Source organism: Vulpes vulpes, unplaced genomic scaffold, assembly GCF_048418805.1.
Source record: "Vulpes vulpes isolate BD-2025 unplaced genomic scaffold, VulVul3 Bu000000639, whole genome shotgun sequence".
NCBI lineage: Eukaryota > Metazoa > Chordata > Mammalia > Carnivora > Canidae > Vulpes > Vulpes vulpes.
Window position 1 is genome coordinate 141207 of NW_027325681.1, and position 144179 is coordinate 285385.

Here is a 144179-nt window from a genome sequence, read left to right on the forward strand (position 1 = left end):
AGAAGCAGGCTCTATTCAGGGAGCCCGATGTGGGACTCCACCCCAGGTATCCACCCTGGGCTGAAGGCAGCACTAAACCACTGAGCCACCTGGGCTGCCCACTCTTAATGATGTCTACTAAGTTTTTCCCTAATGATTTTTGTTTTTATTGAATATGAGAGTGTGATTATTATACTTAAAACTGGCATTTGAATCAAAGGAAAAGTTGTTTCTAAATCAAAAAGGGAAATTTATAGAAACTATGTATTTTTGTTGGCATATATCTAAAAGTTGAGATATTTTTTCTATATTTATATGGTAATCAGAACTCTAAAAATAGCCCCCCAAGATTACCTCCTCTAATACTTGGGACTATAAATGTGATTATATTTCATGACTGTGAATATGTTATGTGCCATAGCAAAAAGGATTTTGCAGAGAGGTGCCTAACTGGCTCAGTTGGTAGAATATGTAACTTTTGACCTTGGGATTGTAGGTTTGAAGCCCATGTTGGGAATAGAGATTACCTAAAAATAAAATATTTTAATACAACATTTTTATAAAGAACTTTGCAGATATAATTATGATGAATGATTAATTTACTTTAAAATAAAGTGATTGCTTTGGATTATCATATGGGCCTAATCACATCAGCCCTTTAAAAGTAGAGAGTTTTCTACAGCTAATAAGAAAAGGGGGAAGTCAGAAAAATAGGAAGCCTGAGATTGACATGTTGTTGGCTTGAAATGGCATCATGTGTAAGGACTGGAGATTGGTCTCTAGGAGCTAAGAGTGGTCCCTGCTGACAGTTAGGAAGGAGGGACTTCATGTCTCGAAGTCCTGGAACTGAATTTAGCCAACTTATATAAGCCTGAAAGAGGATTCTTCCCCAGAACCTCCAGAGGAGAGCCCATCCTTGCCAACACCTTGATTTCCACATTGTAAGACCCTGATGAGAGATTCCCAGTTGAGTCTTCTCTTTGTGTCCCTACAGGACTTTGAGATATGTGTTGTCTTAAGCCACTAAATTGTCAAACAACCAAGATAACTAATACAGAGATATTTTGAATTGACCATTGGATTTCTTTTAGAAGTTATTATAAGAATTATTATAATATCCCAAATATCACAATATTTATTATTTTCCTTTGAATGAATTTAATGAAGATGTTCTCTATACTGTCAAATTAGACAATAGCTATCACTGAGGATATTTAGTATATTACAATTTATACATCTTCAATAATTATGTTATGGTGTGTTATTCAACCATAAAAGTAAGCAAGAACCCAGTATGAGTGGTAGCTATAAAACATTAGGATTAAATTTTAATGAAAATTTAAAATAAAAAACTTTTATTCTAAAGTTTGTGCATTTGATTTATGCCACTCCTGTCCTCTACCTTATCTCTAAGCTCATAGAAAGTGTATAAAATGATATTTAAAATACCAGTTTTCATCAGACTTGTCTTTTAAAGATTCTATTACAAAACCAAACTTCATATGAAAATCCCCTACAATGTATAGCATATATTTACTTGAATTTTTCCTAAGTAAATCCATTTTACAGCCCTGTACCTCAGGCAGCACTGTTCATTATGTATTAACTCAATACTATGATTATTTCTGTGCTCTCAAACTCCTTGAAAAAAGTTCAAAATTAAGTTATAAATGAAGTATAATAAAATGAATTTTACTTTGAGTATATCACCTATTTAAATCATAGGAATGTTAATCTATTTCCTGTCTAATTGTATTTCTCAAAGTTTCCTTTTTTTTTTTTTCTCAAAGTTTCCTAATCCTTATTTTCTCAAATTTATGAAATAACATCTCAGAAACTATAGTGAGGTACATATCACCTTTTTAATTATGATTGTATATTACTGCATCTATAAGGTACTATTTGAGGTTTTATATCCCATTGGATCAGTTTTGCTTAAAAGGGTTTGACTCATAAATCAAATAATTTACTGCATCATATATTTAATATATGAATTAGTTTAATTCATTTTAATGGATATAATGAATTTAATCAATTTAATATGAACAGTCTTTGTACTGTTTTTCTAACCAAGATAGGATTTAAGGATACATTGAGAAGTGCCTACCAATGAGACATAATTTAAGAGATATTTTATAACCCATAAATACTTTGACTCCTTTCACATTTTCTACACAACCCCTCTTTCTGATGGAGCTTCTTTTAGGCGGATATAAAATGTTATTCATTCATTGATTCATTGACTCATTATTTTATTCATCAATTCATCTATATTTATTTGTTCTTTCCATAATTTTTTATCTGCATTTGTATAGATTATGGAGGCTAAATTGGTGAGCATGAAATATTTATTATATTATTTCTATTCGATTTTGAAGATAGAGAAAATGATTACAATAACATGTAATGTGTGCTAACTTGATAGATGGAAAGAGTAAGATGGGAACATGAATATTGTCTTAAAGTATTAGGAGATGCTTCCATAAGATGTGAAATCCAAGGGGAATCCTGAAGAACAATGTAAGTTAGATACGTGAGGTGAGAAATAACTATATTTAATTCTGTGCCCTTTCCTGGAGAAAAACAGGGCAAATTCTATGTGTAGAAGATAAGACAGGTTAAAGAAATTATGGTACCTTTAAGGAATAGCAAGTTTGGTGGCATTAGAAATATACAAAACCATGAAGTCCATATGGCTAAGAGTGTAGGGAATAAGGCTGGACTTGAAGTTAGGATGTTGAGGTTAGAAATATGAGTTTATCCATTCTAAGGAGCCTCACTATGTTGAGAAGCTCAGAATGCAGATTTTACTAATATAATTTAACAATATAGCTTGATATTTTGTCTCAGTATATTCTTATCACAGTGTTAAAAATTATCAAAATGAATTCCACATGATGTAGAAAATCTTTGGAAGCTACAGTAAATATATTCCTAAGCAGGAAGATTATTTTTAATGCTTTCTTGAAATGTTTGGTTACATGTATATTAACTAATTTATTATTTCATATGTGTCAGTATTAGCAGAGTAGTTTCCATTGGAATAACTATTTCAAGATAGCAGTGATCAAATCAGGACAATATATTTTTAAATATATATATATTTCAGGGCACTTGTGGGTGAATAAGCAGTCAGAACTGAAGGTGAGCCAGATTTTAGAAGAGGATGTTTGAACCAAGTGAGATTTGCATTTATGTGGCTTTGCCTGAGAGGCTTCTTGGTCCTCATGGCTCAGGGTAGGTGGAACTCAAGAAAAAAATCCAGAGGATTATTGATTTGGGGAGTCAGTGGGTGGAGATTAGGATATCCTGGGTAGCTAAGATACGAAGTATAATTTACCAAAATGGACAGAGCTGCAGAAAGGGTGACCCCAAATATTTGGACTCAAATTCCATCCAAATACTTGGCTGATTTATAAATGAGATATTTGATATGAAATTTTTCAACTGAGGCCTGTAAACTGAATGGCTGAAAAATTCAGCTCTTGCCCACTGCATGGAAAGATAGTTTAGAATATGAGTCCAGTAAAGTTAACTGCCTCTTACAACATAAAACAGTATTTTTCAGAAGAGAATAACAAAATCAACTGTCTCCGCAGTATCTCCCACAATGTTCAATATACAATAAAAAAGTATTAGTTATGCAAAGAAACCACAAAATGGGACCCAAAGTAGAGAGAATATTCTGCTAATATAAATAGGTCTTCATATTTGTTGATTATCAAGGAGATAAGAATTTTAAATTGGATTAAGAGTCATGAATGTTAATTTAGCTAATATAAGTATGCTCAAGAACTAATCCCAATAGATAACCTTATCTAATCTAATGTGTTACTAAATGTTATTTATATGTCCACATAAACCAAATGGTGTTGCTTGGTTAAGTGCATTTTTAATTATGTAAATGGAATTGGTTATGTATTTTGTTGCTTTATGCTTCTTTCATTGAACAAGATGTTTTTAAGATCTATAGATGCACCCAAGGATATATCTATTTCTAAGACTTCATACTTCTCCATCCCCTATATTTTATCTCACCTCTCTCCCAGGGATGACCATGGGGATTGACTATATTTCAACCACAATGATAAAATGAATATCCTGGTATTTTCCTTTATGGCCCTGCCTGATAATTATTTGGAGTATATACCCAAGAATAGATTTTTGTGTAATAAGGTATGTGAATACTTAGCATGAATAATGTTATATAGCTCTCCAAAATGATTGTACCAATCTACGTTCCTGGTAGCAGTACATAATACTTCCTAAAGTCTCATATCTGCAACAAAACTTGAATTATCCAGCTCTCTAATTTGTATCCATCTAATATGCATGAAATAAAATCCCCTTATCATAATAGTTTGCCAATGAATGTGACCATCTCTTCAATATGCATATTAGCCTTCAGGATTTCCTTTTCTGTAAATTTACTGTTCATGACCTTTACCAATTTTTTCCTGATGGTTGTGATTTTCCAGTTGACTTGGAGAAGCAACACATATATTGTACATATTAATCCATTTTTAGTTTTGGACATTGCAAATTCCATCCCCTAGTTTGCCTAATAAACTTTTTTGGTTAACTGTGTGAATATAAACCCGTAATTTTGATGTAAATATGTTTATATCGTCATACAATTCATTTCTGAAATTTAATTTTTTTTGAAATTTAATTTTTGAAGTTCTTCACTCCAAGTCACAATGATATCCCCTTAAATTTTCTTCTATTTCCTTTGTAGTTTTTCCTCTCAGTTTTATGTCTCTAACCATTAGAAACCCACTTTTGTGTCTTTTTAAACAAAATTGAGGAACACTGAAGACAATCTGTTCTTTCTAAGTTTAATTAGTAATTTATATTGCTAGTCATGAGGGCATATACTGTGCTTCAAGAGTCTGTGTCGACTGTTCTTCCTTTTAGAGGTTTCAGAGTAACTTCCAGATAAACTGACAATTGTCCACAACCTTGACTTCTGTCAGATAAATGAAATCTACAATAAGGTTATCCCATGTAGGTAGAAACTAGTGTGTTAAGTTTGGTTTAAGATTTTCATCTAATGGTGAACATTTCATGAAAAGACAGAGCCATGCTAAGAGAAACCAAAGAAACTTCAATCCCCTAAAACCAAAGCCTTCTTCTAAGGATCATGGAACAATGAACTATCTCACTTTATTTTTTCTTTGTTATGTCTTCAACTTCTGTCTCATATAAATCTAATTCATTATATGTGTGCTTGCCAACCAACAAAGAACTTTTACAAAAACCAAAAAGACAACAACAACAGAAAACCCAAACAACAACAATGACAACAACAACAACCTTTTAGGGGTCTCCAATTCAAAAGTTTCAACCAGAGCCTGAACTTCATGATTTTTAATACCAGTTTTCTACTATGTTTAAATTCTATATGTCTTCCGGTAGTTAAAACATTTTGAAAATTTATCTCTAATCTGCTATATTTTGTTCTATCATGAAATGCCAAAAATACTTTAATTTTTTAAAGTATATATTCTGTGGACAAATATTACACTTAGAATTTTTCCTTAGATGAAGATTGAATAAATAAATGGAACCATATAAAACACAGAAAATATTGCGTGATGAAAAAGACAATGCTTTTCTCATTTAATCTTCTGTAAGCTTTTCCTTAAAGATTTGTGGAAACAAAAGAATCATAAATCATTTTGCATGTACATTATCTGCACTTGCAATTTCATTTTAATATCAGTCATCTTCACTTTCCATATCAATGTAACTTTGCCTGAAAAGTCCTTTGGTATTATATCCTTTTCTGTGCTCTGTTTTTCATCCTCACTTCCTTTTCCTTTTCACTCACTTTCTCTGAGTTTAAAATGAATTTTTAATAGATAGAATACAGAGAAAGAAATATGGATTCATTATAATATTATTAGGATATCTGAACTATCTTGCGGGAAAAATATTTTAAAGTAAATATTGTCTATATTGTTAGTGAAATTTCAATGGCAAAATACCATAAAAAGTGTTTTTTTTTTTCTTTTTTACTTAGCTTTATCATTCCTGGTTAAAAGCATATAGTGGTAAAGTAAAATTATAACTCTATTTCTTGAAAATGCAATACCTCATAATATAAGGGTCAATGGCTAAAGCAGTAATACTTAAGAATCAATTTGTGATGACACACAATTTAGTAATGACATTGATCCATCAAGCTTCTAATCCTTATGTAGAAAAAAATAGTTGGACTAAAGGACTTAGGTATTTTGAGAATGTAGAGTATTAATCCTCAGATAGTCACCCTTAAAATGTGAAATTATTTTTATTGTAAAACACACACATGCATTGCATACACACTCTTACAAACACCAAAAAAAAAAAAAAAAAACCCCATCAGAACATTATTTCTTCAAAACACATTTAAAATACATCAACAGAAGCAATAATAGAACTGCATCTATTAATGAAGCTTAAGATATTTTTTTCCTGATGTCATTGAATTTCAGGGATTCTTATTATCCGTGTAAGAAAATATTATAGCTGTTTAAATTATCCCTGTTTCATCTAAAACCTATAATAATCAAAATGACTGTGAATGATTTAGACTGCATGACAGAAGAAGTAGTGGTGATAAAATTGTGGAGTTAATGCATTGTGCAGATCAGAAATTTTTTGGAGTTAGATGTAAGAAGGCAGATTAATAAGAAATAAAGATAATGCATTTGGATTTATACTTTCATAAATCTTTCCCCTGAACAGCAGTAGGAATTTACAGAGGATACATCTAAACTACAGACAGTGCTCCAAAGATAATCAGGGCTTAGAAATCTAATTATAGAATAGTACTCAAGTTTTTATGTTGAGTTGGGTTCCTGGGATAGGATTTAATACATTCACATGATTATTGCCATATTAAAAAGAAAAAAAACAAACAGACCAAAACCTTCTTGTATGCGACTCACTAAAGGAGGAAATTTTGTGTTTCTTAACCATAAAGCTGCCTTTCAATATGTATAATATCTATAACTTGTGCCAACCTTCAGTTTGAAATTCTAACTAATTCAGCACAGAAATCATGTTTTGGTTTTTGAGTCAGTAGAATTTCTTTTATCATCAATCACTCTATTTTGTTAAAGAAATGGAAAGAATTGCAAAATTTGTGCTTTTCCTATGTGGTAGACAATATAATTAACTTGTTCAACATCCTTTCCAATCTTCTTAAAGTTTTCATTCTGCAACCAGTTCTGTCGATTCATAACTGAGGTATGTGAGAAGAGAAGTAAGGTACAGGATATTTATTTTACCAGATTTGAGCACAGTCATGATGGAATGGTTTTGAAGCTAGAATCTTTTTTTTTTATTCTACAGCTTACTATAGCAGAGCACATGCACACAGGAGACACTCCCTGTAGGCCTAGGCCCGGGCACTATAGGACCTCTTCTTCATAAGACCATTACTTTCAGCATAAAAAGAACAGCAAATGCAGCCTAAAACCTATAGAAGGAAGAAAATAGATAGAAATTGTTGTGCCCAAGATTACCTACGTATCCGAGAAACCACCAAGGAGCAAACACCGATGCAAACACACAAGGGTTTATTTACAAGCTCGAGCTTGAGTTCAAGTATACAGAGCGGAAGCAGGGACTTGGTCCCTGAGGTGGGTTCCAGCTGGGTTTTTTGTGGACCTCCAGAAGGGGTGGAGGAATTTCTCAAGTTCTGTTTACACTCTTATATGGGGCTTTCAAGGGCATTAAATTCTGTTCTCATTCTGATATGGGACTTTCTGCCACTGGCTTGAGCTCTGTTCTCATTCTAATATGGGGTTTAACTGGAGTAAGGTAAAGTTCAGCTCTTATTCACAGGGGCCTGAGATGGCTGTACTTGTGCTAACGCTGAACTTAAGGTGGAATGGCCTTAATTTTCTCGGCCTCCACAAAATAGTAGAGCAGGAATGAAAGATATGGAAACTAAAAATAAAATAAGCCAAACAACTAAACAAAAAACAATAGAACATATCAAAGAAACCAAGAGCTATTTCTTTGAAAAAAATTAATAAAATTGATAAACTTCTAGCCACACTTATCAAAAAGAAAAAAAAAAAAGACCCAAATACCTAAATAAATAAAATCACAAAGGAGAGAGGAAAAATTACAACCAACACCACAGACATACAATCATAAAAGAATACTATGAAAAACTATATGCCAATAAATTGAAAAACCTGGAAAATGGATAAATTTCTAGACAAATAAATTATTGAAACAGAAGGAAGAAATAGAAAGCTTGAACAGACCAATAACCAGTAAAGAAATGGAATCAGTAATCAAAAAACTCCCAACAAGCAAAATTCAGGACCAGATGCCTTCACAGGCAAATTCTACCACACATTTAAAGAAGAGTTAGTATCTATTCTTCTGAAACTATTCCACAAAAGAGAAAAGGAAGGAAAATTTCCAAGTTCATTCTATGATGACAGGTTTACTGTGATAGCAAAATGAGATAAAGACACTATCAAAAAAAGAGAATCACAGGTCAATATCTCTGATGAATATAGATGCAAAAATTCTCAATAAAATACTAGTAAACAGAATCCAACAATACTTTAAAAAAATCTTTCACCACAATCAAATAGGATTTATACCTGGGTTGCAAGGATGGTTCGATATTCGAAAATCAGTCAACATAATACATGTAATAATAAAGAAAAGATAAGAACCATATGATCCTTTCAATAGATACAAACAAGCATTTGAAGAAGTACTATATTCATTCATAATAAAAGCCCTTAATAACCTAGGCTTAAAGGGAACATACCTCAACAGAATAAAGGCTGTATATGAAAAACTCACACTAACATCATCCTTAATGGGGAAAATTGTGAGCTTTTCCTCCATGGTCAGGATTAAGAAAGGCATTTTCACTTTCACCACTATTATTTAACATAATACTGGAAGCCCTAGCCTCAGCAATCAGACAACAAAAAGAAATCAAAAGCATTCAAATTGGCGAGGAAGTAGCAAACTTTCACTACTTGCAGGTGACATGATACTCTATATAGAAAACCTGCAAGACTTCACCAAAACACAGCTAGAACTGATACACAATTTCAGTAAAGTTTCAGGATACAAAATCAATGTACAACAATCTGTTGCATTTCTATACACCAATAATGAAACAGCAGAAAAAGAAATTAAGGAATCAATCCCGTGTACAACTGCACCAAAAACAGTAAGATACCTAAGGAATAAATCTAGCCAAAGAGAGGAAAAACCTGTACTGTCAAAACTATAAAAAACTGATGAAATAAATTGAATATGACACAAATAAATGGAAAGTCATGCTGTGCTCTGGAATAAGTACAAATAAAATGTCTATATTATCTATATCAATCTACAATTTTAATTTAATCCCTATCAAAATACCAACAGCATTTTTTCATAAACTAGGACAAATAACCTTAAAATTTGTATGGAGTCACAAAAGACCCTGAATAGCCAAAGCAATTCTAAAAAAGAAAAGGAAAGCTGGAGGCATCACAATTTCAGATTTAAAGTTATACTACAAAGTTGTAGTGATCAAAGTAGTATGCTACTGTCACAAAAATAGAGCACAGATCTATAGAAGAGAATAGAAAACAAAGAAATGAACCCACAACTATGTGGTCAATTAATCTTTAACAAAGCAGGAATGGGAAAAAGACAGTCTCTTCATAAATGATGCTGGGGAGATTGGACAGCAACATACAAAAAATGAAAATGGACCACTTTCTTATGCCATACACAAAAATAAATTCAAAGGGGTGGTGGAAGGGGAGGAGGGCGGGTGTTGGAGGGGAATGGGTGACGGGCACTGAGGCGGACACTTGACGGGATGAGCACTGGGTGTTTTTCTGTATGTTGGTAAATTGAACACCAATAAAAATTAATTTAAAAAAAAAAACGAAATCCAATCTTGAGAATGAACAAAGATGAAAGCATCACATTCCCTAATTTCAAAATATAGGGATCCCTGGGTGGCGCAGCAGTTTGGCGCTTGTCTTTGGCCCAGGGCGCGATCCTGGAGACCCGGGATCGAATCCCACATCGGGCTCCCGGTGCATGGAGCCTGCTTCTCCCTCTGCCTGTGTCTCTGCCTCTCTCTCTCTCTGTGACTATCATAAATAAACAAAAATTTAAAAAAAATATATATATATATATACAAAGCTACATTAATCAAAGCAATATGGTATAGGCATTAGAACTGACATATCAGTCAAAGGAAGAGAATAGTAAGCCCAAAACAAAACAAAACAAAATAAAACAAACATGCATGTGGGATCAAGTGATCTTTGACAATGTTGCCAAGATTTCACAATTGGCAAAGAATAGTTTCTTTAATAAATGGTATCGAGAAACTGGATACCCACATACTTAAAAGAATGAAAATGGATCCTTACTTTGTCATGGTAAAAAATCAACTCAAAATGGATTAAAGACTTGAATATAAACTTGAAACTGAAAATCTTAGAACAAAATAGGTAGAAAGTTTCAGGATATTAGTTTGGCAATGAATCCTTAGATATGACACCAAAATTACAGGCAATTAAAAATAACAAAGTGAGGGACTATATCAAACTAAAAAGAATCTGTGCAACAATATAAGCAATCAACAAAGTGAGTGCAAACCTAAAAAGTGGGAGAAAATATTTGCAACTCAGGTATCTGATAAGGGGTTAATCTCCAATATATATAAAGAACTTCTAAAACTCAATAGAAAAAAGAAACCCAATTAAAAAATCTGCAAAGGACTTGAATAGGCATTTCTTCAAAGAATACAAACACAATGACAAACACAAATGACCAACTGGTATACAGAAAAATGCTCAATGTTACTAGTAATTGGAGAAATGCACATCAAAACCACAATTAATTATCACTTCACACCTGTCAGGATTGCTATTATTTAAAAAAAAATAAAGTTTGGAGAAGCTACTGAAAAATTGAAACCCTTGTGTATTGTTGGTAGGAATGCCAAATGGTGCAGCCACTATGGAAAAAGCATGGGGGTTCCTCAAAAAGTTAAAAATAGAACTACAATATGATTAAGCAATCTCTTCTGTATATTTACCCAAAAGACTTGGAATCAGGATTTCAAAGATAAATTGATAATCTCATGTTCATTGCAACACTATTTGAATAGAAAAGGAAAATATGGTATTGACTTTTTTCATTTATTTTCTTTCTGATCCTCAGTATTTTTCAATACTACCATATTCAAATACATTGATTCTTTGTTCTGTCTGCTTAATTCTGCCACTGAATCCCTTTAATGAAGTCTTCATTTTAGCTATTTTACTTTCTAGCTCTCCAATATTTGTCTGCTTTCTTTTTATAGTTTCTACCTCATCATTGATATTCTCATTTGGTTTACAAATCATTTTCTTGATTCTCTTTGCTACTCTTTCCATGATTTTCTTTAGCTCTTAGAGCATATTTGAGTCAGTTTATAAAAACCTTTAGTAAACCTAATGTTTGTGTGTTTCCTCAGAAACAATTTCTGCTAATTTATTTTATGAATAGGCAATGCTTTGTATACATTGTATATACTTTGTACTTTTTCCCCTGACAGTGGCACATTTCAAGTTATTATAATGTGGCAACTCTGGAGATCAGATTCTTTCTCATCATCAGTTTTTCTTGTTTGTTATAGGTGGTATTTATTTGTGTGTTTAGTGACTTTTCTAACTATTTTGTAAAATCTGTATTCTTTGTGATGTGTGCACCCTGAGGTATCTTTTCCTGTAGAACATGTTTAGCTAATGGTTTGTTAGAGATTTCCTTGAAAACAAGGGGCTAAAATGAAAATGAGAGCAAGAATGAAAGGAGGAAGTAAGAGGAAAGAGAGAGAGAGAAAGAGGATAAGCGAAGGAAGAGGATAAGGAAGGAAAGGAAAAGAAAGAAAGATAAAGAAAGAGAAAGAAAGAAAAAAGAGAGAAAGGAAAGAAAGAAAGAAAGAAAGAAAGAAAGAAAGAGAAAGAAAGAGGAAGGAAGGAAGGAAGGAAGGAAGGAAGGAAGGAAGGAAGAAAGAAGAAAAAACCTCTTCTAGTTTTGCAGATGAGTTCTGTGCAGCACACACTGTAAATGCTTGGCTAGGCTTGTTCAGAGCCTGGAGAGGAGACAGAGATGAAATTTTAGGATCTTCTCAGTATTATATATCAACAAAGGAGTTCATTGTTGGTGAGGAGATTTATCCAGATTACCATATAAAGTCACATTTTTACTACAGAATTTGGGCAAATGGGGAATTCATATTATTTCTATGCCAAATATTAAAACCTATAGGGATCCCTGGGTGGGGCAGCGGTTTAGCGCCTGCCTTTGGCCCAGGGTGCGATCCTGGAGACCCCGGATCGAATCCCCCGTCGGGCTCCCAGTGCATGGAGCCTGCTTCTCCCTCTGCCTATGTCTCTGCCTCTCTCTCTCTCTCTCTCTCTCTCTGTGTGACTATCATAAATTAATAAAAAAAAAAATTAAAACCTATGAAGACAACATCAAAATAATATGGTGATATCATTGAGGATTCAGAAGCATCAAAAATGGTTAGCTCTTCTTATCAGAAAAAGAACCCATCAGTTCAGCTAAGATTCTAAATGGGGACCAAAAAAATAATAATATATAGAAAAAAATGCTTGTTGTAGAAACAAAGACCATATAAGCTACACATATTTTTGTCTTTTTATTAGTTATATATTTATATAATTTAACTAATTTTCTTCTTTAGTTTCCTCTCTCATTTTACGGTACTATTTTATACAGGCTAGAGTAGTGATTACTACTAGTAACCTTATTTTATACGTTGCTAGAAATCAAGGATGGATTGTTACTGAACTAAAAGGGATAATGAACATCAGTTAGACATGTAAATGTGACAGATGAAAGTTTGAATCTCCTCTTTGGGAAAAGGGTGAGGACATACTAGGAATTGGTCGTGTTAGGTTAATTGGTAGCAGGCTGTTGCTGGAACTGTTGTTCAAGAGTTTAAGCATAAGAAGAATGTTTGATCAGACGTGGCCATTGAATAGCTGTTGATGGTGGCAAATACGAGGACTGGTTCACTCAGCATCCATTCCTATAATCTCTCAGAAGCAGATAGCAGACAGGTATGAAGTATTTATTCAGGTTTCTTTGTATCTAGACTTAGCATATATTTTATTTTATGACAATTGGATGCATTTATGCAAGACTTAGAGCAAATAAAGTCAGAATTTAAGGTATTCATTTTTCTACACAGGTCATGGCAGTGGCGGAATGATTCTGAAGCCAGCAGATTCTTGATTCATCAATTTTTGCAAAGAACAACTTTTTTGATTTTGGAAGAAACACAATAGATCTTGGTGGTAAAAATTGCTCCTGGGACCTTAACCTAGTTACCTTTCTTCATCTCAGCAATTATATACGGGCCGAATTTTCTATGGTAAGTCATTTCTTTCCCAGTTTAGACAGACAATAATGGTTTCTGTTGGTTATAACTGGACACTCTTCAATATAGCCTCCAAATGAAAACTTGCATAATTTGACCAGAACAAAAGGGCTGAAATTCTAGTAAGAACACCCAGTCACCTGACTGAAAAGAACATTTTAAAATACTTTAAAAGGTTAACAAGATTAGAAGTGGAAAATCCTTCTGTGAAATGACTAACAATATATTGCCAATCTGTTAAGCATAGGATTAGGCAGATGAAGATAAAATATGTTACAGTATCTCTTTAACCCACTGATGGTAAGTAGAAAATGAAGATAATATTATTGCAGATTTTCAATAAAAAAGACCTGTTAAAAAAGCTTGAAACCACACTCTGCAAGCATAGGCAGTAGACACTCGCTAAACAGCTTGTAATTATTTCATAGGGTTTATTTTATTTACCTACTAATATGATTACAACTGTCACTATTTTGGATATCACAATCAATTAATAAATAAAACCAGAAAGACTTATGTGATTTATCTACATGCATCCTAATTGTCTCAAAAGTACCATGTCAAAGGAGGTTATATAACACGAAGTCTACAGATACCAGCAATATTAAAAAGATGAAATGAGATAAACAATGATAACCAGGGGAGGGAATGATAAATCTGCAATGCTAGCTTAGTCCGTTTCACTTATCTCCTGCAGTGAAAAGTAACTTGCTAACTGATTTGGTGTTTCAATTCTCCCAAAAATACTGTGTGAAGATAAAATAAGACTGGCATTGACTACACATTTGCTAAAATGAAAAAAATCAACATTCAAATAATCTGAGGTTTACAGTAAGAAAAGGTGGAAAATGTAGATATGTTCCTAGAAAGAAGTATGGAGGTAGTGCCAGCTCCTTCAAATCCCAACAATCACAAATAAGAGTTTCCTACAGAAAGTATTCAAAATTCACTTTATAGCTGAATTTATAATTAAGGGAGTCAGAAATGTATACATTAAATAGATATCAGTCTCTTAGGATAAACCATACACTTAGGATTAGTCTGTTCTATATCCAAAAAATCATAGTAAAAACTTAATATAGACATTACCTATTAGAATTTGTAGAAAAAAATCAAGGAATATGAAAAATTACCTTGTAAAGAGTAGTCTTATTTATTTTTTCAAAGTCAGTCAAGCTAATTGATACTTTGCAAAAGATATTCAAGTTTAGTTTAAATGGTATATTAATGTTTGTTAAATGTTTTATTTGATAAAACATTTGACTATTACAAAAACAAAATTTACAATTATACAAAGATCAAAGCACTAGAAATCACTAGAAATTATATGCATTTTTAAAAAGGTTTTATTTATTTATTTGAGAGAAAATGAGTGAAGTGAGGAGCAAAGAGAGAAGCCAGCTCTCTGAGCAGGGAGCCCAATGTGGGGCTTGATCCCAGGACCCTGAGATCATGACCTGAGCAGAAGGCAGATGCTTAACTGACTGAGCCACCCAGGTCTCCCCATATTCATGTTTTATTTCTATGATATACAAAATTTGATTCTAGTTTTTCATACTATGTTCCAGTTGCTGTGAGTATCAGGAAACATTAGGAAATATGGTAGGAGTTGAAGCATTGCTTCTATGGGAAACAGTTAAGTTCATGCTGAGTGCCTCTGGTTACATTTTCATCAACTGATTCTGTTTAAAGACATCTTTTTTTTTTTAAAGATCTTATTTATTTTTTTCATGAAAGACACACGGAGAGAGAGAGACAGAGACATAGGCAGGGGGAGAAGCAGGCTTCTCGCAGGGAAACTGATGTGGGACTCCATCCCCGACCCGGGATCATGTCCTGAGCCAAAGGCAGATGCTCAACCACTGAGCTACCCAGGCGTCCCTGTTTAAAGACATCCTATTTAATATATATTGTTGATTCATACCATTGAATTAGTAGCCAGCTGCACTATAACACGTTTGAACAAAGCTTGTATGACACAGACTTTTTTTTTTTTTTTTCTCCTTGTAGCTTTCTTGCATTTAGAAACACTAGACAACACCTCAGGCACTATACTCAGGGGCCATTTAAACAATGATAAAATCACCGACAGCAAAAATATGTGAGAAATGTGGCGCTATATAGATTATGGAAAGGACACTTGTTTGCAGTATGAGGATTGAAACAAGAAGGCACAGCATCACTTTGTTCAACCTCCGGTGAGAATGTGTGCATGGGGCTACTCAAATTTTTCACTGTTCTACATATTCTTGAATGACTGCAAAAATGCCACAAATATTGATTTAGAGGTTACAAATAAATATTAAAAAGATAAACACATAAATCACTCTGTATATGTGTGTATGTATATGTGTGTACACATGAACATACATGTATATATTTATAAATATGTATGCATATATATTTGCAGCCTAAAGTACAAAATATAACATGCAGTATACAAAATAATGCTATTAATAACGTTAAATTAAAAACAGCTTATAGATAAATTGCTAGAAGAAAATAAATAATCTACCATCCATCATTTCAATGGGAGATTTCAGATCACTTTACTTTGTCAATGACCGAAGCGGACAAAAAAAAAATTAAAAATATAAAATATTCATCACAGTGATAGTATAGGTCCATTATCTTTACATGTAAGCAAATACTCAATTTCCTCAAGTATACATGGAACTTTAATAGGCTATAAAATTATTTTTGGTAGGTCTTAAAGAGTCAGGTATAGTCTACATTATCTGTCATGCAATTAAATGAGAAATTGATAGAAACAGTAACAGACCAATAGATTTGGAACTTCCAAGGAAAAACTCATTTTGGAAACTGAAAAATAGTTAGAACTTATCAAAAATAAAAGCTATATGCAAAAACTTGTAGGAAATGGTGTAAGTGGTTCTTAGAAACTTATTTAAATGCCATTAGAAAAGAAAAAGCAAAAAACAAAAAAACAACAAACAAACAACTAAAAGGCCACTTCAATGATTACATGGAAACAAATAATCTTAGAAAAAGGAGAAGAAATAAAACAATCCATATAAAAGAAGATAGAATAAAAACAAAATCAAGAGAATAGAAAAGCAAATTCTTTGAAAAAACAAACTAGTAACATTGGCAATTACTTGTGAGATACTGAGAAAACAAAAAGAAAGCAAAAATTAAAACTATTAGAAATATAGAAGTGATATGCCAATACTGAAATACAAAATATTACAGATATAAAAATGAAAAACTATGCCAAAATAATGAAAATCAAGAACGGACAATCATCTAAAAAGAAATTAATTAAGAAATATTACTCAAGAAGAAATAGGAAATAAGAAGCATCTATAATCACTGGAGAAGTTTAAACAATAATCAAAACTCTATTCACTAAAGAGAACAGTCTTAGAAGGTTTTTAGGAGATTGATACCAAGTATTCAAGTGGCAAAAATATTTCAATCTTATAAACATTCTTCCTGAGAAAAGAAAAAAAGAAAACACAAATGTATTTTATGACACCAAGTTATTCAGGGTGTCACAATCAGAAAAGACCCTACCAAAAAAAAAAAAAAAATTACATCAATCTCAGTCACAAAAATAGATGCAAAAATCCTAAATAAACTTTTACCAAACCAAATCAAACATATGATCATTTTACTACTTACAGCATAAGGATCCAAAAAAATTCAATAGCATTTATGATAAAAACTCAACAAGTTAGGATGGGAAGAAATTATGCTGATAAAGGATATCTTTTTCTTTTATAACTCTACAGAAGATATTATACTTACTAGAGAAAAAACAAGGATGTTTATTAATATTATGCTTGTCTGGCATAATCCTGAAAGTCCTAGTGCTATGAGAAACAACAAAATAAAAATATATATAAGAAATGAAAAACAAAAAAGCATAGCTGTTATTATTTGGATTGTATAATTATCTGAATAAATAGCTAAATAGAATCTGTAGCAGAATTGTTAGAAACAAAAAAGTGTAGTTTTGCTGATGTAAATTTTAAAAATTCAGTTGTGATCTTTCACGCCAATAATAATCACTTAGAATTTAAAGAAATATAAAAATGTAATATAAAATACATTATCATTCAGCAGTAAAAATATATAGAATCTTAGAATAATTTCAATTAAAAGTGTGTGCTACTTCTTGGGCATAAATTTTAGCATTTTCAAATATATGAAACAAGATTTAAATAAATGGAAGTGGAAATCTCATGAATAGAAATATCTAATCCCATGGAAATGTCATTCTAGCAAAATTATATTTTCAATGCATTTTCTAATTAAAATTTCAAGGTCCTTCATAACACTTGATAATATGATTCCAAAATGTATAGGGAAGAGTAAAAGACTAAGTATAACTAATTTAATTCTTAAAAAAAAAAAAAAAAGAACTAATTGTGGGAAAATTCTCTTATCAGCAGTATCTGTAAAGAACTACTGCATTTAAGATAGTGAGGTATTGGCATAGGAATAGATTAACGAATAAAGGAAGGCATAATTAGAACACCCCCCCCCCCAAATACTTATACATACCTAATTGCCTGGGTTATGATAAGAATTGGGATAATGTAGGAATTTTATATGAGTGGGGAAAATAATAAACTCAAAAATAAATAATACTAGGACAATTTATTATATTAAGAAATTGATTCTTAAACTATAGATACACACATTAAATCTTAGTTGCAGATGGAAAATACATCTAAATTTGAAATATATTGGGGATCCCTGGGTAGCTCAGTGGTTTAGCACCTGCCTTTGGCCCAGGGTATGATCCTGGAATCCTGGGATTGAATTCCACATTGGGCTCCCTGCATAGAGCTTGCTTCTCCCTCTGCCTGTGTCTCTGCCAGTCTCTCTCTCTGTGTGTCTCTCATGAATAAATACAATCTTAAAAAAAAAAAAGAAATGTATTATGAAATCTGTATGACTTCAATGTAGAGATGTATGTTAACTCAGTATTTGGATCAAACAGTGCAATTATTTTGATACCTTTAATTAAATGATGATATATCAGTTAATTGTATAACAAGCCACTATAAAATTACTGACTTAAAATAACAATCATTTATTTTTGTGCACGAGATACAGAAGGTTGGGAAATTCTTCTAATCTTGGTTGATTTGGGTTTGGCTTGTTCAGCATCTGTTATAAACTGGTGGCTCCTGGTTAGAATGGCCTTGGTGGAAATGACCAGGCTCTGCCCCATGTGGTCTCTCATCCTTCTATAAACTTACATGAACGTGTATTCATGGAAGAGGTAGGTTCCAAAGTCTTTGGAGATCATAAAAAAGCAAATTGTTATAACTGGCACAGTGTTATTTCCTTCATTGTATCAGAATGTAAAATATATTTTACAGAATGTAAAACATCCAGAGATAAGATTCAAGGAGTAGAAAAAAAAACAAAAAAACAAAAAAAAACAAAAGATTCAAGGAGTAGGAAAATAGATTCTACCTCCTAATGTATAGAGCAGAAATGTGGAAATGCCAAGAAGGCAGATTTAGAGAATTGTGCAGAATTTTGTTCCATTTTGTAATCAATCTAACTAGAGAAAGTATAATTTCTTTAATTTATTTTAATTGGAAGTAAATATAACACCAAAGATGTTTTTCAGAAGACATCTTGTATCTTTTCAATATTAGATAATGTCATTTTCCCTATCACTGATATGCACTAATAATATATTAAAGGAAAAACAAGATAACCTTCTCTTCTAGAAATCTTCACTGTATCACCACACTTTCTCACCCTAATTTCTTTCTTGCTTTTGTGGGATTTAATGAGGACCAAATTACACATATGGTTATAAATTAACGAAAATTAATTTAACTCTTAGGGCAAATATTTCATGGTATTGCCAACTCAACACATTGTAAAAATGCAAGAAATGTGGGGATCCCTGGGTGGCTTGGCAGTTTGACACCTGCCTTTGGCCCAGGCCGCGATTCTAGTGTCCCGGGATCGAGTCCCACATCGGGCTCCCTGTGTGGAGCCTGCTTCTCCCTCTGTCTATGTCTCTGCCTCTCTCTCTCTCTCTCTCTCTCTCTCTCTCTCTCTTTCTCTGTCTCTCATGCATAAATAAATAGAATCTTTTTTTAAAAAAATGCAAGAAATGGATAAAACTTTTAAAAATTTAGTGAAAAGATATGTTTATAATAGACATTCATAAGAGCATTATGTGTTCCATTGAATTGCATTACAATTTATTGTCAATGACTTACAAGAGGTTAAAAACATCGTTTATCCTCTGATAGACTTCTCTTTTTTGTATTTTACTATGTCCTTAAATTACTTAAGTAGAATTAACTTAGGTGGGCAATGATTTTCAGTGGAATACAAAAGGAAGAAAACAACTTTTTGATATATTGTTCATAGCCAGAGATGCTCAAAGGATAAATGTTTCTAATTTCAAAATGGACCAGACATCCAATTCTCTTTTGATTCTCATAAATTTTGTTACAAATTTATACTAAGGTATGTAATATTCAATTTTTATTGCTAAAAACCCACATTAGAGAATTCCTAAAAATATTTTTGAATAACAGTATAATAGCAGATTTTCAAAATAGTAACACTTTAAAAATACTAATTTTTGTCTATGAAGGAATTAAAGATTTGTGGAATCTTTACAAATGTATGTGCCAAAACTATTATAAAAAACTCTTGAAATTATACTCTAAAAGCAGTTTTATACTTGAGACCATGAAATAAAGTTCAAATATAGATGGTTAGAAATCTGCAATTATGTGCCAAATGTGCAAATATTTGAACAGGCTGAGATCTTTCATAACTTTGATTGCTTTGATAAAACATGGCAAAAGGTAAAATGGTAAAACAGTTTATTATATTATATTATAACTTTAAATAGTTTATTATAACTTTAAATAGCTTTTATTAATATTATTACATTTTTAAAAATCCATATCAGCTTTTGAAAAAGAATACACCAAAACATAGTTTTTTTGGTAATTATTTGTTTATTCATTTATTTTAGCTTTTTGTTGAGATGAAGTTTATATGTGGAAAAATGTACATCTTAACAGTATAATTTGATTAGTTTAAATAACTGAATATACTCATAAACCAGTACAGCAGGCAAGATATGGCATATTCCGATCACACCAAAAAGGTTTATTATGTGATCTCATCAGTTCCCATTTCTCTAAGGCAATCATTGTTTGATTTTTAATACCATTATTTGGACTTGTTCTTGACCCTCATAAGAAGTGAATCATGAATTAAATTTAACTTATCTGCATGTATTTACATTTAAAGGTTTTTTCCAATTTTTTTCTCCTTCAAACTATTTTTAGATTTATTGAGGTATAATTGACATAAAATATTATATTAGTTCCAGATGTATAACACAGTGATTTGTCATTTCTATGCATTGAAAAATGGTCACTACAGTAAGTTTTGTAACAATCTATCCCTTAGAAAGTTAATAAAATATTAGTGACTTTATTCTTATACTATACATTACATTTTCATGGCTTGTTTATTTTATAGTGGGCATTTTTTACTTCCTAATCCCCTTCACCCATCCTTCCTAAACCCCAAACTCTGGTGACTACCTATTAACTACCTATATATTCTTTACATCTATGAGTCTAGGTTTTGTTTGTTTTGTTTTGTTTTATATTCCACATATAAGTGAAACCATGCAGTATTTGTCTTTCTCTGACTTAATGACTTAATTCATGTAGGACCGTTTAGATCCATTCATGATTTCACATGTGGCAAGATTTCATTCTTTTTAGTACTGAATAACGTTCCATTGGATATATATGCCAAATCTTCTTTGTCCATTCATCCATCAATGGTGCTTAAGTTGTTTTCATATCTTGGCTCTACAAATAATGCTGTAATGAACATAGGGGTGTACATATCTTTTTGAATTAGTTTTTTTTGTTGTTGTTGCTTTGGGTTTTTTTTTTTTTTTGGATAGATACACAGTAATGGACTTGCTGGATCATATGGTAGTTCTTAATTTTAATTTTTTGAGGTACATCCATACTGCTTTTCATAGTGGCTGCACTAATTTGCATTACCACCAACAAAGCACAAATGTTCCCTTTTCTCCACATCTTTGTCAACACTTGTTTCTTATGTTTTTTATTTTAGTCCTTCTCACAGATGTAAAGTGATAATCTCATTACAGTTTTAATTTGTGTATCCCTGATAATTAGTGTCATTGAGCGGCTATTCGTATGCCTGTTGGCTATCTGTATATCTTCCTTGGGAAAAAAATGTCTATTTGGACCCTTTGGCTACTTTCCTAAGTAGACTTTTTTTGTTTTAGTTTTATGAGTTCTTTATATATTTTGGATATTAATCCCTTATCAGATATGTCATTTGCAAATATCTTCCTCATTCAGTATATTGTCTTTTCATCTTACTGATGGTTTTCTTCATTGTGCAGATGCTTTTTAGTTTGATATATTCCCATGTATTTATTTTTGCTTTTGTTTTCCTTGAATTTGAAGTCAGATTAAAAAAAACAACAACAATAAAACATGTTGCTAAGACTGATTCAAATATTTTACTACCCATGTTTTCTTTGAGGAGTTTTATGGTTTCAGGTCTTACATTCAAGTTTTTAATCTATTTTGAGTTAATTTTTGTGTTTGGTGTAAGATAAAGGGTGAGTTTCATTCTTTAACATGAGCTGTCCAGTTTTCCCAACATTATTTATTGAAGAGACTGTCATTTCCCCATTATATATTCTTGCCTCTTTTGTCATAGATTAATTGATTATATATGTGTGTGGTATATGTCTGGGATGTCTATTCTCTTCTATTGCTTCATGTCTGTTTTTATGCTAATACCATACTGTTTTAATAACCTTAGCTGTGAAAGATCTGTTCTACTAGTCTTTAGGTCATTTTCAGAGTGAGTTACATCATGTGCAGTTGTTGCCTCAGTGTGTCTGTGGAATGAGACAAGTTCAGGGTCCTTCTACTCTGCCATCTTCCCAAATATCTTCAAAAACAGTGTTTAATTGTCAAATAGCTCATCAAATTTTTTGAGTTACATTTTGAATGATGGGCAAGAGAGATGGGTCATTTTTCTTATGAACTCCACTTAACAGGTAAAACAAACTTTAAATAGGAATATCATAGTGTAGTGAGTGGCAAGGAGAAATATAGGGAATTATTATCATAATCCATATTTTGTCCTCTCCTGTCTCAGAACCACCCCATATCTGTTCACTCCATGTAGATTGTTATTCCCCCTTTATATGCCCTTCATATAGATAGTCAATTTTCCAATGTTGATTTAGTTATCATATTTTTAAGAAAACTTTCTCTGGATTATCTTCTTTTAAGAATACTCCCAAATCTGGATTAGAAACCTCCTTTGTTGGGCTTTATATTACTTGTGTATCCCTTATTAGAGCAATCCACATAGTCTATTATTATTGTCTGTTTGCATATTTGTTACTTCCACTAAGCAATATTATTTTATTTTCATCTTAACTCTACTATGTTTCACACAAAATCTGTATGCAACTGATACATCCACTCCCATGAAATAGACAAGCAAATTGAGATCCAGAAGGGTTATATATTTGGCAAGATCATGAAACTTAATAAAGAGTAGAGTCAAGATTAAACCAAAGTAAATGAAGGTTGACCATTGTGGGTAACCACAAATAAATCACCCTCAACAGAATCATGACTGGCTACTTTGATGAGAAATGCTTCCAGCAATAAAATATTCAAGAAGTAATAACTTGAAAATCATTATTCCTAATTGTGCTTTTCTTTTAAAATATCCAAAATTTTCCCATTAATAAATTACACAAATTCTTCTTGTATATTCTTATATGCCAACTTTAAGATAATTTCTTTTATAGTAATTTAGAGCCAAAAGATACAAGAAAGTGCTTTGTTAAACAAAGACAGAATTTTCAAGTCTTTTAATATCCCCAACATACATATCATAGAACTTACAGATTTCCCTTATGGTTTATTTTAATCAAAAGATATAGTTTTAGTACTCCACGAGGAATCACACACAGATAATATTGCAATTTCAAGAGAGAGAAGTTATCCTTATTAAGTCTGTTATTTAATTATTGATTTTACTCTGATCTTGATGGTTGAAAGGAATTTGGATATGGAGGGTGAATGATGCAAAATACAATATGTTGGTTTTATGTTTGTAACAAAGGATATTTTCCAAGAATATTTCTGCACATAAAATCCAGTTATGCTTGAAGTTATTCATTCTTCGTTACTCCTTTCTCTATTTCATACCTGTCAAGAGCATGATGCCCCTCTCCAGTAGCTAGCAAAACAGATCTTAAATGTAGAACAACCAATTGCATCTATCCACCCATGTATAGTGTATAATATTAAACGTAACCTCTATCCTGTGGGAGCCTCTATTTTTCTTCCAAGACAACTTGGAAGGACTTAATCCTTCTTTAAAATAACTTTTCTTTCTTTAAAATAACTCCCCCTACAGAGGCAATGGTGACTAATAGAAATTTCAAAGGGAAAGAGTATATGGCTTACACTACTCTACGACATAAAATTTCCTTAATTCTCTTTTGACATAACTCCACTTTAAGCATCTCTCTAACTGCCCACAAACATGGCATTTTCTACCTGGATTTGTATATTCAGGAGTCAGTGTTGCTTTTTCCACCCTTCCCCTATTTTTATTTTTCTCTAAGCATTTTGCTGTGCTTCTCTCCTTTTTTTTTAAGCAAATTAATTTTACTGTCCCTTTTTCCCCAAATGCACATATTCAGATACTTTGGCCATTCATCAGGGAAAAGACTCTGTGCATTTCTGGGGTTCACCGACCTTAGAAAGGAGTAGAGAATTATAAATATCATTTTCTTCCTAATCAGTGTCCTGTCATTCAAAGATCCTGTACCTTTGATGATGAAATCACATGGCCTTCTGATACTCTGAAATAACATTATACTGACTTCAGCTTCACCTGTTTTTAAATAGTGGTGATTCCCATATTTGGGGGGGTAATGTACTATCATTCTTAAATAATAAGCATGCATGCAGGAAACTTAGCTTGGTGGCAATGAGTCATCAAGATGGGCAATTTTATAAAGGCAAGAGTGTAAAAATAAACTTTAAACACTCTAGTGGATTGAGTGGTGGCCACCTCAAATATATGTCTACTGGGAATTTGTGAATGTGACCTTATTTGAGAAAAGTGACTTTTAGATGTAATTGCACTAATGATCTCAGGATGAGATCATCTTGGCTTAATCAGGTGGACCCCTAATCCATTAGAAGAGAAGACAACAGAAAGGCATGTAGACTGGGAGGTGATTGAAGACTGGGGCAGAGATAGTAATGATGTGTTTATGAAATAAGTATGCCAAGGCTTGCTGGCAGCCACTAGAAGCTAAGAGACACGCATGGTATATATTCTTCCTTAGAGCTTCTGGAAGAAATCAACTCTGCTGGCACCTTAATTTTGGCTTTCTGGCCTCTAGAACTATGAGAAAAACAATTTCTGTCACTTTAAAGCATCCAATTTGTGTTATTTTGTTATGGCAGTCTTAGGAAGCTAATACAGATATTCTTTGTCTCAAACTAATTATATTACATAACAATAGATATTTATTGCTCATAATCCCTTATTTGGTAGCAGTATGGTATAGAAAATCAGGGAATGACCTTAAAAACATATCAATAAATTTAAACTTACATCCCAATTTTACCTTTTATGGGCTTTGTCAATAATTCATATCCTTAATGTTTTATCAAAAGCATGATATAATAATAATATATTGCATGAGGTGAGGGGTACATGATCTAATTTTCCTACAACTTTAGTTTTAATTATTTTATTTATACAATTATATTGTTATAAATTTAAAGAAAATGAACTAGTACTGTAAGGTTTATTATAGAATTGAGCAGTTCTGTGCTCTATTCCCTCTATAGCCCTATCACAGTATTCTTATTTCCTATTATTTCTTCTTTCCTTGCCTTTTAAAGATGTTTATGTGTTAACTTTATAAGCCTTGCCACATGAACCCACTATAGGCACTCATGATGTGGTTGTTTGCTCCCTCAAAGTAAGCATGAGTATTTCTCAAACCTTTCTAATGTTTTTAACATTTCTCTGTTGAGTTAAGACCCACCAAGATAATTTCCCTTTGAATGAACTCAAAGTTAAGTAATCATAGATCTCAACTTCATCTGCAAATGTCTCTTTCTAAGTAAAGTTATATTTACAGGAATGATATACCATCATATCCACAACATTTAAAAGGTTGGGATTTTATGGAGTCTATACAGGGGCAGGTAGGAATCTGCAGTGTCATCTTAGAGTCTTGCCTTCCATTATCTATAATATATCCTTTATTGAAAAAAATATATATACTTTGTTGAAAAATGATTTCATATATATAATTTGTATAATACACACACACATTTACTGACATTTTCCTAAAATCTTGGTGGTGTTTATGGGTAAGCCAGAGAGAAAAGTATGAGGGAAATGTTTAGAACTTCAAATATATCAGGGCTTACATTTCTTTTAGGTGATCTAACATAAAATTAACTGCTGGAATCCTATGTTTGGATAATCTTTCTGTTCTAAAGAGAAATGACTCTGCTTTACTCATACTATCACATCATCAAGATGTAACTATAAGCAGATCTTCATGATGATCTTGCAAGAATGTTTTGTCTCTAATTACTGTGTATCTGAAACAACATACAAAATACTACATGATAGATTATAGATCATTTCATAAAATTACCATAGCTCTACAGATTAACAATTTATTTACAATAGAGAAAGGTCATTTCTGAACTTACCATGCCAAGCAATTCTTAAACACATTGTTAGCTCAGAGATAAAAGCTGTCACTAAATTATGCTATTCTGTGATTTCCAATGATACATCAATAAACAGGAATTAGAAATTCATATGAGCAGAGCCAAAATATCCTTTTGGCAAACCAATATTTTGATATTAATGTGCCTCTGATTTTTCAGGATAGGTTCACAAGGTATAATGGGGCCGATACTGATGCCACGAATATCACTTGGGAAGTTAGAAATGCAAAATCTAGGACCCCATTGCAGACTTATTTAATGAAAATGAATTTTAACAAGGTTCTCTAGGTGATTCAAAGGCACATTAAATTTCAAGAAGCAGTACTCTAGTTAACAACTCTCACTGTATGATGAGGGTACTATGTGTCAGAAATGGTACAATTTGTCTGAGATCCCATAGCTGGTTAAAGGAAAAGCTGAAAAGTAGTACCTAATTCTCTGGACTCCTAACCCATCACTCTTCCAACACCTTTATTTGTCATGTCCAAATAAGCCTTTAAGTTTTGGAGAACAATGACATCAATTTAAGTATTGGACTCTATGCAACATGAGATTATTTAGGAATCCTACGTCTACATGGTAAACTAAATGGGATAACCACAATACAAAAGAAGCAAAAGTTCTCTTACACTGCTTATTTCTGAAAACAAAGAGTGATAAATTTCAGAAAGGGAGGTGAAAGAATAGGCTAATTTACTATGAAAATAGCAATAGCAAAACCCAACATGTATAAAAATAAGGCTGAATCACTTAACATTTGTATAGCTACTCAATGGCAAGCTTCACTTTCTTTCTTTTCTTCTTCTTTTTTAAAACTATTTCTTTCAGTTCCTAATATCTACATAGGTCACATAGTACGGAATCAATAAACTTGTCATGCTGATCTCTTCAATGATTTTCTAAATCCAATGAAAAATAATTTTGGAATTAAGGTGAAATGGTTTGCATTTCAATTTCTCATTATGCACAACTTAATAATTTTTGGTCCCCTAAATGATGTGAAATTATAAAAGCAGTATCTCTTGCTTTGTACTTGAAATAATAAGTAAACTTCAGGTGGAAAAACCCAGTGTTTTCAAAGATCCCAGGCAGCAATGCTTGACATTTATTAAATCACTTGTTACAGAGGAGTAGAATCAATTTGAACAGTTTCTACCTGTGTATGTATCATTTTCTCTTCTTAAAATGGATGTGTGAGATCAACATTGAATCTTTTTGCAAGGCTTAAAGGAGAGTGATGCAAGGTAGTTTATCATTTGATGCTAGAAAACGAAATACAAAGGGGGTAGGTTTGTTAAATATTTAGTTAAGTAATTAATAGGAGAATAGAAGGATCTCTGTTCTTTCATCCGTTAAAGAGTATATTAATCCAATAACAGTTCTAGATTGAATTATTTTCCTATAGCAACTGTTAATTTAAGAGGTATAAAGACTCTATTTTTGAAAAGGCAAGATGGCAGAAGAGTAGATGTCCTCATTTCATCTGGTCCTCCAAATATAGCTAGACAACTTTCAAACCATTCTGAACACCTATGAATTCAACCTGTGTTCTAAAGAAGGGAAGCTGAACACTACAAATGCAAAAGTGACTACTTCTTGCAAGAGAGGTGCAGCTTCTAGGGGAGAAAGAACTCACAGGGCAAACAGCTTACACTGAGCCTGGCCACCTGACAAGGCACAGACCTGAGAGCCAGTGCAGCAGGCCCCTCCCCTAGAAGACCAGTTGGAAGAACAGGGGAACAGCAAGTTTACTGACCAAACAGGACGGAAAAACTCTAGGACTGAGAGAAAATAGTATATATAACTCAAGGTTTTTTTTCTTATGATTCATTTATCTTTCAGGTTAAAAATTTCCAACATTCTTTCTTTTTTCCTGTCTTAACCATAATGTTTTATCAACTCATTTTTAAGTCTTTTCCCTTTTGACTTTCATATTTTTACAATTACAAGTTATAAATATATTGTTCATTTATGGCTCCTTTCACAGCGTTCAATTTAATTTTTGTGGGTTTTAAAATTTGTTTTGTATTGTTTTATAATTTTGGAATTTAGTACCTTCTAACATTTGGACCAAAATACACTCAGAACCAAGTGGATCACTGTGTTGGTCCACTCTGTGAGATTATATTCTCTCTCTCCCTTCCCACCCCCCCCCCACTTTTTCCTTTTCTTTTTATTGCTGTTGCTGTTGTTTCTTTATATAAGTTTTGCTTTTTTATATAAATTTAGAATTCAGTACCTTCTAACATACAGGCAAAAATACACTCAGAACCAAGTATATCACTGTCTTGGTCCACTCTGTGAAACTATATTCTCTCTCCCTCATCATTCCCTTCCCCCTCTTTTTTTTTTTTTTAATTTTAGTTTTTAAATTTTTTTTTTCTCTTTTGTTGACTTTTTTATTTTCTGGCTCCTGACCTCTTCAGAATTGTCTAGTGTGTATTTTGCTTGAATCATGGTTTATATTTTTGACTGTGTTCACTCATACAGCCATTCTGAACTGGACAAAATGACTAGAAGGAAGAATTCACCACAAGAGAGAACCAGAGGTAATACTCTCTGCCAAGGATCTAATGGATATGGATTTAAGTAAGATGTCAGAGATAGAATACAGAAATTATGATTATAAAATTACAGGTGGGTCTTGAAAAAAAATAAAAGACTCTAGAGAATCTCTTTCTGCATAAATGAGATCTAATCAAGCCAAAAGTAAAAATACTCTGAGATGCAATCTAAACTGAATTCTCTACCTGCTAGGGTAAATGAGGCAGAAGAGAGAGTAAGTGACATAGAAGACAAATTGATATAAAGGAAAGAAGCCAAGGAAAAGAGAGAAAAACAACAAAGAGCCAACAAGGAGAGGCTCCAAGAATTAAGTGATAGCTTGAAAAAGAATAGCATCCATCTTATTGGGATTCCAGAGAACATAGAGAGAGAGAGAGAGGACCAGAAAGTATGTTTGAAAAAAATCATAGCTGGAACTTCCCTAATCTGGGGAAGGAAACAGGCATTCATATCCAAGAAAGAGGACCTCCCCCCAAATCAACAAAATATAATCAACACCCTGACATATAATAGTGAAGCTTGCAAATTTCAGAGATAAAGAGAAATCCTAAAAGTGGCTTGAGAAATTCTTGTGTCAAGAAGTATCTAATGTATATGTCTCTAATGTATATGGGGAGAAATATGAGATTAACAGTAGACCTATCCACAGAGACCTGGCAGGCCAGAAAAGGCTGGCATGATATATTCAGGGTACTAAATGAGAAAAACGTGCAGCCAAGCATACTTTACCGGCAAAGCTATCATTCAGAATAGGAGAGATAAAGATCTTTAAGGACAGACAGAAACTGAAAGAATATGTGACCACCAAACCAGGCCTGCAAGAAATATTAAAGGGGATCCAGTAAGCAAAGAGGGAGCCTAAAGAAACAATCTGCAGAAACAGGGACTGTGCAGGTAATATAATGACACTAAATTCATATGTTTCAATAGTTACTCTGAATGTGAATGGGCTAAATTATCCAGTCAAAAGACACAGAGAATCAGACTGTATAAAAAAGCAAGAGCTATCTATATGCTATCTACCAAAGACTCATTTTAGGCATAAGAACAACTTCAGACCGAAAATGAGGGGGTGGGGAACCATTTACCATAGAAATAGCCCTCAGAAGAAAGTCAGGTAGCAATCTTCATATCAGATAAATTAGCTTTTAAACCAAAGACTACTGAGAGATTAGGAGGGACACTATATCATACTTAAAGGGTATATCCAACAAGAAGACCTAACAATTATGAATACTTATGCCCCTAATGTGGGAGAGGAATTATATAAACCAATTAATAGCCAAAGTAAAGAGACACATAGATAATAATACACTAATAGTAGAGTTCAACACTCTGCTCTCAGTCAAGGACAGATCTAAGTATAAGATCAGCAAAGAAACAAGGGCTTTGAATGACACATTGGACCAAATAGACTTCACAGATACATACACAACAAAACAAAACAAAAAAAGCCTAAACCAAGCAAGAGAAGAGAAATAATAAAGATTAGAGCAGAACTCAGTAAAATACAGACCAGAAGAACTATAGATCAGATCAACGAAACTAGGAGCTGGTTCTGTGAAAGAATTAAAAGATAGATTAACCCCTAGCCAGACTTATTAAAAAAAAAAAAAGAGGAAAGACTCAAATTAATAAAATCATGAATGAAAGAGATCACAAACAACACCAAGGAAATACTAACGATTTTAAACACGTATTATAAGCAATTGTAAGCCAACAAATTAGGCCATCTGGAAGAAATGGATGCATTCCTGGAATCCTAAAAATTACCAAACTGAAACAGGATGAAATAGAAAACCTGAAAAGATCAATAACCAGCAAGGAAACTGAAGCCATCATCAAAAACCTCCAAAGATGCAAAAGTACAGGGCCAGATGGCTTGGCTTCATAGGGAAATCCTAGCAAACATTGAAAGAAGAAATAATACTTATTCTACCAAAGCTATTTCAAAGATATGGAAAGAAAGTTTGACATCTTCATTGCCAATTTGAATGTTTTTTATTTCTTTTTGTTGTCTGATTGCTGAGGCTAGGATTTGTAGTACTATGTTAAATAGCAGTGGTGAGAGTGGACCCCCCTGTCATGTTTCTGATCTTAGGGGATGGACTCTCAGTTTTTCCCCATTAAGAATATTTGCTGTGGGCTTTTCATAGATGGCTTTTAAGGTGCTGAGGAATGTTCCCTTTATCCCTACACTCTCAGAGTTGTGATCAGGAATGGACGTTGTATTTTGTCAGATGCTTTCTCTGCATCTATTGAGAGGATCATATGGTTCTTGTATTTTCTCTTATTGATATGATCTATCACATTGATTGTTTTATGAGTGTTAAACAAGCCTTGCATCCCAGAGATAAATCCACTTTGTCATGGTGAATAATCTTCTTTATGTACTATTGGACTCTCCCTCTTCCCAGATAACATGATACTGAAAATAGAAAACCCAAACGACTCCACCCCAAGATTGCTAGAACTCATACAGCAATTCGGCAATGTGGCAGGATACAAAATCAATGCCCAGAAAGATCAGTGCCATTTCTGTACACTAACAATGAGATTGAAGAAAGAGAAATTAGGGAGTCAATCCCATTTACAATTGTACCCCAAAACATAAAATACTTAGGAATAAACTTAACCAAAGAGGTAAAGGATCTATACCCTAAAAACTACAGAATACTTCTGAAAGAAATTAAGGAAGACAAAAAGAGATGGAAAAATATCCCATGCTCATGGATTGGAAGAATTAATATTGTGAAAATGTCTAGGCTCCCCAGGGCAATTTACAGTTTCAATGCAATCCCTATCAAAATACCATCTATATTCTTCAGAGAGTTGGAACAAATAATCTTAAGATTTGTGTGGAATCAGAAAAGACCCCAAATATCCAGGGGAATATTGAAAAAGAAAACCAGAGCTGGGGACATCACAATGCCGGATTTCAGGTTGTGCTACAAAGCTGTGATCATCAAGACAGTTTGGTACTGGCACAAAAACAGACACATAGATCAATGGAACAGAATAGAGAACCCAGGAATGGACCCCCAACTCTGTGGTCAACTTATCTTTGACAAAGCAGGAATGAATATCCATTGGAAAAAAGACAATCACTTCAATAAATGATGTTGAACATCCATTGGACAGCCATATGCAGAAGAATGAAACTGGACCATTCTCCTACACTATACACAAAGATAAACTCAAAATGGATGAAAGATCTAAATGTGAGACAACAATCCATCAAAATCCTAGAGGGGAACACAGGCAACACACTCTTTGAACTTGGCCACAGCAACTTCTTGCAAGATACATCTCTGAAGGCAAGGGAAACAAAAGCAAATTGAACTACTGGGACTTAATCGGATAAAAAGCTTCTGCACAGCAAAAGAAACTGTCAACAAAACTAAAAGACAACCTACAGAATGGGAGAAGATATTTGCAAATGACAGATCAGATAAAGGGCTAGTATCCAACATCTATAAAAAACTTATTAAACTCAACAGCAAAGAAACAAACAATCCAATCATGAAATTGGCAAGGGCATGAACAGAATTTTCACAGAGGAAGACATAGACATGGCCAACAAGCACATGAGAAAATGCTCCACTTCACTTGCCATCAGGGCAATACAAATCAAAACCACAATGAGATACCACTTTACATCAGTGAGAATGGCTAAAATTAATAAGACAGGAAACAAGATGGGATGTGGAGAAAAGGGAACCCTTTTGCACTGTTTGTGGGAATGCAATTGGTGAAGCCACTCTGGAAAATGGTGTGGAGGTTCCTCAAGAAGTTAAAAATGAGCTACCCTATGACCCAGCAATTTATGGGCATTTACCCCAAAGGTATAGATGTAGTGAAATGACAGGACACCTGCACCTTGATGTTCATAGCAGCAATGTCCACAATAGCCAAACTGTGGATGGAGCCACAGTGTCCTTTGATAGATGAATGGATAAAGAAGATGTGTTATATATACAATGGACTATTACTCATCCAAAAGAAAGGATGAATACCTACCATTTACATCGATGTGAATGGAACTGAAGGGTATTATACTGAGTGAAGTAATCAATCGGAGAAAGATAATTATCATAGGGTTTCACTCATATCTGGAATATAAGAAATAGTGCAAGGGACCATAAAAGAAAGGAGGGAAACTGAGTGGGGAAAATTAGAGAGGAAGACAAATCATTAGAAACTCCTAAATCTGGGAAACAAAGGGTTGCAGAAGGGGACGTGAGTGGAGGGATGGAGTAACTGGGTGACAGGCCTTAAGGAGGGCACACAATGAGATGAGCACTAGGTGTTATGCATTATATTGGCAAATTGAATTTAAATACATTGTAAAAAAGACTTTATTCTTTAACCATTCTTGCATATCAAATCATAACTATTTGGAACTTGTAATAGGATGTCAGTGTGTATGTATATGTGTATATATATATATATATGTATGTGTATATATATGCATATATGTGTGTGATTATACACAGTGTTTATAAAATCAATACAGTAAAATGATACTTCTGCCCTAATAAATTATTTAATCACTTTTAAATTTAAAATGGACTTAACTTTCAAAGTTTACTAGGAAGAATTTCATATATATTTGTATGTATATGTCTGTGTATATATATATATATACACACACAAACCCCCCAAGATAACAGTGATTCTCCCCATTGTCTAATATAAGTAAACAAATAATGCTGAGAACCAGTTTTCCTGAAAACAACTTAAGAGTTTTACATAATGCCTCCATTCCATATAGGCTTGCTTGCTGACTGGCAAGAACCATATTTTTCCAGTTTCTGGAATACTTTTATTATTGTTTAAACTCCATCTGGCTAAATACCAAAAAAGAGCCAGAAGTATTATGTGTAGGTTCTATTGTAGACTTTTTGTTTTTTGTTAGTTATTTAATAGTGTCCTATTCTTTTCCTAGTCCTATTTTTCTTTATTTTGAAATGAGCTTGCGATATTGATTTTGATGGTAGTCTAACCTGCCTTTTATTTGATTTTTGCTCTTATTGATTCTCTTTTCTTCTCTCTCTTTCGTTTTTTGCTTATTGCATTTTTGAGATAAATGCTTCTTAGGTTACTTGAAAGGTCCTTGCTCTTATTCTGGGATGAATAATATCTTTTCTTTAGCAATGTCTTAAGGCTCTGAATTTTTATTTTGTTTAAATGCAAAAGGTTTAATTTTGTCCTTTTTTTTCAAAGAAGATATGAGAAAAAATTATGAGGACAGTGTTACTTTGATACCAAAATCAGACAAAGATATCACAAGAAAATAAATTTACTGATTAATATTTTATGAATATAGATGTGAGAATTATGATCAAGATACTAGCAAACCAAACCCACCAACATATATATATATATATATATATATATATATATATATATACACTATACCATGAACAAGGGAGATATATTCCTGGAAAGGAAAGTAGGGTTCATTCAAAGTAAATTCATATTTATGAATTACTATAATATAGTATATCTATTGAATAAAAGAGAATCATATGATCATCTTAATAGATACAGAAGAAGTATTTGACAAACTCTGATGTCTTTTTATGATAAAAATAGAAACGATGAATAGAATGTAACTTTCTCAACCTTATAAAGGGCTAAAACAAAAAACCCATGTTAATATCATATTTAATTTACAAACCATGATGTTTTCATTCTAAGATCATGAACAAGTTAAGGATTTCCACTTTTGCCATTTGTACTCATCATTGTATGAGAAGTTCTAGCCAGGGAAATTAGGCAAGAAAATAAAAATATTGAGATAAGAAAGATAAAAGTAAAATTATTTCACAGATTATATGATATTGTGTAGCCTTAGGAATACAAAATATTATTAAAATTAATAAATTTGCCAAAAAAATCCTAAGATAAGGTGATTATTACCTATAGTAATACAATGCAATCTTATTTTTAATTACTTTTGTTAAAAGACAATTACCAAAGAAATCACTGAAAGTTATTCAAAAATAAAATGAAAAACAAGTGGGAATTCAATATTTTCCTTATTAACTAGTAACAAACATATATCTTTAACATAAATATGTTACTAGTTAATAAGGAAAACTTGAATAAATCAGTTGATCAAAAGGAGTGAAACAATTTGCTGAAAGAGAAACACAGATGGTCAAGTGACATTTAAGAAGTTTTAAACATAAATGAGCATTTCACCAGTCATATCTGTCACAAAAAATCTTGATCATTCTCAGCATTAGTAAATGTCTTAGGAAAACTTCTCTGAAAGCACAACTTGAGATTCTAGAATTTATGTTCTGGTGATTTCTTAAGAGAGGGCTCTTGGGAAATGAGAAGTGAAAGGAAGGAGGATAGGGTTTGAGAAGAAAGCTAGGAGAGAACGCAGTCAATGCAGAGGATGCAGAGACTAGCCTCAGTCCAGTTCTATGAGCAGCTGAGAGCACTAATTGCAGCAGTCTTTCCTACTTATGAGACCTTTTGCCAGTTATTGGTTGTAGGCTCCACCTCCCCTCCCCTGATTGGAATGTAACCAATAAAAGGAGATTTGGGAGAATGCTAATAATACATCCACTGTAGCAAATGTTTAGAGAACAGTTGTTTTCATTCTATTAATTAGAGTATACACCAAGACATATTGAAGAGTATTTTGGCAATACTTCCTAACAAAAACTGTTCATGTACTTTAATCCAGCAAGTGTACTTCTGCAAATATAAATTAAATAAATGCTGTCCTTGCTCTACCGCAGAAAAAAAAATGTATGTATGTCAATGTTTGTTGCAGGATGTGGTAGGTAGAATAATAGAACCTCTATATCCTAATCCTCAGAACCTGTGGGTTCTTAGATTACATGGCAAAGGAAATTAAAGTAGCAGATGTAATTAAGATTGCTAATCAACTGATCCTAAAATAGAAGCAGCATGCTGGATTATCCAGGTGGTTCCAATGTAATCACAGGTTCTTTTAAAAATGGGAGAGGGTACAGAAGAGTCAGAATGTGGTAGTATGAGGAAGGTTTCATCTGCTATTGTTGGCTTTGAAGATTGGTGTGCCTGAGCCAAGTAATGTTGGCAGCCTGTAAAAGCTGGAAAAGACAAGAAAACTGAGTCTCCCTGAGAGCCTCCAAAAAGGTATGTAGTCCTGCCAATACCTTGTTTTAGCCCAGTGGGATTTATTTCATATTTCTGACCTCCAAACTGTAAGAAATATGTGCAGTTTTGTGGTAACTTGTTACAACAGCATAGGAAATGAATACACAGAGTTGTTGAAATTATTTATCATAAGAAAGAATCGTGCTGCTCATAATGGGAATGAGAAAAGGAGCAGAGGGATAAATCAATGATGTTGATGTAACAACAGTTAAACATTTGGGAGACGTTAATGTTAATGTTTTTCACATGGAAAAGAATAGTTGCAGGGGTTTATTTGGGAAAGCTTTTTGTGAACTATAATAAATTTGAGGTCCCGTTCTAATATATTTGTTAAAGATGTTATTTATTCATGACAGACACAAAGAGAGAAGCAGAGACCTAGGCAGAGGGAGATGCAGGCTCCCCAGAGGGAGCCTGCCTTGGGACTCAATTCTGAGATCACGACCTGAGCCAAAGGCAGATGCTCAACCACTGAACCACCCAGGCATCCCCCCACTATGATATTTAGATCAGCAGACAGAGCTGTCATAATGAAGCTTCAGTTTTAGTATTGGTATGAAAACCACATTTGAAAGGGTTGGACAGTGAATAAATGAAAGGAAATAAAGACTGCCTGTGATTGTTTCTAGGTTTGCTGTGAAAAGGTGGGGAATTTAGTAGTTCAAAGAGGTAGGAAGAGCTTAATAAGTGGAAAAAAACAGTAAAAAGGAAGAATTTGAAGTTTATTGAAAGGATAGGTAATTAATCAAGTTCTCAAAGGAAATTTGCAACAATACTATATGGAGTCTAGAGATCATTACTACTGATTTAATTTCAGTTGCTTTTATTAAAGGCATTTGTAAGTAAATGAAAATTCTGTGGAAATTAGTGGGACAATATTTGTGACTGCCTTACCATCTGTGTTGGAATGTATTTAAGGAGTTTCTAATTTAAGTTATTCCAATTTACGTAATAAAATGCTTTTATTCATTTTCCTCTTGAATACCCATGATGAATTAAATCAAACAAAAAGTCTGTTTTGGTTGGTTAAATGTTTTTTTCTCTACTTTCTCAGTGTCTTCCAATGTTAAACACTCAGATTAAAGCAACTAGTAAATTTCTTTTTAGGATCAAATACATTGTGATTAAGATTACTAATAGGCCTAATTGTCTTATTAAGATCCAGGAACATCAGGAAGCTCAGTTGGTTAAGTGTCTGCATTCCACTTAGGTCATGATCCCGAAGCCCTAGGATCAAGCCCCAAGTCAGTCTCCTTGCTCAGCAGGAGAGTCTGCTGTCCCTCCTCACCCCCTTTCACTCCTCCAAAATAAATAAAACCTTAAAAAAAATCTAGATCAAACTTCTGGAATTTTAGGTATAAGACAAACTTTCTAGTAGAAAATAATATATATGTAAAAAATATATATGTACATACATAGGTGTACATAGGTATTTATACATATAAGAAATATTTTCAGATGATTTATAGATGACTTCATGAATTTGTATAGGTTATCAGCTGTGGTTGACCATAGTTTAAGAATATGATCCATTTCTGGGTCATGGAATTGAGTGGGAGACATTACAACTAAATGGTTATAAGGATGTCCAGTAACTTAATGAACTAATAAAACACAGAAGGATAACAAGGTATATGGTGACTTAAAATATATGTGAGAATATTCTCTATAAAAAAGTTTGATCTAATACAGAGGCAAAGTGGAGCTATCTTTATAGGAGTATAACTTAAATGCCCAGAAGTTTATTTTCTTCCAAGGCAGTGGAAACATAAGAAACACTGTCTCAAACATATATAGATAACAAACCAATATTTCCATCATTCATAGAGGACTGGATTATAGAGTGTAGGAAGAAGTGAGTGTCAGGGTGGACTAAGAAACAACAATCGTGTAAGGTCAGTGCTAAGTATGAGACTAGATTGGTAAGAACATAGCAGCTGGAAGAAAGTCATTTTATCCACAGTTTCTGCAGGATTAAAGAGAGGAGTTTTATCAACACCTTAGCCATGCAGCTTTCAATACAGTCCTTGTAGAAAAGAAAACAAGTTTAAAATATGTGTGAATTTTAATGTATGTATAAATATGTAAATTATAAATGTATATATAAAATATTTGTAAATCTCCCCACAGAAGATGTAGTGCATCAACAAACTTAGTAGAATATCAGTCAAAACAACAATATAGATGAGCAAAGAGTATTGCTCAGTTTATACCCTCAAAAGAAACTGAGGATGAGCAGAATTACTAGAATTTACCTCAGTAGGATTACAGTCCCTTACAGCTTCTAGACCCAAGCCAGATTACATTAGAGCCCATTGACTATTGGATAGGCTTAGTTCTGAGGAGAAAGGACTCTGCAGCACCATGGTTAGTATACGTGGTGGTGACTATTCCAGTCCTCCCCGCCCCCCCCCCCCAAAAAAAAACTATGCTCATTTGCTTTCACAACTGTACATAGGTGAGAGAGATTGTGAAGATCATTGAAAACAAAAATTCAAGTTGGACACCAACTCCCAGTATGAAGAAGAAAGCACAAAACCAGGAAGGCCTCTTTGAGATTTTGAAGCAACATATTCTACAACTGGGGAAATTGTTCCAAATCATTCTACATGGTACAAAAGCCTTCCAGCTGTGGGTGGAGCTCAAAAATAAGTATCTACTGTGGTGGATACAAACTATTGATGGTAGGAAGGAAAAGATGCTTTGTGAAAATTTGACAAGCTTCAGTGGAAGACCATACTGCAGAATCAGGGTTTTCGAAAGAAAGTCATGCCATCTTGGTGTACTTCTGTGCTGACAACGCTGTCACAACTACCATTAAGAAATGGGCTCTCTAAAATCTACCTAGTCATAAGGTTGGATGGGCCAAGAAATTGTTCACTATAAAATGGAAGTTCTATATCCAATATTTGGCATGAGTAAACCTAAAGAACAAAAGCAATATGCACAAGTACTTAGCCCCAACTATGAGTCAATGAAAATGATTACAGATGCAATTTAGGTCAACTCAGGAATGGTTTGGAAAGACCATGAAAAAAGGGATAGCCCTGATGAGCAGAATTTCATGCAATGCATTTGGTAATTCATTTCATGTGTTAAGAGAAGAGACCTGGGGATCCCTGGGTGGCGCAGTGGTTTGGCGCTTGCCTTTGGCCCAGGGCGCGATCCTGGAGACTGGGGATCGAATCCCACATCGGGCTCCCGGTGCATGGAGCCTGCTTCTCCCTCTGCCTGTGTCTCTGCCTCTCTCTCTCTCTCTCTGTTACTATCATAAATAAATTTAAAAAAAATTTAAAAAAATAAAAATAAAAAAAAAGAGAAGAGACCTGAAATAACCTATATTTAGTACACATATACTTACATATGTTTCTATCTACATATGTGCATGTATATATGTATGATTATAAATAAAATCAACCCCAGTATGTATACACACACACAGACAATGGAAAAATAACTTTGATGGTAGTCAGAGGTCTAGGAGGAAATGAGACATCAACATCTAGAATAGAAGATGTAGATATATATTTGGGAATACGTACAAAGTATGAAGACCTTCTTATTACATTATAAAGACCATTAAAAGAAGCTTCAACAACCAAGCACACAACTCTACCAGTCAGTCTTATTTTTGTCCTCAGTCACCAATTATTGACATGTCAAGCATACAAACTAATTGGCCATTATGGCAGAGATGGGCAACAACTGATATATATAACTTAATGATCAACCTTTCAATAAAGGAGGTCCTTGCTGGGTCTAATATGGCACTGTTTCTCAAGGAAACAAACCAACAATTAGTGGCACATAAAGAATATTGATCTTCTCTATCTTGGGAGGAGCAGTGATATACTAAGAGATTAGCTAAATATTTTGGGTATGGGTTTCCTATTCTTCCTTCAGGATTTTAGCAAGTCAGCACCCATATTTGAGAACTTCTTATTTAAGCCACTGGTGAGGAATTACATCTAACATTGTGTCAGACCAGTTTACGGCAGAGAGGCAGTTAAAAAAAAAATAGTAGGTTCCACGATTATGGTGTAATGAATTGTAGGAATGCCCTGCTGAAAGCACGTCTGAAGTAGCAGCTCAAAAATGTTTCACAAAGGTGGAGTGAATCCTCCAGATACATTATTCACTTTAAGTTCTTAGTATGACACTATGTCCCAAGTAAGGAAAATACATATGTCTATGAAGAAAGGGGTAGAAGTGGTCCATTTGCTATCATTTCTAATGACTCACTTGAGGAGTTTGTATCCTATTCCCACAGTTTAGAACTATGCGAGGTTAGAGATCTGATTCCCAGAGGGGTAGTAATTCTGCCAGGGTTCACCGAAAGAGGGCAATTACATTATAAGGCATGCTTGCTTTTAGCTTATTTTGGGATTCTTGGGTCAAGGGTCAAATAGGCAAGAAGAGAAATCACTATAGTAGATATAACTAACTGATCCTGAACATCAGAAGAAGGTAGGGCTGCTTTTGCACAATGGGGCTAGTGTAGAATGTGTTCCTCAATCAAGTTTTACATGTGGATGCCTTATGGTATTCACTCCCTCAACCAATTTTGGTAGTAAATGAACAAGTGTGGTGATATCTAACAGAAGTATAAGCATAATTATAGTGTGTGCTTTCTGAATAAATATTATGAGCCTAGGACAGTAGTAGGAACTTTATGTGGATTATTAGACTGAAGAAGTTAATCAATTTGCCAAAGGTCACAATGTAAGTAGAATGATTTTTCCTCACTCAGGTAGATTTATTCCATATAGACAGGTTGGTTTTCGGAACCACATATATGTGTATATCTATATAGTATATCTGACAAGTGGCATTCATAGCATATTCTAATGCTAGAGCAGGCAAATCTGGCAAATTCTTGCATGGAATTTCATGAGTATCATTTATTATTACAGTTTACCACATATCATATCACATAACCTGTATTTTCTAACTTAGAATTCTTATAGGCCAGAACAACCCTTTCCACTTAGTATCAATTACTTGACATCCACATCAGAATTTTCTAATTAGGTTGTTGCCAACAGTGAAAATGAAGAATAGTGCAAAACATCAGGACATAGATTTTGACTATATGTAGATATCTATCTAAATTGATTCTCTCATTTCTACACACTGTGGAGTGTTAAATTCTGAATTTATTGAGGCTGTGACTTTGTTGGTGAAGAATCTGTTTAATTACCTAAAATGTTGTTGCTTGGGTATGTACCAATAAATAAGTAAAACAATACATCTGTGTTATATCTCTCCTTTGAATTATTGCCCCTCTAAATGATTTCTAAAAAATTCATCAACAGTTTAAAAGGGGAAACACCTGGGTGGCTCAGCAGTTGAGCATCTGCCTTCAGTTCAGGGTGTGATCCCAGAGTCCTGTGATTGAGTTCCACATCGGGCTCCCTGCATGGAGCCTGCTTCTCCCTCTGCCTGTGTCTCTGACTCTCTCTGTCTCTGTCTCTCATGAATAAATAAATAAATCTTAAAAAGACCCCAACAATACAAAAGGAATATTTTATCTATGTCCCTTACTTTATAGTGAAAGACAAGACCCAAAGTGCTGCTGGAATGCTTATTACTGCCGATGAAACTATTTAAACCCAGTTTTCGAATCTAGTGGCAGAATTGCCTTTTGGGCCTAATTTTCTTTTTATTATAATATAAATTTGACCCCTATCATGGAACATTTCACAATTGTAGAATAAAAGGCAATGCCCAGTACATTTTCTTGGGATTACAATAATTTTAAAATGACACAGGATAACACCTGAAGAGAGAAAATATTTACTATTACAGTACATGTATAATGAAAACAAATGCTATGGGAGGAGAATTATGCATATAAATTATGAGTGAGTAGAAGCAGAGAGATGGAAGGAGACGCATGGAGCAATGGCTTGAAATAACCTTACTAAATTATTGTGATTTTCACAAGTTCTTTTACAAAACCAGAGGAGAGTGGGAACCTCATGCTTTCATGTGATTATTTTAGGCTTAAGTTTTTTCTTTGACTAACTATTCATTGCAACGAGAAATGCTCTTTAAAGACCATTTTATCTTCCACACATTGTGGCAATGCTTGCAGTCATTTTTCTCTTTTAAACTTTGTTCCATATAATTGGATTAGTATCATTCTGTAATGCATTTAAATATCAGATTAATTCACTCCATGCTACTGGGGTTAATTTCTTGGTTTTCTTCTTAATAAACTGTCAGATGTTGCTATATTAGCAGGGGAAAGAATGGTGTCACAGACATTCGTCACATACATTTTTAAATAGGACTATAGTATCCTAATTCTGCTTGATTACAAAATGCTCTTCTCTTGAATTAAATCTCTGAAAATCTTGATTCTAAGTACATATTTACAAGGCTGAGAGCAAATACAATGTGTCATGATAGTTATTTAGGTTCAGTTCCATGTTTCTGAATGGCAGAGACACACTGTCAAAGGTCAAAGTGCTTTCTAAACTCCTGGAAATGATTGACAAAGGGCCCTATAAAATGACTAGGGATAGGGTGACTATTGTTTCACGAGTCCTAGGATGTCTCCTTGATCCATTGCTGGTGCGAAATGGTATAGAAAAATAGTCTTAGATTTGTATAAAAAGTTAGGAGACCTAACCATCATGAATTTTTAGGATGACAGAATATTTCCACAGCTTAAATTCTAATTTTAGCCCATTTGGTGACCACAGATAGGAAACAATTCCTCCTGAAACAACAATGATTCCAATATAAAATTCTCACCAAATGTGTAATAAAATTAAAAATAATAGCTATTTTTCTGTATTAAACAAGCACATGGATTGTTGACCAACATTTAAATAGAATATGTTTGAAAATATTCTTTAAAATTAGATTCTATAAAATACTCTCAAGGTAAATGTTTACTTTATTAGAGCCTGTCTGAATTATTGGGTAAGCATATGTCACACTTGGGTTGTGAATTAATAGTAAATTGAAAAATAGCATCTATCCTATGGTGATTCTAGAGCTGTTTATCCTTCAGCTAACTGCTTCAGCTCATAACTGTGCAGTTTAGAATTACCCTGTTTTTTTACTAGATTAAACTAGTATTTAAAAGATGCTGAGTGTTGGTTTATTTGTAAGCATGTTGGCTGGTAGAATTCAAATATCTGTTCACCAAACTTAATGTTTCTTGCTGCTGAACACATAGCTGGCCTAAATTCTCTAGCTTTATAATTAAATGTAGGTATGTGACTGATTTCTAGCCTTTGGAATATGGACAGAGGTGATAGACACTACATGACTGCCTGGCCCACATAAAACTTTCCCAGGGTATTGGTGTCCTTTTATCATCCTTCTCCTATGTGTATTACAAATTCTAATGCCCACGTGGTAGGTAGAATAATGCCCTCACCCACCCAAAACTGTCTACATCCCAATCCCACAAACCTCTGAATATGTAATCCTACATAATAAAAAGAATTTTGCAGATATGAATAAATTAAGGGTCTTAAAGTGGGACATTATGGGCCTAATGTAATCATGAGGGTCCTTGTAAGAGGGAAACAGGAAAGCCATAATCAGAAAAAGATGTGACAATGGAAGCAAAGATTGGAATGATGCAGGACCACAAGTCAAGATACATGGGCAGATTCTAGAAATTAGGAAAAAAGGCAAAAGAATGAATATTCTCTAGAACTTCTAGAAATGATAGAGCCCTGCCAATCTATTTCAGAATTTTGACTGCCAGGACTATAGTAAAATACAGTTGTTTTGTTTTAAATCACTAAGTTTGTTATAACATCAATATAAACATAATATCCAAATATTTAAATATATTAGAAAACATAAGCAGTTTAGACATCAAGCCATATTCATGGACAATGAATCCAAGTGTAGCTTATTAAATATATGTATTAGAAGATACATATTAGGTACCTCTGAAATAGTTTTTATGTGGATTATGCTATTAACTTTTATTGTATATTTCAAAAATATGCAGTTATTATCCCCATTCTAGAGCTAGTAAGTTTTCACAAAGCATAATTTTCTTTTCATAGTGTTCTATTACTAATCCTTATCTGACTTTATATACTATATTTGGATATCTTAGACACAACTAGGATTCAAATATTTATTTCCAATTAAGACTGTTCTCTGGACCTTGGACCTACCTCCAAATGCGTTTTGGAAAATATCTGTTTGGATAAGCCATAACCATTTCAAACTAAATGTATTTAAAGTTAATTCAATCTTATATTATTTGTTTTTCCTGCAATGAATTCTCCATTCTATCAATGGCTTCACTATATACCCAGCTAGTCAAGTCAGGAACCTAGAATTATCCTTTCCATCCATTCCTCAAATACAATCAAACTCTTATGGAATACAAACCCCATATTCTAGCTGGTAAATCTGTTTCTCAGCAGAGTACACACTAGCAGTTCTGAAACTACACATAATTAGGTTTGAACATACATACTATCGATGATGAGGATTGATTTTTCACATTTTCAGGGAAAAAGTTACAAAGAGAATTCTAGAATGAGTTATTTGGTAACAAACTGGCATCTGAGCCATCAATATGAGTATATATACTATACAAGTATATATATATCACATAGACATACATACTGATAAAGAAGTAGATACAAATACATTTTTACATATGTTTTTAGCATACAAATGTGCATTTCCTACCTCTGTTCATAGAGATGGCTTTGAAGTGGCATCACAGTAGCAATAAGCATACCTAGTACTCAGATCTGGGTTTCCAACTGCCCTTCTGAAATAAGAGCTCCTTAGCTGACCCTAAAATAAAACCAGGGAAAATAATTCTAGGGCACTGTGCTTAAAAAAAAAAATGGGGGACTTGTTAAAAGGACAAGGGGCCAAGTTGAAAGAGCTCCAGTAGTCAAACTGGAATAATTTGTGAAACAAGTAACATAGTATATGATTCAACCTCAATAAAATATAAAATAAATGTCTGAGTCATTTCTGGTATAAATTGTTGAATAATATATAAATGGAGAAAAAGGGATAGATTTCTTAAAATAATGCCAATTATGGGGCATCTTGGTGGTTCAGTCAGTTGAGCATCTGACTCTTGATCTTAGTTCAGGCCTTGATCTCAGGGTGATGAGTTCAAGACCTGCATTGAGCTACACATTGAGTGTGGAGTGTACTTAAAAAAATAGTTATTATAGAAGTAATAAAGGAAATAGACAATCACTATTAGAATATCTAACAGCAGTAATGGCTATGGGCAAGAATAGTAATTCTAAAATAGAATTAGTAGGCGAAACTTGAAAAGCTTCAAATTATTACCCCTGTGGTTGCACTCTGGTGGTTTTTAAAATGTCCACCAATTCTAAGAAGTGAAGCTTAGTTTCCTTCATTTTGACAAGGGCTGTACCTATGACTTCATTTCTAATTAATAGAATGTAAAAGAAAAACCTTTCCAGTGGAGAAATTTTGCAAACACCACCTTACCTAAGTGATTAAGATCATTGATTAGTGATCAATAATAAGACCGATCGACATTGTGTATCCTCTCATATGATGCTACAAAAGACATTTTACCTTTACTATATTCTTCGTCTAAATAAACAGTATCAGTCTAATGTAAAGACATTGGACAAACCCATATTGAATAACTTTATCAAAATAGATGATCAGTAGTCTTCAAAAATATTCACATCATCTAAAGCAGAGATTAAGGAAGTAATTAGGAGATATGAAAATGAAATAGAAGGTAATAATAGGGAGCCTGGATTGGATCTTGGAAAAGAAGAAGAATATTAGTGGAAAAGCTGAAGAAATAGGAATAAAGCCAATAGTTTAGTTAATAATGTTATATCAATGTTAATTTCTTAATTTTAAGCAATCCATTAGGTGATGTTACATAAAATGTTGACACTGGAAGTAAGTTGGTTGAGAGATGTTCAGGAACTGTACTAACTTTGCAACTCTGCTTGAAGTATAAAATTACAAATATCCTATCAAAACAATGTACTTACTATACCTTCGAGATCTCCTGTTCTCATTTCTACTTCTAGTACATATATTGAGATCTTACCAGTTCTTAAATAAATCACTAAAATTGACTCAAGTGACTTCCATGCCTGACCTGGTACCTTGCACTTTGTTTTTCTTTTACATTCTTCTAACACAAACGAGCTTTATCATATGCAAAGATAAACAAGAATATTTGCCTATGGTTTTACAGCGTCTTGTAGGTCTCATTACCTACCATATTTTTTAGCTTCCTTTCCCTCTGCTTTCATGTGTATGGCACATTTAATTGGTGATCTTTCCAGTTCCTTGCATCTGCCAATCTCTTTCCCCCTTCTATTCTCTCTCACTGAGAATCCTTCTGCCAAAAATATTCCTTTCATTTTGTTAAGTAGATCATTTCTCCTCCCCTGGAATTTTTCTCAAAAATAACAGTTCTTAGAAGATGTTCTTGACATCTCTGGTGTAAATTGCATTTTATTCTGGAACCATGCGCATATATATTTTTTAAAGGAAGGACACTTCTTTAATCCACAGCTCTTTCCCTGAAGCCAGGCAATGAAGATATGTTCAACCATGTTTTACTTAAAGTGGTAAAATAAATATTAAGAATAAATTCAAATGGAAAGACAAAAGCAAATCTATAGTGAATAATAGAAACATGAAGAAAAATATAAAGTTTTAAATCATAGGATTCTATAAATGCCCACTTAAAAATTTCTATTTTTATCAGAGGTCTGGATTAAGATGCCGGAAACCATGCAAGAATCTCATCTGCTAAAATACACATAGCAGGAAAACATCATGTGAAGAAATGGACCCCAGATGGCATTGTGCTATAGAACTAAAGGCATTGCTGAGACTGCAGAATCAGATGTATGTGTTTGTGAATATTAGAGCTCAGTAGTCTGAGAATCAAGTGCTAGTGTTATGGCATTATCTTCTCTCTTGTAGAACCACAAGAACTCCACAATTCAAAGTACACTTTTACCTTCGAGAATCAGAGTCCCAGAGGATCTATTCTGAAGGCTTTTAAGGCTGCTATTGACTCTATTGAGACAATCTGGACAAGTCATTCATTTGCAGTGACTGAGGGTCAGCAAAGAAATTCCAGGGGAATAGCATGAAAGACACCTTATCTGAGGAACAGATGGAACTGACCCAGACTGTATAAATCTCTTTCAAACTGGCAATTTATAGAATAGTTTATTTCAGTCATTGTCAACAGGCAAGAGTTCATAATTTTAAGTTGACTTTTAAAAAGGAAATTTTATTTTTGCCCCATTTACTATATACTGACTGTCCTACATTAAATCTTGTAAGTCTTTATATTTAGAGTCAACATTTTGACAAGTATGTTTTTGATTGCTTTGAACATTGTGTTGAAGAAAGTAATGCTAAAAGTGTAAATGACCAAGGTCAAGGCAAACCTGATTTTTTTTAGTGCATTTTGTTCTTATTTTTATGCAGAAAGGTTGCCATAGAAACTAGTGAAGGAGCTAAATTACTTGTTGATTCTGTATATGCCTTATCTTCTCTTCTATTCTGATGCTTGAATGAGAAACTGAAGAGGGAGGATTTTATATCTTCATCTCCCCTTAAATGGAGAATAATTCTTTAATTTGTTTTTTACTATTTTAAAATATGTTCTATTTAGAATACATTATCTCCAGTGACCTGTGTCCATAATTTCATTTTTATCACACAATTGTCAAATTTGAAGGAGAACAGAGTAGAACTCCGTGCCTCTTTTTCCTCAAACAGTACTAGCTTCTGGGGTAATAAAATTGTAGTGTACTTGTGTTCAAATATTGATACTCAGAGTGGGCAGATATGAGATAGCAGCCAGTAATGATTCACAGTACCTGATCTGAAACACAATAAGCTAAAGAAAGTATAATTGATTTTTTTTTTTCAGACTGAATGATGGTCATTAACAAAGACATAAGAGTATTATTGTAGTGGCACACTAAAATGCAGCAAGAGAATATCAATAAGGGTGATAGATGAAAACAAAAAGGATACCAGTCTCTTAAAGGAAAATATGATATGATAAAATGGAGCTGATTCAGCAGCCTAAGAGTTATTCTGGCAGTATTACTGAAAGTAGTTGAAACCGAGTAAAGGGCATTAAGAGAGGCATGTGATGTAGTGAGCACTGGGTGTTATATGCAACTGATGAATCACTAAATTTACCTCTAAAACTAATGATACACTATATGTTAACTGAACTTAAATTTAAAAAGTACTAGAAATGAACAACACAAGGGTGAAAATTGTGAGTCTATACTGAAGAGTCAGTGTCTAGTTATGAATATTTTTAAAGTAGAATCAAACATGGCTGCTGAGAACAGAGATCTTTGGTGGGTAGGTGTATTATGGATTGTGTGTGCCTTCTCTATTTCTCATGCATACATCCCCCAAAAGATATCTGCATAGGTATGATTTCTCAGTTTGGAAAATTATATCTCTAGAGTAAGAAAACTAACCATGCTAAGAAAGACCATCCCAGGAGACTAAATACTCTAAGGAGATATAAACCACAGGGAATTCACAAAGTCTGTAGCATAGGAACACAGGAAATCCAATATTGAAGAATAGATAATAATAAGTAAAAGTACTATATAGGAAATATGTATGTATTTATATATAAATATGTATATTATATATTATAAATATATACATATATACAAGTCTCTGGATTAAAGTAATGAACTAGATTTACATATGCTCACATAAATTGAGCTCAAAAGCATGAGTATAAAATAAGACAGGGCAGCCCGAGTGGCTCAGCAGTTTAGCGCCACCTTCAGCTCAGGGCCTGATCCTAATGACCTGGAATCAAGTCCCACGTCACACTCCCTGCCTGGAGCCTGCTTCTCCCTCTGTCTCTGCCTCTGCCTCTCTCTCTCTCTCTCTCTCTCTCTCTCTCTCTCATAAATAAATAAAATCTTTTAAAATAAGACAGATTTATAGCATAAAAATATATATTTTAGGAATACATATATTTAAATAAAATCATGGACATTGGGGGAAGCCAAGAATTAGAAAATGGAGTATAAAGTGAGAAAAATACATGTAAATGAAACTCTTCAGTATATGGTGAGACACTCAATAAGTTCATCACTTTAAATGAAAATTAAAAGAAAAAAAGATTTGACAAAACCAAAGTGTTCTGTGCGACTCTTTGGTGGAGAATGAAAGGAACCACAGGGAATAAAAATACTCACATGAATTGAAATGAGGGGATAGGGTTATTGTATTTAATTTTCACAGAACAAGATGAATCTACCTCAGAGAACCCTCTACTTTTTGAGTAATTTCCAGAGTTGAGGATCTTAGAAGAAATATTTGCTGTATCTTTTTTTTTTCCTTTTGTTTTTCTAATATGTTCAAATTCTACCTTTCTTTAGAGAGTACATCAGTCCTACTATACTTATTTGAGGGAGAGGGCATGGACAGCTTTGCCTTAAGCAGATCCCCAGCAAAGGTTTAAACAGGTTCATTATACTGGTGTATCTAGCGGAGAAGGCTGGTGTGAGAAGAAATCCAGCTGAGTCTGCCCTCCAAGCTCTTTGTCTAAGGTGGAGCTTCTTTAGTCCTGAGGTGGAGCCCTTTCTAACATGTGCAAAGATGCTGTGAGCTTGCCAAGCTGCCTACCTACAGAGCTGTATCCATCCAACAGGATCAGCTTTTTGTTTTTCTTTCCTAGCTGGCACAAAAGTGGCAAGTGGGTTATAAGTATGTAGTACTAAGTTTAACCTGACCAGAAAAAGAAAAAAAACATTAATGATTCTGTGTAAGTGTAACTCAGCAAGATATTACTTCATATTATTAGGAATTAAAAGGAAAATGAGGGGATCCCTGGGTGGCGCAGCGGTTTGGCGCCTGCCTTTGGCCCAGGGCGCGATCCTGGAGACCCGGGATCGAATCCCACATCAGGCTCCCGGCGCATGGAGCCTGCTTCTCCCTCTGCCTGTGTCTCTGCCTCTCTCTCTCTCTTTCTTTCTGTATGACTATCATAAATAAATAATAAAATTTAAAAAAAAAAAAAAAAAAAGGAAAATGAGTTCCCTGAAATGAAAGTTCAAGGGAAATTGACTTACAGAAGGACATTTGGTCTCATCTATATCTGAGTTATGTTGTTAGGTCTGTCATGTAGGAACTAAAGGAATATTGGTTGTCTTTTGATAATTTGAGTGTAGATTCTTTCATAATTCTTTCTATATGAGTTGCAGAGACTTTACAATGCTGTGCAAAAAGGATTGGGAATAAAGTAAATTAGAAGCTCATCCTTGAGTCTAAATCAATTTCTGACTTCCATCATCATAGAAATTCATTTTAAATGAATTAAGAAGAAAAAAATTAAAGATCTTATACTCTTGAGGAATTTAAAAAATAATCGTGGGATGGAGGAAGCCTTCTCAAATAACAGAGAAATGCCCAGAAGTCCTAAGGGAAAGAACGACATAACAAAACATATGAAAATCTTTCTCTTACACAATGAGAAGTATTATACAGTACACTTTATAAACAAGCATACAGTGCAAAAATACTTAGCATATGTAAAACAAGAAGGAAATAATCATTATTATGCATGATGTCATTTTGCAAGTTGGTAAAGAAAAACCCTACCCATGAGAAAAATGGTGTCTTAATTCAAGTCCCACTAGAAAAGGACCCTGAGGACAGTCTTAGGTACAATATGCAATGCTTTTTTTCACTCCAGGCAGAAAGTTTGGTGGAAATAGATGAGACAGGGAGAAGAGAAGCAAATCAAGGTCAGGAAATTCAAAAACCATGTCCATCTGACCAAAGAATAGAATGGGAATGTATTTACCAGTTCCATCCTGCTTCTTTCTCATCTGTCAAGGTTCCTTCAAGTCGAGTTAGCTCCTTACCATTCAAGCTTGCATGTTTTAGCCTTATTGGGAAGTCAGTCTCAATTTTTGTCCTATGTTACCTTATCCAAGTCCAAAACTTAATGGTAAGAACCAGAAACTCTGGACAAATGGCAGGTGTGCCTTAAGGTAGCAGAACCAGATATAGACCCATCGATTTGTTAGCTGTTGAAATAGATAACAGTTGAACATGTTGAATGAGGCCAAGAGATCCTTATGAGGGATAGATAATAAAAAATGATAAAAGAAAATAAAAAGAATCAGGCGTTATAAAAATCGGCAGCAATCATATGAAAAGATACCTTCACTAGAATATGGAAAATGCTATTTAAGTACAAAATATACATACACACCAGATCAACAAAATTTAAGAGTGACTGCCACTATTAAAAGGTTTGTAAAGGGTCTTCCTTATGTAGTACTGGAGGTAGTATAAACTGCTGCAGTTTCTTTGGAAAGTAAAATGTCTTATATATCAAATATTAGCCATAAAACCAAGGGCAATGGAAGATGCTGATATTAAGGAATCTAGGGGAAGGGTTGTACAGAAACTGTATGATTATTGCAGACCTCCTGTAAATCCCAAATTACTTCAAAATAAAAATTTATATTTAACCACAGGTGGTACCTCCAAAATCAATATTTCATGCTATCTATAGAATAGATAAATACAAATTCAAAGCTATATTGCAAATCAATGAAGTCATATTTGTAATAGCAAGAAAAATTTAAAACCACTAATACTCATCAATAGTAGAATGTTTAAAGTAGATTATCTGTTTTCTGATATTGTATATCGTTGTTTTAAAACCAAAGTGGACTCTGTGTATTTTTTTTTTTTTTTTGGCCTGTGTTATTAGTATGGAATTGTCTCTAATACAGATTTTTTAACTGGCAAAAATGTTAAATATTATACTATTGATATAAAAACCCTTGTATGAGTAATTCAAGGATGTGGATGTACTATATATAGATATCTATAAATATAAATGTATTAAATTAAATTTCAGTGTCTGAAATGACACCATACCATATGCTTATATGATGTACTGGAAAAGGTATAATTATAAACAGACCAATGGTTACCAGGAGTTTTTTGGAGAGAGTTAATAAATGAAAACAGGGAAAATTTTAAAGCAATAAAGCTATGATGTAGCATAATGTGATAGTGGATAAATGACATTATTGCATCTGTCAAGATCCATAGAACTTCACAATGCTGAGTGAATTTTTAATATATGTGAGTTTTAAAAAGTCGTTTAAATGTTGGGAATCCTAGAATGAAATGCAAACCATAAAAAGAATCTAACTGAAATAGAAACTTAAGCAACAATATCACTAAAAATGATGTAAGAAAGGTGATGACTTTGGAGGTGAGTGGAGACTGTAAGAGGACAGGCAAAAGAAACTGTATATGTAAACTGTACTCTAAATTATTTTTCATAATACAGGTTAACAATTCTGAAACCACTATATATGTATAGAAGAATTGACTAAGTAAATGATGGCAGTTTCTCACTGTTGGAGTGAAAAGTTATAGATAAATAAGGGCAGAAGAGTAGATCCATTGTTTATGTGGTAATAGGTTGGAGGCGAAACATTAATATAAATTATGTTTACCTTAATATACATTCAGATGGATCCATGTGGAAATGTTTATGGATATGTATGTATAAACTGGTTACTGTATACATATACACTTTCTTTCTGTATTAGCTGAGATGGCCTAGAAGCAGTGACACCCCAGGAGCAATAAGCATGCTTAGAGCCAAGATCTTTGTTTCTAATATTATTTTCTAGTAAAAAAGTTGCCTGAGTTATTTGGAGAAATAGCTAATTTTAGAACTGTGGCAAGAAATATACAAGAAGAATCTAGAGCATCTTGTGGTACCAGAAAGTAAGGAAGTACTAAAGAGTTAAACCACAGCAACAGGGGTATGTGAAAGGGATATAACAGTCAATTGAAAGAACACTAATATCCAAAGCTGGAACAATTTGAGCAATACAATACAGTATTGGATAATAACTCGATGTATAAAATAAATACTCATACTGACCTAAAAAATTATCTCTTATGCAGAAGAAATCCAAGTAATTTATGAGATACTTTGCCTGGAAAGAAGTGGGGATTAACTATACATTTTATTGTTGGTTGAACATAGTAACTTCCAAAGAACATTGCATATGTTTTACAGTGGAAAAACCAAATAAGCATTACCTACAGGTGAAAAGCAATAGTGAAAAGTCATGTTTATAATAAACACCCTTGCTACAATGTGATGAGAAGGGTACTTAACATCTGGCCTTCCGCAGGAAAGCTAAAAACCCCAATTTAATCCTGAGAAAGAACTATCAGACAATCAGACAAATCCCAACTGAGAGGCATTCTAAGAAAAAAAATACCCTAAAAACTGTCAGTCATTAAAAAAAAAAAAAGCATCTGAAAAGTGCCATGACCTAATGAGACATAATTACTAAATCTAATGTGGCCTCCTTGAATGATGGAAAAGAACATTAGGCAAAAACTAAGGAAATCCAATTTAAGTATAGACTTGATAATAGTGCATCAATACTTCATTAATTGTGATAATTGAGCCTTATTAATATAACAAATTAATAGTTTGCTAGGTATATGGAACTCATATTTATGTCTTATTTTTTAAATATAAGATATTATAAAATTATTTTAAAAGTTCTATGTGTAAACAAATCCTAGAAATTTATATGTTCCCTTAGGAGACCTACTCCTATCTTACTCTATTATCAAGCCCTTAACTCCACTATCTTTTTGCCTTTATATATTTAGAGCTTTGAATATGCTCAGTTAATTGTTACTGAGGAGTATAGTATCCTTACATATTAGTGATTTAATTTATGAACACATATGACTACTTAAAAATATACTATGTTTCACTGCACATACTTTTATTCATACAAGATATTTCTACCATGATAAAGGTTTTATCATTTCAAAACAGACAAGAAGTTGAAATCTACTTTTATTCCTGTTTCACTCATTTATCCTGTGCTTTTTAAACTGAACAGTATATGCTTAGCAAATTTAGCAACATATGCCTTGAATATACTCAATGTCATGTTTGATCAAGTCACTTTTCTTTCCATTATTCTATTTTCTGAGTTTCACCATTTTGATGGGAGATTGACATCTAGAAAATAAAATTTTAAAAGGAGAATAACAACATACATGCTTTCTGTAAGATCAAAGACAATGTAATGGCAAAAAATTGAAAGTTTTCTTAGTTGTAGTTTATCAACAAAAGGTTAATTACACATAGAGAATCATGAAAACACAGACATAAACTCTTAAATATTTTATAACTTAAATACATGTATGTATTCATTTATCAATCTTCAAATAGGCTCAAGGCCTTTTTTTTTAATAAACAGGTCCACTATGTAGTTTTTTTTTTTTTTTTTGCTTTTAATACTATCCTCATAAAATCTCCTGATTTTTATGATTTTCAACGTCTTAAAAGTGTAGAGAAGTGTCCAGAAACTCCACAACTAAATTGAGATTAGCATCCTCTTGCAATTTTTTCAGGTTCCTTCTAATCTTCTACATTGTCTTGTCCATACTTAATTTGTCTGCATTTTTTAGTGACTTGCTTTTATGAAGTCCTTCCAAAGCATTCACCTTAGATTTCAATAAAATACATTATTTATATGAATTCATTTTTATTTGTTGACATAACATTTAATTACATGGAGTGATTACAGTATAATTGGCCAAAACTGATCTTTGGACAGCCACATTTGAATTTTGATAAGATGCAATTAATTGGTAAAGGCATTAACTGACCCAGCAGACAGCAGTCTGTCTGTAAGTGCGAGTGTTCAGCATACAGGTGGTATGAGCTAGAACTCCTATATTGTTGGGAGAAAGAGTAAAATGGTGCAGCCTCTGTGCAAAATAACATGGCACTTCCTTAAAGCTAAACATCAAATTACCATATAGCCCAAACATTCCTCTGGATTCTGCTAGAGAAATGAAAGCATATGTTTATGTAAAAACTTGTACATGAATGTTTATAATATTCATAATAAAAAGTGAAATGAACTCAAATGTCTATCAACTGACACATAGATAAACAAATGTTGTACAGCAATATAATGGAATATTATTCACCCAAAAAAGATGTTATTAAAAAATGTAATTCACCATACTAGCAGAATAGAGTAAGAAAATATGTGCATATGCCCATGGTTGCAGAAATAACATTTGACAAAATTCAGTACTCATTTATAATAAAATTGTCAGCATACTAGGATGGAAGGGAACTTTCTCATTCTGATAAAAAGTAATCTTCAAAAATAGTTTCAGTGAACAATAGCCAATGTTGAAAAATTGAATGCTTTCCCATTTTGATCAGGAACAAATAAGGAAGGTCCACACTTAACCACCTGCGTTCATAACTGTACTGAAAGTTCATGAATGTAATCAAGAAAGAAGAAAGAAAGGCATACAGATTTGAAAAAAAACAAACAGTAAAATTTTACTTTTTCTGTCAACATGATTCTCTATAGAAAATACTAAGGAATCCATAATAAAAGCTGCCAGAACTTCTGATAAATTTAGTAAGGTTCTGTTATATATATTTAATATGTAAATTCAAATACATTTCTCTAAAAATGGTTTAACAAAGACAAATGGAAATTTAAAAGTGCTACTAACTATGGTGTCAAAACACGCAAATTACTAAGACAAACATTCAAGCACATGTGTGTAAATTTGGCTCATTAAAATCTATAAAACATCTCTGGGGAAAACTAAAATGAGGAGTTTTATCATTTTTATATATCAGAAAATTCAATATCAACTGTCTCCTTAATATTTATGGCAATGCAGGCAGCAATTAAAAGTAATCAACAGCATATAAAAATTAAAATGTAATCCCAAATTTATGGTATTAAAATTTAAAAATATCTTTAGTGCAATACAATTTATATAAATTTAAAACAACTATATGTTCACACAAAAAATTTTCAAACACATATGTAAACAAAAGATTATACCATGTTGTAGGTTGGATCAGGGGACATCAAACTATCAAACTATACCCATGAGGCAGATGACAGCAACTTGGTTTTTTTTTTTTTTTTTGGGGGGGGGGTTGTTTTTTGATCTTAACAGTTTTATCAGAACACAGCTATGTCATCTAGTTATGTACTGTCTACTTCTCCCTTTACTCTAAAAGGGCAGATTTGGGGCAGATGGTATAGTTTCAACAAAAACTGTAAGGCCTGCAAAGCTGAATATGTTTACTATCTGGCCTTTTACGGAGTTTGCCAATCCCTTGGCTAGACTACTGTGGCATTCTGAAAAAACTCCAAAATATTGTGGCTCAAAACAAGACTTTTTTTTTTTTTTTAGTTTGTGTGTTTTCATTTTACTTTTTAAGCAGCACAGGCTCAAAAAACATTACTGTTGCAGCCACCAGTGTTTCTGCTTCTTAGTCTACACTACAAGATAACAAAACCTAGGTTGCCTTTGTCATCATGACTGAAGCTGGCTGACCAGCACCATATAGTTAATTTCATGGGTAGAGAGGAAACAAAGTGTAAGTATGTTTGCTTTGAGTAAATGATGTGAAAGTAGAACTGATTATTTCCACTTATATTTCATTGCCAAGAACTTAGGCATATAGCCATTATCTACCTGCAAAAAAAGACTGATAAGTACAGACCATGCTAAACCTTTGGAAGCATTGCCTTGTTAACTAGTTAATATTAAAAAAAAAAAGTGAGCAAACAGATAAGGATGAAAGTTACCTGTCATTGATAAAAAACATATCCAATACTTTGCCCCAACAGAAAAGGAAAGAAGTAGAAATGGGTGTTGAAAAGGAAAAATAATGACATGAGGTCTGAGAAAACAGGGAAAGTCTTGGCCCAATCATGTAATCAAGATTCAGGAATGTGTTGACACCTGAGTTGTACCTGATTATCAGGAGGCCAGATACCTAGTCTTCCATCTCCAGAATGGTTTGGTATGCTGAGTTGAAGCTCAGGGAACTAGTATGATATGAAGATCTCCTTCAGCGTGGTAAATAGAACCTCTCTTTGGGGATATTTCTTTCCCTCGTGAGCAGTTGTATGCCTCTATAGAGGAACTTTGGAAAAACTGGTAAGCTTGTACCTCTATGTATGAGCATGCTGTGTTGTCTCCTATTTAAGTAATTATCTTTATAAGTTTCTCTTTCTTTTACCATTAAAGAAACATTAGTTCTTAACTATATCTGTTTTATTGCCAAGCATAGTACTATCCTGTTGTGACAATCAAATAAATACTAAATTAAACAGCTTTCTTAGAAACAACTAACATAGTTAATCCTAAGAAACTCTGATTAAGGAAAAAAGAAGCAAAACTATATCTTTCTAGGATTGACCAAGGAAATGGAACTACATACATGAAAGAAATGCTAAAAAACATTATATTGGGGAAAAAGTAGTTTCCTAGATAATACAAAAAAAAATTAAATGAGCAAAGAGAAAGAATGGGTAATTCACACAAGAGTAAAACCAAAATATTGTTAATTTATTATATGATGCTTCCCCTGATTACTATTCAAAGAAATGCAAACTACAGCAATAATTAGTGTATCTTTCAGATTAAAAAACCCTAAAAAATTCCAAAAAATTAATACAATCAAATGCTAGTAAAGATATGGTAAACAATCTTATTAATTACGAAGTGTTACAACAATATCCATTAAATTATAATATATACATATTTTTTCTTATGAATTCTACTTTTGAGAAACTATCCAACTGAAACAAAAACACAGGTATTAGGATGTTTGAACAATAATATTGTTACAGTACCATCTATAGAGTCAAAAACTGGAAATAACTGTTGATTCAGAAAATATTTTTTAAATGATTTACACATCAGTGTAAATAAAACTATTAAAACAATCAAATTTATATTTCTCTATCACAGTAATTAAGACCAATTTTTGTCAACAGAACAAAAAACCTGACCGTTTAATTTAAAATCTTTCTATTTTGGTTAGTTTGGATAATGGCATGAAATTATTTCACTGATTCAACTAACATATGCTCCTTTACTGATTAGAAACACAAGGAAAAATTAATAACTGATAGGCAGGAGATAAACAGGGCAGGAAGAGATTCATAAAGTTCTTAAAGAGAAGTGTCCTTATTGAAGTCACCTATAAGCTCAATGCTAAATCCAATGGTCAATTTACATTTCTCATCATACTTAAGCAGCATCATTATCACTTCTTTTTTGGTAGACTTTACTCAGTTTCAGATGTCACAGTTCTTCTCTTATCTCATTGATCCTTCTCAGTTTGCTTTGGTAGTTTCTTCTCTTGTTCTTAATATTCTAATATGGAATTCAGTGCATGGCCTCTATTATTTTTTATCTATACTCATCCGCTGTTTGACCTCATCTAGTCTTGTATCTTTATATGCCATCTTGTGTATTAACAGCTAAGTTTATATCCATAGCCCTGACCCTTTCCCTGATCTCCAGATATATATCTGCCTACTTGACATCTCCACTTAGCTGTTTAATGGAACCTCAATGGCAAACTACAGCTTTACTTCTTACACTTCCCTCCCTCAAATTTGTTTCTCCTGCAGCTTCCCCCATCTCATAAATTGTAACTCTATCTTTCCAGTTTCTCACATTTATAACCTTAGAATCCTACTTCATCTATCAGGAACTGCCAAGAAACCTATTGCTTTCATCACTGAAATGCATCTATAATTTGACAAGTTCACAGAGTTTCTACTTCCATTACATTGGTGGAATCAATATAATCTCATAACTTAAAAAAAATAAGGAATACCCATACAAGGAAACCAAATATGTTTTCATAGTCTATTCTCGTCACTCCTACAGTCTAGTATTAACAGAGACTAATCTGTTGTGGACTGAATGTTTTGTGCCCTCCATTCCCCATTTACATGCTGAAGCCTTAATCTTCAATGTTATGGTATTTGGAGGTGAGACCATTGGGAGGTCATTAGGTTTATATAAGGTCATGAGAGGGATCCCTGGGTGGCGTAGTGGTTTGGCACCTGCCTTTGGCCCAGGGCGCGATCCTGGAGACCGGGGATCAAATCCCACGTCGGGCTCCCTGTGCATGGAGCTTGCTTCTCCCTCTGCCTATGTCTCTGCTTCTCTCTCTCTCTCTCTCTCTCTCTCTCTCTCTGTCTCTATCATAAATAAATAAAAAAATTTAAAAAAGGTCATGAGAATAAAGCTTCCATGATGGAATTACTGTCCTTGTAGCTTTCTCTTTCTGACAAGTAGTTGCTTACAGGCCAGGAAGCAGGTTCCCAACAGAAACTGAGTATGCTGATACTTGGATCTTAGATTTCCCACCTCCACGAATTGTGAGGGATAACTGTTTGTTGTTTAAGATACCAGTCTTTGGTGTTTTGTTCTAGCACCCCAAAATGACAAAGAGATAATCCTTTAAAAATATAGTTCATGTCACCCCTCTGCTAAAAATTGCAATGGCTGGCCATTTCCTCACAGTAGAATCCAAAGTCCTTAAAATCTCTTCTAAGTCTTTAGATGATGGGGCTAAGATTACTTTTCCAATTTCATCTTCTATTTCTTTCCTTGGCTCTCAACACTGCAGCCACACTGACCTCCAAAAACTTCCTTAAACATATCAAGCAAACTCCCACCTTCAGGAGTGTGTTCCATCTCTCCTCTGTGTAAAGATGCTCTTGCTCCAAATAGCTATTTGCTAACTGCCACACCTACTTCAAGTCTCTGCTCAAGTTATACCTTAATGGGCCTTACCTTTACCACACCATTAGTACTACATTTGTTCCATCTGCTGTAACACCAGAACCTGTAAATCCACTTGTCCTGCTACACTGAAACTTTTTTTCCATAGAACTTATTATCTCCTAATGCATTTGTAATATTCTTAATTTATTATATTTATTTTTGACTGTCGATCATTAGAATGTAAGCTCACCAAGGCAGAGATCTTTATTTTGTTCTCTAATATATTCTAATCATGTGGAACAGTGCCTGCCTGGCACATATCAGATACCCAGTAAATGTTGGATGCATAAGTGGGTGGGTGAAGGAAGTAGAGAGATAGACACATTTCTTAAATTTAAATGCTGACTATTCCAAAATATGAATAGATTCAAGCCATCTATTTAATGTGAGCTTTATGAGATGAAACTATGAATTTAGAGAAAATGTATAAAATACTAGTCTTGTTCTATAAGAAATTACAAGGAACAAAAATATTTCTCAGCATAGGACTTGGTATTGTTTGCAGCCAAGGCCAAAAAAGAAGCACCTTGGCAAAATTTTGCTTGGGTCCAAAAATGTAAATTTATCACATATTTATACTGTTTTATGTCTGAGTTGTTATATAACATTTATCTCTCTAGTTCTTTGAGAAAGTATAAAGTTACAAAAAATGGGTTCAAGTAACACATTTATAAAATCAAAACCCATGTACCTAAAAGTGCATATCTCTCTGTTTTGGTATGCAAAAGAAAAAGTAAATGGCATGCTGAACTTGGCTTTAGAATAGGATAATAGAAAAAAAAATAAAAATAAATAAAAAAAAATAGGATAATAGAACTTTAGTCATTTAAAAATTATTATTTTAAAGATTTATTTATTTAGAGAGAGTACAAGTTGGGGGAGGGACAGTGGGAGGAGAGAGTCTCAAGCAGACTCTTTACTGAGCATGGAACCTGACTTAGGGCTCACACTCATGACCCATGAGATCATGACCTGAACTGAAATTGCGAGTCAGACACTCAATAGACAAGCACCCCTTAAATGATCTTTATATTGGAAACTTTTGTTGGTTTTCATATGAAAAACATTTGGTTCTTGTAAATATAGGGTTATATAGTCACAACTGGCAGGTTGTTTTCATATCATTTAATAAACTGTAAGTACAATAATTATAAAAATAATTCATATTTGACAAAACCTTATCCTTTGTTCTTGATTTATTTGTCCTACTTATTCAACACTTACTGATAAACCAGAGTGTAAAGGAAGGAGTAAGAACCATGTGAAGAAATTATCCCCAGCTGATGATACAGCTGATGATGCATATGAAACACCTAGGGGACTCTGGAACAGATGCAGCCTTGGGAATAATTCCCCCCACCCCATCCCAGAGAGTAATTATAAACCACATGTATACTGTTTTAAGTATTCTATCACAAAATGGGCTCATTCATACCTCTTCAAAGATTTTATAGCAGTACATATTTAGTAGGACCTGTGTGTGTTTAGCGTATGTGGTTTACACTCTGTGAGGGATTCTGAACATCTATCATGAGGTTATTTAAAAAATGAAAGTGCTAGTGTGCTTGCTCCAACAGTCAGAGTCCATCTAGTTACTCAGTATTTGCATTTTAATGCTGATTTGTTTCTCTTATTTAGTATATAATCTCATTTTCTTATAACAACTGCTTGAGCTAGGTATTTTATCTCTATTTTAAGTTAAAAGCTGTACTGTTACATGCAAATTAGGGCATTTGCTGGATCTGAGTAAATATTCCTCCAAAATTTCAACATCTTGTCACATCTGTCATTGACTCACACTTTACCATCTTCTCTACAGAGATAGTTCTATGTGACCTTCAGTATCTTCAAACCTCCAAACACACTGAGCACTCAGTTTGAAATCTGATTGAACTTAGGACAGGTATAAAGAGGTAGGAGCCAAGATGACAAATCTATTCCTGAATTTGAAGGTCTTTACTTGCCTTGAGGAGATAATATTACATACCTGAGTAACTGGTTCATAGATTACTTTGTTCCATGGATTAATAATGCAACTAGCCTAATGCCCAAAACTCAATGAAGAAATAAGAATAATGAATTTCTTATAAACAAGACTGAATAACCATGTGGCTAAAGAAAAGCAAATGAAGTGGAGAGTGGTACAAGAAAGGTGAACATAAGACAGAGGAAATCAGGGTATAGAGGCTTCACACAACGTCATCAGTGTTTTTTTTTTTTTTTAAGATTTTATTTCTATTTATTTATTCATGATAGACATAGAGAGGCAGAGACACAGGCAGAAGAAGCAGGCTCCATGCCGGGAGCCCCATGCGGGACTCGATCCCGGGACTCCAGAATCGCGCCCTGGAGCAAAGGCAGGCGCTAAACCACTGAGCCACCCAGGGATCCCCGACATCAGTGTTTATTTCCTTCTCAGTGAAATGAGAAACCAAACAATAAATTAATTTTTTACTTATTGAATACATTAGCATGGTTTGCTAGAAATTTTGAGATAAATTGTGAGCCAATTGTGAGCTAAATGCAGGGATTTAAATTCTTTCCTCATGCTAAAAACATACACTTATTCTCAGTGACCAATCTCAGGAATTATATGTTGTAAATTTATTTGAATAGTTTTATAGGAACAAGTAATAATATTTATAACTGAGGATTAATTATCCCTACAAGTATAGTCTACTTTAGGCTTTAAAATACAAAGAGAATTATAAATCTGGTTTTAATTTCAAGTTTATTAGGCTTATATAGTATAATGTACAATTAGTCATTGTGTCTGAGGGGGCATGGAAAATATATTGAAGAACAATATCTTATATATTGATTTATTGATTAAAAAGTCAAAAATCAAATGATTTAAAGCATTGTACATTCATGCAACTTCTTATCTATTAAGAATTTTTCATTAGGCTTTTTTAAAAAATGAAGTATAATTAACATACAACTAGTTTCGGGTTTAAAACTGATTCAACAATTCTATACATTACTCAGTGCTCATTAGTCAATAATCAGTATAGTCACCATACAATGTTATTATATTATTCACCATATTCCCTATGCTGTAATTTTCATTTCTTTGAATTACTTATTTCATAATTGTAAGTTTGTACGCCTTAATCACCTTTATCTATTTCACTCATCTCCCATAATACCTTCTAGGTCCATTTGATGCTGTCATGAATATCAAGATCATCCTTCTTTATGGCTAATATATGTATATATACACCACTACTTCTTTAGCCATTCATCTATTGATATGGAATTGCTTCCATATTTTGGCTATTATAGATAACACTGCTATAAACATAGGGATACATAAATCTTTTCACATTAGTGTTTTTGCTTTCTTTGAGTAAGTCTCTAGTAGTTAGGATCACTGGATAAAATAATATTTATATTTTTAATATTTTAAGGAACCACCATACTGTTTTCCATAGTGGCTGCACCAGTTTACATCCCCACCCACCAGTGCACGAGGGTTCAAGTTTTCCACATCTTTTCCAACACTTCTGTTTGTTGTCTTTTTTGAGTTGAGCTATCATGACAGGTTTAATGTGATATCTCATAGTGGTTTTGATTTTACTTTTCCTGATGACTAGTGATGTTGAGGATCTTTTCATGTGTCTGTTGACAATCTGTATGTCTTTGTGGAAAAATGTATATTCAGATCCAGTCCCCATTTTTAGTTGGATTTGGGGTTTTTGAGTGTTGAGTTGTAGAGGTTCTTTATATATTTTAGGTATTAACATTTTATCTAATATATCATTTGGAAATATCTTCTCCCATTTAGCAAGTTTCCTTTTCATTTTACAGATGGTTTCCTTTGCTGTGAAAAAACTTTTTATGTTGGTATAGTGCCAATAGTTAACCTCAAAGATCTAAAACAATTTTGAAAAAGAAGAATAAAGCTGGAGGTATCACAACCCAAAATTTCAAGTTATACTACAAAACTGTAGTAATCAAAACAGTATGGTACTGGCACAAAAGTAGATACATAGATCAATGGAATAGAATAGAATAGAGAACCCAAAAATAAACCCAAGCTTAGTCAATTAATGTAAGACAAAGGAGGCAAGAATATACAATGGGGAAAAAGTCTCCTTAATAAATGATACATGCAAAAGAATGAAACTAGACAGCTTTCTTACACCATGCCCCCCCCCAACAAAAATGGATTAAAGGCCTAAATAAATGTAAGATCTGAAAGTGTAAGAAAAAAAACATAGGCAGTGATCTCTTTGATATTTATCTTGGAAACATTTTCCTAGATATGTCTCCTCGGGCAAGGGAAATAAAAACTTTTTTCTTATTTTTGTTTTTCTGAAAATGTCTTTATTTTGCCTTCATTATTTCACATATAATCTTGACTGACAATTCACATACCATAAGGTTCATTCTTCTAAAGTATATAATTCAATGTTTTAGTATATTCACAGAAGAGTATGATCACAACCACTATCAATTCCAAAATATTTTCATAACTCTCTATTAGCATTCATTCCCCATTCCCCAATTCCCCACTCTCTGGTACCCACTAGGCTATTTTCTGCTACTATGGATTTGTGTATTCTGGATAGTTGGTGTAAAAGGAATCCTACAACATGTGGTTTTTTGTATCTGACTTCTTTAATTTAGCATAATGTTTTCCAAGATTGTCTACAATACAAGTATCAATACTTCAAAAAAAAAAAAAAAACTTCATTCCTTTTAGTGGGTGAATAATGTTCCTTTTGTATACATACACCACATTTGTTTACCCATTTATTAGTTGATGGATATTAGAGTCTATCACTAAGCTGTATTTTTTAAATTATTTTTAATATGATTGACACAAAATGTTATATTAATTTCAAGTATACAAATTAGTGATTTGACAATTTATACATTGTGTTATGTTCACCATAAGTGTAGCTACCATCTGTCCCATTATATCACTCTAACAATATCATTGACTGTATTCCTTATTCTGTGCCTTTTACTCCTGTGACTTATATGCTTCTAGTTATGTAATATTTACCATTCCCCTTCAAGCATTGTGCCAAACTCCCCACCCTCCTCAACTCTAGCAACCATCAGTTTGTTTTCTGTATTTATAGGTCTGACTCTGCTTTTTGTTTTATTCACTTGTGTTTTTTTCCCTTTTAGATTCTACTTATGAGTGGAATCATATGCTATTTGTCTTTCTAGGCTGACTTACTTCACTTAGAGTAAAATCCTCTGGGTCCATTCATGTTGTCACAAAATACAAGATCTTATCCTTTCTTATGGCAGCTTAATATTCCATCTTCTATATGTATATAATATATGTGCCATATATATATATACATTCCATATATATGTGTAAACATCTATATATGTCATATATATGGAATACACACACACACACACACACACACACACACACACCAATTTTTAGCCATTCATCCATTGATGGGCATTTAGGTTGCTTCTCTATTTTCACTACTCTAAATAATGTTGCTGTAACATAGAGATGCATGTACCTTTTTTTTTTTAAGATTTTATTTATTCATGAGAGACACAGAAAGAGGCAGAGACACAAACAGAGGGACAAGCAGGCCCCATGCAAGGAGTCTGATGTGGGACTCAATCCCAGGACTCAAGGATCACGCCCTAGGTTGAAGTCCAGGCACTAAACCGCTGAGCCATCTAGGGATCCCCGTATGTATCTTTTCAAATGAGTGTTTTTCTTTTCATTGGGTAAATCTCTGGAGATGAGATTACTGGATCATATGATTCTTTTATTTTTAACTTTTTTTGAGGTAACTCCATACTATTTGCCAAAGTGGCTATATCAGTTTAGATTCCCAACAGTGCATGAAGTTTCTCTTTTCTTCATTCTTTTTATTCTAGCCATTCTAACAGGTACAAGGTCTAGTTCATTGTGGTTTTGATTTACATTTTCCTGATGATTAGGGATGTTGAGCATCTTTTGAAGTGTCTGTTGGTCATCTGTATGTCTTTGGGAAAATGTCCATATATATAATATATATATATATGGAATATCCATATATATATATATATATTCCATATATATATTATGGAAGTTTGATTTGCCAACATATAGTACAACACCCAGTGCTTATCCCATCATGTGCACTCCTCAGTGCCTGTCACTCAGTTACCCCAACCCCATGCACACCTCCCCATTCACTACCCTTTGTTCATTTCTCAGAGTTAGGAGTCTCTCGATTTCTGTCACCCTTTCTGATTTTTCCCCACTCGTTTTCTCTCCTTTTCCCTGTAATCCCCTTCACTATTTCTTCTATTCCCCATATGAGTGAAACCATATGATGATTATCCTTCTCCAATTGACTTACTTCACTCAGCATATTACACTCCGATCACATCCACGTCGAGCAAATGGGTATTTGTCATTTCTAATGGCTGAATAGTATTCCATTGTGTATATATAACACATCTTCTTTATCCATTCATCTTTCAATGGACATTGAGGCTTCATCCACAGTTTGGTTATTGTGGACATTGCTGCTATAAACATTTGGGGTGCAGGTGTCTCAGCTTTTCACTGCATCTGTATATTTGGGGTAAATCCCCAGTAGTGCAATTGATGGGTCATAGTGTAGCTCTATTTTTAACTTCTTGAGGAACCTCCACACAGTTTCCAGAGTGGCTGTACCAGTTCACATTACCACCAACAGTGCAAGAGGATTTCTCTCTCTCTACAACCTCTCCAACATTTGTTGTTTTCTGTCTTGTTAATTTTCTCCATTGTCACTGGTATAAGGTGGAATCTCACTGGGGTTTTGATTTTGTATTTCCCTGATGGCAAGTGATGCGGAGCATTTTCTCATGCTTGTTGGCCATGTCTATGTCTTCATTGTTGAAATTTCTGTTCGTGACTTTTGCCCACTTCACCAATGGATTGTTTGTTTCTTGGGTGTTGAGTTTAATAAGTTCTTTATAGATTTTGGATCTTTATCTGTCGGGTCATTTGCAAATATCTTCTCCCATTCTGAAGGTGGTCTTTTAGTTTCATTGACTGTTTCTTTTTGCTGTGCAGAAGCTTTTTAAATAGTTTAAGTCCCCCTAGTTCATTTTTGCTTTTGTTTCCCTTGCCTTCATAGATGTATCTTGCAGGAAGTTGCTGTGGCCAAGTTCAAAGAGGGTGTTGCCTGTGTTCTTCTCTAGGATTTTGATGGATTCTTGTCTCACAGTTGGATCTTTCATCCATTTTGAGTTTATCTTTGTGTATGGTGTAAGTGAATGATCTAGTTTCATTCTTCTGCACATAGCTGTCCAATTTTCCCAGCACCATTTATTGAGGAGACTGTCCCTTTTCCAGTGGATAGTCTTTCCTGCTTTGTTGAATATTAATTGATCATAGAGTTGAGGGCCCATTTCTGGATTTTCTATTCTGTTTCATTGATCTATGTGTCTGTTTTTGTGCCAGTACCAAACTGTCTTGATGATCACAGCTTTGTAATACAGCTTGAAATCCGGCATTGTGATGCCCCCAGTATTGGTTTTCTTTTTCAATATTCCTCTGGCTATTCAGGCTCTTTTCTGATTCCACACAAATCCTAAGACTATTTGTTCCAACTCTCTGAAGAAAGTCCATGGTATTTTGACAGGGATTGCATTAAATGTGTAAATTGCCCTGGGTAGCCTAGACACTTTCACAATATTAATTCTTCCAATCCAAGAGCATGGGATATTTTTTAATCTCTTTGTATCTTCCTCCATTTCTTTCAGAAGTATTCTGTAGTTTTAGTATATAGATCCTTTACCTCTTTGGTGAGGTTTATTTCTAGGTATCTTATGTTTTGGGGTGCAACTCTAAATGGGATTGACTCCTTAATTTCTCTTTCTTCAGTTTCTTTGTTAGTGTATTGAAATGCCACTGATTTCTGGGCATTGATTTTTATATCATGCCACATTGCTGAATTTCTGTATGGTTTCTAGCAATCTTGAAGTGGAGACTTTTGGGTTTTCTATATACAGTATATGTCATCTGGGAAGAGGGAGAGTTTGACTTCTTTGCCAATTTGAATGCCTTTTATTTCCTTTTGTTCTCTGGTTGCTGAGGCTAGACTTCTGGTACTATGTTGAATAACAGTGGTGAGAGGGGACATCCGTGTCACATTTCTGATTTTAGGGGAAAGGCTCTCAGGTTTTCCCCATTGAGAATGATATTTGCTGTGGGCTTTTCATAGATGGCTTTGAGATGCTGAGGAATGTTCCCTCTATCCCTACACTCTGAAGAGTTTTGATCAGGAATGGATGCTGTATTTTGTCAAATGCTTTCTCTGCATCTATTGAGAGGATCACATGGTTCTGTTTATCTCTTGTTGATGTGATCTAGCACATTGATTGTTTTACCAGTGTTGAACCAACCTTGCATCCGGGGATAAATCCTACTTGGTCATGGTGAATAATCTTAATGTACCATTGGATCCTATTGGCTAGTATCTTGTTGAGAATTTTTGCATCTGCGTTCATCAGGGAGATTGGTCTATAATTCTCCTTTTGGTGGGGTCTTTGTCTGGTTTTGGAATCAAGATGATACCAACTTCATAAAACAAGTTTGGAAGTATTCCATCCCTTTCTACCTTCGGAACTCTTTAGTAGAATAGGTATGGTTTCTTCTTTAAACATTTGATAGAATTTCCCTGGGAAGCCATCTGGCCCTGGACTTTTGTGTCTTGGGAGGTTTTAGATGACTGCTCCAATTTCCTCCTGGGTTATTGGCCTGTACAGGATTTCTATGTCTTCTTGTTCCAGTTTTGGTAGTTTGTGGTTTTCTAGAAATGTGTCCATTTCTTCTAGATTGCCTAATTTGTTGGCATATAGCTGCTCATAATACATTTTTAAAATCATTTGCATTTCCTTGGTATTCCTTGGTGGTGATCTCTCCTTTTTCATTCGTGATTCTATTAATTTGAGTCCTTTCTCTTTTGTTTTTAATAAGGCTGGCTAATAGTTTATTGATCTTATTAATTCTTTCAAAAAACCAACTCCTGGTTTTGTTGATCTGTTCTACAGTTCTTCTTGTTTCTATTTCATTCAGTTCTGCTCAAATCTTTATTATCTCTCTTCTGCTTGGTGTAGGTTTTATTTGCTTTTCTTTCTCTAGTTCATTAGGTGCGAGGTTAGCTTCTGTATATGTTTTTTCCAATTTTTTGAGGGATGCTTGTATTGCGATGTATTTCCCTCTCAGGACTGTTTTTGCTATATCCCCAAAATTTTGAATGGTTGTATCTTCATTCTCATTAGTTTCCATGAATCTTTTTAATTCTTCTCTAATTTTCTGGTAGACCCTTTCATCTTTTAGCAGGATGCTCTTTACCTCCACGTGTATGAGTTTCTTCCAAATTTCTTCTTGTGATTGAGTTCAAGTTTCAAAGCATGGTCTGAAAATATGCAGGGGACAGTCCCAATCTTTTGGTATTGGTTGAAACCTGATTTGTGACCCAGTATGTGGTCTATGCTGGAGAAAGGTCATGTTCACTTGAGAAGGACGTGTGTTCAGTTGCATTTGGTTGGAAGGTTCTGTATATATCTGTGAAATTCATCTGGTCCAGTGTATCATTTAAAGGTCTTGTTTCTTTGGAGATGCTGTGCTTAGAAGATCTGTCATTTTCAGAAAGTGCCATGTTGAAATCTCCTACTATTAGTGTATTATTATCTAAGTATGTCTTTACTTTGGTTATTGATTGATATGCTTGGCAGCTCCCATATTAGAGGTATAAATATTTATCATTGTTAGGTCTTCTTGTGAGGTAGACCCTTTAAGTATAATATAGTGTCTCTCTTCATCTCTTACTACAGTCTTTGGGATAAACCTTAATTTATCTGATATGAGGATTGCTATCTCAGCTTTCTTTTGAGGACCATTTGAATGGTAAATGATTCTCCATCCTTTCATTTTCAGGCGGTAGGTGTCCTTGCATCTAAAATTAGTCTCTTGTAGACAGAAAATAGGTGTGTCTTGCTTTTTTATTCAGTGTGAAAACCCTGCGCCTTTTGATGGGATCATTAAGCCCATTCACATTCAGAGTTACTGTTGAAAGATATGAATTTATTGTCATCATAATACCTATTCAGTCCATGTTTTTGTGGATTATTTATTTGGGCATCCTCTTTCTTTTACAGAGCCCCCCTTAATATTTCTTGAAGAGGTGGTTTGGTGGTCACATATTCTTTCAGTTCCTGCCTATCTTGGAAGCTCTTTATCTCTCCTTGTATTCTGAATGACAGCCTTGCTGTGTAAAGTATTCTTGGCCTCATGTTCTTCTCATTTAGGACCCTGATATATTCTGCCAGCCCTTTCTGGCCTGCCAGGTCTCTGTGGAGAGGACTGCTGTGAATCTAATATTCTAATATTTGTCCCCATGTAAGTTAGGGATCTCTTGTCTCTTGCTGCTTTCAAGATTTTCTTTTTCCTTTTTTTTTTTTTTTTTTTTTTTGGAATTTGCAAATCTCACTAATAAATTTTGAGGTGTTGAAGTTTTTATTGATTTTGAGAAGGACCTCTCTATCTCCTGGATTTGAATGTCTGTTTCCCTCCCCAAATTAGGGAAGTTCTCAGCTATGATTTGTTCAGATATACTTTGTGGCCTTCTCTCCCTTTCAGCCTCTTTTGGAGTCCTAATTATACGTAGATTCTTCCTTCTCAGGCAATCATTTATTTCCCTTAGCCTTTCCTCATGGTCTTTTAATTGTTTTCCCTTTTTTCCTCAGCTTCCTTCCTAACCATCAACTTGTCCTGTATGTCACTCATTCTTTCTTCCACCTCATTAACCCTAGCAGTTAGGACATCTAAGTTGGACTGCATCTCATTTATTTTAAATTTTGGCCTGATTAGATCTCAATTCTGCAGTAACAAAGTCTCTAGAGTCCCTTATGCTTTTTTCCAGAGCTGCCAGTAGCTTTATAATTGTGCTTCTGAATTGGCTTTCTCACATAGAATTGTAATCCATATTCTGTAACTCTGTGGCAGAGTGTACTGATTCTGATTATTTTGTGATGAGTTCTTCCTTCTAATCATTTTGTTCAGTGCAGAGTTGCTATATGAGTGGGCTGAGTCAAAATATCAACCACAACCTACGTAAATTCCACCCTAGATGATTCTGACGAGGTCAGAGACCACAAAATAAAAAAATTTAAAAAAAGATCAGAATAAAATGAAGCAAAAGGACCACTAAAGTGCAAAACAAATTTTAAAATAAAGTAGTAAAAAACAAAAGGCCTAAAATCCTAAAGAAGGAAAAAAAAGAAGAAAAAAAAGTAAAGAGGAAAAAAGAGGGAAAAAAAAGAAAAACGGGGATACTGGGGGGAGGATGGTGTTAAAGAAGTGGTAGTGGAGAGAGAATGTAGTCTACCTGAGTGGTCCTAGAGGGTGATTCTCTTGGTTCTCAGTGTATTTTTTTCTGTATGTTAGAAGATGCTCAATCTCAAATTTATATAAACCAGCAAAATTTATAGGAAGCCCCAACACTGACCATCAAAACATAAAAGAGGGAGTAGAATGGGAAGAGAGAATATAATTTCACAGAATGAACCAGTACAATATTCCACTTAGTTCTGAGTGCATGCTGGTCATGTTTTAGAAGGTATTAACTTCTGCCATTGTAGAACAAAACAAGGCAGAGAAAACAAAAAACATAAAACCTATATCTCATATTTCTCCTAAAATTATATTGAATATGTTGAAGGGAATCCAGAAGTGAAAAATATATCTAAGACATGTAATTGTAGAACATGAAAGTCAAAAAGAAGAAACATAAAACTGAAGAGCTGGTAAAATATTGTAGTTAAGGTGAGAAAGGAGAAAAAATATTGGAAATTTTTAGTCTGATATAAAATCCAGTTGTAATGGAAAAAGGAAAAAAATCTAAAAAAATAAAAAGTCGGGGGGAACGCTCTAGTTCTATATACTATATTCTCACAATTTTCCCTTGGTCCTGGAGCTTTCCAGTGCTGCTTGGTCAAGAATTTGCTCTTCCCCTGTCCTTCTAGCTGGTTTTCTGGGGGAGGGTCCGCTCTGCTGATTCTCAGGTGTGTGCACCTGGGGTAGATGCCCGCCCCCTGCCAGGTGCCGGGCTCAGTGGGAGCTGTTTACCCCGTGAGGCCTCTGTTCCCTGGGGCCCCACTTTCCCAGGCACAGGGTGACACAATGAGAAACAACAATACTGATGGCAGCCAGGTCCCCAGCTCTGGAGTTAGCTCCCACAGTAACTAATGCAGTCTCCCCATCTGCAGTGGCCTAGATGCTCCCCAGGTGTTGGGGGCTGTGCTGCTCTGCTCAGCTTGGCAGAGCCCAGCAGCAGGCGAGTCCTCACTGTCCTGTGCCCTCCCAGCTTCCATCTGTCCCAAGGGGAATGGAGGATCACTGGCTTTACTGCTCGGGTGCCCTGGGATCCAGGGCCTTGTGCTGCTGGAACCACGCTCCCAGGGGCCATGACTCTGGCTGGAATGGGGCACAGATGCCTCCCTCTGGAGCCATCTGCTTAACCCTTTGGCTTCTCCCAAATGCCTTGAGGGCTGCAGCACTCTAGCCCTTTACCAAGATTGGTCCATGGTTTGTGATGGAATATTCTGTATATATGTTATGTCCATTAGTCCAATGTGTCATTCTTTTTGTTTAATTTTTAAAAACTATTTTTTCCATTGTGTCATTCAATGACATTGTTTCCTAATTGATTTTTGGCCTGGAGATTTATCCATTGATGTAACTGGAGGCTTAAAGTCCCCTACTATTATTGTATTATCATCAATTTCTCTCTTTATGTCTGTTTAGATTTGTTTAATGTATTTGGCTGATCTACTGTTGGTTACATAGATAATTATTATATCCTCTTGTTGAATCAGTCTCTTTATCATCATGGAATGTCCTTCTTTGTCTCTTGTTACAGTCTTTGTTTTAAAGTCTATTATGTCTGATATAAATATTGCCACCCTAGCTTTGTTTTTGCTTCCATTTGGACAGTGGATGTTTTTCTATCTCTTTACTTTTAGTCTATATGTGTCTTTAGGTCTGAAGTGAGTCTCTTTTAGGCAGTATATGGATTGGGTCTTGTTTTTTATACATTTGTGTACCCTATTTCTTTTGATTGGACAATTTAGGCTGTTTATACTAAAAGTAATTATTGAGAGGTATGTGCTTATTGCCATTTAAAATTTCTTTCTGGTTATTTTTGTACTTTCTTCTCTGTATTTTTATGATTGATGACTTTATATAGTACTGTTTGGCTTCCTTTCTTTTGTGTGTGTGTGTGTATGTGTATATGTATCATAGGTTTGGGGTTTGGTACCATGAGGTTCATATATAACATCCTAAATAGATAGCAATCTATATTAATTTGGTTATTTAAGTTCAAACACACTCTATAAAGAAAAAAAACCACTTTTATTTATATTTCTTTTTTCCCTTCTCTTCTTTTTCCCTTTTTTCCTTTGTCTTTCACATTTTTTTGTATATCTTATCATACTTTACATCTTTCTACTCATAATTTTCTTATGTCTAATTGTGTTATTTCTTTTCCACTGAAAGGTTATTAACACTTCCTGTAAGGCTAGTTTAGTGGTGATAAACTCCTCATCTTGTGTTTATCTGGGAAATTTTTCTTTCCTTCAAATCTGAAACCCTGATGGGTAATTTTTGGTTGTAGGTATTTTCCTTTCAGCACTTTGGATATATCATGCCTCTCTCTTTTTTTGCCTGCAAAATTGCTGCTGAAAAATTAGCTGTTAGCCTTTTAAGTTTTCCCTTGTAGATAACTTTTTGTTTCTCTCCCGCTGCTTTTAAGATTCTTGTTATACTTAATCTTTGACATTTTAATTATTAGGTACCATGGTGAGGACCTACTTAGGTTCATCTTATTCAGAACACTCTGTGCTTCTTGATCTTGGTCCTAGGTTAGGGAAGGTTTCAGTTTTTATTTCCTAAACTAAGTTTTCTACAACTTTCTCACTTCTTCTGGGACATATTCACATATATTAACAAATAATGTGAATATTTGCTTGATGCTTTCCAAGAGAATGCTTATCATATCCTCATTTTTTTAAAATCTTTTTTTGTTGTTCAGCTTATGTGCTTTCTATTAGCCTGTCTTCCAGTTCACTGATACATTCTCCACATCCTCGAATCCGTTGATGCCCCTTGTGTCTGTGTGTGTGTTTGAATTCAGTTGTATTCTTCAACTTTGATTTCTTCTTCTTTTTTTCTAATTTCCTGTCTCTTTATTGAAGACTCCTTGAGTTCTTCCACTCTTTTCTCCAGCCCATTGAGTATCTTTATAATTATCATTTTAAATTTTTTTCAGGCATATTGCTCATCTGTTTTATTTCAGTGTGTGTGTGTGCGTGTGTGTTTGAGGGTTTTTCTTCATTTTGGAGCATATTCCTCTGTCTTCTGATTTTGCTCAACTTCATGTGTTTGTATGGATGAGGCAAAATAGCTAGTTTTAAACTTGAATGGATGGTGTTGTGTGTGGCGTAATCCATATAGACTGACTAAGGACTTTTGCCTGCTGGCTGGAACTGTGGCTGCATATGCTAGTTACTCGTTTAAACTATGGCTCTTTATAGAAATAAGAAAAAAAGATAAGAATTTTTAAAAATAATAAAAAAAAACAAAAACAAAAAGAACAAAGGTAAAAACAAATGATGAAAAAATGTTTAAAATTAAATTTAAAAAAAAAACATGTTTTTGTTTTTTTCCCTCCCCAGGGCCACAAAGTCTGGTATGGGCTTGCTGAGAATGCAAACTTGCTGTGATGACCAGACCTGCTGATTATGATGTCCATACCTTGCCCCATTTAGGCTTTTAAGTAGAGAGGGGAAAAAAAAATGTCATTCTCTAGTCTCTCTGATTTCAGCAAACCAGAGTCCACAAGCCCACACAAGACCCTGCCCCTTTCAGCGTTGAGGGTGGGGATTCCTTTTGTTGTTGTGTCTCCATCTCTTTTGCTGTTCTCTTTTGCGATTCTGTCTTTGGTTGTTCAGAAGCTGTTTAGTTGGCTCTCAGTTCTTTAGGAGGAATTGTTCAATAAATAGAGGTAATTTAATGGGTTCCATGGAGGAGGTGAGTTTAGGGACTTATCTTTCCAAATTGGACTGGAATTATCATTATGGTTTTAAATCAATAACACTGCTAAGAATATGAATGTGCAAGTTTTTAGTAGACATATGTTTTTAATTATCTTGGATACATATCTGAAAGTGGAAAATGCTATGCCATATGGTAATTCTATGTTTAATTGTTTAAGGATCTGCCAAACTAGTTTGAGGGTTCCAATTTCTCTACATCCTTATCAACACTTCTCATTGTCTGTCTTTTGGATTCTAGTCATTCTGGTGGGTACAGAATGTTCTCTCATTAGGGTTTTTATTTGCATTTCCCTAATGGCTAATGATATTGAGACTATGTTCACATGCTTATTGGCCATATGTATACCTTTCTTGGAGAAAAATCCTTTCAAGTCCTTTGCCTATTAAAAAAATGGGCTTTCTTTATATTTCATTTGTTAAAGTTCTTTATATATTCTCCCATATTATCAGTTGCTTTTCAGTTTCTTATACTGTTTTCAGAAGCACAAGTTTTACATCTTGATGGAGTCTAATTTATATTTTTTCCTTTTGCTTCTTGTGCTTTTGGTGTTCTATAAAAGAAAAAAGAACTTGCCTTTTCCAATGTGTTGATTCTTTTTATGCCGAGATTTTCTTCTAAGTGTTTTGTACTTTTACCTCTTATGTTTAGATCTTTGATCCGTCTTGAGTTCATTTTTTATATGGTGTGAAGTTTGTTTTTTATATTCTTTATATTATCTATTGAGATCTTAATTCTCTTGTTCAATGATGTCATGGAGGGTCTTAATCCCTGATCCAGTGGTAGAAACTGACTTAATGTTTGTGCCTCCTCCACACTCCCAATTCATATGTTGAAGCCCTACCCTTCAGTATGATCTGGAGATTGAGTCTCTAAAAAAGTAATTAAGAGTAAATGAAATCATAAGGGTGAGGCCATGATCTAATAGGATTAGCGTCTTTATAAGAGAGAGACCAGTCAGCTTACTTTCTTCCCACACATGCATTGAGTAAAGGCCATGTGAGGACATTGAGAAGGTAGCCTTGTGAAAAGCCCAGGAGTAAGGCTTTTTCAGAAACTAAATCAGCCCAAACCTTGATCTTAAACTTATAGCCTCCAAGATGGCAAGAAAATAAATTTGTTAATAAGTCAGCCAGCCTGTGATATTTTGTTATAGCAAGCTAAAGAGACTAATGCAGAAACACTGCACTGTGTTACCCCAATATACCTAATCCTGTTCAGTTAGCTGATTATTAGTCAAATTATGGCTCCTCATATGATCCCAAGCCTTGAATGAAATATAATGTTTTCCTCAAAAAATAACTTATCCTGCTTTCTTGAAATTACTTGATTTACTGTACCAAACCCCAAATCTGGAACTGTGGCTGTTTCATAAGATTTTGTAGCTAGAAAAGTCTCTCAAATATTTCTCAGTAAAATTTATCACTTCACTCATGAGAGATAATCCTTGGGAGAAGTGACCAAGGGTAGTGAAAGCTACACATGATTTAGGGGTACAAACACATATCTAGAATAGAATTCCAGGCTTTTCTATAACATACTATTTTAACTTTCAATAATGAGGCTCCTCCACTTCTGTAAGCTAAGTGGAAACTCATCTGTATCATTTTTTCTTTGCAGTGGTTATTGTGAGGTATCTTCATTCCCAGCTTTATTTTTTTTTTCATGGTTATAATCTTAATTTCTGTTTTTGTTATTCCACATTAGGATAACTGGCATGTTCACTGACTGCTCTGCCTATTCTATTTTTCCTACAATGTGATATTACACACCCATATATTCTTAAAGATTAGCATTAGTTTATTACTTAGAAACCTTCAGAGTTTTCCAGTGTTTTTAAAATTTGGAAACTCGGGATCCCTGGGTGGCTCAGTGATTGGGTGCCTGCCTTCGGCCCAGGGTGTGATCCTGGAGTCCCAGGATTGAGTCCCACATCATGTTCCTTGCATGGAGCCTGCTTCTCCCTCTGCCTGTGTCTCTGCCTCTCTCTCTCTCTCTCTGTCTCTCATGAATAAATAAATAAAATCTTAAAAAAAAAAAAAAAAAGAAAACTCCTTAGCCTGATTTTGTAGGCCCTCCATAACTTTATCTTAACCTTTGCACATCAATATTGGTTTCCTATCCTTTATCCTATTACATAACTCTGTATCTCTATTACTTAGGAGTTCTCAATCAGGGGTGATTGTCCGTTCCTCTAGGGGCATATAGCAACATCTGAAGACAGTTTTTGTCATTACTACACGGGATGAAGTGTGTTAGTGGCACCTACTAGGTAGAATCCAGGAATGCAGCTAAATATAATATACAGCATAGCTGCCCATAACAAGACAATATCCCGGCACAAATATCAAGAGTGCCAAGGCTGAGAAACTCTTATAGCCTAAGTGTTAGCATGCTTTTTTTCTTTGAATATCCTTTCCTTATTTTCTTTATATCTTACCTCTTCTTCAAGGTCAGCACAATTTTTTTTTTTTTTTTTTTTTGCGTGTGAGATTGTCCTTGAAAACGTCAGCTTTTTGAGATCATTCTATCTTGTATATCCTCTAAACACACTTTTTTATTGGATCATTTGGCACATATCACATATGACATTGACATGTAAAATCCAAACTTTTATATGTTATATGTACTTCAAAATATATTCTACTTTCAACAGTCAGATTTATTTTTTTTTTATCTTTACTATAGGTATTGTGTAATTTCTTTGTATTAAGAAATGAAAGTATGGGAGTACCTGGGTGGTCAGTCATTGAGCATCTGCCTTTGGCTCAGGATGTGATCCCAGCGTTCTGGGATCAAGTCCTGCACCGGGCTTCCTGTGGGGAGCCTGCTTCTCCTTCTGCCTATGTCTGCCTCTTTCTCTGTGTCTTTCCTGAATAAATAAATCTTTTTTAAAAAATGAAAATATGAAATTCTAACATACTTCTGGAAATCAGATTTATTCCCATACTATTGACTGTAATGATTAGATGATATAATTTAAATTAGTAATTAGAGTTTAAAATAAAAAAGAGCATTTCTTTTAATATACATAGTTGGATATTCTTTCATATTTTGTTATAATGCAGATTATTTCTATTTATAGCTTATGAGGAAAGTATATTCTGATTGTTTCATGCAATTTTACTTTGATTCAAATGTATTAACTTTCTTTGTGGGTGGAGAATAATCCAACTATTTTATATATAATTCTTAGTTTGTAGGGAGGAGGAATTTTTTTTCACTTTTTAAATGAATACAAAGAGTCTATTTTCAACCTATACCTGCTTTTTCTATTCCTGTTATAAACCTTACTCTTGCAACATTTAAAATTAGCTATAGTACTGGATGGCAATTTAATCCTAAAGAATGTTCTTCTGTCTTTTCTCCTCCTTAAAGTGTGTGCTTCTGACAAAGAAAGGCTTAGAAAGAGGAAAATATATAATGACGGCATTTTTCATTTGTATTTTAAAGGGAGGGTGACTCTTCATGCAAATCTATTCAGTAAAAATTTACATGATGGAAAATGAGGAATAAACTGCTTTTATGCATCATGAAATCCATGTACTGTTTTATGCAGCTATAAAATAGATGACTGCTTCACATAATGCACATGGATGCCAAGCAAATCTAAATAGTGCCTACTTGTTCCCAAGTGCCAGGCAGTCCAATTGAGTAGACATTGGAAGAGGAAACTAAACTAATCTATAGGGTTTTATTCTGTAAAGATATATCTCACCTTTGTGCTCATGAGGAATTTTATCTTAAGCATGGAAAGGTACCTGTATTGTATGCCTGATAATGAAAAGAGACATTGATTTTTACTAAAAGTATTTCTCTCCCTCTTAATTTAAAGTGAAACTATTTCAAGGCCTGAGCAAAGCCTATCTTCCTTAATTAGCTAAGGGAAAGGGTCTATACCTCTGAAATAGAAAAATAACTATCAACTTACACTATTTGGAAATAGATGTAATATGAATTTTTCTTCTATAAATTAAAATTAGATGCATGTAAGTATGGTTGGCTGGTTTGTAAAAACACAAGGAGTTTCAAACCTATGTTCAATGAGATCATTTTGTATCTTTTGGCATTTAAAAACTTTCAGATACTATTTTCTTTACTTAAGAATGTCTGAGCACATGGAGGCAAGAACCATTGCATGACCTAGGGGAACGTAGGTATGCTAGCTTTTTAGCTTATATTATCACAGTAAAACCAAAATTACAGTGTAGTCTCACTGGCATGCTACTGATACTCTAGAGTATAGATTGTAAAACCCTTTAGTACTCCATGTCTTTGATTCTCCTAGTGCCCCTCCCAAGTTCCATCACAGTTGATGGAAATCAGGTCGACATAAAACTCAATAATCAAAGGAAAAATGCAATCCTGAATCCTAAAGCTGATCACTGCTATCTACTTCCCTGATTAATCTTAATCCCTATATTCCTTCTCCTCATTTCTCTGAGAGTTTATATATGACTGTTTTACCTATTACAGATTAAATTTTAATTTAAGCATATGAATATTGAAATATTACAAATTACTTTTATTTCATTTAAATACTATTGTAATAATAGTTCTCCATTCAGGTATTTGTGTGTATTAGTGCTCACTTTTTGGATTTGTTTTAAAATTTTCTTTCTGCCACATAGCCTGGACTAGGATACTTACAAAAATTTTGCGTTTAAAATCTAGTACTATCTCCATTTTACAGAGAGTGAACTGATATAGGAAAAAGCTATTTCTGCCTAAGCTATCACTCTATAGGTGATAGAGTCAGGATTTGAACCACATCATTTGGTTTGGGTTTGTGACAAAGAAAATAATCCTTCCCAAATATATTGCATGTTAAAATATTGCATTGCTCTTGAATATGGCCACAACTCCTATTATACACTTCAAAGAATGTTTCCTTTGAAAAAAATTCTATGAGTTATTTGAAAATATTGTTAGGGTTTTTTTTTTTAATGCACTTAAAGTGCTACATGTAAATCAAGTGTTAAAATAATAATAAAAATAATTTAATATGCTGCCATATTTTGAATGGCTGGTACTAGAAAATAAAGACATAAGTATCATACTGCTTATTTTTAAGTATTTTACTGTGAATAAGTAAGCTTGTTTAAGTACTATGGAAGTACTAGAAAAGTCCCTGGTTTCTAATAAGAGAAGCTATTATAATTCAAATATTTAACCTATGACCTATAGGTTTTATTTTTGTTTTGTTTTGGCAGTGAAGTATCTCACCCTTGAGGAGTAGAAGTTTAAAAAAATTAAAAAAAAAAAACCCCACAACAGACTCTGTTCACTCTATCTCAAATATATAAGCCATTTTTTCAACCTGAAACCTGAAACTTATGTCCTCCTCAAATCAAAATTCCATGTCTCTAATCTTTAAATTTTTACTTTATAGTCTCTTTACTATAATATATATATATATATAGATAGATAGATAGATAGATAGATAGATAGATATAGATTAATACCACCATTCTACAATTAAATAAAAATTTTAGCACTCATATAATATGGAAAGTCTCAGGATTCTGTTGAAGTTGTCAAATGTTACATAACAAGTTCATTGATCTATCTTTGTCAATAAGCTAAGTTTCTTTAAAACATGAATGCAGGCTCCTATTTCCTTTAAAAATTAACTCAAGGGGCACTTCAGTGGCTCAGTGGTTGAGCATCTGCCTTTGGTTCAGGTCCTGATCCCAGGGTCCTGGGATTGAGTCCTGCCTCAGGCTCCCCGCAGGGAGCCTGCTTCTCCCTCTGCCTCTGTCTCTGCCTCTCTCTATTCTTTTATGAATAAATAAGTACAATCTTTTAAAAAATGAAATAAAAATTAACTCAAGACCTGATATAGCATTTTATATACAGCAGTTATGCATAGAAGAAAAAAAAGTAGCATCCAGATGATATGCTAAAAAATAGGGAAATACTCTTCATGTCCTTAAACTCAGTCTCTCTGTTCTCTCCTTCAGTACACCCACTAATATTCATAAGTGAAACACAGATTCTTTCTTACCTAGATATTGATATTGTATATTACAAAATTAGAACTAGAAACTTGCATTATCAAAAGTGTCCCTATTAAACTGAACTCAAGCCCAAAATATCACATGCTTGCATTATTTTTAAGAGTGATAGTTAAAATACATCTAAGTTGACATTAAATATTTCTCCCAATTTTAGAGAAGTTAAAATATCAAAGCAGTATGTCTTAGAAATGAATAAAATAATTAGCTGTGTTTCCAAACATTGCTACACCATTTTTGTACATCTATTTTCTTTTTTTTAGATTTTATGTATTTATGGGGGGCGGAGAGAGAGAGAGAGAGAGAGAGCAAGCATGGGGAAGGGGGAGAGGGAGAAGAGACTCTTAAGCATATTCCACATTGAATGAGCAGACTGACACAAAGCTCGATCATTGCCTGAGGTAGAACCAAGAGTCAGATACTTAACCAACTGTACCATCTAGGTGCCACATTGTACCTCTAATTTTGGTATATGAATACACATATATCAGTTGAATATGTACCTAACTCTTTATCATCCATCAGGTCATGTGTACTATCAATTAATATAAATAAATTTCAGAATGCTTATGTTTTGTTTTTATTTTAATTTAAAAGTAAATCCATTTAATTAATAAATTATGCAAAAAGACAGTAAAAGTAGAAATTATGTTTTATGTGCAATCTAAAAATAAGGTTTTATTCTCTTAGAAACTTACCTATAAAAATTCTAACAACTAATGTTCTTGAGAAACAAAGTGTAATTAATAAAAATATTTATAGGTTAAAATTAGTCACAATGAGTATTGTATTTTTCCAATTAATTTTTCCAACTTATAAAATAAATACATAAATTATAGGCAAAGAAATTTTAGTTTCTGAAATCCATGTGTTATTTCAACACAAGACATGATTATATTATTGTCTATTTCATACAATTGGGTAAGATGGTTCAACTTTATGAAAATATATTTTCTTGGTTGAAAAAAAACAGATTTTCTTTGTGAAAACAGTTTGGCCCCTGGGTGGCTCAGTTGGTTAAAAAAAAAAATTGTCTTTAGTATATGAGAAATAGGTATGGTATCATAGTGTCCTTCCTAAATTGATTGCAGTTTTTGCTTGAATGTCAACTTTTTTTTAAAGATTTTATTTATTCATGAGAGACTGAGAGAGAGAAAGGTAAAAAGAGAGAGAGAGAGAGAGAGAGAGAGAGAGAGAGAAGCAGGCAGAGACACAGCCAGAGGGAGAAATAGGCTCCATGCAAGGAGCCCCATGTGGGACTTGATCCCAGGACTCCAGGATCACACCCTGAACCAAAGGAGATGCTCAACCACTGAGCCACCCAGGTGTCCCAAATGCCAACTTTTAAAAAATTGAGTCTTTATTGTTTTAAGCAATTATAGATTTATTTAAAAATTGAACAAAAAGTGCAAAGAATATACCCTTTACCCTCCTCCCAATTTCCCCAATTATTAACAAATTATTGTGGTACATTGGTTGCAATTGATGAATCCACATATTTATATATTATTAACTAAAATCCATAGTTATTTATTGGGGTTCACTGTGTGTTGTACACTCTGTGAAATTTTGGCAAATGCATAATGAAATGTATCCACAACTATAGTATCATACAAAAGAGTTTCATTGTCCTGAGAATCCCATGGTCTGCCTATTTCTCTCTCTCTCTCCCTCCAAACTATTGAACTTTTTTATTTTCTCTATGGTTCCTTTCTATTGTTTTTGTGACTTAATAGCTTATTTGTTTTTATCATTGAATAATATTCCATTGTATACCATGATTTGTTTATCCATTCACCTACCGAAACACATTTTGTTTCCAAGTTTTGGCCATAATGAATAAATCTGCTATAAACATTCATGTGCAGGTTTCCATGTGATTAAACTTTTCAACTTATTTGTGTGAATGCCAAGGAGCCTAATGGATACATCATTTATGTTTTGATTTTTAAGAAACTGCTAGAATGTGTACCAGAGTAGCTCTACCATTCTGCATTCTTGCCATCCAGGAATAAGAATTTCTTTTGCTTTATATACCCAACCAGTGTATGATATTGACAGTGTTTTTGCCATCCCCATAAGTGTGTAGTGGTATCTTGTTTTAATTTGTAATCCTGTAATGAGCTATGATGTTGAGCATCTTTTCAAGCGCTTGTCATCTGTATATCTTTATTGGTAAGATCTCTGTTCATGTCTTTTGCCCATTTTTTTAATTGGGTAATTTGCTTTCTTTTGTTTCAATTTTAAGATTTCTTTGTATATTTCAGATACAAGTCCTTTATCTGTTATGTGTTTTGCAGATACCCTACTTTATCAGGCTTGTATTTTCATTTCCTTAAGCAACTATTACTTTTAATAAATAAGCTTTTAATATTTCTTGTAGCATTTGCAGAATTAGTTTTTAACACTCAATTTATGTTACAACAAAGTTTAGAACCATTCATTTGATTCATTTGAGAACATTATATTAAATCTTCCCAAAATTAGTCGTCCTTAAGAGACCATGAGCTTTACATAAATGAGGGTTTGTTTGTTTGTTTTAAAGATTTTATTTATTTATTTTTTTCATGACAGACACAGACACAGAGAGGCAGACACACAGAGGGAGAAGTGGGCTCCTCACAGGGAGCCTTATGTGGGACTCTATCACTGGACCCAGGATCGCACCCTGAGCCAAAGGCAGATGCTCAACTGCTGAGCCACCTAGGTGTCCTGGTAAATGAGTTTTTAACATTAAAACCCTGGCAATTATAATAGTTGGACATCTGGCCACCTGTAAAAATGAAAGTGAATAGTGATCCAATAAGGTTGTCATTGCAGGCAGCTTTTGGTCTTTATTTATTATACAGGTTACAGAATATGCTAATTAACAAAAGATATTCTAATGGCAGAAAGGAACTTTAACTCTGATGTAGGCCAGTGTTAATTGTATTTTTTGTTATTACTGTTGTTTGTTTTTTGCTTCTTTTAAGGAAGAAAGACTGTGATGACTCCCATCATTTAACTCTGCTTCAGTCTATGTGTGCATTTCAGAGGCTTTAAGTTGTAACTTAAATACGGTAAGTAGCAAATTAGGAGACTTATCAAACATTTTATGAAAACAGGGCTTGATTCAACCAATATAAATAAGCATGACAAACTTGGGGGTAAGGTTCAACACTGTTACCTGCCAGGATTCTGACCCCGATTTAGAGGGACTCTGAACTCTGTGCTTAGAAGCAACTGTCAGCCCTGGCTTTAGCTTCCCCAAGGGTGTTTTCTTTTTTTGCACAGTACTTTAAATGTTACTGAATATGCCAAAACATTATTTTTTAAATCAGGAGTTTTCATGTTAAAATCAACCCTTCCAGAATCCCTTTTACATTCATGGCAAAGTTCTGTGGCAAGAGCAACAACAGCCACTGTCTTTTGAAAGGCTTACTTAAAATTTGCCACTGAAACTTCATTCCTACCCCATTGTTTCACTTATTTTGTTACTTCCTGGTAACTGGGGGTACTGGATTTTGCAATCCCTATTCTTTATACCACGTTTTAAGAATGACCTTTTGAATTCTACAAATGACGGAAATGTTTTAAAATTTGAAATTTGGCCTTGGGGTATTTTTGTAGAAAGTAATTAATATGTATCAAAGTCAGCCTGACCATTTGATGACTGAATCACAGTAGCCTACATATGGATATCCGACACCTTCATTGCAAATGTCAAATAAATACATATAATCTTATCAGCTGTGTATAAATTTATTTTAGTAGGGAAAAGGATTTTTAAAAAGAAAATAATATAACAAAAATCATGTTCATTTAGTAGTTCATACATAGTTTAGAATTTATAGAATGGAAACAGACCTAATTATTCAATATTTATTTATTGAGAACTTATTATAAGTCAAATACTGTGCAAGGGACTGGAATAAGAAAATATAACGATGCTAAAAGTTATCTTTTTTGTAAAGCTGTGGTGAACTTTGTAATTTTCTTAGGAACTTCTATATGTGATTTTTTAAATGTAAAATATTAGTTGAGATTGTCATCTCAAACCTTAGGGAAATTCTCTTTATTGAGGGATTTTTTCCCCCTCAAGCTGCATTTTTTTTCTGTGTGCATTTATTACCTAGCAACCAAACCATAAAAAAAAAAAAAAAAAAAAAACTAATGTTAGGTATTAGATTGATAGGGTTTTTTGCTAGCTGTAGTATAAAATATTTTTTTATGATGAAATCCATAGAAATTTCCTCCACAACAACAAAGGATTTAAGAATTATTGTACCAGCTTGCTCACTTCAGGAAAGCACATTTCAGCTTTCAGGGATTTCTGATTGATGTTCTTTGAAGTGCTGAAAATATCATGCTAGTAAATGATACCCTACAGACTAAAATCATCTTTTCATCTGTAGAACTATAGGCCAGTATGGTATAAACCTTCCTGTGACAGACTGACTACATCCCACTTGGCATCAAATGACAGCATCATTTCAGATCATGGTGGAAACCTCAACAAGTGCAGCTAGTGAGAAACACTTACCTTGGGCAATGCTTTCCATTTGGCTTTCCTTAGATATGTGTTTAATCTGTGAAAGCCTTGTATTTCAAAGAATGAATGCCACTCTAAAATCTATTTTATAAACTCAATGTTAACATCAAAACTTGAGAGACATTGTGCTCAGTGGTCAAGACCTTGGGCTCTGAAGCTGGATTGGCCAGATTTGAATCAGGATTTTACATGCTAGTTGTGTGACCTTTGATGTGTTACTATTTAAACATTCTGCATCTCAGTATCCTCATTTGCAAAATGAGGATAAAGGTAACATCTATTTCATAAGGTTGTTTTGAGATTAAAATGAAATTACTCAGGTAAAGCACTTAGAGTAGAACAGGGTCAATAATCAAGAGATCGTAGAATCACTGTGGAGTTTGTTTAAGTTTCTCAAGACTCAAAAATCTGAATGGGACCTTTGGCATTCTTAGTAACAAGTACATTTAATATATAATGACTCCTGCACCATTTTCAAGAGTGATCCTTTGAAAAACTTTCTGATGTCTTCAAATCTCCAACTCCTCCTTTCACTCTCCAAGTTGACCTTCTAATCTACTTTACTATAATGATTGAAGCTCTGTAAAGGGAAATCTTTCAATGCCTTCTTTTCCATTGATCAATGCCTTTGGGACATTGTGTTTCCTACTCTAATTGTCTTTATGTTTAGGAAGAACACTTCCCCTATCTTACCAAACTACCCTGTTTTTTATTGTTGATTTTATTTTCTCTTCTCTTTGAGTTCAAGTTTTGACTCTCCTATTAGCTACTATATAGTATATAAGTGTTCCCCAACTCACTTATCTTATCCAAAGTGACTGTGTTTCCAGCATCAGGGACAGTTTTACTTCCCTAGTTGTTATAAATCAATTAGCTTGGTTATTGTTTGGTATCTGCCTCTATTAGTGTTCCAATTTGACAGTAAGTTTCAGGGTCATCTTATAGGCTATGAATATACCTATGCCTTCCTTTGGTCACCAAATAATTAAATGTGAAGACTTGCATTGTTTAACACTAAAACGAGATCTCCCTGTTAAGATTCTTGTTTCCATTCTTCTCAGACTTTTAAACAATTTCTTCTCTTCTCTAACCCCTAAATATAGACATATCAAGCTTGATATCCAACTTTCTTTCCTTTTTTTCTCCTCTCCTTTCTTTTTACTCTTCTCAATATTTCAACTACTTTTTCTCTGCCTGGAAGTCTCCATTATATTTCTGTATTTCTGAACACTCTGCTGAATCATAGGCCTAGATTCTCACTTCCTTGTGAGAATATTTTCTTCTGTATACTATACCTTCTCTTCAAATCCAAATCTGTTTTTCAGTTTTTTAAATGCAGAATAATCAGACAAGCTGCTACCTGGTCTCTGATGCCTTCTTTTATAAATTCACTTTCATTTTGCTGCCAGAATAATTTCTCTGAAGCACAGATTGCATAGAAAACAAACATTTCTGGAAACCTATCCTGAAATCCAAGACCCTTAATAATATGGCTCAAACCAATTTTCAAACATTTCATTGTAGATTCACATCTGGTAGGACTCAGTTTTATTCTGTAGTATTTGAATATAGGGTTTTCTTTTGTTTAAACATAAATGTGTTTTGGGAAGAGGCCAACTAGGAGAAGTGTTTTACAGACGCTTAAAATAAAACCTTGTGAATTTTGATATTTTGGATCCAGGAGATGGATAAAAGCAGAGAGTCTGAACAATTAAAACCCAGAACTTTGAGAAATAGGCATTGAGATTTTATAAGTTGTACTGTTGATAGATTGAGTCCTTTTGTAATATTGAACAATATAAACATGCCAAATTGTGTAGAGGTGTTTTCTGACTGACCTTTCAGAACAGTCTAGTCAGTAAAGTTAATCATATTTTTGATATTTCCATATGGTTTGACATAGTGAGTGCCCTCTCATTTCCTCAGTTGGCTTTCAAGATACCATAAATACTTCTCACTTTCCTCTTAATTTACTGGCTTCATTGTTAGTGTTTTCCTCCCCCAGAAGTCAGTCTGGATTCTCTGTTCTATTCCCAAATTACCACTCCAGATAATCCACCATCAGCAAAGATGGATACCTACCATTTGCTCTGACGTGGATGGAATTGAAGGGTATTGTGTTGAGTGAAATAAGTTAATTGGAGAAATATAATAATCATATGGCTTCACTCATATGCAGAATATAAGAAATAGTGAAAGGGACTATGAAGGAAAGGAGGGAAACTGAGCAGGGAAAAATTAGAGAGGAAGACAAACCATGAGAGGCTCCTAACTCTGGGAAACAAACAAAGGGTTGCAAAAGGGAAGGAGAGAGGGGAGATGGGGTTAGTTGAAATCTCCTAAATTGCTTGTTAGAAATTTGAGTTGAGGCAATGTTTATAATAATTGTTGAACCCAGGGGTTAGAAGAAGCCATAAATGTTTAGCAACTCACATGCTACTGGAATTATTTTTTACATCTTCTATGTCTGTATTTAAATAATTTCATTCTTGGGGCACACTATCTTCCAAAGCAGTCCTAACTATTAGAAAATTATTTTGTATTTTCAGTTATCACTTATTATGTAGTCTCTGCATCCCATTGATTTCAACATATTAGTCTTGGTTTATCTTAAAAGTGCTTCTCTAATTATAGGCAAACCATTATATTTCTGTACTTTAGTTAAGAAAGTCTCTTTAAAAAACAATTTTCCTACAAGGCACAGAATGGTTAGTTAAAGTTGTTTTAGTACATGGCACTTGACATTTTTACTCAGGAACACTTGACATCGCCCCCAAAATAATCCACATCATTAGAATTCAGGCTGTTTTTGTTTCTTATATTTCCTTCTTTTTAAACAGAAATGTGCAGAACACACATCCTATGTCATCCCTGAGCTTCACATTCTTCTCATCCTTACTCTTAAGCTATACTTCCTCTCTCATTGCATCTCTAAGGCTCATTGCATTTCCAACATACTCTGAGGATAGAAGTCAGAATGAGAATTAGAACCGTGATATCTCTTGCACATATTATTTGATTATAAAAGTTAATGGCTTTTACATTTTGACATGTGAAAAAAATCTTCCATGTCAAAACAGCTATAATTAGCTCGGCCCTTCCAAACCATTCTCCTCTATTACTGGCAATGAACAAAATATGCATTTATATTAACACAAGATGAAAGAAAGCCCCTTCATCTCACCCAAACCTTCTTTCTGTTTTTGTTTTCTACAAACTCTCACTCTATGCCCTGGATACTTATACTACTCCCTTTCATTCCCTAAACATTTGCATGCACTTTTGATATCCTTTTACCTTCTGCTTTTGGCTTACATGACAAGCTCAAAGGGAAATCCTTCTGGAGAGACTTCCCTAACTACCCAGAAAGTTGATTTTTTTTCTACCCTGCTCCATGATTGTTTTGTATATACCACCACTGTGGCACTCTTCACATTGTGTTGTGATCCTTGATATTTATATCCGTCATTCTTCTAGCATGCGGACTATGCTAAGGCCTCCGTCTATGGTCAGCTAGAGATTTGCCACCATTGAAAATATGCAGCTGTGAATTACATTGCAATGCACTCATCAGAAATTCATATCCAAGATGGGTCTCAGGTTTTGGGATAGCAGCAAAGAACAAAGAATAGGTAGATGCAAATCCACAGTCTTTCTGAAGTCACAGCTATTCTGGGCCAACCTTGGTATAAATCCCTGCAAAAAAGAACCACAGGAGCTTCTTCTAGCTGATAGGGATCATGTTTTGATTCTCTTGGCACATGGTACATGTTCAATTGCTATGTAAAGATTGTGTAATTGTGTTGGGGTTCCTCTCCTTTATTACTTAGGCAGAAGAAGATAGTGACATCTTCTGGTGAGCAGGTATATAATTAAGATTATTTTCTACTTTATTCTTAATTATTTTATTTTCTCCTTAAAATAAGTGGAAGAGTAGACAACTAAATATAGTGTGATTCAGAGCCCTACTACACTGAAAGTCAAATATTAGGCCAGTTTCTCACTTGAGTCAAAAAAAATATTTTTTCATTCTTTACACATTTATTCATTCTCTGAGCACCATTATGTGTTGGGTTGTAAGAGAAGTCAAAATCACTGACCTCCTGGAAATTTTATTTAAATAAATCCATAGCTATTGAGATTTATGAACTATAGTCATCAATCAATAACAGTCTTAGAAATGTTATAGAATCCTAGAAACTTCATTATTTATGGCAGAGTTTGGCTACCTTATTAATAACCTGTGTTTCTTTTTCTTTTTTTCCTGAGCATTTATTTAAACTGTATTTTTCAGGCTCTATTGCAGGTAGGCATGGCCACAGACTAAATTCTATATGATGGAATGTGAGATGTTAGTATATATCATTAAAACCTGATCCATGAATTTCTGCTATATTGGACACTCCATAGTCTTTCCCTTTCTGCCAGATTAATGCAGGGAAGCACAGTGACATTGAGACATTTGAAACTAAAATGGTGTAGATGATAAAGCCATTATGTGCAAAGAGTTTAGGTCTCAGAATCAGCCCTTGGAAAAAAAAGGCATCCACTCTTAGGGGCTGTTTTCATCTTTAACCTGAGCAAGAAATAAACCACTATGACTTTAAAGTTTATTTTTTAAAATAGTAACTTACCAATAAACCCTTCTTAATTCTTCCTCATCCTTAATTCTTTGTAACATCAAAATCACAAAACTTAAAAGAGCATTGAATTTAAATTCAGGACAAAACAAAGGGGACATTGGAGAGATAAATCATTCCTTTTTGCAGCTAGATTCAATGGAATGGGAAAAAAGGATTGTGATAGCTAACAGGAGGGAGAAAAAACAGGGTAAGTCCTTTGGGCCTGTTGGAGCAAGCAAAAAGGAAACATGAAGATCAGGATTTCAAGCCTGAGAAAGGGCATTTCTTAATAAGGGGAAAATACCATGTTAATCTTCTTGCATTTCTGGAATTAAAGCTCTTTGGGAAAAGGGAGTTTGAGAGTAGCCTTCCACTTATTATATATATCCCAGGGCTTTAAATACTGCCTGCCACAAAGTAGACACTCCATAAAAATTTGTTATGTAAATGAGTGAATTTCTAATACTTAAAGTCTCTCAGCCTAATCATGATAATGTTCTGATTAAATATAAACACATTCTAATATGACAATTGATTAGAGAACTGTCATCATAATTGCCTAACAGGTTCTCACATTTCCTATGAATATCTTTAAAGCATTTATAATTCTGTTAATATAACTAATCATCCAGAATTCCTAATGGTGATACCAAGTCCAGCATCTGTTCCTCATCTTAACGGTTGAAGCAATCATTTTAGACTTTTTATAAGGTTAGAAGATGGAGGAAAAACTTTTCCATTAACTGGTGGTGACTTAAGAGGGGGAGCGTGAGCTTAGGAAATCATTCTGGAAAAGAGGACAGCAAGGAACACCCTTTATATATATAAAAAGATCCAGTCAAAACCCACAAATACACTGCTCCATCTCCAGTGCTTGCCACTCAATCAGGGTTCCATGGCATCCTTGAATTCTGTGAAATGTCAGTAATAGTTCTTCAGGAGATAGTGATTGGAAAAAAAACACGTCTTTTTTTTTTTTTTTTTTTTTCCTTGTTAGCATCACATATTGTGTGATGGTAGCACTTGTAGTGATTATAATGATTAATCCCCTTTGGCAATTTCTTTAGAGGTTTTTGGTCTTCTAGTCAATGGGCAATAGAACTATGATTATTTGGTTGAGTTAATTTTCAGATTTTGATATTATATAGATGTAATAATAGGTGTAACACAAGGTGAGCATTGTACAGTTGACTGTTTAACAATTTGGAGGTTAGGGGTCCCAGTCTCCCTGGGCAGGTGAGGAATACATGTATAAATATTCCTCCAAAGCTTGATAGCCTACTATTGATCAGAAGTCTTACTGATGACATAAAGAGTTGATTAACATATATTTTATATGCTATATGTATTACATCCTGTGTTCTTACAATAAACTTGAGATAGAGAAAAAATGTCATTAACAAATCATCAAAAGAGAAAATACGCTTATGGCAATGTGTTGTATTTATTGACAAAAATCCACATATAAGCAGATTTGCACAGTTCAAACCTGTGTTGTTCAAGGGCCCACAGTATTGTACAAGGGAGAGTGTGTAGATTGGTAGCATCAGCTTCTCTCTTAAAAATTACCTTCCCAATCTCCTCTTATGCAAACAAGTTCTCTGTCCAAGGAAAGAATTAGGAGGGAAAATTCATTCTAAAGCTGGAAGTTTTATGTGCTAATCATCTACCCTTTCCTACTCTATTGTAAAATGTTATGATAGGTGGATCGCATTGGTCAGAAATGAATCATTTTGTCAAGGTTTCATATTTCTGTGATCTCATTTTTGGTTATCATCTATTTTCTATTCTGCCTTATATTTCTTCTTTTATATTTGTATTCAAAAATATGCTTAATGGTCCAATGAGACAATTTGTGAAAACATGTTGTGATATGGGAAAAAGAGGATTCTAAGTCTTGTCCTACAGATATATCTGATAAATTTGATGATGGATGATTGCACAACTATATGAATGTACTGAAATTTACTGAATGGAATACTTTTAAAGGTGAAGTTTATGGCATGACAATTATTTCTCAATAAAGTTCTTATCTAAAAAAATTATGATGAATCTGATTTATTTCACTGCACCACTGCTACAAGGGACATGTACGCAAAAAATGCCATATTTACAAGAGCTGCTTATGGATGAGTACTGCATGGACTGAGGTGCTAATTCAAACTGTCCTATTCCACTATCTGTTGTATATGTGAAAAAAGTTACAAACAGCGATGGCTCCAGAAAAATTAAAACAACACTTAACCATAAAACACAGGAATTTGACGCCTAAAAGTGTTTATTTCTTAATGGTCTGTTAGAATATTGAAGCAAACAGTAAAACTTTTAAAAAATCAAATTGAGTGAAAAAAGCACTAAACACAAGTTATTTACTAGCAGAACTTTTTAGAAAACTAAAAGCCAAATACTTGATAAGAAATTAATACACTCATCATATAAAATTATAAAGAGTAAACAGCTTAGGATGAGATGAGTATGATAAATTGAAGTTTTTCTCAAACAGTATGATAGGTCAACATTTTGTGATTATTACATGATACTTATATTTAATCAAAGAAAATTTGGATAATAACTGAGAAAATAATAGCTTCTCTATCTAGGTTGTTCATCAATAAATGCAATGTCATGTGTGACCCAATACATTGTTACTGTTACTACTTTTAACAAAGCTAGATTTTAAATTTATTAATATTATATACGTAGGTATAGTTTTAAAAATATTTTTCTATTTCGTGTTCTTTGAAATACCTGAATCTGAAGTATAGTCTTTCATTAATTTCAGAAAATTCTCAACCATTAACATTTCAAATAACTCTTCTCTTTTTTCTATATATATCATATATAGGATACTGTGTGTGTGTGTGTGTGTGTGTGTGTGTGTGTTTAAAATTTCCCACAGTCTTGCTGGATTTTTTTTTTTTTTATTCTGTTCTTCCTCTTTGCATTTCAGTTTGGGAAGTTTTTGTTAACTGATTGTCAAGCTCTCTGTCTACTCAACTATGTCCAGTCTACTAATGAACACATCAAAGGCATTCTTCATTTCTGTAACATTAAAAAAAAATATTCCTGGTTTTATGACATATAATTGACATTCATCACTGTGTAGGTAGTAAAGCATAATGGTTTCACTTAAATATGTTATGAAAAAATTATCACAATAAGTTGAGTTAGCATTTATCATCTTATATAGACACAGTATAAAAAGAAAAATATTTTGTGATGAGAACTCTTAGCATTTTCTCTTTTAACTTTCATATCCTACAGTGGTGTTAACTATAGTCATCTGCTGTGTATTACATCCTTAGTGCTTACTTATCTCAAAACTAGAAGTTTGTACCTTTCACAATCTTTCTCCAGTTCCCCCTTACCCCAGCCTTTACCAGAGTAAATATAATCTGATCTACAAGTTTACTTTTGTTTGCTGCTGCTGCTGCTTCAAGATTCCACTTATGAGCGAGACCCTACAGTATCAGTATTTCTGTCTTGTTTCACTTAGTAAAATGCCTTTAGGGTTTGTGCATGCTGTCACAAATGGCAGGATTTTCTCCTTTGTGGATGAATAATATTCCATTGTAGGTGTGCATATATGCATACACATACACATACTCGACTGTGTTATTATCCATTAAAACATTGATGGGGGATGCCTGGGTGGCTCAGCGGTTGAGCATCTGCCTTTGGCTCAGGGCATGATCCCGGAGTCCCTGGATCGAGTCCCACATTGGGCTCTGTGCATGGAGCCTGCTTCTCCCTCTGCCTGTCTCTGCCTCTCTCTCTTTCTCTCTCTCATGAATAAATAAATTAAATTTTTAAAAAATAGTTGATGGACACAGGTTATTTTCATGTCTTGGCTACTGTAAACAATGCTACTAAGAACATGGGGGTGTAGATATCTTTTGAAGTTGTTTTCATTTCATTTGGATGTATTCCCAGAAGTGTAATTGCTGGATCATACGGTAGTTTTATTTTTAAATTTTTCAGGGTCTTCCATAGTGGCTACATCAGTTTACAATCTCTTGAACAATGCACCCATGTTCCCTTTCTCCCATATCTTTTCCAGCAATGTTATCTCTTTTCTTTTTTATCATGGCCATTCTGACAGATGTGAGGTAATATCTCATTGTGTTTTGATTTGCATTTTTCTAATGATTTAGTAATCTTAAGGTCTTTTCATGTACCTATTGATTTTTGATATATCTATCTTCTTTCACAAAATGTCTATTCAGACCTTTGCCCACTTCTTAATTTGGGATTTTTTTCTATTAAGGTTATATGAGTTGTTTATACATTTTAGATATTAATCCTTTATCAGATATATGATTTGAAAAACATTTTCTCGTTCCATGGGTGGTCTTTTAACTTTGCTGATTTTTTATTTTGCTGTGCAGAAATTTTTTAATTTAATATAGTCCCATTTTTCTGTTTTTTGCTATTTGTGCCTTGGGTGTCATATTCAAAAAATCATTGCCAAGATCCACGTCAATGAATTTTTTCTGATGTTTTCTTCTACAAGTATCATGGTTTCAGATCTTACATTTAAGCCTTTAATCCATTTTAATTTTTTTTTAAATTTTATTTATTTATGATAGTCACACAGAGAGAGAGAGAGAGAGAGAGGCAGAGACACAGGCAGAGGGAGAAGCAGGCTCCATGCACCGGGAGCCCGACGTGGGATTCGATCCCGGGTCTCCAGGATCGCGCCCTGGGCCAAAGGCAGGAGCTAAACCGCTGCGCCACCCAGGGATCCCCCATTTTAATTTTTATGAATGATACAAGAAACAGGTCTAGATTCATTCTTATACATGTGAATATTTAATTTTCCAGCACCATTAAGTAAAGAGACAATCTCATCTGCATTGTGTATTCTTGGCTTCATTGTCAATTTTTTTTTAATTTTTTTTATTTATTTATGATAGTCATACAGAGAGAGAGAGACAGGCAGAGACACAGGCAGAGGAAGGACCAGGCTCCATGCACCGGCAGCCCGACGTGGGATTCGATCCTGGGTCTCCAGGATCACGCCCTGGGCCAAAGGCAGGCGCCAAACCGCTGCACCACCCAGGGATCCCCCACTGTCAAATATTTATTAGCTATATATGCTTGGGTTTAATTCAGGGTTCTTTATTCTGTTTCATTCACTAATTATTCTGTTTTTGTGCGAGTTTTGATGACTATAGCTGTATAGTACAATTTGAAATCAAAAAGTGTGATGCCTCCAACTGTTCTTTCTTGTTTTTTTTTTTTGTTTGTTTGTTTTGTTTTGTTTTTTTTTTTTTCTATTTAGGGTCTTTTGTGGTTCCATATAAATTCTAGGAGTATTTTTTACCCCTTCTGGAAAAAAATGCCATTGGAATCTTGAAAGGGATTGACTGAATCTATATAAGGCTTTGGTAGTATGGGTATTTTAAAAACACAAGTTTTTCCAATCCATGAACACAGAATATATTACCAGTTTTTTGTGACTTCTTCAATTTCTTTTATTAATGTCTGATAGTTTTCAAATTAGAGAAATTTCTCCTCCTTGTTTATGTTTATTTTAAACTATTTTATTGTTTTCCATACTATTACAAATGGGGTAGTTTTATTTATTTTTCAGATAACTTGTTAAGGTATAGAAACACTACCGTAATTTGTATGTTAACTTTGTATCCTGCAACTTTACAAAATTTATTGGTTAGATCTAAGAAATTTTTGGTAGTCTTTAGAATTTTTTTTATCTATAAAACAATTTCATCTGCAAACAGAGAAGAAATTACTTCCTCCTTTCCAATTGTGATGCCTTTTATTTCTTTTATCCTTCCTCTGGTAAGGATATCCAGTACTATATGACTAAAAGTGGTGAGAATGGACATCTTTATATTGTTCCTGATGTTAGAAGACAAACTCATACTTTCACCACAGAGTATGATACTCCCTGTGGGCTTATCATATATAGCGTTTATTATATTGAGGTCATCCTTTTTTTTAAAGATTTATTTGTTTATTCGAGAGACACAGAAAGAGACAGGCAGAGACACAGACAGAGGGAGAAGCAGGCTCTTCACAGGAGCCCGATGTGGGACTTGATCTTGGATTCTGGGATCACAACCTGAGCCAGAGGCAGCTGCCCAACCACGGAGCCACCGAGGCGTCCCTGAGGTCATCCTTCGATACATAATTTGTTGAACATTTTCATCATGAACAGATGTTGAGTTTTATTAAATGTTTTTGTGTGTGCATCTATTGTAATGATAATAGGACTGTTTTATGCTATTAATATGATGTTATCACATTGATTTGATTATGTCAAACAATCCTTCTATCCCAGGAACAAATCCATCCTTATCATGGTGCATGATTTTTTCTTAATGTGCTGCTGAATTTGGTTTGCATGTATTTCATTCAGAATGTTTACATCTATATTCATCAGGAATATTGGTTTTATTTCCTGGTGATGACATTTTCTAGCTTTGGTAAGCAGACTGACTTCGGCCTCCTAGAATGAGTTTCTTTCTTTCTTTTTTTTTTTTTTTTAAGATTATTTATTTATTTATTCGTAGAGATGCAGAGAGAGAGAGAGAGAGAGGCAGAGACACAGGCAGAGGGAGAAGCAGGCTCCATGCAGAGAGCCTGACATGGGACTCCAGGATCACGCCCTGGGCTGCAGGCGGCGCTAAACCGCTGCGCCACCGGGGCTGCCCCTAGAATGAGTTTCGAAGTGTCCCTCCTTTTCAATGATTTGGAAGAGTTTAAGAAGGATTGACCTTTCCTTTAACCTTTATGCAATTTGTAAGAGTTTAATATGCTGTTCTGAAAATATTCCTGGCATTCTATTTGACTATCAACTTAATCAGAGTTTTGTGTACTTTTATCTTTTTTTTCAGCCTAAAGAGCTTCTTTCAAGATTTCTGATAAGGCAGGTCAAGTTGTGGTGAACTCCCTTAGCTTTTGTCTGGGAAAGCACTTATTTCTCCAACATATCTGAAGGATAACTGCAGAATAGAGTATTCTTGGCTGGTAATTTTTAATCTTTCAATATTTGGGATATGTCATTCCACAACAGGCTCAAAGGAGACCTTTTTGCTAGGCTCTTTGCTAGCCTAGGCAGGGTCAGGGGCAATGCTGTCAGCGTGTAGCCACTCCTTTCACTCTTCTTAATGTAGTTTTTCTTGGTTTTTGTTTTTCAGGGGCTGCCTCAATTGTACTCTCAAGCTTTAGTATTTTCTCAATGATGTTCTATCCAGGAACAGTTGTTAGTCCTTGCGATGGAGAGCAAAGTTAGGAATGACCTATGTTGCCATTTTGGTGACATCACTCCGTTGTTTTATTTTTAGCATTGTCCTTTGAATTTCCATTTCTCTACTTATTTATCCAGCTGTTCTTGAGGGTTGTCTACTATTCCTATTGGGGCCTTCAAGATATTAATCACAGTTTAAATTGACTGACAATTCCAAAATCAGTGTTACAACTGAGTCTTTTATGCTTTGTTTCTTCAGACTGATTTTCTTGCTTTTTATCATGATTTGTGATTTTTGGTTGAAAGCTAAATATTATGGACTGAATATTTGTGCCACTGCCCATTCATATGCTAAAATCCTAACTCTCAATGTGATGGTATTAGGAAGGGACATGTGGTCTTTGGGAGGGGATTAGGCCATATGGGTAGAACTTTCATGAATGGGATGAGTACCCTTATAAAACAGACCCTAGAGGGCTTTCTTGCTTTTTCCACCACAGGAGAATAGAACGAGAAGTCAGCCATCTGCAGACAGAAAGAGGATTCTCACCCTAAACCAATCATACTGGCATCATGATCTCAGACTTTCAGAATCCAGAACTGTGAGAAATTAGTTTCTGCTTTTGATGAAGCAACTTATATTGTAGTGTTTTTGTTATAGCAGCTCAAACAGACTAAACCTTAAACATAATGTAATGTGTAATAAGAATTGAGATAGTGTGAGGTTTTATGTTAATCTAGCTAATTTTGTCCTATATTTATTGTTTTCAATGGCAATAAGCACCAGTCTTTAAATTCCTCTAGTGTCCTAGTTTTTGTGGCTTTGCCTTCTGTAACTACTTCTCTTCAGGGAGTCTACACCTTGTAGCAATTTCAGCTGTAATGCGCTGTTAATATCGGAGCCCTATTGGTATAGTGGTAAATTGTGGGAGAGGGGAAACCTTCTAAAATCTTATGGTGCAATCTAACTTCACTGTCCCCGGGTTGTGACACTTACACAAATTTCTTAGCTTCTCTCCACCTGGTAAGTAAGACAGAATAGCTAGAGGGGACTGAAGTAAGAGAAATGTCCTTCTTACAGATGGTATAAACTTCCAATAGTCTTTTCCATGGAGAGTGAGCTTTTAGGGAAAATGCTCTGAACATATTTCTCAGTGATTCTTCTCCCCAGACAGAACTCCAAGGAGATCATTCTTGGACCTTCACTAGAACTTGGTAGATTTCCTGAAGGTAAAATCCATGAAAGTATGAGCTCTCCCCAAGGCTATGATCTTATTAGTTTCTTAAATGATGCTGGTCTAAACTCAAACTCCAGCCCTAGGTGTCTGCCCTAGGTAAACTGATTTGGCTATGATTCTTGATTTACTAATTATATATTTTAGGGTTGCTGTTTGCCTTGTAACCTTGTTTTCTTGCCCTGGGTCTATAAAAAATCACTGATTATCAGTTTTCTTAGATTTTCTTGTGTAAAGATTGGAATGGTAATTTCCAAGGTCTTTAGATGTTGGAATTTTAACAGATAACCTGTCAATAATGTTTTAAGGAGTTTCCTTTAATTCTTAGCTGTTTTTTAATGAAAAATGAGTTAATTATTACCAAAGGCTTTTTATCATTTGAAATAATTATGTAATTTTTTTCCTTTAATACCTATGATGAATTATATTGACTTCTCCAGTTTAAAAATGCATGTTTACATTTTTTGTTATGAACCCTACAAAATTAGGATAAATTTGTTTAATGGTGGTTCAGTTGTCTAAGATTTAGAATTATTTCTTCTATATTATTTACTAAACGAACCTATGATTTTCATTTTTCTTTTTGTTCATAATCAAGGTGTGTCTATATTGTTCTTACTTAATTTGGAAACAAATTTATAATAAATTTATAAACTGAACTTGGTAGCTTTGGATTTTTTCAAATTTATAGAATAATTATATCATTCAGGAATTAACTGTTCCTTGCAAATGTGGTAAAAAAAAATTGCATCTTTTTAATACTAAGCTGTAAAGTTTAATTGTAAATGAATTGGTCCAGTGACTATAGCCCTAACCCCCTCCTTCCTCGTGCTCCTGTGAACCATATCTTAAGCAAATGTATCAGGAAATCACTTAATTGTTTCCAGGAATTGGTTTGAGAATACCATGAAAAGCTTACACATTTATTTCTAGTAGTGATATTCCAAATATATAAGGAAATCCAGTGCCTAGTAAGGCAAATCTGCAAGACTTCACAGTCATGTGACTTTCTAATTGCCCAAGAATCCATGTACATTTTGTAGGAAAGTTACATAAACAAAATGAATTGAAGGATTTTAAAAGATATATGTGAACTATTATGATAGCTTTTCTTGCATATATTATCTATTTTAGTTTTTTAAAAAATATTTTTGTAGTAGGAATTATCAACTGCACTGTCACATGTGAGAAAATTAAGAGTTACAGAATTCAACAATTTTGCAAACTCTGCATAAACAGTAACTTATGCAGCCAGGTTTCAGAATTATTTCTCCAAAGTCTATATTCAATGTCCATTTTTTCTATGTTATATATGTAAGCTAGTACTAGGATAACTTACAGTGATCCTATTTTTCTATCTCAAACCTCTGTTTCAAATATATGAAGCCTGCTTAGATTATTTGGAAACCCTTAACTCTGGAAGAAATCATTTTTCTCTTTTTTTTGTGTGTATATAGAACCACTGTCAGAGCAGCCATCTGACACTTTTACTGGCCATGTAACTTGGGATAAATTCTTAATGCTTTGTGTCCTTAAAAGTAAAAAGAAGAAGAAGAACATGAATAGCTATCAAATATTATGAAGATTAAATAAAAATATCCATGTAAGTACTGGGTATAGGGCTTGCATGTATAGAACATCACACTGTAATTGTTAGGCATTACTGAAATTAATAATAATCCATTTCAGGCCAATAGACAGGGCTCCTAGCCCTGTTATAGCACTACCAAGACTCTTTTATGTGACTAAATGAAACATAGATCTCATTTTATTTTTATCATTTTGTTTTTGTATATTAACTGTGAAACACACAATTTGGCAGATAGTAGGGAACCAGCATATAGGTGGGTTGCATATGCATGAACAAAGCTGCTTAAGCATGTAATGTAATAAAGTTAACAGAATGCCTTTATTCTGGAATACTAAAATTGTCCAAAAATTGTTTAATTGTAGATAATTCTTCTGAATTAATACAACCTTATTAATTTTAAATCTTATATTGGATTTTTTTTGACCTGCCGCAAAGCATGGGGGAAGGCCTTTCAACATCAGAACTCTCAGTGGAAAATTGAGAATCTATTATTACTAATATAAACTTTAAGGCTTTCATGCACACATTGAGAAAAAGCTTTAATAGAAGGTAATTTGTAAGTATTATATCGTTAAGGAATTATTGGAGAGAAATAATTGGAACGCCTTGACTCTACATTATAATATAATAAAAACAAAATAGCAAAGACTTCAGGTATTTGTCCTTATATTCCTGTTTTCTATTATGATATACTTCTCAAATGCTAAGCATGTGACATTTTTCTGCCATCTCTGTTACCAAATCCGGTAAGAGGCAGTGGTTTCTGTTCACTATATTAGTATTAAAAGTAAATAAAATCTTGAAATTTTAGTAAGCATTCCAATGAATTTTGTTTTTAATAGATAATGAAGTAGCACAGCACAGGAAGCCTGTGTGTGTTTTTGTTAAATATATTAAAAAATAAAGTTCTTTGAAAGCTTGAAACATTTTTTAAACATGTAGCAAACTCATCACGCTAAATCACAATCTTATCTTCGGCAAGATAAACATTAAGACTTGATATAATAGCCTAAGAACCTGACACTAAAGATAAAATTTCCTGTATTTAAAAATACATTTAAGAATCCAGGAATTTGAAAGTCTTAGTATAAATTCATTCATTATCAAAGCAATGTTTAGGTCATGGGATCTTTAAAAAAAAGATGAATCTGAAACTTCCAGAGATTATAGAATTTCTGATATTTTGTTAGAGATTTCTCTCAAAGAAGAGGTTTTTTTTGTTTTTTGTTTTTTGTCTTTGTTTTAATCATCATCCTCCCCCCGCCCCATCATCATCAGTATTCTTGGGTTGATAGACTTTGACAGAGGCAAGCACTACAAAGAATTCTCACCCAGTAAAAGGAAATCCTTCAATATATTGTTTGAAATATTTAAATTTATAGCTTTTAGCAGCATGGAAATATGGCAGATTAGCTATAGTGTCTTCACCAAAAATACTCAAATGTAGGAATTTTAAAAACAGTGGTAATGGCTAGTAAGAAGGTGCTAGAGTTGTATCACATTCACTCATGTTAAATGTTACTTGGGTTTCAAAGCTTTCCAGACATACTTTTGAGTCATCTGTTTGTGTGAAAATAAAACTCAGCCTGTGACCTAATGTGTCCATTATATACGCTAAAATCAGCCATTTAGTTGAAACATGGCACCACTTCAAATTTCCAGGATATGGTTACATTTCATTGTTCACCAGAATTTGAGATTGGATTTATATGTATATACTTTTTTCTATCCAGCACTCCTTTGAAAGTACAGAATGCAGAGTGCAAACTGTGGTATAAGAGCTAAGAATACCTTAAATGTGGTTTCTATTTAAAAGTTAATCTTTGGGGCAGCCTGGGTGGCTCAGCAGTTTAGCGTCGCTTTCGGCCCAGGGCCTGATCCTGGAGACCGGGATCGAGTCCCATGTTAGGCTCTCTGCATGGAGCCGCCCTCCCTCTGCCTGTGTCTCTGCCTCTCTCTCTCTCTCTCTGTTTGTGTGTCTCTCATGAATAAATAAATAATAATAAAAAATCTTTAAAAAAATAAAAAAATAAGTTAATCTTTAAGTATTTCCTTTTTCGTGTATAAGAACTCATGAAGGAGTAAACAAAATTAACTAAAGCCCTAGCACTGAAACACAGCACGTATAAACATCTAATATAATTTTATCTTGTTTTTCATTCTTTTCTGGTCATATGATTACCAGTGTATCATCAGCAATGCTTTTAAATGAATCAATACTCTTCTATTGTGAAATTCTGGGTCGATATCTAGAAATAAAACTAAAGCACTACCCTTGGCTAAATTACTATCTGAAGCTAACTTTCTGTATAAAGGCTAGTTCTAGTTTTCTAAGTCATCTTCTGAAATGTGATTTAATTTTCAAAACTTACTTAAGCCAAAATACTTACTTGTCACTTCCATATGTTTTATACTGTGATGCCTGTTCTACTGATAGTATCTCTACAAATGGCAAAGCATTAGTTATATTAGAGGAATAATAACTGTGAAATGGAATAAGATGTATAAGAGCCATTTAAAATAAGATTAAAAATGAGAATATTTGAAAGAATGTATAAGCACTATATACATAATATTCCATTTTAAAGATTCTAAGATGATTATTTTCAGTTGAAATTTTAAAGAGAAATAGCTGTATAATTTATCTACAAGAACATACTAATTGATTATAATCATAACGAAAGGGTTTGTGATTACCAACAGAATGTAGAAGTAGAGTTTATGAGGTCTCATGAAGTCTTCAAAATAACCCCTAAAATTTAATACCTTCAGTAATTTAATAAAAAATAATCAATACGGTAGTTCATGACGTTTTATATTAGACAATAGCAGAATCAATGGAAAACTCTTCATGTGGTCAGGAAAATGGATTGAGTCTTAAACCATAAGGTCATATTACACATAAATTATAAAATATATCCTGTTTCATTTAGACTTTTTGTAATCACATTATATAAGAGCATGCAACAGAGGAGCACCATTTACTCTGAAGTTGTGAGGCCTGGTAAGTTTAAACATATAATGTTCTGGTATGCTTTCAAGGCATTGCAACAGGATTTTTAACACATGTTCTTCCCTATTGGCTGGTATGGATGCCAAATGGATACATACTTATGTACTGTTTCAAATGTTCTGAATCATCCACCTTCCAGTCATTTTGGGAAAACTGAGGGTGGGGACAGGGGCGGGGAGGGAGGGAGAGAAACAGACAGAGACAGAATTTAGAAGATTTTGTATTTTTTGTGTTGCTATAAAACACATAGAATGATAAACAAAACAAGGTTTTGTAAATTATAAAGTCAAAACATTGTAAGGTATATTTCGAATTGTGATCATTTGTAAAAAAAAAAATGGAGATAAAGAGAATAAACAGAATGAAAAGATTCCACACATAAATTGAAATGAAATGATAGCATCATAATCTCCCAATGGTTCCTGGGATACTGCACTTTATTACTATATATCACAAACTAAGAAAAGCCTTGTGGCAAAGGAATTAGAAATAGAAATCTGACAGGTCAACTGACTAATGAAGTAAGTGGCTGATTTGCTTCTTGTCAATCACCACAGTTTTCAAGGAACTAGAAATTACATTGCTTTATGCACTTTTATAGTGTGAACACATGTGTAAGTCAATCGATCACTAAGATAAATTAATATCATAATGAAAGTAGTCAGGTACCACACAATATTCTTGTTATTTTAAATTTTATTTTGCACAGGAATTAATGCATATTTTTAAAATCACCATGCTTAAGTGTATCAATTTTTTCTCAGAATCGTAGTCAAATGGTGAAATTTCCATTAAATAAAATCATTGCCTTTATTGGGAAATCAAGAGCCACGAAAGAATTTATACTATGGCATTCAATATTACTAAAAATTAGAATTTCCAGAGTAATTTGCTATTTATTACTTTCTCACTAAATTTTTAGTTTTAGAGAATAGAAAACATTGTTATGTTGTTAATTTCAGACCAATGTACACATCCAATATAATCTTTTCCCTCTAAAAATAGGGTTTAGCTAATATTCAAATTATTTGCATTCCTGAAAATAAGATTTTGGAAGAGACAATTAACAATAGGATTATCTTTTATTCAGATATTACTTGGGTATATGATTAGCTATAAAGTATATTTTATTTAAAATTTAGAACGAGTGAGTTTGCAATTCCCATTTTAATTCCTTCCAAATATTTAGGAAACTTTAAATGAGCTGTAACTTTTGTCTCTACATGGAGCTATCCAAACTAATTTTGTAAAGATCTTGTTTTTCAGATGTATATAAGGCAACACAAAAAGTATCAAATTTAATGATATCTATATCAATATCCTCAGAAAATGAAGGAAAGAAAATAATCTGATAACTACATTATTTTTCACCTACTGTATGTTTTATGTTAGACACTTTATTGGCCCTCTCCTTTAAAAAAATATATAACATGAAATTATGTCAGTGTTTTTTCCAATTGCCTTCAAGAAAAGAAATTTAGGATGTTAGATTTTCTAGGAGACAACCTTGAAATACAATAAGTACTTTCCTCCCAGGATTCTATATTTAATGATCGAAACATCAATACTTGTTTTAAAAATGCTTTTGAATCAGTAGCTTTTTTTGCTAAAATAGATCATTGCTCAGACCTTCCTGAGCAATATCAATGGAATTGTAAGAGTGAGGGTGAATGAGTCTGCACATGTTTGCCTGAGTCACTCTGCTTCCTTGGGAGGGAGCCTACTCTGGAGGTAAGCACAGTGTAAATGGAAAAGATCAAGGAATATGGAATCCAGGTCAGCATACATGCTGCATGTCCTTGGGAAATTACCAACTTACTGATCTCATCTATAAAATGCATAAAACTATAGGGAACTTATTAGGTGATTTTAAGCTGAAAATTAATGCTATGGAATGGATCTTTGTGTTCCCCCTAAAGTCATATTTTGAAACCTTTGCCCCAATGTGATGGTATTGGGAAGTCAGATCTTTGGAAAATAATTGGATTTAGATGAGGTCAGGATGGTGAGGCCATGTGATATGATTTGTGACCTTTTGAGAGGAAGACATAGTGAAAATGACATAGCTGTCTGCAAGCCAGGAACTAAAACTGCTAGCACTTGGGTACTAGACTTTCCAGCCTACAGAACTATGGGAAATAAATGTCTATTGATTAAGCCATCCAGTCTATAGTATTTTGTTATGTAACCTGAGCTTATAGAAGCAAGGAGGTAAAGTTTGGAAAGGATGATACGATATAGAAACTCCTTTTCTTGAATCTGATGTTAAGGAAGAAAAAGTAAGTTTGTTAGATTAATCAGTAAAGTTAAAGGGACCTCACTGAAACTTCTCTAGAAAGAACCATGATATCCCACATTCTAGATCACTTATTCAGGTGGAAGAAACCCATTCTGTATTAGGAACTTTTTATTGTGTCACTGTTTTGTGGGAAACTCTCCAGGTCGGAAATAGGGTATACCACCTTCATCCTTTTCCATGTGTAACACAACTAGAAGGTGGATCTTTGACTTTTGTTTTTGGCCTATACTACTTGGAACTGCAGCTGGGTTCTGAGCAAGATCAGATTAATTTGTTTGTGGCCCTGACTATTGGTGAAAGAATTTAGCACAGAGTAAGATTTGAAAAATAAAGATTTGATGATAATGTAGATTGCTAGAGTAGTAGGCTTCTTTGGTTGATAGTTGGCTATTTGCTTTTCTACACAGTGTAATTCAGCTTTTTATAAGAACCCAAACAGTTTATATTTTCCATCATCCCTACCATGTGTTTAGATGTAGCCTAGAGTTGGCATGACAAAGTTAGCACATAGAAAATGAGCAAGAAAAAAAAGTTTAAATTCCAGGAGGTGTAAATTCCCAAAGAATACATAATGTATAATTGACCTGTTTCTTGTACAAAAAGAAAAAGAAAATACATAATAGACTTGATAACAATTTCTAGAGTCAAGTCTCAGAATGCAATTAAAGTCCTAGTATAAATGAATCAGTGCTGCATTTAAACTGATCTATCACCGAGGGAAAAGCCTCAGCCACAGGGAATGTGACTCAGTCATAGGCATGGCAATTGCAGACAGCACCTTTAGATATTCCCCTTTCTTATTCTACTTTGAACCACATGGAGTTTAAGGTTTGCTTTGAAGTACTTCATAGTTATATAGATACTCAGAATGTATAATTCTGAAGGTGAAAATGTGGGACAAAATTGACATTATAAGACTGTAAGATTATACTCTGTATTCCACGTTTCTCACTGTAATGTATTACCACTTTTTGATAATGGGAAAGATGATAATGAATGTGGAGAAACACTACTTGCCTGTCAATAAACTGCTCTTACTGTTCCATCAACAACTAAGTTACTAAGACTATTCTTGGGAGGACTAGTGAGTGGAATGTGGTTATCTTGCAGACGCAGTCTAGAATTAGATGATAATTTAAAAATACCAACTTTTCAGGGGGAGATATTACCTCTTAAATGCACACAAGGCAAAAAAAAGTGACATTTCCTTTGAATTCAGTAAAATTCAGGAAATAATGACAATGGGCTAGGATTAAATCTCGGAAAACATATATTACAAACCCAAATTAATCGTGACAGTTTGTGAACATTTTAAACTAGGAAAGTATGGACATGTCTACAAATGTTTAATGGCGACTACTAGCTTGCTATTTTATTTATTTCTCAACCAAAAATGACAAAAACAAGTTGAATAACGTGTGGCTCTAGGTTCTTACCCTGAGCATTTTGATACTGGTAGATTCATACCTTGAGCATTGCAGCTACTGTTTCAAGGTGTTATTTGCACAAAGACAATGGTGCTCCAAAGAAGCAAAAATAGTTGGAGAGGTAATTCATAATTTTGCTGTGACTCTGTTAGCATATAAAATTACTCAAAAAAATCACTGAGTTCATAGAAAGAGTTGCATGTTCCAATAATTACAAAAACGGGAACAGTTTATTTCAGGTGGAAACAGCTTTTCCTCGAGGAATATCTCTTCTTAAGTGTCCTTTAAAACACATTCGAAATTCAGAAGAGACCATTTGCAGCAGAAATTTTACAGGGTTGCTTAGGCTTAGCTACACACACACATGCACAGAAGAAAGAGGAAGGGAAAGAAAAGACAACTGCTTCCTTCAGAAAAACAAGCACTTTTTCCCCCTGGTGTCATTTCTTTGGATATGTACCGCCTTGGAGAAATGTATAAATCATTTTTATACATGGAACTGCCTTAGAAAACTAGAGATTTTCGTACAAAGAAATCAGTTTGCTGAAAGAATACCCACGTGCCATTGTTAGGAGTGACTATATATACACAAGAGGGATTTACAAAGGATCCCTGTTTTACAGTGACTGATGTACAGTAGCATAGTGGGCTTACACCTTCTCCAGGCCTGAGTTACACTTAGTATTACAAATAATATTATAACAATGCTGAAAATACTGATACAAAACAGCTTTAAGATGATAGTTCCAAAAAATACCCCTCCTTTTAAAATTGAACTGTTGAATCCGGGTTTTCTTTTTGAAGGTTTCAGCTTTAAAAAAGATTTTTCAAGAAAATACTAGAGTTTAAAATGTCTCTTAAAATGTCTATTAAATGACAGATTTTCTTAAATAGACTATATTTTTACAAAGCATAATTCAAAAGTCTATCTTTCAGGAAAACAAAACTATAAACTCCAAAAGTCCAAATCAAAAACATTATTTGTGATACACAGTTCTTCCATATCCTGGGAAAAAATCCTTGATTATTTTATCGTGCTAATCTATTTACAGACTTCAAATACTCTAGCAACACACACCAACATTCAGGATAAATGAAGCTGAATTCCACAACTAATAATCATAGTTTCTCTATCATTTCTTAAATATTGCCCAGCCCAAAATGTATATCTGCATGAATATTATAGCATCTAAAGTAGAGTGGGAATTTTAGATAGCAGTCTCAATAAGCCAAGCAAGTTTCTGTGTGTATTGTTCTCTTTTGGCAGAATTGCAAACACACGAAGAAAACATTTGGCAAACGTTTGTCTTGGTGCACATATGTCTTCCTTTGGAAAACCAAAATTAAATGTAAAACATTTCCACTAGGCTCTTGACTTCTACCAATTCTAATCAAAGTGTAAAAATGGAGCAAAGTTTAATAGTTAAAGCTGAGGGGAAATTTAATAGCTTTTCCCCAAAGGATAGAGCTCAAATCCATTTTTGTATTAAGAGATGAATTTCATACACAGCTTTAATTTAAGCAGATTAGTCAGATGCCATGCTAAAACTGCTATCTCAATTTCCCTTTATTCATTTCATTTATACATGCTGATGGAGTCTGTCTGTTACAGAATGCAAGGGAAATAGATCATGCAGTAGGTATGACAATTTCAATTTGCATGGACTATGCCTAATGTGGGTAAGTTACTAGCTTTTATCCATGTATATGAAAGTTGCAGCCCTGACTCATACTGTTTTAAAACTAGTTAGTTCGTTAGTCCTATAGCTGCATACAGCTCTGTTATTAATTACACATACAGGAATTAATTAGATTTATTGATCTATCTCATGTGTACTTATGTATAAAACATATTAGGTCTTGTTTGTTAAAGAGAAATATTTCCCATGGAATGAGTTTGAAACACTTCTGTTAGAGATTTATTTCTAAGACCAAACTGCCAAAGTTCACATATATTTACTTTTTGTTCTAAATCTAGGTGACTGAATTGTCAGAATTGTGTATACTGGGCTACCAAGAAATTGACTTTCTGTCCCTCAACTCATCACATAGAATAATTAATTGGACATACATAAAAATAAGTAAAAATGTTAAAAATACAAGGAAAATGAAAATTAGTTTTCTTAGAATGATCCATCTTTTAGATTTAAAAAAGAAAAAATGCTGATATTGCCATGGCAGTGACTCAGAGTACAACACGTCATGCTTTATGCATGATTTGACAAAATTCAGCCAACTTTACCACCTCACTGTGTTATGTCATACTACTTCAACATCCATAGCAAAACAGCAAAATTTTTCAAAGTTCAGAGCTGTCATTCTCTATTTGGATAGCAATTACTCAGTTGGGAATCCTTTGTGAACCAGTGTGAACTAAACATTTAGAGGATAAAAGAAATAGCCGTTTCCCCCTTAATAGTATGGCAAGATAAACTTGAATGTATGTAACAGAGACAGATTCATCTCTAGGTTACATGCAAGCAAGCTTCATTCTTCAAATAAATACACACCAAATATAAGACTTTAAAATCCTTCTTTTCTTCTCCTTCTATTAACTATGTAATTTAAAATTCTTTACAGTTCCTTTATCTATGTATTCCTCACGTCTATTTTCACAGTAACACCATTAAGTGAACAGAGTGCTATTTGATATTACCTTCTGAAACTTCAATGCATATCAGTGACTGATTAAGATAAATTATGGGCTATATAAACCAACAAGATGGTCCCATTTATTATACATATATATAATAAAGTCTTCAAGGCTATCAAACCTAATTCAATTAACATGCCTGAACCCTCATTCTAAAAAAAAAATGCACAATTCTTTGTTTATAACTAAAAATAAAAAGTAAAGATATGACAATTTAAACATGAACTATGCACGAGAAACACTAACCATCCTTATCCTACCGAGAGACAGGAATAGGGTGATTATCCATCCTGCTGGCCTAGAGTCTGCAGCTCAGTAGTGTGTAAATTGTGGTGGAGAAAAACATTCTTTCTGCTGTACATGTGTAAAGAGATTGGCCCTCTCGGTGGCTGTCCAAACCGTCCTGTAAAGGTTGAATGCTGTCGGGCCACAGCAGCTTGGTCCTTTGGTTTCTCTGAGAATGTGGAGGGCCCTTCGGTCTTAGCTGTTGGCTTCAGAGGGTTCTGCCCTACGGTGGCCCGTAAATTCTGGGTAACCTCTGAAGTGAGAGTTTCATAAGTTCCTCTTGAGTGTTTGATAACTTCCACTAGTTCCTTGTCCTTCAAGAAATTACTTAAACATAGACTTGGTAGTTGACAGGTCTTACTTTTGTAGGGGCTTGTCGGATCTGCTGCTGAATATCTATAACGGTCCTCGGTGGGAGTATGTATTGCTTTTCTGTCCCTTGTGCTGAGACTTTGGCTCACAATTCGATTTCGATATGTAGCCTACAGTAAAGACACAGGAAGGAAAAGATGTCATTAAGGAAATCCATTCATAACATACATAGAATACAGAGTGGTATTCTCACATTTGTGGGCAAAACCCTAAATTTTCAAAAAGGCTTAAAAAAAACCAACATAATTCAAGAGACTAAATTTCCTAGTGTGATACTTCTACAAATAGTGATGGAATGAGTAAATTACTATAAGAGACATTTTTTAAAATAGTTTTTTTTAGAACAGTTTTAGTTTTACAACATAATTGCGAGGAAGGCATGGAGATTTCTCTTATACTGTCTGCCCCACACTTTCATAACCTCCCTCCATTATCAACATCATTCACCAGAATGGTATATATATATTTTTAAGCAATGATGAATCTACATTGACATATAATTAATCAAAGTCCATAGTTTACCTTAAAGTTCACTCTATGAGCTGCACCTTCCTTGGGTTTGAACAAATTTATATGACACCTCTCTATTATTATAACGTCATACAGAATATTTTCACTGCCCTAAAAAAATGCTATGTGCTCTAATAATCTCTCCCCTTATCCTCTGATCCTTAGCAACCACTGATCTTTTTATTGTCTCCACAGTTTTACCTTTTTCACAATTTTGTATAGTTGGTTTCATACAATATGTATGTAGTCTTTCAGATTGGTTTAGTTCACCCAGTAATATGCATCTGAGTTTCTTTCATGTCTTTTCATGGCTTGATAGCTTATTTCTTTTTAGTGTTGAACTAAAAGGCATTTTGAAGTTTGTTTATCTCATTTCCTAAATTTGAATTCTACAGTTTTATCTGAGAATACAGACTATTTTACTAAGTAATACAATCCATGTATGAGGCCGTTAATTTTTTTTGTTGTTGGATTTAAAATACCCTATTTACTTTAAACATATGCTAAGAGAGTTTCAGAATTAAAAATATGATTTGTGTCAGTAAAATGGTAACCTAGTAATTTAAGGAACTAAAAACTAAATCACTACAGTGACCTAAAGAGAACAACAGAGCACTTAGAAAGATTTCAGCAAGTGTTTAACTTAGACTTTTGGTTGTACTTTGTTAATAAAAATCAGGTCCAAGAGTATATACTATCTTCTTTCTGTGAGAAGTTTATACTCTAATGAGAGAAATAAGACATAGCTCATTGAATCATGCTGCAAAGAAAGCAAAGATTAATCACTGAACACATCTCAAGCTAAGAATATATTATGTTAATTAATTGCATTTAAATAAAATTTAAAAGAAATTGAGGAAAAAGGGAAAAAATTATTTTCCAAAGGTAAAAAAGAAAAGAAAGCAAAGATTGGACGCTGGCGCCAGAAATCTTCTTGAAGAGAGCCCTGCCTTGGTTTAGAAAAATACACTGAGATAGAAACTGACAAGCTGGCTTATGGCTCTAGAGGCAAAAAGTGAAAGATATATTGTTGCTACAAAGAATAAGGAAAGAGAAGAGTAGAGAACATGGCAATAGGCTGATACAAAATGTGCTAAAGGAGCCAATGAAAATTTATGCATACTTGACATCTAGATGGTGTCTTTTTAAATACCTACCATTTCATTGTTCCCTAGAAAATCATTTCTCCAAAAGTTTTCCCTATTTTGACCAATTTGCTTATTCAGCCATCATTACTTTGATAAATTAATATATTTAACATAAAACCAAACCAAAGAAACTTGATTTTGACTCTGAAACTTATTCTTCCCCAAATATCCTCTTTCTCAATAAACAGCACCATTATCAGGCCAACACCTGAAAATTCTCTTTGCTTTCTCTCTTTTCCTCATGTCCCTTTAAATCAAGTTCTTGCTGATGTACTGCAAAAATGCAACCTCGAGTTAATCCACTTTTCGTATATACACTCTATCTACCTGACCCAGTTCTCTGGCACATATTAAACATTTAAGAATTAGTGAATAAAGTTTTTCTGCTTGAAATAATATATGATATTTATTGAGTGTATATTATATGCCAAGCAGTATTCTAATACTCATATATTTAATCATCACAAGAGTCTTTAGAGGTAGCATCTGACTATTTCTATTACAGGCACACCTTGGAGATATCGCAGGTTCAATTCCAGACCACTATAATAAAGCTAACATCACAATAAAGCAAGTCAAATGAATCGTTTTGGTTTCCCAGTGCATACAAAAGATATGTGACACTATTCTGTAGTCTATTAGGTGTACAATAGCATTATGTCTAAAAAAAAACAATGTACATGTCTTCATTAAAATTATTTTATTGCTAAAAAATGCTAACTATCATCTGAGCTTTCTAGGAGTTGTAATATTTTTGCTAATGGAAGCTCTTGCTGTGATGTTGCTGGCTGCTGACTTATCAGGGTGGTGGTTGTTGAAGGCTGAGGTGGCTGTGGCAATTTCTTAAAATAAGACAATGAAGTTTGCTGCATTGCTAGACTTTTTTTTTTTCACAAATGATTTCTCTGTAGCATGTGATGTTTGATAGCATTTTACCCACAGTAGAACTTGTTTCAAAATTGAAGTCACTTCCCTAAAATCCTGCTGCTGCTTTACCAACAAAGCTTATGTAAAATTCTAAATTCTGCTGGCATTGTAATAATTTCACATCTTCACTAGAAGTAGTTTCCATCCCAAGAAACTGCTTTCTTTGCTCATCCATAAGAAGCAACTCCTCATACATTAAAGTTTAATCATAAGACTTCAGCAGTTCAGTCACATTCCAGTCTCCACTTCTGATTCTAGCTTTCTTGCTATTTCTATCACATCTGCATTTAGTTTCCCGACTGAAGTCTTGAAGCCCTTAGTCATTTGTGAAGATTAGAATCAACTTCTTCCAAACTTCTGTTAATATTGATTTTTTTTACCTCTTTCCATGAATCATGAATATCCTTTTTTTAAAAAATTCATTTATTCATGAGACACACACACAGAGAGACAGAGAGAGAGGCAGAGACACAGGCAGAGGAAGAAGCAGGCTCTATGCAGGAAGCCTGATGCGGAACTCGATCCTGGGACTCCAGGATCATGCCCTGGGCCGAAGGCAGGAGCTAAACCTCTGAGCCACCAAGGTATCCCGAATCATGAATATCCTTAATGACATTTGGAATGGTAAATCCTTTACAGAAGGTTTTCAATTGATTTTACCCAGATCCATCAAAGGCATCTCTATCTATAGCAGAAGCTATAGCTTTATATGATATATTTGTTAAATAAGACTTGAAAGTTGAAATGACTTCTTGATCCATGGGCTGCAGAATGAATGTTGTTTTAGCAGGCATAAAAACATCAGTCTCATTGTGTATTTCCAACAGAGCTCTTGAATGATCAGTTGCATTATCAACGAGCAGTAATATTTCAAAAGGAATCTTTTTTCTGACAGTAGGTCTCAAGAGTAGGCTTAAAATATACACTAAACTATGTTGTAAACAGAGGTACTCTCATCCAAGCTTTGTTGTTCCATTTATAGAGCATGGGCAGAATAGATTTTGTATATTTTATAGGCCTTGAATTTTCAGATTGGCTTTAATTTAAAGTCACCAGCTGTATTAGCCCTTAACTAGAATCAGCTTATCCTTTGAAGCCAGGCATTGACTTCTCCTCTCCAGCTATGAAAGTCCTAGATGGCATCTTCTTTCAATAGAAGAATATTTTGACTACATTGAAAATCTTTTGTTTGGTATAGCTACCTTCATTAATTATCTTAACTAGATCTTCTGGATGACTTGCTAGAGCTTCTAATGCAGCACTTGTGCTTCATGTTGCATTTTGATGTTACAGACACAGCTCCTTTCTTTAAACCTTATGAACTGGTCTCATAAATATACTCTTTTTCAGCTTCCTCACCTCACAGCCTTCATAAAATTGAACAAAGTTGGGGCCTTTCTGGGGATTAGGCTTTGGCTTAAGGGAATGTTGTAACTGGTTTGATCTTCTATCCAGACGACTAAAACTTTCTCCATCTAAGCAATAAGTATATTTAAGTTTCTTGTCATTCATGTGTTCACTAGTGTAGCACTTTTAATTTCCACCAAGAACTTTTCCTTTACACTCACAATCTGGCTGTTTGGCACAAGAGACCAAGCTCTCAGCCTGTCTTAGCTTTCAACATGTCTTCCTCACTAATCACAGTCACTTCTAACTTTTGATTTAAAGTAAGAAATGTGCAACTCTTTCTTTTCTTTTTTTTTCTTATTATTCATGAGAGAGACACAGAGAGAGAGAGGCAGAGACATAGGCAGAGGGAGAAGCAGGCTCCATGCAGGGAGCCTGATGCGGGACTTGATCCCAGGACCCCGGGATCATGACCTGAGCCAACAGCAGATGCTCAGTCTCTGAGCCACCCAGGTGCCCGCAACTCTTTCTTTACCTTGACTCCTTAGAGGCCATTGGAGTGTAATTAGTTGTCATAATTGCAGTATTATTGTGTCCCAGGGAATAGGGAAGATCAAGGAGAGGAAGAAAGTTAGAAGAGTGACTGGATGGTACAACAGAACAAACACAACATTGATCAATTGTTTGCATCTTATACAGTTGCAGTTTGTGGCACCATAAAATGATTACAACGCTGATCAGAGAGCAAATATAAAAACAATAACTCTTTTGAAATGTTGCAAAAATTACAAAAAAAAATGTGACACAGAGACAAGAAGTAAGCAGATGCTGTTAGAAAAATGGTACCCATAGACTTGCTTAATGCAGGATTGCCTCAAACCCTCAATTTGTAAAAAAAAAAAATGTGAAGTGTAATAAAACAAGGTATACTGTATATTGACATGAAGATGGAAGCACAATGAATTAGTATCCTACAGATAGTGTGGGATAGACAGTTTACTTGATTTATTTAGTTATTTTTAAAAGATTTTATTTATTCATTCATGAGAGACACAGAGAGAAAGGCAGAGACATAGTCAGAGGGAGAAGCAGGTTCCATGCAGGGAGTCTGATGAGAGACTGGATCCCAGGACTCCGGGATCACGCCCTGAGCCAAAAGCAGATGCTCAACCTGCTGAGCCACCCAAGCAACCAAACAGTTTGCTTGATTTAATACCAGTTAGTGGCCTCTCGGTTTTCCCATGAGAATATATCTAAAATGTATCACATTTTACTAAAATACATATAGAACAATACTATATTTTAAATTCATGCTTGAAGACTCATTACTGAGATGAATCTCCCAAGTTTTCTATAAAACTAAGGCATATTAGGGGATATCTTCAGAGTGTCCTTATACTCAGTGATTTCAAGTTGAAATATTTTGCTAAACATGTCTTTTTAAATATTTTCTTCATGTTTGAAGTAAACTGCTATTTTTACCTTTAATTTTATTGTTTTATTTTAATTCCAGTGTAGTTAATATATAGAGTTATATTAATTGCATATATCTATTATAATGATTCAACAATCCCATATGTTATGCAGTGCTAATCAAGGTACGCATACTCCTAATCCGCTTTACCTACTTCAACCCCTCAGGTAACCATCTGTTAGTATCTTATAGTTAAAAGAGTCTGGGTTGTTTTGGTTTGTGTGTCTTTTTTTCCTTTTTTTTGTTTCTTAAGTTTCACATATGAGTGAGATTGTGTGGTATTTGTCTTTCTCAGACTGATTTATTGTGCTTAGCATTAAACTCACTAGATCCATCCATGTGATTGCAAATGGCAGGATTTAGTTCCTTTTTATGGCTGAATAATATTCCATATACGTATATATGGAGGTATGTATATCTTCACACACATACACACTATATCTTCTTTATCCATTATCTGTGAATTGACACTTGGATTGCTTCTGTAATTTGGCAATTATAGATAATGCTGCAATAAATATATGAGTGCATATATCACTTCAAATTAGCATTTTTATATTCTTTGGGCAAATACCCAATAGTGCAATTACTGGATCATAAGGCAGTTCTAATTTTTAATTTTTTAAGGAACCTCCGTACTGTCTTCCACAGTGGCTGTATCAGTTTTCATTCCCACCAACAATGCAAGATGGTTCCTTTTTCTCTACATCCTCACCAACACTTGATGTTCCTTTTGTTTTTTATTTAGCTATTGTGACAGGTGTAAGGTGATATCTCATTGTAGCTATGATTTGCATTTCCCTGATATTGAGCATCTTTTCATATGCTAGCCATTCGTATCCCTTATTTGGAGAAATGCCTGTCATGCCTTCTCCCATTCATTTTTTATTTGGATTGTTTATTTTTTGGGTGTTGAGTTGTGGAAGTTCTTTATATATTTTGGATACTAATCTTTTACTGGATATGTCATTTGTGAATGTCTTCTCTGAATCAATAGGTGGTCTTTTAGTTTTGTTGGCTGTTTCTGCTGTGCAGAAGCTTTTCTAAATTTTATGTAGTCCCAATAGTCTATTTTTGCTGTTGTTTCTCTTATAGCAGGAGACCTATCTAGAAAGATGCTGTTACAGCTGAAATACAGCAAAATTACTGGTCTCATTCAGGATTTTTATGGTTTCAGGTGTCACATTTAGGTCTTCAATCCAGTTCTTTTATTTTTGTGCATGGCATTAGATTGTGGTCCAATTTCATTCTTTTATATATAACTGCCCACCATTTCTTGAAGAGACTGTCTTTTTCACATTACATATGCTTACTTCCTGTGTCAAAGATTAATTGACCATATAATCATGGGCTTCCTGTTCTATTTCATTGATCTATGTGTCTGTTTTTGTGCCAGTACCTTATTGTTCTCAGTGCTACAGCTTAGTATTATAACTTGGTAACTAGAATTGTAATATCTCCAACTTTTTCTTTTTCAAGGTAGTTTTGGGTATTTAGGGTCTTTTGCGGTTCCATGCAAATTTAAGGGTGGTTTGTTCTATTTCTGTGAAAAAATGCTATTGGTATTTTCATATTGGTTGCATTAAAACTGTAGATTGTGTTCAGTAGATACAATACATTAACAATATTTGTTGTTCCAATCCATGAGCACAAATTGTCTTTCCATTTCCATTCATTTCCACAAGTGTCATCTTCAATTTCTTTCATCAATGTTTTATACTTTCAGAGTAAATATATTTCAGTTCTTTGGTTAAGTTTATTCCTAGATATTATTTTTGGTATAATTGTAAATGGATTGTTTTCTGAATATCTCTTTCTGCTGCTTTATTATTAGTGTATAGAAATGGAACAGATTTCTGCACAATGATTTTGAATCCTGCAAACACTGAATTCATTTATCTGTTCTCATAGTTTTGGGTGGAGTCTTTAGGGTTTTCTGTATAGAAGTACACATCATCTGCAAAGAGTGAAAGTTTTACTTCTTCCTTACTGATTTGGATGCCTGTTATTTCTTTTTCTTGTTTCATTGCTGCCACCAGGACTCCCAGTACTATGTTGCATAACAGTAGTGAGGATGAACATTCTTGTCTTTTTCCTGACCTTAAGGAAAAAGCTCTCAGTTTTTTTTTTTTCCCATTACGTATGATGTTAGCTATAGGTTTTTCATATACGGCCTTTATTATGTTGAGGTTTGCTCCAGTAAACCTACTTTGGTGAGGGTTTTTATTATGAACGGATTTTGTATTTTGTCAAGTGTTCTTCAGCCTCTATCAAAATGATCAAATGATCATATGGTTTTTCTCCTTTCTTACTGATGTGATGCATCACATTGATTGATTTATAAATATTGAACCAACCCTGCATCCCAGAAATAAATCCCACTTGATCCTGGTGAATGATTTTTTTAATGCATTGTTGGCTTTGGCTTGAAAATATTTTGTTGATTTTTGCATCTATGCTCATGAGATAAATGGCCTATAGTTCTCTTTTTGTGGTATCTTTATCTGATTTTGGTTTCATTGTAATGCTGGCCTTGTTGAATGAATTTAGACAATTTGCTTTCTCTTCTATTTTTTGGAAAAATTTGAGAATAATAGGTATTACCTCTTCTTTTAATATTTGGTAGAATTTGTCTGTGGAGCTGTGTGTGCTCCTGGACTTTTGTCTGTTGAGATTGTTTATTATTATTATTGATTCAACTTCATCGCTGGTAATCAGTCTATTCAAATTTTCTATTTCTCTTTGCTTCAGTTTTAGTAGGTTATATGTTTCTAGGAATTTACTCATTTCTTCTAGTTTGTCCAATTTGTTGCCCTACAATTTTTCATGATATTCTCTTAAAATCCTTTGTATTTCTGTGGTGTTTTTTATTTCTCCACTTCCATTTATGATTTTCTTTGAGTTCTCTCTTTCTCTCAATGACTATGGCTAAAGATTTATCAATTTTGTAGACAGCTTCTGGTTTAATCACTCTGTTGAATTGGTTTGTTTTTTGTTTTTAGTCTATATATCAATTATTTCTGTTTTGTTATTATTTTCTGCAGGTTAGAGTTTTCTTGTTCTTTTTATAACTTCTTTACATGTAAGGTTAGATGTTTATTTGAGATATTTCATGCTTCTTGAGGTAGGTATGTATTGCTGTAACCTTTCTTCTTAGAGTAGCTTTTTTTGCTGCATCCCAAAGCTTTTGGACCAGTGTGTTTTCATTTTCCTTTGTCTCCATGTATGTTCTTTTAATTTACTTTTTGATTTCTTATTTGACCCACTCATTGCTTAGTAGCATGTTATTTAACCTATATTTTTGTGCTCTTTCCAGATTTTTTTCTTGTGGTCGATTTTCTAGTTTCATAGCCTTGTGGTCAGAAAAATGCATGGTGTGACTTTGAACTTCTTGAATGTGTTGAGATTTGTTTTGTGGCCAAATATATGATCTATTCTGGAGAACATTTCATGTTCACTGGAAAACTGTGTTTATTCTGCTGTTTTAGTATGGATTATATCTGTTAATCACATGTATTCAAAGTAATTATTGATAAGTATGTTTTTATTGCTATTTTGCCACTTGTTTTGTGGTTGTTTTTATAGTTTTTCTCAGTTTCTTTGTTCCTTTGCTCTCTCCTCTCACCATAAGTTGGCTTTCTTTAATGATATACTTGGATTCTTCTTTGCTTTCTGCATATTATTGCTTAGTAGTTTTGATTTGTGGTTACCATTAGGTTTGTATAGAACTTCTTCTGTATATAACTGTCTGTAAAAAGTTAATGGTTGCTTACATTTGAGCCCATTCTTTACTCCTCTCCCCGTCACATTTTAGGTATATGTTATTATACTTTACATCCTTTAATTTTGTGAGTCCCTTGCCTGATTTTTATAGATATAATTATTTTTACTATTTTTATACTTCCTGCTTTCTTAGTCTTATGTAAGGCCTTTCTTTCCACTCAACACGTCCCCTTTAGCATTCTTGTAGGGCTGTTTTAGTGATCATGGGTTCCGTTAACTTTTGTTTGCCTGAAAAACTTTTTCAACCTCCTATTCTGAATGACAGCCTTGCTGGTTAGAGTAGTCTTGGATTAGATTTTTTTTTTTTTCCTTTCAGCACTTTGAATGGGTCATGCAAAGTTTGCCTACAAACTGACCTGCAAAGTTTCTGCTGAAATATCAGTTGATACCCTTATGAAGTTTCCTTTGTATGTAACTATTCTCTTTCCTCTTGCTGCTTTTAAAATTTTTATCTTTATAACACTTTTTGCCATTTTAATTACTATGTGTCTTGGTCTGGCCCTCCTTGAGTTGGTTTTGTTGGGGGCTCTCTGTGCCTCCTGGGTCTGGGGATCTGTTTAGATTAGGGAAGTTTTTAGCTATTATTTCTCTAAACAAATTTTCTTCCCCCTTTTCTCTCTTTTCTTTTGGGATCCCTGGAATGCAAATGCAAATGTTATTACATTTGATGGAGTAACTGAGTACTCTAAGTCTGTTCTTATTTTCCATAATTTTTTCCCTCTCATTTGCTCAGCCTGTACTTTCTGTTATTCTGTCCTCCAGGTTATTGATTTGTTCTGCTTCCTAAATCTGTTTATTCCACCTAGTATATTTTAAATTTCATTTATTTTGTTCATTTCTGATTGGTTTTTTCTTTTCTCTCTTCATGAAGAGTTTACTGACATCCTTTACTCTTTTCTCAAGCCCAGGGAGTATCTTTATGACAATGACTTTAAATTCTTTACCAAACATATTACCAATCTCTGTTTTGCTTAGGTCTCCAGTGGTTTTGTCCTATTTTTTGATTAGGGGCATAGTCCCCTATCTCCTTATTATATCTAAGTCTATATGTCTGTTTCTATGCATTAGGAAAGTCAGCTACAGCTCCTATTCTTGAAAGTAGTGCCCTTATAAAGAAGAGGTCCTATAGTGCACTACGGTGCAGTGTCTCATTTATGGAAGTTTAGCATTTCAGGGGTGACTTTCACACGATGTGTGTGCTCTGCTATTGTGGCTAAGCCACTCTTTCATTCAGTCCAGTTGTCTGCAGTGGCTCATTTCTTGAGGTGGGTAGTGTTTGGTTCCTGTGTTAGTCAGCCACTCTGAGGATGCCTTGGGCTTGAGTTGAGTAAAGCCAGATGTTTGCCAGAGGTGCAGTAGCACTAAACTACATGGTACTTTCCCCTTATTGTCTCCTGAAAAACTTTCATTGTTGAGCAGGGCTTACAATCAGATCAGCTGTCTGCTCTTAGCCCTCTCTTGGGGCCACCATCTGACTTGTATATGTGATTTTCTTTCCCCATGGTAGGAGTCACTTTGGAGTGGACCCATATTGAGGGTGCCTGCACACAGCCAGGATTCTGGCTCCCATATGAATGGGTTCCTGCTAAGAGTTATTGGAGGAGATGGAGCCTCAAAGTGCTTATAGGAGAAGTGCCCATGAGAGGGGCTGAGCTACTGCTGCTGGGACTGGGCCAGCCTGGGTAGATCAGCAAAATATGTGTGTGGGCAGGGCTCATAGTTTTAACAAGGTGAGCACCGTCTCTCTCAGAGGAGGCCTGCTCCCATCACCACAACTGAGGCCCACAAAGCATGTGGTTAGGACATGCAGGGGAAGAGACCAGCAGTATTGGGACTGAGCCAAGCCTAGCTGGAGGGGGCAGATCTCCAAAACCTGAGGGCAGAGCATGGTGTAAGCAAGTTAGGTAGTGAATTTTAGTGGTGTGCTAGTTCCCACAGGTGGCCATGTGGTTAAACTGGGGTGTAGGGGAGGGAAATGGCACCTGCCAACTTCTTTGTCCTGGGAGGAGTCTCTTCATGATCTCTGTCCTCTGGTGGAACATACAGTGATGTTAGTAAATAGCTCTCCTCCCAGGTGTCTTTCCAATCACTGCTTCTATCCTGTATCTTTAAGGAATTGTTTGTTCTCTGCAAGGAGGGGGACTCCTTGGTTCCTATGGACCTCCAGATTCTTCCAGATCTGAGACTGATGATATTAAAAAGGTGCCTGTCAGTTTTTCCTGAGCTGAATGCCACCCCTTTTCTACTCAGTACACCATTCATGACTGTTGATCTCAGGGCATAGGAAGCTCCTCCTGGAGGGAAAGAGCTGCCCCAATCATACATGAGAGTTTACAAAGGGCAGAGGCACATGATGAATGCTATTTCTTTCTCACCATTGCACTGATCCGACAGTGTTTGCTTTCTTTGGGGGCAATGGCTCCAACCTGACAGCAAATGCCTGGAGAAGGAGCATCTTCTTTAGGAAAGCCAGTTCCCTGCTGGGCTAGGCTGCGGGAAGTCATACCAGGGAGCCTCCACCTTGAATAATTCCCTGGCATCCAGAGACTTGTAGGTTCACAAGAGGATTTCAACAGCTTGCAGGGCCATGTGTCTCTGCCCATAGGGGCGCTCACGTTAGCTAATCACATAGGAGCACATCACCAAGTGCTGCTTTGTTAAATTATGGCAAGAAGCTGTCTTGTCACAGTGGGGAGATGCAGGTTGATGGGCCGAGCCCATTCCCTTCCTGTAGGCAGACTTACCAATAGCTGTAAGAACTCCCAAAACCTTTAAATGTATCCACAGAAGTGGAATTACAAGTCCAGGAAGATAACCTGAGATCCGCACACTAATATTTATTTGCCCAAGTGTTTTTTTTTTTTTTTGTGTGTGTGTGTGTGTTTTTTTTTTTTTTTTTTTACAGTTTAATTTGTGAATCAAACTGGAAACACTTAAAATGCCCCGCATTGGGGAGAAAGGAGGGGGAAGTGGGTGAAATAAGCTGCTGTATGACCACATACTAGACTAGCATGACAAGTATTCAAATTTGTATTTGGTAAAATAGGTGATCATATGCGACATACAGACCATATATTCATTTTACAACGCAGATTGAGAAAATATGCATTGACTGTGTGCGTGCACGTGCACACACACAGAGACAAAAATTTTAACATTATTTATCCGAGGGTGATGGTGCCAATATTTGAATTTTCTCCTTACTTCACAGTGAACATGCATTTGTGCTTATAGAAAATATATGTCCACACGACTATACTTGATAATATGTATATTTGCACATTATGTATTAAACCAGGACTTAAGGATAAGAAGCTTGAGAGAAACTGGTATCTTAGAAAAACTTTTAAAAGATTGTTTTGGGAGAGTGGGGGCAGGGGGAAGGCAGAGGGAGAGAGAATCTAAAACGGACTGAGCATGGAGCCTGTCTTGGGGCTTGATCTCATGATGGGGAGCTCATGACCTGAGCCAACCGAGTCACCCAGGCGACTCTAGAAAATACACTTTTAAAGTCAGGCAGACCTTTCTTAAGACTGTCGATTTCTAACTCTTGGATCCTAGATTTAAAAAAGCAGTTTGTGTTTTTATTTCACAAAAATTGTGTAAGGTACTTTTCATCCTCATTTCCAATCAACAGAACTCAGAAGCATAAAGCACCAAGCACATCACCAGTGCTCAGAATCGGGAGCTTTATTATTAAGGAATTATAATACGATTCCAGTTTTCTTAATGCAGGGACGTGTACAGGTATGGTCCAGGCAAAGGATGCTGAGAGGACGGCCCAGCCTCAGAGGGTGATTCTGCAGTCTTTGGGGTGAGAACTCCCAGGCTCAGAGCAGCACCTTCTGGCACAAGCATTTGTCTCTGACTCTCCTCTATGTTCTACGAGGACCAGCGCTTCTGCTCTGCAAGATCTTTTCTGTGCATGTCTGACTAGCCAGGGCACAGACAACCATCTTGCCTCCTTTAGGTGAACAGAGAGGTCCCTGCTCCCCCTCATTCTTCGCTTTCATTTCTGGGAACTTCCTGAGGGCTTCAGACATTGCTTTGTCACCACATTCAAAACACAGGCACTCAGACATGGCCCTACCCTGCACCCCCTGCATGTGAGCACATTCTGCTCCAAGTACTGCAGGAGACACTGCAGTCCAGAAATCCCCGATTTCCAAATAATTTGCTAAATAAACGAGCCAACAAATGAACATCTTGACTTCCATAAATCAGACTGAACTCAGGGTAGTCAGAGGGCCAAAAGGCAGCTCAGTGACTCAGTAGGAAGGCCAGACTCTGGCACCAAACAGACTGGTCTTCACATTCTGGCTTTGACTGAGATTAACTGTTTTAAGTCTGTTTCTTCTTAAAGGAGGGTAATAAGGGGCTCTTGGGTGGCTCAGTCTGTTGAGCTGAAATCAAGAGATGGTCGCTTAGGTCAGGATCTCAGGGTTGTGGGATCAGTGCCACCCCCCCACCCCCATGTGGGGCTCCATGCTAAGTGAGGAGTCTTCTTGAAGATTCTCTCCCTCTGCCCCACTTGTGCATATACATATGCATGCCCTTTAAAAATAAATAGATCTTAAAAATAAAAGGGTAATAATAGTTCTTACTTGCATGGTTGTTGGGAGGAATAAAAGGGTAATAATAGTTCTTACTTGCATGGTTGTTGGGGGTTGCATGGAATTATGTTATCTCTTGTTCATATTATTCTCTTAGGATAAATGATGAGTTAAGATCTAGTCAACAGCTCTGCCTTGAGTTGACTGGTCCATTGGAGAGGCAGGGAAAGGGGACATGGGATGCAAGGACCTTCTGTAGGCCCTTTCCAGATGTTTAGTCTCTGGATCCTCAGAAATATAAGCAGACAAGCACAGGTGGATGTTGATGCAAGGCTGCCTTGTGGGGGCAGCTGAGTCATTCTGGTTTAGATGTGGAGGCTGGATTCCACTGGGATAGGGAATCTAGGAGTAGAAAAAAAGACGTGGGCTGGTTTTGTTGCATTTTCTAAATTGTGCTATTTCCATTGAGTTCTATTCCAGTGAATCCTGAGAGACCCTCTGCTCTCAGGACCACAGCCAGACTTGGTAGAGGAACCTGGAGAGGACAGCATGGCTGCCTCTTCCTGGGCATGCAGCACCCTCTAGTGGCATGGGGCCCAAGTATTCACTCCAGGGTCCTTCATGCAGGTATTCCTGATGAAGGGATGTTCTGGAGACTACCATCATCTAAGCTATCCTACCTCCCTTGGGAACCTGTAGCTCTAGGAGCTAAGCAGCACAAGGGGGGGGGGGGGGACTCCTGTCATGTAAACATGTGCTCATGTAATAGATCTGGGCTAACTTGCAGGATAACTTGCACTTATTTGCCTGAGCAATTGGAGTCTGTTTCTTCAGAATTAGATCTGGAGATTCAAGAGGGCAGATAATGCATGTTAGAAGTAGCCTGAGGAAATCCAATAGATTTTGGCACCTAGCTTCACATTAAAAAATTAGTTACATTAACTTCAATATTTTCCTTTCTTTACTAGATGAAATTGGCTAAAGTTCCCCCCCTCCCCCCCCCCCCGCCCAAAGTGAAGGGTCTATTCTCTTGAGAGATGTCAGTTGAGTGCTGAAGAGTGGTAGGTTCACAGGTCTCTAAAACTTTGTCCTACCCTCCAGGAGCTCATAAACCCAAGAAGAGAAGGAGCAAGGCAAGAAAATAACTTATTTCAAGATAGTTGCATGTAAGTTAACATCCCATACTTGCTTCACAGATAGGAAAGGAGTGATGGTTCTAATAACCAGACCCAAGCCATAGGGCACACCAGGGAGGGAGGGGGCAGTAAAGTCCTGTGAGCAAAGTAGCCTAGGGGTTAACCAGAATGCTTGTAAGTCTACTGCACCTCGAGAAGAATGGTTAGGAAGTAGAAAGAAGTATGCCATACCCTCTCTGACCCACTATCACACTCCTAAGAAGTCATTCTAGGCAAATAACAGTTCTTAAGTTCATATCCAGAAAAGAGTCATCTAACAGGACTTTATAAAGAAGATGAAAGGCTAGAAGTAATCTAACGGTAAGTAGAATTCTATTTGTCAGGCAGATTATGCAGCCACATAAAAGTAGAGTTAGGAGGATACTAAAAGTGGAGGAATATACACAATTAGGTACAAATAGAAGAGCAGACTGTAAAGCTGTACCTGTTTGCATCTAAGGATATACACATTGAGAAAACTAATGCATCAGGACAAGGATTTGGGAGGTTAGTATCTTATGCTAACAAGAAAATGATCGTACTTCTACATGAAGGTGTACATGTATTTTTATGTGAAGATCATAATCCTAATACATGATGAACAACAAAGATACAGTTTATTCCCAGTTGTGCAAGAGTGAGGACAAAATGTGATGTGACTTCAGAATGGCAAACTCTCTTCCAGGTGGGGAGCTTTGTGTGGACATCTCAGAGTTGGCTTCTCTGTTGAATCGCCTCTCTCAGAGTTGCGATGTGCCAAGCAAATTCATCACTGTGGAATCTCATGCCCCCAAGGAATTGTATTTCCGATTTTAGTTTTCTGTTACCAACACTTCTCTTGCTAATTTCATCTATGACTAGTATGTATTAGATCCTTACTCTGTGCTAATCAACTATAAGGAATGTGAATACTTTAAACTTCTAAATTATGAGATCCCTATCCTTGGGAGGAGGAAAACATTAATGTTTGGCAAGTGCAGATGTTAAGAATTAGGTACAGGGATGGCCGGCTGTCACATAGCTAGTCAGTGGGCCGTAACATGTAGTGGACAATCATTGAAATAAGCAGCTGGAAAGCTTATGAAATCCTATTTTTTCCTTGACAAGACTGACATTTGAGAATGGGGAGTAACAGGCCTGAGGTTTGCACAGCTGAGTCTCAGGTCTAGGGACATCTATGGAGGGGTGTAAGAGTGCCTGAATAGACTCTGTAATTCATCCAGAGACTTATAGGGAAGATGTGGGGGGACAAGCAGATAACCTGTCCCACAAAGCTATGCTTCTGTCAATGATCAAGAACTCAGATTTGGTTGGGAACAGCATTACCTAGAAGCCACCTCTTCAGCATCTTCTCTAAAATGCATATGGCAATGAATAAAACCTCATATGGATTTTATGCTCCAATTTCATGCTTGTGACACTGGAAAAAGTTCAGTAAGCAAATAAAAGAAATTCAGCTGAATTTTACTGAGTTAGCTGACTCAGCTGCAGCCTGAATTTTGGATTGCACACCCTTAAGTTTGTCTTTTATGTTTTTTTCCAGTTTTCACTGGGGCCATAAACCTGACAGGGGATGGGAAGTGTAAAACAACAGTCAGGGCTGTTCTGTGTCCCAGAGGGTGCTTCTTTTCCAAGTGTTCCAACAAAATGCTGGATGTCCATGGTGGTAGGTGTGGTGCTTGAGTATTGTACAGCAGGTCCCAAGGCTCAGCACATAGGTAAGGGGGGACTACTTATGTAACGAGGAAAGAAAACCCAAGGCTCAAATTAGGGTGGTTGTGCAAGATGTAGGTTCATATTGTCCCTTGAGGATTCGTGGTGCCACTACTCCGATAAGTCTGGGTCTAGGTCTACTTGTTCCAAATCCAGTTTCCCTGAAGTCCCAAAAACTTCTTGTCCAATACTGAAGTGTTGCTTCAGTGCCTTCAGATCAGAGGCAAAGAAGGATCGTTCCCAAAGATTGTCTGCCTCAAAGTCCATAGCAAAGGTCAAGTGGCCCCATTCAGCCATTGGCATAGTGACCAAGAAGTACTGGCAACCCCCCGGCTTAGCCTTGACAGAAGTCCACTCCTCACAGTAGGTGAGAGCCCTGTATTTTCTACAGCACCCAGTACCCTTAAAAAAAATTTTTTTTAACCATAAGAGATTATAACAGGACTAAAGTACGTTATAATTTCCAGATGTATCATTGAGTGGGCAAATATTACCTACTGTGTCAAACCTCTGTTAGATGCTGTGTAGACCAGAGAAGGTAATTTCTATTAGTTGATATGATGAACACTCTGCATCTGAGGTTGAAAAGGAAAAAAAAAAAAAAAAAAAAGACCCAATGTTGGTTCTTTCCTGGGAGGACTTCTTGATCTAGAAGATAGTGACCAGCTACTGTAATTTAATGAATTTAAAGGTTGTAAGTGCTCTGATGGCCTTCTGGGTTACTCTATGGAAGCCCAGAGCAAGAGCACGCAAGCCCCTTGGGGAAGAAGGTACAAGCCCAGAATGCTTCTTGGAAGAGAGGACATTTGAGTTCAGGATTTAGCTCAGGATTTCTCAATTTGGGCACTGATAGTTTTGGCTGGATACATCTTTGTTGTAGGGAAACTGTCCTGTGCATTGTAGGATGTTTACCAAAACCCCTGGCCTCTACCCAGTAACAGAAACCAAAAGTAGCTCCAGACATTGCCTCACATCCCCCGCTGAGCCACTGGGGCTGCCCTCTTGTGGAGGAGTCTTTAAACAAAAGAATTGGATTTCAGAAAGGCCACCCTGCTGGTCTGTGGCTCATAGGGCAGAGGCAGCAGCTGATGGTGATGTCTCCAGCCAACTCAACTTCTGATTAGACCAGAAATCATGGGCCAACCCCTAGGCTGTTCTTCCTCCAAACAGCACACCCACAAAGCGTCCACAGGGAGGCCCTGGGTCTTACTTTGCTAGGTGCATATCATGATGTGTGTCAGATCCCAAAGAGTCGTGGGATTCCTCGTACAGTGGGAGCAGCACATGAGTGAAGGGATTTTGAAAAACAGAAAGATCCAGATGTTGGTTCAAGTGAGTTTCCATTGGAGATCTGAGATTCAAGGAAGTTTTGGAGCTAGAAGTAGAAGCTATCAACTGACCCATTGTATGTGAGTGGGCTGTGAGAAGAGAGGGACTCAGGTAGCTATTATCCTCAAAGACTGTCCCCCAGCAGTGCATAGGTGTGAGTGGGTTCCATTCTCTGGGAGAGGATTTCCATTTCCCTGGAGTAACAATACAAGTAAAATAAGTGGTGTGGAATGGACACCTGGCATACATTCCATTTCACTTATTCTGAGTGCGTACAGTGGGGGCATTAACAATAGCAGGACAAAGATTTGTGGGCCACGAGGAACTGGTTAGCTAATGCTTTGATTTCATGTAGCACAGGATAGTGATTTCTTGCTTAAAAGGGGACATCAGATGGAGAGAATTATAATTGTTCATTGAGCTATTACTATGTGACATCCTTGTCTGAGCATTAGCAGACCCTCTGCCAAACCCTCAACTCTTTAAAGACGCAACTTGCCCAAGACCACAACTAACAGGTGACTTGAGTGGGACTGACTCTAGAACCACACCCCCCCAACCACCACCCCATCCCCCGCCCCACTCAACCCCAGTTGAGTACTATTGGCCAATACTATTTCCTTCCATTATCCTGAGACATTTCAAGGTCTGGTAAAATTACTGATATTTAAAGCCTTTTGTTGAAATAAAACTGATTCTTAGATCAGAATCACCTGGAGGATTTGTTCAAACAGATTGAAATTTCTGAAGGGTGGAGCCCAGCATTCAAAGGGATGCTGCAGGTCCAGGGATTTTTAAACAACCTATTTGATGTTTTATATGGTATCTACATCGAAAGAGTAGGTGAGGTGTGTATTTGGATAAATAGCTCTTAGAAGTCCCCACACACATAGTTTAACCCCTGCATCCTGGTTGCTCATGGCTGACTTAGTCAGCAGCCCCATCTCCTATTCTTAGCCTGTGCATTAATGTGCATTATTCATGGTTATCAAGTTGGATAACTGTGGTTGAAGGCCTTCTATTTTTACAATAATTAAAGGGTTTAGGAGAAAATAAGTTTAGTTGCTTATATGCCCTCAAGTAGCCTTGTGGGGTGGGGGGCAAAATGCGAAGGGAATAATCGTGCTGGAGATCCTGTCCATGGTGCTGAGGGGCATGTCATAGTTTTCAGTTCAGACACCTCACAGCCCCAGGCAGGGATACAATAGGGTAGCCTGCATTTTCCTTCCAGCCTCTGATGCTCAGGTGTCAGCCAAGTCTAGCAGAACAGGAAAGGAAGGAGAAAGGGGATTGGGCCTGTGACAGCAGGAGCAGCGAGGCTTAGCCATTCAGCTCCAAGTGCAGGGGAGAGAGAACCCAGAAATGCCCAGCATGGATGCTAGCACAAGGTCATTGGCCATCCTGCACGATGGAGACCCCCCTCTGCTTCTCATCGTTGTCAGAGTGCTGAACCAGGGGATTCAGGACAGCCTAAACCTGTGAACTTTGAACACAATAAGTTTATTTAAACTTAGCTGTAGAATCTGAGACCATAACCATTAGCCTCTTCTAGAAGTTGGCAATTATAATAGTCCCTGCCTCAGAGTTAATGTGAGGATTAAGTAACAAATATAGCTGATCTCGAATATTTCCACATATTATAATCCTTTGTCTGCTACCCTGGGGAACTACCAATGTTTGTATGCACATAATGGCATCAGCTGTCCCCTGAGAAAATGACTTATTCCCAGAAGCTAGCCCACAGCTTATCATGCCATAGCTCTCAGGATATTCCTAAAAGTTCTTTAATGCCTACAGCTTCAGCTGTACTATACAGCTTCTCAGACTTTGCTGTACATGCAAATCATGCGGATATCTTGTTAAAATGCCCTCACTATTCAAAGTATGGTCCATGGACCAGGAGCACTGGCATCACATGGGAATTTGTTAGAAATGTAGAATCTCAGGATCCAGCTTGACCTGTTGAAGCAGAATCCGTCTCTACCTAGCTCCACAGGTGATATGTATGCATGTAAAACCCTGAGAAGCCCTGGCTCAGAGAGGACAGCTAGGAAACATGCTCCGGTCAGGGTTTTAGAGGCATGCTATTCCTTGGCTCATTGTGAATGTGGTCCTCTCCCCAAGATAGTATTGTGAGATGTGAAATAAATTATTTCCTAGTGCCTACTGTCAGGTTATTTTTCTGTGGTTTTTATTCAACCATAAGAAATAAGTACTGCATTCTACAGGGGAGCAGGTGGGAGTTCGTGACTCTGGGACCTGCACTTGAAGCTGAACGGCTAGTGTTAGCTTTTCCAATGACTGGGCTGGATCAGACCCCAGATCTGTCTTCCCAATATGTTTTAGTGCTCCTTTGATCAACAGCATCACATGGAAGACCTTCACATCTTCCCAAGTCACTACTCAGACGACCTACTTTGTATCTTCTTCCAAGCAGATAAAATATTCTAGCACAGGGTCATTGCATACTAATAACGAAGTGATTTCTCTGAGCTTCTAACGATGAATATTTACAGTGAACTGAAGGAAACTAGAGCATCTCCACATGGCTTTCCCCCCACCCCTAGGTCTCACCCCTGAGGTAGACAGTCCCTGGATCCCAAGGTGCTGAAAAGTGAGGGTGATGAATTTGATATCAGGCTTCTGTGGGGAAGATGGGGAGATCTAGGTAGACCCTCAGAACGGGAGGGTGCCTGGAAAGATCAGGGGTAAGGACAGAGGAAAGACGTTCTAAAACATGCATCCTAGCTGGCCAGGTGATCCTGGTCAAGAGACTCCATGAGCCCCCTTCTCTCTGGGATTAAGGAGAGTATTTCCCTCTAATATTTGCATAGATCTGTTTAGCTTTTAGAGTTCTACATTCATATCTGGTTTCATCATCTTACTGAAGTCATGAGTAAAGCATGTTAGAAATTGTTTTGTTTTTACAGTGGAGAAAACAGGGGTTCAGAATCTTCCCCTTACCATGTTGTCTGATGTCATTTACAGCATCAGTATCCAGAAAATATTTATACAAGCAAGTCTGAAAGCATTTCCAATCCCTTTGTTACAAGTGTAAACCTGAGATGTGGGAGGTCAAGGGACCCTAATTTCTTTAAATTCAGAGTTATGTAACCTTAAAATTAACCCCCTAAGTCAGTTGTACATCCCTCAAAATGAAAGGTTTGAGTTCTAGGTATTTGTTTTGAGCCACAATCTCTGCCAATACCAAGGACTAACCTGGCCATGTGGTACTGTAATGTAAGGCCCTGTCCTATGCTCCCAGCTGAAAGGGTCTGTCCAGTTTCTAATAGGGTGACAGAGCCAGGACTCATTATGAAAAATAGCCAAAATGTTTTTGCAACATTTTGCTTTACCAGCCCCCAATAATGTCCACTTCCATGACTGTGTGACAGCAATGGTAAGCTCTGAATTTCAGACTCATCAATAATACAATACAGCTTAAAGTGACTCACTCAAGTCACAAAGTAGGTTAGAGTTCCAAACTGAGCAAAGCTGTTCTGAATCCATGTGTCTGTACTAGGGTTTCTCAAAGGATATACAGACTGATCACCTGCAGAGAATGATTAAGTGTTGCTTGGATTACTGATCCTTGGATTCATACAAGATAATCAAGATCTCATCTTGGGGCATGGGATCTGCATTTTATTATCTTTAGCTATTTTGAGAATCTCAATATAATTAATGTAGTGTTATATTGGTTTCAGGTATACAATATAGTGATTAAACATCATATACATTGCCCAGTGCTTATCATAAATGTGCTCCTAATCCCCTTCACCTATTTTACCCATCCCCTCACTGACCTCCCCACCTTAACTACCAGTTTGTTCTCTGTAGTTAAGAGTCTTCTCCCCCATTTGTTCACTTGTTTAAATTCCACATGAGTGAAATCAAAGTATTGGTCTTTCTTGGACTTGTTTAATTTAAGATTATACCCTCTAAGTCTGTCCATGCTGTTGCAAATGGCAAGATTTCATTCTTCCTTACGGTTGAGTAATACTCCATCTACCATCTAGCTTGCATAATTTGGATATTGTAGATAATGCTGCAATTTAGGGGGGCATTGTATCTCTTCAGATTAGTGTTTTTGTGTTCTTTGTGTGAATGCTCAAGTCGTGGAATTACCGGATCATATGGTAGCTTTACTTTTAACTTTTTGAGGAACCTCTAAACCTTTCCCAGTGGCTGCACCAGTTTGCATTCCCACCCATAGTACATGAGGGTTCCTTTTGCTCCACAACTTCAACACTTGTTTCTTCTGTTTTTAATTTTAGTCATTCTGACAGGTGTAAGGTGGTATCTCTGGTTTAGGATTCGTATTTCCCTGATGAGTGATGTTAAGCATCTTTCCATGTGTCTGTTGGCCATCTGCAGGTCTTAGGAAAAATGTCTGTCCATTCTAAAATTGGATTATTTGGTGTTTTGGTGTTGAGTTGTAGAAGCTCTATATTTTGGTTGTTAACCTCTTACTGGATGTATCATTCGTAAGTTTAAGATATTTGTAAATGATAGATCTTCTCCCATATGATGGGTTATAGTTTTGTTGGTTTCCTCTGCTATGCCAAAGCTTTTTATTTTGGTGTAGTCCCAATAATTTAATTTTGCTTTTGTTTCCCTTGCCAAAGGAGATCTAGAAAAGTATTTATGACTGATGTCCAAGAGATTACTGCCTATGTTTTCTTCTGGGAATTTTATGGTTTTAGGCCTCCTGTTTAGGTCTGTAATCCATTTTAGTTTTGTGTGTGGCACAAGAAAGTGGTCCAGTTTTCCCAGTACCGTTTGTTGAAGAGACTTCCCCATTGTGTATTCTTGCCTTCTCCAGTGTTGTAGATTTAGCTAACCATATAATCATGAGCTTCTCAGCTCTGTTCTATTCTGATGTATTTTTGTGTCAGCACCATACTTTACTACAGCTTGAAATTTGGGATTGTGATACCTCCAGTTTTGTTTTTCCAAGATTGCTTAGGTTATTCAAGGCCATTTGTGGTTCTATTAAATTTTAGGATTATTTGTTCTAATTCTGGGAAAAAATGTTGGTATTTTTATAGGGTTTGAATTAAATCTGTAGATCACTTTGAGTAGTATGGATGTTTTAAAAATATTCTTTCAATGCATAAATCTGGAATATATTTCCATTTTTTGGTATTCAATTTCTTTTATCAATATTCTATAATTTTCCGGAGTACAGGTCTTTCATCTCCTTAGTTTATTCCTAGATGTTTTATTTTTTATGGTATATTTTGTAAGTTAGGTTGTTTTAATTTCTACTTCATTATGGGTATAGAGACAGACAACAGATTTCTGTATATGGATTTTGTATCCTGCAATTTTACTGAATTCATTTCAGTTCTAGGTTTAAGATTTTATTCATTCATGAGAGACTTAGAAACATAGGCAGAGGGAGAAGCAGGTTCCCTACAGGAAGCCCAATGCCAGACTCCATCTCAGAACTCCGGATCATGCCCTGAACCACTGAACCAAAGGCAGATGCTCAACCACTAAGCCACCCAGGTGTCCTTCGTTTTAGTTTTTGAAGACTTCAGGGTTTTCTATATGTAGTATCATGTCATCTGCAAATAGTAAAAATTTTACTTTGTTGTAAATGTGAATGCTCTTTTTTCCCCTTGTCCATTTGCCATGGCTAAGACTTCTAGTACTATGTTGAATAAAAGTGGTGAGAGTAGACATCCTTGTCTTATTTTTTTTAAATAATTTTTTATTGGTTTCAATTTGCCAACATACAGAATAACACCCAGTGCTCATTCCGTCAAGTGCCCCCCCCTTCAGTGCCCTTCACCCATTCATCCCCACCCCCTGCTCTCCTCCCCTTCCACCACCCCTAGTTCGTTTCCCAGAGTTAGGGAGTCTATGTTCTGTCTCCCTTTCTGATATTTCCTACCCATTTCTTCTCCCTTCCCTTCTATTCCCTTTCACTATTATTTATATTCCCCAAATGAATGAGAACATATGTTTGTCCTTCTCCGATTGACTTTTCACTCAGCATAATACCCTCCAGTTCCATCCACGTTGAAGCACATGGTGGGTATTTGTCATTTCTAATGGCTGAGTAATATTCCATTGTATACATAAACTACATCTCCTTGTCTTATTCCTAATAAGTACACATCCTTAATCTAAGGGGAAAAGCTAGGACCTATATTTTAAAAGCTTACTGGAAATATTCATGCACAATTTTGAGAAACACCATCAGTGCCATTAAGCACTTCCACATAAATATACCACATCATGTGTTTTTCCTCAAATGCGCCCCCCCCCCAATTCTTATTGTCTGCAACAACATTCAGAAAGGCTTTGGCCTTTATTTTACTTGGTTACTTTCTAGCACTTACTATGCCATTAATATGTTATGTGCCTGGCATAACATCACCACAATCTCCTTTAAACACCTCAATGATTGTCAAAGAGGCATCAGTATCCTAAATGAACAGATATGATGCTAAGGCATAGAAAGGATAAGGAACTTCCACACAGGAATCACAGCTAGTAAGAGGATTGAGTTGGAATTTGAATGCAGAACAATTGGATTCCAAAGTCCAAAGTTTTTGAGCTAACACGCTCCAAATGACGAGACATAACAGTGCTTAGCACACGGTGTTTGCTTAATAGGTATTTATCAACAGACTAAGTCACTTTGTACTTGGGTAGCTCACTTTATTCTCCACATTAGAACACAGAGAATGTAACACCAGCAGAGAAGACTGCACAGAAGATGCCATGAGGTATAGAGAATGTGTAGTACAGAGTAGCTGCCCATTAAGTGCTAATTCCTCTTGACCTCCTGATCCTGTACTGCATCTAGCTGCTCAAAAGTGTTTAAGCCAAACAGAATTACACTCAAGAAGTATAGAAGAACTTGACACCCTAAGAGTTACAGGCATCCTCCTGGAGCCATTAAGCAGGCCTGGGCAGGCCCTGCCTCCATTAAAGACCCCTCTCCAAACAGGAAGCAAGACAATGAGGATGCCAAGGAGTTCTCTGAAGCAGGTGCTGCTCACAGCTCTCCTGAAGTGTTGCACATGCTGGCAGCCTGACCTGTGGCACCTACTTTGGACAAGCTGGGACTCTGAGCCACTAACTACTTGTCAGCATCTCCCATGTGTCTCCTGCATCACAGGCAAAGAGCGATGAGTGCTCATTATCTCATATGTGTTTTTAGGTCTAGAGCAGCATCTCTAGGTGGAGCTGTTCAAAGCTCTATTTTGGAGAGTATCAGGGGTATCTGAGCAGAGACTTGCAAGAAAGAGTGAAGCACTGTGAGGGCCCTGCAGGTTGAGGGTCTACAGGGACTTCTGAAAACTTCAAGAATGTGGAGGATAACATTCTTAGAGCTACGTCTTGTGTGCCCAAGATTGGGGCACAAGGGATATTTGACAAGGACTTGCCATTGCTTGTAAACAAAGCTCTCACTTTGCTTTTCATTTCTCAAAACAAGCAAACAGGTACAACAGACAAGGTACAGACCAGAAGCTCCCTAAAGCTCTGGAGTTTCCTGGTTACTGCTTCACAGAACTCGTGATATGGCCACTATTACCGCTACCTCATAACTGAAGCCATCACTAGCCTCTCCATTGGCAGCCAGCAGCTCTGGATGCATCTAGTTCTCTATTGTTAGCTGGTACAATCATGCCTTGCATTCAAGGTTAACTGGAGACCAAATAATATGCCAGAAATAGAACTATGACACCCTCTTGGTCAGCAGACAGCAAAAATTTTACCCAGTGCTGGACACAGGGTTATTGTGTTCTTAAAGCTGCCATAACAACTTAACACAAACTGGGTAAAACAGATTTGTCTTATAATTCTGGAGGCTAGAAGTTCAAAAATCAAGTGGACAATAACCTTTGTTCCTTCTGGAGGCTCCAAAGAAGAATTTGTCGACTCTCAGATTCTGGTGATTGCCAGCAATCCTTGGCATCCCTTGGTTTATAGATAGTGCCCTCCAACCTCTGCCTTTATCTTTTATGGATTTCTTCCCTATGTATGCAGACCTTATGCATCTGTGTCCAGATTCCCCTTTCTCATACAGGGAGTTATTGAACTAGGACCTGGAAATCCTAGCTCACCTAATCCAATTGTACCTCAGATTATCTTTGTGAAGGCCATTTCCAAATATGGAAATATGCACAAGTATCCATGATTAGGACTTCATCATCATCTTGAGGGACACAATTCAACCCACTGGTCACTAGGGATCAAATGTTCTCAAGCCTGAATCCTTAGGGAAGTCAAATTCCCTAAGGTTCTAGGTTCTTTTACCTAACTTATGAAAACGTATTTAGAGAATTTAGTTATACTATATCTCATGGATTGCCCTGATTTCATAGAAGAATGCCTATTTTCCATAAAAAACATATTAGAAAAGCCTTGAATATTGATAAAAAATAAAGGTTATTGAGCACCCATACATGGGGGTGCATATTCTGATTTCCTTAAGGCAATAAATGTTTTTTAGGTCATGATTTAGCTCACTTGTAATACATCCTCAAAGTGACATGATTGTGTTGGCAAGTTTAAAGATGTTAGAATGTTTGTTTTTATCCTAGCAACCAAGTGAAATAGATGTTATCTCTGGGTAATAGACATCTTGAAGAGAGACTAATCAACTAGCTATGGACACAACGCTAGTAAATTGTAAAGGGGGAATAAAATGCAAGTTATTCACCCAAATTGCTCACTGAACTCTGAGCCCATTCAAAGGGATTGGGAGCACCTCTCACCTATAGCTGAGTGATCTTGGTTGGGTCACTTATTCGTCCCTAACAGTATGACCAACCTCTGGGTGTTATACTATGTTGGCAGATCGAACTCCAATAACACCTGTATGTATATATATATAAATTATATCTGACAGTATTTTTAAGGATCATTAACAGGTAAAAATTCCCTGTGAGCTCTAAGCTGACAAATGCATACCCTGAGGGTTGAGAGGAGGTATTTCTGTTTACAGAGTGGTCTGTTGCAGCTGTAGCTCCATTGCCAAGATCTAGAATAAGTGTGGACGATGACTTACATATTTTTTAAAAAGCCTCTAGTTCAAGAAGATGCAGTGCATTACTCTTTGAAGCTTCTTTCAGCTGAGTCTGATCAGCAGAAGGTGAGGCAGGGTTGTTTCCTAGAGCCAAATTTTAAGCTGTGGGTCTCCCTGTGTAGTCAACCGTAAGGAGGGTAGTCATTAGAGTTTCCTGATGTTTCTTTCAAGCAGTAAAAATTTCCTCTTACCCCCTTAATCAGCTTTTCCTCAATATGCATTTCTGCATTTTAGTTATGAAATATATTTTTTACCATTTTAAAGTACTGTAGCTACGTGGGAGACTTGGAAGCCAGAAAATAAGGTCTAACAGCCTCCCCTCAATTACATCACAAAGCTTATTTGTATTGGTTTCAGGACACGCTCTTAGGCATTTCAGGTTTTGTGTAAGATCATGGCACAAATTTGGTGACCCGTTTTTCCCCCTGCTTACTCCAGAAGTATTTTTCCACATTGCTTTAGACTCATTTATAAATAGCAGTCCATTGTGTGTGTATACTATAATTAATATACCCATTTCCCTATTATTTAAGGATCTGGCTAGTTTTTTCCCCATTAAAAAATAATGCCCCAGGAAATTTATATAGATGTCGCTTTTCTTTCTCAAACATAGAATTATATCCCTAGGCTCAGATCCCAGAAGTGAATTATTGGGTGAAAGACTGAATATTTCTGTGGCTCTGGAAATACTTTGTCAGATTGCTTTCCAGAAGAGTCATTACACCAAAGAGGGGCAGGGAGAGGGTTTTATTCCACCCTGCCTCAGCAATAGTGTTGTTCTCTCCTTTAACCACTGATATTGACACTCAAAGGACTGCTTGTTCTGAGGTCTTCATTCATTGGTGAGATTTGGCATCATTATAGATTTGCTACATAGTTGGGATTCCCTCAAATCCTGTGTTCTTTACATGTGAGATCTTTAATTGGTATTTGGCATCACTGGAAATTCAGGCACAAGGCAGCAGGGGTGATCACAGATATGGGGTCCATATAGTGGGGCAGGGACGTGAGCCTCATGCTCTATGGGGAATTGAATGGTTAGAGAGGTAGGAAGAGAGCCAACATACAGGTTTTATGGAGCGTGGTATGCTCAGTTGCCATTCACATCACAAATGTGAGATGAAAGCCACTGTCCAAAGGTGCGGGCTCATTCCCTAATGTGGAGTAGTGTGGCAGGAGCCTAAGTCATTTGCTCTGTCTGGGATGCGTTTGCTGAGCATCTGGCCTCAGCTGCTAGTACCAGCCATGAATGCAGTCTAATGCTGTGGAGAAGCAGGCCCTGCCATCAATACCCACTGACTCGGTGGGAGTGACTGACATCCTCAGAGGAGATGCCACAAATGGTCGTAGGGGCCACATCTGAAGCTCCCAGAGCCTAGCACAGCCCTTGTCCCATGGCACACTCTTGCTATAGGATGTGTCAGGTTAGTGACCTAACAGTAAGATGGTCAACATGTGTGCAAAGGGAAATATCCTGGAATCAGGCCATGTGCCAAAGATAAGCAACAGACATGCTTGGTTCAGGTGAGAGGCAAGGCAGGGGTCAGCTCAGGAAAGCCCTAAAAGGAGGGGACAGCAGACAGCTGCTGCTGCTGGTGGGACTTCCAGTAGCTGAAGCCATGAGTTCTCCCTGAAGGAAGAGCCAAGTGGACCTCCTGGATGTGTAGTACATGATGATAGTCTGGTGGGCATGCTTTTTATGTCTCCTCTTGGCTCCGTGCAGGAATCCAGTCTATGCATATACAATTGGAAAAGCCAAAATAGTCTTAAAATCCCAAATCTGAGCATGATAAAGCTGATAAGGATGTTAAGGGCAATCCAGTTAAAACCTCGTATTTTAGAGATGGGGGACCTGAGGCCCAGAATATTTTGCTACTCAAGCCACATTGATTTAGAAGGAAATATAAGGTTGTACATTCCATCTCTAGCTCTGGACAGGACCTTGGGGGCCAATCTAGCACTCCATCCTCTGAAGGGCCACAGGAGACATCCACCCCATCAGACTCCTTTATCTACATTCTTCTGTCACCCCTTGCATGCATTTGACCAGTCCAGGATACTCATTTTCTATGTTTAGCTTCAGAATCTAGTGTCCCTGGAAGTCAGATTCTCTCCAGAAGTGGAGAAGCCCAAGAAATGTGTATGGAGTAGCCATACTGATTTGTGGTTTTCCCCAACTGCACATGAGCATTTCCAGATTAATGGACTTCTAGCCCATGCCCCGGGAGACAGATGCATCATGATGCAGAACAGGAGTCCTGGCTGCACCAGACCTGGACGCACCCCTCAGCTCTGCAATCCAAGTGCCTTGTGATACAAAGGGATCCACCCATCTGCGTACCTCAGTTTTCCCATCTGTCAAATTAGGATCCTGTGCCAGATGCTCTCCAAGCCAGCCCCCACCCCAGTTCTGACAGACTCAGGTATTTTTGCTTATACTTTAGTAAGAATGAAGATTTCATCTTCCCCTGGGAGAGACGTGGCATTGGGCAAGCCACCTCAGGAGAGAGCTAGCTGCCACCCATTCCTGGGTCTGCTTCCCAGCAGTCAGGTAAGGACAGGATCTCTACCTTCTCCTCTCAGGGTTTTTTGGCTTCCTAGAGAATTAGATCCTCATAGGACAGATTAACAGGAGAAAAGTATGTTCATTTAATACAACGCTTACTTGCCATGGAGACTTTCTAAGGAAAGGTCCAAAGAAAAAGGTAAAACTTAAACAATTTCTATTAGGTTGAATGAAGAGGTAGCTGTGGGAGAATAACCACTCTGTGGGGAGGCTAAAGGGAGATAACAGTTTTTGACAAGGTCTCTTTGTGTAGAGTTCTCTGGGTTTCAGCTTTACCTCCTTGATCAGAATGGGGTATTCCTTCTCAGGTAGGATGCCTTTCACATTGGAATTTATATCCTGCTTTTAAAGGAGGGATTGCTGTTTTTTAACGTGACTAACTCAAAATGGTCAACATGCTAGAGAGATTTGGGGGTAGTAGGTTCTGAACTCCTTCAGCAGCATTTCAGAAAACCAGGAAAGCAGAGTCCAGCTCACATTCCAGGCTCCAGATGCAGGTCTGGGTACAGTAAGATGGGCAGGGGTTCTCTCTAGGTCAGGGAAATTCTGCTTTTGAAGGATCATGCAGCATTACAGCCAAGGGAACAAGAGGCTTTGGTGAAATCCAATGAATTCTAACTTGATGAATTCCAAAGTGAAGCTGATTTATCACAGCAAAGAATCTACTTGCCACTTTGGCTAAACTTTATATGCTGTAGGTCTCTATTCTTTATAGGAAAATCTAGGCTACCTGAAAAAGTTTTGCTGGTTGGTGACTAGTCAGTGTTATAAGGAACAGAATTTTCCAAGGTATTCAGCATCTAACTTGGTGGCAGGAAGCTCAGATAATAGGAATCATGTGACAGGAAGTTCCAAAATGCTGAAAGCATTTGTTTTGGAGTAAAAAAAACCTAGACCGCCCTGACCTTGCTACTTATAAGAGGTTGGCTTAGGACATCTACTTAAGGTCTCTAGTTGCCCACCTCAAAATTAGACTACTCCTCACACCTCAGATGTACTGAAGATTAAATCAATATAGGAATGTGACAAATAGCCCAGCTAGTACCTGGTAGGTACTCCACAAACATTCAACCAAACATCAGTCTAGGGTTTGGAAGGACTACAATCACAATCCATCTACTAAGGTGGACATCCTCATCTTTTGATTTCATCTCTACCATATTTGGAAGGGATTGCCCTTCTGACAGCCTACTAGAACATTCTCTATGTTTTGTGTAGGATTTCCAACACTTATTACATACTTTCTGATGGGTTGCTGGCTGAGGGGCTAGGTGCTGAGGAAACAGATTCACTTGTTCATTTGTTAGCTGTTTACTGACTTCAAACCTTACAGTGCTAAACTCTGGGTCTCTGAGATTCCCATCTCTTAAGCTAGGAGATCCACATCTTGAGAACCAAGAAACTGAAAGCTCAAGTTGGTAACAAATGCTGAATTATGAAATTCTGGCTAGGTTTTCGGGAAAGACTACTTTTATAACCAGCTTGTTGTATAATTTCAACTGAAAATAACAAAGCTTTTCTTAGGACATCACACCATTATTTGGTACTTTTTTGGTCACAGACCTAGTTTGCCTGATGACACTTGGAGAGCAAGGTCAACCAAGGCAACCTCAGATAACTACTTCATAAAACACTTGAGATTAAGCCTCAGATTGCCTAATATGACTATAGGTTTCTTGTTCTCTATGTGTGGGATTGCAACTGAGTTTGTGTGGGCTTTGCTGATAGAGTAGTGGCAAATTTGTTATTGTAACCCCAGCGTCCTATGGAACTTGGAGTAGAGTCATTCATTGTTCCATGTACACTTGTGGGGTGGCAACTCAGTGACTGTACTGGAATCCAAAGCAATCCATTACATTTGTTCATTTAAGTGTTCATGGAGACTTTCCTGGCTGCCAAGTCCTCTGGGGATATAAAATTGAATCAGATGAGGATTGTGCTATCAGTCTACAAGAAAGGGCAAAGTAGGCCAAGTACAGGGTACAAAGTACTGGGAGATCCAGGAGAATGGATAGCATTGGTAGAATTAGGTTGGAAGAGGAGGTGTGGGAATAAGACATTGGAACCATGCTCATTGTGGCAGTAGAATTGGGTTAGGTCAGTATTTACACCACACATCATTGTGTGCACGCCTGTCAGTTTTCCTGTGATAGCTTACAAATTCTCACATACATGGACTACCATCGTACAAACAAGTAAATGTTTAGCAACTTGCCCAGTATCACCACAGAGCTCATATACAACAGGGCAGAGTTTGAAACAGGAGTAACCTGTCTCTAGTATAAAGACCTCTCCCAATTTTGGTTGGCTGATGTTAAAATGGGGTATGGGCATGGAGACATGGAAGGAAGGAGGCAGGGCAGGTGTTTGAGGCAAAGTGAGTGAGAACTAGAAGGTAGTATGTTAGGCCTAAAAGGCCCCTCTGTGCCAGCTGGAGTCTGGGCTTTACCCTCTATGCACTGGGAGCCACTCCAGTTCATTCTGGCCATTCTCACCCCACAGAGGATAGTAAGACCACTGGAGGCAGGGAGTCGGGTTCAGACGCTGCAGCAGTGTCATAAGCTGGATGGGGACAAGAGGACCACAAGGCCTGCGTTAGGACTGCCATGAGTGCAGTCAATTCTTGGTGAAGAGGTTCTGTGCCTATGTTGTGCTGACATGGTTTTGAACTGAAGGAACCTGAAAGATGTAAGATAGCTTTCTGACCACCCACCCCCCAATTTCTGCCCAAAAGCAAGTCTTAAAAAATGTTCTGCTCTTCCTAGGGCAGAGTAAGCACCTCTCTCAAGGGAATTTTGTCACCAGGGACTAGGTGATGACACCAGTCTGAGCCTGTACAAACCAACCCACTAAATGAGCCCTTAACCTCCATTTGTCCATGTATATCCTAGCTGTTGTCCCACAACTTACGGCCCCCAGGCTAACCACACTGGCTGGTCACATCCCTGTACTTATTCTGTGCATAGAAAGAAAAAAGTCCCTGGAATTTATACCTAAGACTTTAGAGATTGAACATGAGCAGGAGGGGTAGCAAGGGAGATGAAGAGAGAATCCCAAGCAGATTCCCTGCTGAGCCTAACAAGGGGCTCCATCCCATGACCCAGAGATCATGACCTGAGCTGAAACCAAGAGTTGGTCGCTCAACTGACCAAGACACCTAGATGCCCCCAGGATTAACATCATCCTTGGGTTTTCTTTTTCCTTCTGAAAATTCCAGTGTATGTGTAAAAATATTAAATCTGTATGTCTGTCTCAGGTTAATCTGTCTTATAGCAGGTTTAATTCTTAGAATTTAAGGTAGAAGGAAGTCCCCCCCCCCCCCCCCCCCCCCGTTCTAGGGAAACAGACATCAGGCAGATAGGTCTTCATTTCCACTATGCTAATGGATTTAAATACTTAGTTTTGTTAACAGGGGCTTGTTCGTGATGGGCAGTTGAAGAAACAAGCCTAAAATGCCCTCTGGGACATGACATTCATGTGTATACACCACACACATGAATGACACTCATGCAGGCACAGGACATTCACTTAATGTTCATTTTGAATTCAGAAACATGGGAAAATGCAGAGACGGAGACAAAGTCGATGAGCTGTCTGGAGTGACAGGGTGTGGAATCTCTCCACTCTGAGCAAAGATCCCGCCAGTGGACTCAGACTTATTTATGCTGGTAGAAGGCACCAGAATATTTACTCCCTGGTCTTGGAATCTGAGGCTCAGAGGGGCCAACTACTGTGCTCAAGCCCACACAACTACTAAGAGGTAGAACTAGTACAATGGACCCTGGCTCTATCACGGTCCCTGTATAAGTTAGGAATTATTTCTCAGAAGATTGCTAGAAGAATAATGAATAGAATTTCTAGTTTAGAAGCTAGGATGTAGCAGGTGTTTAAAGCACAAGAACATACCTTACTTTGTGTAAGTATACAGAGCTTTCCAATCGCTGGATGTTAGAGTCAACAAACCATGGCAATCTTTTAACCCAACTTCCTTGCGCTACAAGAAACAGGCTCAGATGGGTGTTGGGGTGCTGCTCTAGTGAGGGTTAGTATTGACCCAACTTGGGCTAACACGCAGGTCTTCTGAGACTTTCACTATTTCTTTTACATCATGCTCTCCCCATGCCCCTGCCCTGGGGCTTTCCCCCACCTCCTGCTGCACATAGTAGTACCACAACTTTTCTGTTTCCCCCTCTACTCCCTCTTCCTCACTCATGTATCCTACATGGACTCAGTCACTACACATTGACTGGATAAACATTCGCGGTGTGCAAGGTGCTGTGTCAGCAGGGGTGTGGGGATGCAGCTACGTTGACAGTTGAAGCTTTTGTGGAGTTCTGAGATTTGTACAATATTGTAGGGTTTCATAGATCTTGGAGTTTGAGTGGTTTAAGGTATAGTGTGCTCTGTTTTGGCCTAAGACTTCATCGTTCCCTCCTGGCCTCCCCTACTGATGTAAGCCCCTGCTGGTATTTCAGCTGATGACCATGGTCATCTTCCCTCTCCTCTTCCCCTCCAGATGGTAGCCTCCCAGCATCACTTCCCATGCAGGGAAGCAGGGCTCCTTGGAGAAGTAGAAGACAAAAAAAATT

The 144179-nt window shown here is 35.4% G+C and overlaps 1 long non-coding RNA gene across 1 annotated transcript; it reads left to right on the top strand.

Moving 5' to 3' along the window:
• Nucleotides 1-13222: 13222 nt before the first annotated feature.
• Nucleotides 13223-89319, top strand: LOC140596590 (uncharacterized). The gene is made up of 4 exons (XR_011998501.1): nucleotides 13223-13405; nucleotides 15422-15609; nucleotides 83742-83828; nucleotides 85164-89319. It is a non-coding gene; the product is annotated as an uncharacterized lncRNA (long non-coding RNA).
• The last annotated feature ends 54860 nt before the right edge of the window (nucleotides 89320-144179 follow it).